Below are 141135 nucleotides of genomic sequence, written 5' to 3' on the forward strand. Positions count from 1 at the left end.
TGGAGAATGGGAGTAGGGAGTAGGGGGAAGGGGGAAGTATGGAGTAGGGAAGGGGGGAAGTATGCTGGGGCTCAGCACAAGGAGGGAGTGGATAAATGTGAGGGAATTACAGAGGGAGAATTGACAGGCCTTGATGACAGATTTGACAGAGGAAGTGAAGGAGAGCGAAGAGTCAGGGCAACTTTGAAGTTTCCAGATTGGGGATTAGACGTTTGCTGATGCCTTTGATAAAGACAAAAGATGTGTTGATGTTGAATATTTGAGTGTGAGGGGCTTGTGAGATGTTCCCAGAGGATATGTTGAGGAGGTAGCCTGTACTGGACATCTGGAGCTCCAGAGAGAGGGCTGGCCCACAGGGGGCACTCGGGAGTTGGGGTGTTGGGGGAGCGCTCCATGCTCCGTGGGGGTGGGGTGGATAATGAGGGGAAGCAGGGTCCGGTCCTCCAGTGAGGAGGCAAAAATAGGAAGAATCAGTGAGGGAGACAAAGGAGCAGCCGTCTGGAAGGGGCGAGTGAAACAGCCGCCTGGGAGGGGCCGGGGAGGACAACGAGAAGAAGACGCCTTCTTTGGCAGTGAGGAGGTAGCTGGAGCCTGCGGTCCTCGCGAGGCGGTGGGCGCGGAGCGGAGGCCGGATCCCAGAGGCTGCATCCTCCCGTCGCTTTTGGCAGCCACCCGCCTCCCAGGAACATCCTGCTTCCCACCAGCTCCCCAACAAGCAAAAAAATGATGTCTGCTGGCCGGCTGCGGGGCAGTGGGCCAGGGCGTGTGAACGCGGTGCAAGCTGGTCAGCACCCTGGAGAGCGGCCGGGGGCGGGGCCTGCGGTGGGGCGGGGCTTCGCCGTAATCTCACGGGGCCTTTGATTCCTGCACTGGCTGGTTTTGCAGGCCGGTTCGAGGTGGAGGAGTGAAGAGCAGGCCTGGACAGTCTCAGGCCTTCTCTCTTTTCGGCACCTGCCCCCTCCCGACACTGCCTTGCAGGAACCCTACCCCAGCATTTGGGGCTGTTAACTCCCTTGGCGCCATCAATTCAGTCTCTTTAGGGGAGGGAAGGGGAGAGGGCACTATGTACCAGGAACTTTACGGACATTACCCAAACCTCACAACTCTTTGAGTTCGGAGTTTGTCACCCATCTTTCAGATGAGAACACTAAATTGAAGTTCAGAGAGGTGAAATAACTTGCCCAGAGCACATGGCAGAGCTGGGATTTGAACTTATACCTGCCTGGCTCTAAGTCCTGGAGTGCGCATAGTCCTGGATCTTGCACCTCATTCCTACAGACTCCTTACTTCCGGGGCAACTGTAGAGGCTGGTGTGGCAGTGGGGTGGGCAGGAGGCCCTACCTCCCCGCCTGACTTGCTTGAGCATAATCCTGGGAGATTTTTGAAGATGAGACCTCTACCATCATTTCCAGAGCAGGAGAGGAGAAAGAAGGCTGAGAGGCAAGTAAGGCCTCAATGCACCTGCTCCCCTCCACACCCAGGAGGCACCCTCCTTTGAATCCTCTGACTCAGCTTCTGACCGCCAGGCTCCTCAGGGCATGAAAGGGAGCTGTGAAAGGCCAAAACTGGACGTGGTCCAGGGCCTTGGCTTTCTGAGCCCGTAGAATGCCTTCCTAGCTAGCAGGCATGGAGGGGCAAGGTCCTAGGCATGGGCCAGGTTGAGGAAACAGTTTGCTCAGAGCTTTCAGAGATCTAAAATTCCACCTTCTGAGGCCACAGTGGGAAGCAAAGCCTCCCTCACATTTTCTTTCCTAACGCTTCCTAAGTCACAGACAACTGCTTTCTGTAGCCCTCGGCCTGGGCAGGCCTCCTGCACAAGCTCGGTCATTCCTGTCCACCCCCATCCCTGGACGCACCCACACCCCTCAGCAGGGTCAGGTTTCCACTCAGCCTCGTGGGCTTTTCTGCCTGGAGCTCGGTGTGTGCGGCAGGGGTTACTCCCCGTCACAGCTCAGAGAGCTGGGGTTACTGGTGAGGGTTATGTGTAGCTCCTCTATCCTGGAATACACCCCCTTTTCCTGGGGCCCCCTCTTTGCCTTAAGAAACCCAGCTGATATCCTCTCTTCTGGAAATGCTTGCCAACCACTGGGCTCCCTCTGGGCACCACAGACCCTGTGCTCCCCTCTGTCACACAGCAAGTACCCCCTTCCCCTTGCCTGGGTGCTGTTCCCAGGCAAGGCACCGTTGAGTCATATCTGATGAAGTTGGCCAGTGGTAGGTGTTCCTGAATGAATGATTGAATGAATGAGGAAGTTAGTGGTGGAACCAGGACTTGAACCCCCATCTCCTGCCTCCAGGTGTGGAGCTTTCTCTCCTCTGTCCAACAGGAGCTTTGCTGAGGCAGTTCCCTACCTGTCCCATTGCCTAAAATGCCCCTATTCCATTAGGTTAACGCTTCCTCCTCAGGAGTCAGGAGTCTGTCTGCCCTCAGGGACATGGCAGAGGTGAAGCGGGCCCTCCCCTATGCCTATAGTCTGTGGACAGTGAAGCCATGTGGGGCATGCTGTGGCCTGGGTGCCACAACTCCTAGTAGAATTCCATGCTCATGCATCAGCTCCCACAGTGTCCGAGCTAAATAGAGCCCCCAAGAGGTGGACTCTGTGATGAGGCTTTGAGTCCAAAGACCATCAGCAAAAGCCCCCTGAGCCTCCTGTGTACCCAGCTCCATGCTGAGGATGCACCCTAGGACATGATACAATCCCAGCAAGGGAAGCCAGAGAATCCAGTTCTGCCAGGAAGCCCTGTGGCCCTTCCATACTTGAGGAGGGCATGGGGGTGTCGCCTTGCCCTGAGGGTCTGGGTTCTGTCTACCTGCCCCTCATACCTAGATCCCATCCTAGCTCACAAGCATTGAAAATGCCTCAAAATCCCTTATCCTCACATTTCTCTCTCTGGGATCCTCCATCAGCTTTCCCTCTCTCTCTCTCTCTCTCTCTCTCTCTCTCTCTCTCTCTCTCTCTCTCTCCATTTCCATGTCTTTTTCCCCCCCGTCTTTGTTCCTCTGTGTGTGTGTTTTCCCTATAACTCTGATCTTTTGTATTTCCAACTTGATCTCTATGGGGCTTTGATCCCTCGCTCCTCTCCTTCATGTGTTTCTCTACCCCTTCCTGTCTCTGTTTCTCTCAGTCTCTCCCTCTGTGTGTGAGTCTTTCTTTTCCTCTCTCCCAGCCGGAGCCTCCATCTACCCCTCCCTCCCTCTCTCCCTCTGTCTGGGCCTCTCTGTTCCTCCTCCCTCCTCCCTCCCCTTTCTGCATTACCAGACCTGCTCCAACCTCCTCCCAGAGTAAGCCTAGCGGCAGAGGCAGTGGCAGCCAGAGAAGCAGGAGCAGCCAGGGCAGCAGGGCTGGATTGGGGTGTTGAGTCCCGGCTGAGCCGGGGACAGGCCGCTGCTCTCGGTCCCCGTGCCTGCTGGGCCAGGCGCCCTGCCTGGAACCCCAGGCAGGGTGGACAGGGCGAGGTGCCACTTTAGTCTGGCTGGGGAGGCAGATGATGAGGAGCGATGGGGCAGGCATGCGGCCACTCCATCCTCTGCAGGAGCCAGCAGTACCCGGCAGCGCGACCGGCTGAGCCGTGAGTACTGTCGAGGGGCTGGGGTCCGGGTGAGTGGCTGCAGGAGGAGCCACGGACAGGGTCCTGGGAGTCCCTCCAGGGGGCTGGGGTTGGCGTAGAGCTGAGCCACGTGGTTGGATCGATCCTGCTCCAGGGCACCCTGTTGCTGGACTATAGCATAGAGGGGGGTCTCTGTGCAGGGCGGGGTTGCCTGACATCAACCTAGGGCGTGTTGGGGCTGGGGTCCCATAGAAGGGGATGGTGGCTACGGGAGGGCTTGATAATGAATGTGAACCATCCCTTCAGGGGCTGGGGGTGGGGGAGGTGTGTGTGTGTGTGTGTGTGTGTGTGTGTGTGTGTGTGTGTGTGTGTGTGTGTTTCCAAGGAGCCCTGGAGTCTGATAGACTTAATTCAGGACTCTGGAGAGGGATGATGTCCCAGACCAGGGCGTGTGTGTGTGTGTGTGTGTGTGTGTGTGTGTGTGTGTGTGTAGAGAGAGAGAGAACATGAATTATGAATGAGTGGCCCTGGAGCAGGAGAGGGTCTGGGGCAACTGCTCTCCATGGAATGAGGATTGGGATTCAGAGCTGGCAATTTAGGCAACTTTGTCCCCGAAGCCCCTGTCCCAGAGAGAGTCATGGGGCTGGCTGGGATGTGGCTCCTGTGCACCAGCCTCGTGAGCACCCACATGCAGCGAGATGCACGTGCAGGTGAGTGGAGGGGGCTTCTGTGGAGATGCCCTTCCACCATCTGAGGGCTGCCGAGGTAGCAGGCAAGTGACATGTGTCTCCAAGTCAGTGGCGGTGCAGGTCTATGCCAGGCTATGTGTGTGTGTGTGCGTGTGTGCGTGTGTGCATACATGTGGCGGGTACAAGGGACATGTGGGGTGTAGAGGAGCATGTAGAGTTCTGGGGTCCTTGGTGGTTGGATGTGCAGCAGCCTGTCAGGGTGTGTGAGCATCCCGGTGTGACTCTCAGAGTTTTTGTGAGAGTATGTGTGCAGGGGTGTGTGTGTGTATGCATGTGTGTGTGTTTGAATTTGTATATTGGCATGCATGTTAATGTGTGCTGTGTCTGCAAAATAGAGTGACTCAATATTGAGCATGTTGTCTGATTCCATGTGTATTCATGTTGGTGTGTGTTTGTTAGTGTGTGAATATTAATACTACCGTGTGTGTGTGTGTGTGTGTGTGTGTATACGTGGGTGTCTGTATTAGCATGTGTTCCAGTGTGGGTGTGTGATCATGGTGCTAGTGTGCATGAGTGTGTATGTTGGTGCTTGTGTGGCTGGTGTGTGTGTGTGTGTCTATATGTTCACCTGAGTGTGTGTGAGTGGCTCTTTCCTTCCCCTGGTGGTTGAGGACACAGCTGGGACACTGGCCCACCGAGGCCGGGTGGGGGTGGATGAATGTGTGACCACCTCCATGAGCTCAGGACAATTCATTCTACACCGTGTGGGGAGATCCAGAAAAGAAATAGGCAATAATGGCTCTGCTCTCTGGGGCCTCCTAAGCTTCCTAACATAAAATAGCTTGAAAATAATTAAGCAGTAAAGACCAAGATCAAGGTAAGAGGTGGGGGTGGGGCGTGGCCACAGAATGAGCAAAGGCCCTGGGCTGGGATGGGGTGTGTGCCTGGAGCAATGAGGACGCTGGAGGGGTAGGCAGGAACCGCATCGTGTGGGGCTTTGAACTCCAGGCTTCTTGGGCTTTATCCTGAGGGCCCTGGGGAGTCCAGAAGGGTTTTGTGCAACAGAGGGACATGATCAGATTTGGGATTTAGAAAGCTGCCTCAATGGCACTGTCAAGGTTAAACTGGAAGGGAAGGGTGGGAGCCAGGAGGCCAGTGTGGAGGCTAAACCAGTGTGGGTATCAGTGAGGTCTGGGGCCACGTGGGCCAAGGGGCAGATGAGACCAGGGCTTTCTGAAGGGAGAGGTTGGAGGGCTTGGGAAAGAGGATGGGGAAGGGGAGCATGGGAGTGGCTCAGGCTTGGGCCAGGGTTGGGGGGGGTGCAGTGGCGTGACCTCAGAGGGTCCAGATGTGGGGAAGGAAAAGCTCTTGGAAGGCTCAGACATGGAAGGTAGTGAAGGGACCCTGGTAGAGTTTCTAGCCAGGGTGCAGAGGGTCTGAGACTGTGGAGCCATCTCTTCCCAGACAGGGAAACCAAAGCTGTGGCATTGTCGCTCTCCTCCAACTGCGAGGCTCGTGCTGAGTCTCAGTCCTCTTCCCTTCGGGCCTGCACAGGCCCTCTTGGTTGCCTGAGCTGGATGGCTCCATGAGGGTTAACTGCCTTTATGCTCCTGCACCCCCCAGCTCCCCCTGCCCACCAAACAGCTCCTGGCTCTGTTCCTGCTTCCCACTCCAGCCTCTTGTCCCTGGGGATTACTGATGGCTTGGCTGGGATCTGGCCAAATGGGGGAGGCAGAACTCCCAGCAATACCTCCCTTCGGTCTTAATGGACTGGGGGTCTCACCCTCAGCTACGCTGCTGTCACGTCCAGCCTGCACTCCTCAGGCTTCTGCTGCTTCGGCCTCTCCAATCTACCCACTCAGTGTGCTTCCATTCCTGCATCTGATCATTCATTCGTTGATTCCTTTACTCAACAGAGATCCCCCAATGCCTGTTTGGTGCCCGCTGGCTTGGCCTCTGAAGACACAGAGAGGACCCTGACTCAGACCCTGCTCTCAGGGAGTGCCCAGTCTGATGAGGAAGGCAGCAGTGGCAACGCAGTGGAGAGTGCTGGGCAGAGAGAAGCTGTGGGAGTGGGGGCCTGCACCAAGCCAGGGCTGCCCAAGAAGAGACATTTGAGCTGGATCTTGAGGGATGGATAAGAATTGCCCAGGCAGGGAAGGGCAGAGGAAAAAGCCTGTAAAAGTGGGTAGATGTGAGAAAGCACAGTGTGTTTGAGGGGCAAAGAGAGTTTGGGTTGGCAGGAGTGAGAAGGGAGTTGAGAAGAGGAAGAGAGGCAGAAGGGGCCAGATTCTGTAGGGTCTCAGGTGCAAGGCTAAGGGGCTTGGATTTTCCTCATAAAATTAGGGAGCTAGGGAAAGGCTTCTGCATAGGAAACCTCCCCTAGGAAGCCCTCCTTGGTTCCCCATTCCCTCTGATCCCATCACCCACCCTGAAGTCTTTCTCCCTGATGGTACAGGGTCAGGAATGCAGCCCCGATTCAGCCTTCCCCTGTGATGTCCCCTGTGTGTGAGCTCCTTACCCAGCCAGCCAAGGAGTTCCTCAAAGGCAGGAGCCACCTCCTTGTGCTTCCCCACCCCACTCACAGCACAGGGCTGGGCACCAAGGCTCAGTCAGTGCAGCCTCCAAGGCGGAGAGGACATGAAGAGTGTCTGGGCCACCTTCTAGCAGTTACTTCACTCCTCTCTACAGCTTGGCCGCAGATCTATCCAGCCCTGCTTACATACTCCCAGGGCAAGCATGCTCATCCCTTCCCTCTTGGGCAGCCCTTCCCTTGTAGGCCCAGCTACTCCAGGCTGCCTGGCCTTGTGTCATTTCTCCATCCTGGGTCACTGTCCTTCTTCCCAAGCAGGGCCAGGCTGGGGCATAGTGGTTCAGTAGTGCTATGAGAGATCAGTGGCCTTTATTCCAACTACAGATGGTAAAACAGATTGAGCAGTCCCTGCGCCCTCTCCAAAAATAAAGATAAAGAAGCAGGCGTGGCCAGCGTAGGGAATGGGGATAGACAATGAGGAGGACGTCGTACCGGCACAGAGGGCCTATGGAATCTCCTGGCTTCACAAGAGCGGGATGTGGGCATGAGGGGAAGTTTCCCAGGACAGGAGGGGGAGTTGGAGGCAGAGACACTATTAGCCCCACCCCTCCTGCAGGTGAGTGATGTCATCCAGGGAGAGGGGGACTGGAGGGGCTCAGATAGACAGGGGAGGGGCCTCAGGATTCCTTCCTTCCTTCTTTCAGCAGCCATTCAATGGATTGCTGCCCTACCAAACGTGGCAGCTCTTCAGGGAGAGGGACAGAGCCAGTGACCGCTTGGAGGGAAGCCTGTGGTCTTTCCTACCTCTGCCAGTGTCAGACAAAGGAATTTAGGAGGAGGGGCCTTGGGGCTGGCCTTAAAAGGAAGAGTCACTTCTCCCGGCAGAACTGAGAGACAGCTCCAGGAAGAGGGAATGCCACATAAAAAGGCCTTGAGGTGAGCACAAACATGGTTTTATTTATGTGAGGACTGTTAAGAGTTCAAAGTGGCCTAAGTGTGAAGTTCAAGGGTGGGGGAAGGACTGGGCAGAGCTGGAGTAGGAGAGGAGTGAAGGCATTGAGGTTAGAGCAGAGTAAGCGCTTTCTGCCATCAAGGTGTCCCCCAACAGCTTTGACATGTAGGCCTGGTGCAGATTCTTGGGCCTGCTGAGGGTCTCCTCATTGTTTGAGAATGGGGTGTTCAGTGAACAAACAGAGACTCTGGAAATGAGGGAGAGGCAGGGGCTGAAGAAAGTGGGCCCCTTCCAGAAAGTGGCATGCAAATGAATGCAAAGTAATATGCAAATAAACCAGCTTGGGCTTGGCAGCTTTGGCTGGGAGGAGGAAACGTCACCCCCTTCGATGCTGGCCTCCCACCCGCTCTGCCCCAGCCCCCAGGACAGCCGGAGCAGCCTTGTCTGCTGCTTTGAGCACCTCAGTTTGTCAGAGCCACAAGATTGTGGCCTCCAGGACAGGGGCTACAGGCACCCTGAGCAACCCCATCCTCTCGGGAAGTAGATGTATTTAGTAACAGATATTTTCAACACATTTATCTCCCACTGTTCAGCTGCCCATTCCCTGGGAGAGGCCAGGTCCCCAGGGATGTGACCCACTTCTTTTAAGTCCCTGAAGTCACCCTTCTCACTGCCTTCCCTGAAAAACAGGAGGCAACTGGGGCTTGGTGCAGCAGAAAGGATTTAAATCAGACAACTGGGAGGACTTCCCCACAGTGTAGTTGCTGAGCTATGAGAACCCTGTGTCTTCTGGGCTCTCACTCTTGAGATGGCTACCCTGGGTTCAGAGGAAGCTTTGAAAATAGAATAGAGAAGGTAGCAGACAGACATAGGTTCCAGTTTCAGCAACTTTACTCTGTATGGTCCTGGTCAACTTAATTAACTTCTCTGAGTCCCATGTGGATAATGGAGTGGGAATAATAATACTTTCCTGGCAGGATAACTGAAGGATCTGGAAGTGGAGCGCTTAGCGCCAGGCATGCAGCAGGTGCTCATAGAGATTCGCTGCTGCCATTATGAACCACCCACACTCACCTACCCTTTTAGAAAGATTCAGTGGGGGGCTGGAGGGGGAGAGACCAGAGCTAGTGAGCCCAGAAGCTGTCATCCCGTGGGAGAGACAAAGAGGTCTGAAATGGAGCAGTGGTGGTGGGAATGGTGAGAAGTGTGGGTGTTCCGTGGGAGGGGCCGAGGGGCCTCAGAGACATGTGACCACCTCCCTGGGCTGCCCTGTCTGGTCTGAGACTAATCCCCAGGGAAAACAGTGGAGGAAAGGGCCTGATGAGGGCTTAGGTCTGTGGCCGCGCCCATGGCAGTCTATGAGTCATTCTGGGAGTTGTAGTTTCCAGTGAATTTGCAGTGAGTACATTTTGTACTGCCACCTTGGATCCAAATCCACACCCTGCTGCTGAGGATGGTGGGGCAGGCCCTGGTGAATGTTGGAATATTCGAGGCCCAAAGGTGAAGCAGCCTCCACCCCTTCCCTCGGGGATCGCTTAGCCTGATGTGTGTTGGCGGGTGCAGGGATAAAAGGATTAAGCCATAATGACTCTTCACACGTTCACACAGAAGTTTACAGCTTCCAGAGTACTGTTTTCACATCTATGATCTCATTTAATCCTCACCACAAACCCCAGAGACTGCTGTCTTCTGGATGAAGAGACAGGATCTGAGAGGGGAAAATAACTTGCCCAGAGGTATCCAGCTAATACCGAGAGAACAGGTCTGTCTGCCCCCCAAAGCTCCTGCCCTTTCCATGGATTATTGTCCCAGATGGCAAAGGCCAGGCCTCGAAGGACAGGCAAGATATGGAAAATTAGACATCTCAGCAAAGGAGCAGCTGAGCAAAGACCTGGCTCAAGAGTAAGAAGCAAGGGCTGGGCTCCTTGGGATATGAGGCTAAGAGATGGACTGGCCAGCCCCAGAGACCTAACTCCAGGCTTTGTTTGGACTTCTTGCTGTGGCCCACTAGGACTTACCCAAGGATTCTGAGCAGAGGCAGGACCTGATTAGAGCTGAGCTTTGGGAGAATTGAGCTTACAGTCCTGGACTGATTGGACTGGAGCAGGGATACCCAAGAGAGCCTGAGACTTCTGAACTCCATTCTTGGTGCTCCCAGAATTTTGCTCCTCTTCTTCCGGCACACTTCTCAACTTCTCCTTCTTCCTCTCCCCCTTCCTCTTCTTCCTCTCCCTTCTACCTATTCTCCTCCACCACAGCCTGAGGAGTGATGACCATGTATCATAGAGCTGTGCTGTAATGCCACATATCTCCAGCAGGGGTGCTGTCACACACAGTCCATTCTAGCCTTCTTTATGTTTGAAAAGGCTGGAAAAGGAGCAGAGATGAAGGGTGGGGAGAGGGCAATCCATTGTTCTCCACTTCCATCGTGCTGGGCATGAGAGGGCCCTGCTGAAATGGCATAGGGAGGAAGTAGGCTGGAGAGACTGGACCCCACACGGCAGGGACAGACACGCTGGAGGGGTTGAACCTGGAAACAAGAAACTTTTCCTCACCGTTCTGGGGCAGGCTTAGATTTGGAAATGGATTTAGACTGACATTGCAGTTGGTGTCTGGATTTCTATTGGATGATGATTTCCTTGATACTTAGATGGGGGCGAGATTGGTTGGTTTCTTTGTGTTTCTGTGTGTGTGTGTGTGAATGTGAACTTCCAGTTGTACATGTGTGTGTATGGGTCTAAGAGGGTGAGAGTGTGTGGATCAGTGTTTGTATAAAAGTGTGGACATATTCATATGTGTGAACATGTGAGTGTCCATTTTTATGCCCGAGTTATTGGTAGATGGTGGCTTGTTTGTATGTGTGCCTGTGTGTAGAGTGTTATGTACATTGTTCTGGTAACGCTGTGTAGATGTATATGTCTGTGTATGTGGGTGAACATGTCCGAGTGGGAGAGCACAGATGAGTGGATGTGTGTGAAGGTACCTGCTCTGCCTGACAGCAAGGCCATGCCCAAGGTATAGCTACTCAACACTTTCTCTCCTGGATAACACCTGCCTAAAGGGAGAGACAAGATGTGCGTGGACTTAGGCTGAAGGGGCTGTCATGTGCGGGGCTGGGCTTCCGCCCGGGGACTCTGGCCCGCTTCTAGTCAGTGAGGGCCCTGGAAGGAACAGATTGTCTCTGTGTCCAGGCTCAGGTGGGGCCAGCCAGGATCCTGGGCCATCAGACTGAGATGCTGGACATGGCTAAGAGGTGTCTAGCTTCCATTCTTCCTGGGAACTCTTAATGGCTGCACCTGTTCCCCACTAGAGAGTTTCAGGGACTCTCAGTCCAGTCTTCTCGTTATATAGATGCAAATATTGAAGTCCCAGAGTGGGGTTAGTGATTAGCACAAGGTTGCACAGCAGGATCCAGGGAGGGATGGCAGGGCTTGGAACAGAGAGAGGGGGTATGTCTGGCCTGGAAGGCCTCCCTCCCTCCAGCCTCTGGAGCAGGCAGGGAGCTCAGAGTAGAGGTTCAAGTCTGTGCCATGAGGTCACCTCCTGTACCTGGGCATTACGACTCCTCCCAGGCCTCAGACGCCACCTTTGAAGTTTCTACCAGAGCCTCTGCTTGCTGTGAGACTCCTCCAAGGAATCTGTGAAGTCTGCCATTCTATGGAACATGGAGACTCGATGCAGAAGAGTCCAGCAGTGGGGTGGAACCAGGGAGGGGCCTCCTCTAGAAGCCTCAATGTCCTTATCTTTGTATCAGATGTCTTCGTAGGTTTCTGTTGTTCTAACATTCAAGGCTTTCCCTAAAATCTCTTCTTGGTCTCCTAGTACTGAGATTTTGCTGGGATCTGGGGGAGTCCTGGAGGCCCAGATTGGCTCAGTGTGAGGGGGCCAGGGTAGGCCCATAGGGAAGGGGCTGCCCTGGGAAAGAAGGATGAGCTTCCTGTCCATGGGGTAGGGAGGTGAGAGCAGGGGCTGGGCAGCCTGGTTAGGGACGTGGGAGATGAGACTCCTGCCCTAGCAGGGAAGTTGGTGGCAAACTCTCAGAAGTTTGTTCATCTGTAGCTGCCATGGAGGGACCAGAGGACATGCCTCTGCCCATTCTGTAAGAGGAGGTTTGAGCCCCAGAGTGCTCCCCCTGGCGGCCTGGGCAGTGGGAAGGTGTGAGGTTAGACCATCCAGCTGGAAGCAGGGAGATCCCCCTCCTAGGGGGAACTGGAGAAAAATTTGTCTTCCTGGAGATTTGGGATTGGAGGCAGGGGGCTGGATGTGAGGACATTCTGGTGGAGGTAGGAGTGGGATGCGTAGGACTGGCCAACTCTGCAGTGGTTTTGCTGGTTCAGCACTGGCAAGGGAGCAGACAGACAGACACACACACAGCTTCCTTTGTACTGAGTCGTTGGGGGTCTAGGGTGGGAGGCCCCTGGCTGGGGGCTCAGACATTGGCTCTGGGTGGAGCAGGGATGGAGGCTTCCTGGTGCTGGGGGCTGGGCGGGAATTAGGGTAGCAGAGGAGAGGAGCAGGCAGCCCAGTATTGCATCCTTCCAAAACCAGAGAATTCTAAGTTATCTTTTCTTTTTTTATAAATTTATTTGTTTATTTATTTTTGGCTGCATTGGGTTTTTTTTGCGGTGTGCGGGCTTCTCATTGCGGTGGCTTCTCTTGCTGCAGAGCACGGGCTCTAGGTGCGTGGGCTTCAGTAGTTGTAGCACGTGAGCTCAGTAGTTGTGGCACATGGGCTTAGTTGCTCCGCGGCAAGTGGGATCTTCTCTTACCAGGGCTTGAACCTGTGTCCCCTGCATTGGCAGGCTGATTCTTAACCGCTGTGCCACCAGGGAAGTCCCCAAGTTATCTTAAAACTTCAAGTGGAGTGGGGTTTAGGGGCTAGATGGAGAGAACAGTGTTTACAGAGTGCCCTTTATGCAGTTGTCCCTCGGTATCTGGGTCCCTCTGTGGACACCAAGCTCTGAGAATGCAAAAGTCCCTTATTTAAAATGGCATAGTATTTGCATATAACCTCCATGTACTTTAAATCATCTCTAGATTACTTATAATAACTAATACAATGTAAATGATCTGTAAGTAGTTGTAAATACAATGTAAATGGAAAATTCAAGTTTTGCTTTGTGGACCTTTCTGGAACTTTTTTTTTTTCTCAAATATTTCTGATCCATGGTTGGTTGAATCCATGGACGCAGATTGGAGGGCCAACTGTATGTTCAAATCACCTCCTTCAGTCACCTCAACTAGCCTTCAAGGAGCTAGCCCTATTTTGTAGAGGGGAAACAGATGACACTCAGATGGTTTAAATGAAGGCAGTTTGATGCAGCAACAATTACAGAGGAGGGGTAGGATTAAGGGAACCAACAGGGCATGTGGAGGCACTCAGGACTAGCATCTGAGATGCCCGAGGAGCAAGGAGAGTGCTCTAGATGCAAGCCGGGTCCCGGATGGGAGCTGCCCTACAGAGCCTGTCAAAGGAGGTGGGGTGGGAGAGGGTGTAAATACCCTGAGCCCTCTCACTTCTCTCTCTGCTTGCCTGCCCTCACTGGCAGAACTGGATTGGAGGCTAGAGGGCAAGGGAGCTTGATGAAGCAGCGTTAGAAGTCATCCTCTGGGGCACAGAGAATGGCAGAAAAGGGTGGAGATTTGGAGGGACAAATGGATGATGGGAAACTGAAGCCCAGAGAGGGTGCCGACTTGCCCAAGGTCACACAGCCAGTAGGTCTCAGAGCTGGAGCCAGAAGTCAAGCCCTGCCTCTGAATACCCACTTTATCATGTCCAGTGAGGCCTGGTGGGTGTACCCAGTCGTCTGCTGTTGGGTTGGAACTACTTCCTGCCATGACTGCCCGGCACCCTGTCGGGGCCACACTGGGGCTGCTGCAGAATGTCACTCAGGCCATGGTCAACTTCGGGTTTAGGAAGCTCCAAGTGAAGGGTGAGTTAGAGGGGGCAGTGGGGAGGCTGGTGTGGAGACCCAAGTGAGAGGCAAGAAGGCTGCCATCAGGGGTGGCAGAGGACATGTGAGTTGCATCGACAGGTCAGGGGAGGAGTGACAGCGCCCACCCCCCAGCTCACCTGCTTCAGCTATGGCCCTAGTTCCCCAGTGTCTGCCCACCTATGCAGGGATGTGTGACAACTCTAGATCCCCCTCCAGGGGCATTCCTCCCTGCCTCATCCTCCCTGGGGCTTCCACACTCCAGAGCACCCATCCATGGCACCCATAAGCCACCCCCTCAGACCGTGGCCCCCAAGAGCAAAGCTGTGTCACTGCTGCCTCATCTCTTAATAACACTTATGACCTGTCTACTGCCAAGTCTATTTGAAGTCCTCCCTTTTGAGACCTTCATGCTGGAGTTTGATCTCAGTCCTTTTTGCTGTTCAGAGCTTGGGCCTCGGGCCTCCCTGGGGGATGAGTAAGGGAAGTGGCCCCTCCTGGTGCTGGGGCAGTTAGGGGCCTTGGCCAGCCAGCTCATCCCAGTGCCCAGTGGGGACCCACTTTCAGCCTCTGCTGGACCTCAGGCTGCTGACTCATTATCAGTGGTAATTAGTATCTCCAGTGCAACTTTCCACCCCACTAAGTGCTTGACATTCGTTAGGTGCTATTGTGAACGGCTGCATGCCGGCTTTAGCACCCCTGGCCCAGGCTTCTTCTCAGGGACCAAGTGCCCTGGCCACAAAAACACAGCTCCAGGCATGGGAGAAACAAACCCAAACAAAGAGAAAAACAGACACAGAAGCCAACATAAAAGAAGCAGACCACAGCCCACAGACATGGAGAGTCCCACAACACAAATATCAATACACACTGAGAAACAGACACAGGATGAGTCTAAAGATCGACCTAGACACAGAAGAAACAGAATGAGCCCCAGTACCCTTGTGTATAACCCAGGCATACAGACCGCAGACATGCAACACAGATGCGGATTCAGCACATGCATGGTGCACAACCACAGAAACACTCGTGCTCATCATAAACACAGAATACCCATCAGGTAGCCATATCGAGCTACCTTGGATTCCCCACCTCTTACCTCTGGACTGTTGCATATGCTGTTCCTTTGGCCTGGAACACCCTTCCTCAACATCCCCTCCCTTTATTGGCTAACTCCTGTCATTCAACAGGTCTTGGTGGTCCTTCCATACTCCCCAACCTCAGAGCTCTCCTGTGCCACATAGCATCACTGCTATGTTTTGCAACCAGTCTTTACAAGTTTGGGGATGAAGGCTTTTGACCTGTGCCCCGTGAGATGGTGACTGAGTTCTGAGTGGGCGATTAGGACCGAGAAACTAGGCAGAGACAAACTTTGGGGGGAGTGAGTCAGGAATAGCAGTGAGGAGCCCTGGCTACTCAGGGCCTGAGCAGGCATTTAACTCACTGGCTGGCACAGCTGGATGCCCTCTGCCTCATTTTTTTCAGACTCTGTCTGATTTCTTTTGCATTTCTTCCAGGCTTGTTACCTGACCCAGTTCCCTCCTTCCCGAAGGTGGCTCTGCCTCTTGCCACCTCTCCGAACTCACACACGTTCACTTGCCATCCTTGCTTGGGTGTGCTCCCCTCTACTTCTAAGCCTAGTGAAAACCTCATTATTGGAGGCCTGGGGTCAGAGGCACGACTTCCGTGCATGGCTTCCTAACCCATGCCACTTAGCGTGGGAAAGGGAGGTGGTAGAGGAGAGTGATTATGAGCCCAAGCCTTCGGGACTGCCTCCTGGTTCAGCTCTCAGCTCCTCCACTTCTCAGCAGCAGGACCTGTGCTTAGTTCTACCACCTTTGTCTCCTCGTCTGTAAAAGGGGGATGATAATGGAGCCCACCTCATTAGGGCTGCTGCGAGGATTAACCGAGACAAAGCTTGTGATGCGCATGGTGCACGGTTCAGCTCCCTCCTGGGCCGCGTGAGAGCAGGAGGAGAGCTAATGAGATCAAGTCAAGTGCACCCAGGAGGTGCCTGTGGAGTCCTTGCTAATTGGAACTGAATGAAACCAACATCTACAGTGTGAGCACCTACTATGCGCCCTCTGTAGCTGGTTCTCTGCACCTCCCTGCCTCAGTTTCTGCATGGCTGCCAATTTTGCACAGCTGTTATGCGATGGGGATCCAGAAGGTGGGGGTGTGACTGCTTTTTAAAATTTTTTTTACATTTATTTTATTGAGGTATAATTTGCATACAAGAAAATCACCAATTTAAAGTATATGATTCAATGAGTTTGGGTAAATCTCTACAGTCATATAACCACCACTTCAATCAAGGAAATCATATTTTTATCATCCCCTGAGACTTCCCTTGTGCCCTTTGCAGTCATTCCCCATTGGAGGTGACTCCTTCTAGGGCTGTGAGAGGTGCTGGGGTTTCCTTGAGCTGACAACCTGGGCACAGAGAGGGGACTGTCTCTGTATGCTGGGAGACACCAAGGAACGGCTTGCCCTTTCTGAGCCTTGGTTCCCGTGGACTGGTAGAGGCCAAGGGGCAAGAGGCCAGGGAAAGGAAGGGATGCTCAGGCCATAGTATCCTGAGGGTAGGCTCTGGGTCTGAGGGCTGGGTCAGCTGGGAGTGGTGGCCTCAGAAATCTACAGAGTGGGTGACAGAGATTAGGGAGTTGGTGTTCCCCAAAACCTGCCCCTGCATGGATCAGGTGTGCCCTGGGGCCCAGGTGGAAATGGCCATATATTGGTCCAGACTGGAGCAGGGGCTTGTCCAACATGATTCCACTTGTGTCCTTATCTCCACCAGGGGCCATAAACTCCCCTGGGGACTAGCAATTCCCCTAAAAGAAGGGGAGCTCTTTTGTTCCCCAGTCCTAGACCCAAATATTAAAGCAATTATGTAACTAGCAATAAATTACTTAAAGTAATGACTCACTCAGCTTAATTAGAGCACGAGAGGGAGGGATTAAAGTATTTTTAGAGCACGCACCTCACTCCCTCCTGTGGAGGGAGACTTCTGTGCAAGGTAGGGGTGGAGAAAGGGCTGGGAGCTCATGGAAGGACCCCAGGTGTCTGCAAGGGGATGAAAGCTGGTCCTCTGCCCTGCTGAGGTCCCAACAAAGAGAGGGCAAGTCAGAGCTGCAGCAGGAGGGATTCAGGTAAGACTCAAGGAACACTTTCCAGTGGTGCTGATTGGAAAACTGGGACAGGTAAACTAGATTATGAACTCTTTGTGGGCAGGGACTATGTCTGTGACCCCCTCTCCACCTAGGAACAGAATAAGAATGAGATTTGGGGTCAGTCAAGCCTCAGTTTGAATCCCACCTTTACTGGATACTAGCTGTGTGGCCTTGGGCAGTTCCTTTATCACCCTAAGCTTCCATTTCCTTCACTGTAAAATGGGCATAATAATATCCACCTTTGTATATATTGTAAGGATCGAATGGGTTAATGTGACGTGTAAAGCAAACCACAGTACTGACTTTACAGAACCAAAATCTCCAGAAGGGCAGGAATTAGGTCTGTTTTGTTTACTATTGTATCCCAAGCTCCATTCACAGGGCCACGCATAGTAGGTGTTCAATAAATGCTTGTTGAGTGAATGCATGTTAGGTTCATTTCCATTCTCCAGCTCCATATGGGTTCCTTGTTTCAAGGTTTTGTGAATAAAGGAACTAGGTGAGAGGAGGGCAGGGGTATCTCACAGGTGGCATCTGGCCTTTCTCTCCCAGGCTGAGAGGAACAGGTGACTTCCAACAGAAAGAACCGGACTTCCAGGGAAAGGCCTGGGAGGGTTCAGGACCATGGACAGCCCCAGCCTCTGTCTTCCGGTTGCCAGGAGAGTTGCTGGGATGAAAGGGTCTACCGTGTGTGCCCTACACAACCCTGACTGGGAGGAGGAGCCAGCAGTCCAGTCTGACTGGGGAGACCAGAACCTTCGCTCACCATCACTGGGAGTTCAGAGGAGGGGGTATGAGTGCTGTGTGGGGCATCCTGAAAGGCTTCCCAGAGGAGGGGATGGAACTGGCTGGAAGGATTTAGGCAGAGAGAACATCCAGGCATCTGCAAAATGCAGTAATAATTCCGACCCTGAAGGTTTTCTGGGAGGATTAAATGAGTTACTTCTTAGGAATGCCTGCTTGGAGAGGGCGCAACATATGGGTTTACTTCCTTCCACCCCGGTGACATGAGGAGGGATGTTCCCCTGCTCTACTGAGGGCAGCAGGGCCTGGACACTGCTCACAAGCCCTGGGGTGGGGACTTCCTATTCCAGCCTTCACTGACCCCCACCTCTGAGGCTGGACTGAGATGGACAAACAGTAGGTGCACAGGACAGACTGGGGAAAGGTCTGGGCTCCTCCTTCCTACCAGGGCATTGGGAGGCTGAGGGAAGGACACAGCTGGATTGGGCCATTAAAGTTTAATCCCTGACCCTCCCCAAGGCCCACAGCCCCAAGGCTCCTGCCCCAAGTGGCCGCTCTGATCAGTTCTGACCAGCTCTCCTCACACCTCACTGGCTTCCCAGGGCCTGGGTGATGAATTACTGATGACAGCATCGCAGCATCACTATGACGACCAGGCATGTTCTTAGCCTCCGGTCAGAATGCAGCGGCAGAGGCCAGAGACCTCTTTGACTCTGGGCCTTTGTACTGGTGTGTGACAGGGGCCAAAGGGGAGTGGGAGATGGGGCAGGACCAGGCATGGGGGCTCCATCTGGAGTGGACTAGAGTTCATTCAGATTGTCAGATCCAAGGGGACCTTGAGGACAGTTGTATCTCTCTGTCCCTCCTTTCTTATCTCTTTCTTTTCATTCCTCCCTCTCTTCCTCCTTCCTTCCTTCCATGTCCCTAGCCCCTTCCCTGTTGGAGGCCCTGAGCTGCCCACCACCTTCACGCCCTGGGAATGAGGCCCAGCCTGACCCTCACCCTTGGGAGCTCAGAGTGAAATGGGGACATAGACATTTCCTGGTCTAGGCTCCAGAGAAGGTGTGTCAGCCACTGGTGGCTCTGTTGGGGGGGTCTGGCTTAGCTCTGCCAGTGGCTGTGTAAAAGGCTTTGCCGAGGGGGTGATACTTCTTCTAGACCTATTGAGCGAGGAGGGGATTTTCCACTGGAGAGACAGAGGTCCAGGGAATTCCCTGGCTGTCCAGTCTTTAGGGCGCAGTGTTTTTACTGCCGGGACCTGGGTTCAGTCCCTGGTCGGGGAACTAAGATTCTGCAAGCCAAAAAAAAAAGAGAGACAGACAGACAGACAGAAGTCTGGAGGTGAACTGGTGAACCACAAGGCATGAGTCCAGAGGTGAAACCTAAAGAGGGACGAGAGATTGATAAATGTCCAGGACAGCCTAAGTGTGGGGTCTGCAGTGGGGAGCACAGGAGGAGTGGAGCCTGGGGAAGGACTGGGAAGGAGTGGACACAGTGAGGAGTTTGCAGTTTGTCCCACAGGGTAAGAGGACCCCCTGAAGAATTTTATTGTTGTTGCTTGTTTAATTTTAGGGATGGGAAAACTGAGGCTCAGAGAGGGAAAGTGACTTGATTAAGCTCGATGAGGTCCTTTGAGACAGACTGAGACTATGGGCTCTGCCAGGGTCCAGCTAGACCCCAGCTAGGACCTCTTGCCCCAGACTTGCTGGCCAGAATTTTTCCAGGTAACCGCTACCTCCAGTGGGTGGGGAGGGCCCATGGGTGACTTTACCCTCAGTTTTAATGAAATTTGCATAGGCAAGGGCTGTGCTTATGGCCCTTCCTGCCTTGGAAGGATTGGGTGTGGGTGGGAAGTTAGTCGGGGAGGGCATCCAGGGAAGGACCTGGGGAAGTCAGGGGCTTGGCTAAGGTCAGCAAGAGATTAGGGTCAGAAATTGAATCAAACTTGGGTCTTTGGGCTGCCAGCCCCGACACAGTGCCACATCCCCTTACTCCACACCCTCAGGGATCCTTGACTGAACTGGGCACTGGTCCAAGAGGTAAGGGCATCTCTGAGCTCCTCACATTCTCCCCAGGGCTCTCCCCGGCCCTCGCGTCTGATATTGGGCCTGCTGAGGCTGGAACTTATCTGGGCAGAGAGAGACATTTGGCCCCATTGTTCTGATGAAGAAATTGAGGTCCCAAGATAATCACTCAGTAACGGGTCAGCTGGGCCCGGCTGCCTGGCCCTTGGCTCGTCTACACGTCCCCTACCTGAAGCTGTCCCTTGCTTCTCTCCGTCCCGCTGTGCAGCATTGCTGGGCCTGCCAGCTTTGATGGATGGCCCCGTGGCTCAGTCTCCCTCCCATTCCTTTCCGGATGCTGGGCCGTTAGCCTCCTAATCACCAGTCCTACCTGGTGGCCGCCAAGCCATCCATCTCTCCTACACAGCCTCTCCCAGCACAGGTGGGTTTTTTGGGGTGCAGCAGTTCTCCCTTCTCTGTGACTGAGCTGAAAGTGTGGCTGCGGACCCTACTCTAGGGGAGTCAAGGGTTAGGGAGCAGTTTACGCCCCCTTGCTAGAGTGCCAGAAATCCCCCCTGGACCTTCCAAGGGAACTTACACATGCATACATGTGTATGCATGCGCATACACGCTCACAGTAACAGTATTGAAAGCTTTCATGTATCAAAAACTACTGTATGCGAAGCATTGTGGCAGAGCTCTGCATGTATAATCTGAGTACTATTGGTAACCCCACTGTACAGATAAGGAAACTGAGGCTCAGAGAGGTTAAGTAACTTGCACAGGGTCACATATCCAGAAGATGGAGGAACTGGGATTTGAACCCAGGTCGCATGGCTCACTTTTGCATTTGCAACTCCTCTCTTCTACTGACTTAGCACATGCACACCCCAGCCTCCATGTTGGCCCCTACCTGGGCCAGGTTCCTGAGGAATAGGGAGAGTGCTGGGCTGAGGAAGGGATGAGGGGAGTCACTGCTTATTGTCCAAAGGCGGCCCCCAGACTCTCACCCTGACAGTGACACTGATCAGCCTGGGAGGCTGCATGGAGGAGGCAGCCTCCAGGCAGTAGGAAGAGGTTGAGAGGCAGTCGATCGATCGTCCCTGCAGCGCTGCCTTCCAGGAACTTAGGCCCAGGGGAGTGTGGCACCGTGGGTCAATCATCCGGGCTGTGGCCCAGATTCAGCGTGCGGGGTGTGTGTATGTGGAGTGAGGCTGGTGTGGGTCCCCTGCCCGCCCCTCCCCCTGCTTTCCCTTTCCCCTCCCTCTCACCTTCAGCCTGCTGACCCTACACCTTCCCCTTGCTCTCCCCACTGCCCCCCACCGTGGGCCCTGCAGCTGAGAATGAAACTACCAGTTCCCAGACACCTGTGTGTACCTATTGCTGTGGGGTTACCCTGCCCCAGAGGCTGATCCTGGGGTGGGTGCTGTGAGGTCGGGGGAGGGCAGGCAGGGAGGCCAGGGGTCAGGAGCTGCAGGAGGTGGAGGCGAGCCTTCAGAGACCTCAAGGGACAATTTAATGAGATAATGAATGTAGAGTGCTTCTTATCACCAGGGCATGCAGTAGGCGCTTAGTCTTTGCTGGTTCCTCCCTCAGGAGTCTGGAGAGAGTGAGGCTGATGGGGGCAGATGGGGCGCCTCTGAGGGCACACGAGCTCCCAGAGTAGCTGCCAGGTGCCACTGACAGTGTTAACAATCACAGGAAAAATTAGCTCTGAGGGAGAGAGAGATTAGTACCTGACAGGTGACAGAGTCTAGCCGAGCACTATCATCTTTCTGACATGGGGAGGGGGACAGCTGGTGCTGGGAGGAGTGGTGGCCAGAGCAGGGCTTGGGACCCTCCCCACATTCCTACTGGGAAGTACCCCTGAACAGGCCTAGATAGCGCCCCCTTCCTGGAGCAGCTGCTTCCACCCTGGCAGAGGGGCTTCCGCCAGGCCCTCCAACTTTCACTGACCCCGGGAGACCTGGGTTCAAGTCTTGGTTCAGGCACCTGCTGGCTGGTAGTGGTTAGGGCAGTCGCTTTCCTGTCTTCTCATTTGTAACAGGTTACAGTGAGGATTAAATGACATGTTCCCTGTCCAGTTGCAGCCATTTCCCTGCCCCCAAGGCGTCATGCCCTTCTGAGTTCCCCAGAGCCTGTCTTCCCTAGTTGCAGCCCTGAGAGGGAGAGCTGTGAGCCATCTCTCCACTGGATGCTGTCCGCTCCATCCTTGGGTCCCCACTGCCCTGACACAGGGCCTGTTGTTGAGGAAGAAGGAAGTAAAGGGGGTTCCATATTAGGCTCTGTCGTCTTCTCAGTCACTCTGGTAGGGGGGCGAGTGTGCCTGTCTGTACTGATGGTGCCTCCACAGGTAACGAAGGCCTAGTCTGACTCGGATGGGGGTGGAGAGTGCGCTCTGGACTGGGATTCCCAAGGCCTGACTTTCTGCTGTTCCAGATACTGCCTCACTGTACGAGCTTGCACAAGACCTGTCCCTGGGGAGCAAGAGACACATGGAACCTTTCTGACCAGCCTCTTTTCTGAGCGTCTGTTCCTAGATGATTCTGTGTTCTGGGGGAGAGGCAGTGTGGTGGGCTGGTGGCACAAGGCTGGTGACGCCCATGCCGCAGATGGGCAGACCCAGGAGGAGGGGCTCAGGACTGGGGCCAGCCCAGGGCTCTGTGCTCTCGGTGCCCTTGTCCTCATACTGCCCCTGCCGCTGCCTGCTCTGCCTTCCAGTCCACGTTGTGTTACCCCTCCTGCCCCTCCATTTCTGGTCCTCTCTTACTTTGTTATCTGTCTCTATTGCCTCCTGCCTCAGGCTTATCTCCTCCTGTCACACGTCCATCCATCTCTGTCATTCCCCTGCGGCTTCCTCCCTCTCCCTCCCCAGGAGTTGGGCTTGTCTGAGAGTCAGTCCCTCTCTGCCGCTTGTCTGTCTCAGTGGTCTCTGAGCCTCAGCTCTTGTCTTCTTCCACCTTCCTGAATCTCCCTCTCTCTGATGGTGTCTCTGCCTTTCACTGTCTCTGAACCCCCTTAGTCTATCTCTGTAAGTCTCTCTCTGCCCTTATCTCTGGGTCTCTGTCTCTCAGAACCTGCCTGGTCCTGCCCCCTCTGCCTCCCTTCCTCCCCTTGCCAGCCCAGCCAGGGCAGTGGGTCCAGCCTTCCATCCAGGAGAGCGGAGTGGTCCACCCTCCCTCTCTCTTGCTGGCAGCCTCCGAAGTCCCTGACAATTGCCCTCTGCCCTGCACCACGCGGGGCCTCGTTGCTAGGCCTTGGGCTGGCAGCACCTGGCTTCCATAGCGACGGGTGCCTAGAAACAAAAGTCTCCCGGTCCCACACGGAGTCTTTGCGGATTGAGCTCCTTTTGATCAATCAGGACAGGAAACGTGGCCCACTCTGGGCTGCCTCCAGCTTGGAAAGGCGTGAAGAGGAGACCACGGTCTCTGCCTTCTGGAGCTTGGGGGGCTGCTGGGGTGGGAGGAGCTGCTCCAGTGTGGCCCTGAAGCCAAAGAGGGAGCCCCCTCCCACCGGGCTCTTCTCAGGAGTTGGCCTGCTACTGGGAGGCGTGGGTTTGCAAGGGACCGGGTTTGGATCGCTGTTCTACTGTTTCTAGCTGTGAGACTTTAGACAAATGACGTCATGTCCCGGGACCTCAGTTTTATGAACTGTAAAGTTGGGCTAATAATATCATGAGAATTAAATAAGAGAATCACCCGGGTGGCCCTGGCACTCAGTAGGTAGTCCCTGACGGCATTGCCCTCCCTGCCCGTTTAAAGTTGTCTAAGATTTAATTAGCAGAGAGGAGAGCAATGGAACCCTAGGCCTGGACAGTAGTATGAGCAAAAGGTGGAGGGTGGAAGGCAAGTGCAGGGCTCACAGGGACCCTCACCTCACCGGGTATTCACAGAGACGCAGCCCACACACCATCAGGCTCTGAGGGCTGTGGAAACCCTGGAGCTAGAGTCCTGGAGTCCCGGCACTACAGGCAGTTAGAATAATAAAATGTTAGAATCTTGGGCTCCTCCATTCTCAGGACTCCAGGCTCTTGCATTCATAGAATGTACAAAGCACAGACTCTTCTAATAATGGGATTTATAATAGAGGCTCTGATTTTCTTAGATCACAAAGCTCTGGGAGTTCTTGGAACCTGGAAGCCACAGACTGGGGCTCCCTCTATGACAGTGTCTGAGCTGGCAGGGAGTTTTCAGAGCATGGAGCCTCGGGTCCCTGTTGCTTAGAATTTCTTGTGCCTTGGCATTCCTCATGGGCTCAGCTCTGAGCCCATGTGTGTGTGTGCATGCATGTGTGCATGTGCGCACGCATGGGGGACTGGGGTCAGTGACCAACTGCAGCCCGAGGCACCTCTGGAGCAGGGCCAGCCTGGGAATAGCTGGTGAAGGAAAGCTGGGCAGCTTGTGGGCTGCAGCTGTCCAGGCAGGGCTGGGTGGGATTCTGGCAGCCACCGTTGGCTGAGGACCTAATCGCCTTCATCCACCCACCCTGCCCAACAGGGCTCAGGAGGAGGCATCTCCATGGGACACTTGAGGGCTGGGGTTAGAGCAGTCCTGCAAGGTCCTGCGGACTGGAGGGCAAGAGGGCCCGGTGAGGGGAGGAGATGGGGTGTGGGGGGGCTTGAGGGATGAGAGAAAGAGTGCGCTCAGTGAGGGGATGGAGCTCAGTGGCGCCTGCTGAAGAGTTTCTCAGCGCTGCACTCTGCACTGCCCCAGACTGCTGGGGATAGCGGTTGGTGTTGCGGAAGCCTGAGCACCTTGAATCTACTTGCCTGCAGAAGCCTGGGGCGGGCTGAGAGCCAAGAGCTCCTTCTCCCACCTCTGCCCAAAGCTGGGAAGGCTGGTGGAGCTGTTGGGAAAGCTGGGATCTGCTGCTCCTTTTGCTCAACTTCCTTCCCATTCCCCATGGGAATCATGGCTCGGGATGATCAGGATTTGACAGGACGGTGCTGTGGGAGGAGTTGGCACCAGGCAGAGCCAGCTCCCACGGGAGGGGGTTGGCTGCAAAGAAAGTGAGCTCCCTGTCCCTGGGAGTGTGCAAGCAGAGGCTGGATTGCCAGTCAGGGTGACTTCAGCAAGGGGCTCAGATGGGGGAAGGTGGTCAGGAGGCCTCTTCTCTGGGAAAAGTGGGCTTTGTGTGATTGGCCAAGGTGGCCGCCCCTTCTCGACATCCCTGTGTCTCGTTTAGGGGGTCACCATCTGCCCCCCCGTCCCCCACTCCTGCTGTGTGTGCCTGGCCCCATGCTGGATATGCTGCATACGGACACATGGAGCTGAATCAGACCCAGTCTCTTTTGGGTCTGATGGGGGAGGCACCTAGGGAAACAAATACAGTTGGGCAGGTCCTCCATAAGGAGGCAGATCGGGTTGGAAGGAGGGTTCTACCACCGATTCCTATAGTCCACAGATGTCTTCTGGAGCAATTCCTCTGGGTCAAGCCTTGTTCTAGGTGCTGGGGCCACAGCAATGAGCAAAACGGGAAAAGAGTCCAGTCCCCTGGAGCTGACAGCATAGTGGGGAGGTCGAGTGCCTGGTAAAAGTACAGAAGTGCTGCTGGAGGATTGGTGAGCAGTGAGGGGTGTGGCCAGAAGGCAGAGTGTGGGGCCTGAAAGGATGGTTTGGAGGCGGGGTTAAGGACCAAGAAGGCCAGGACTGGAGCTCCAACTTTATCCTGCGGGCAGTGGGGACCCTTGTGGGTATGGGTGAGGCAGAGTCAGACTTGAGTGAAGAAAAGATTACTCCATCAGGTATGGGCATCGGGGAGAAGGAGACACAGTGGTCCCTGAAGGAGGTACTAGGGCAGGTGCGCCCACCAGTGTTCTATGTGCAGGAGCTCTGTGAGCAGGCATATAGAGATGTGAGTCTGTGTGTAGGAGTATGTGTGTGTGTGTAGGAGTGATGGGAGTGTGTGTGTGTATCTACGGAAAGACAGTGAGTGTCTGGATGATTGTGTGTGGCCTGCAGCAGCCTTGTGTGACAGAAGGCTCTTGGGGTTTGCAGAGGATAAGGAGCAGATGCCAAGGTGTGCCAAGGCCTGAGTCCCCTGGACCTCAGCCCCGATGTGAGCTGGCAGGTCCTGGACTAGTCCTGGACTAGAATCCTCCGGGCTGCCTTCCCCAGCTAGGGTCGTGCAGCTGGCCATCTGCTGCAGACAAGATAAATGTGTATGCAAATAACATGGAAGTGGAAGAGACCTGTGGTTGCCCCACCCCTCTCCCCCATCCCTTGAGCCTGAGCTCACTCAGCCTGTGCTCTTTCCTGGTTACAGCTGCTTGGGGGGCTCTGGGAGCAGGCCCTGCCCACTCAGAGCCCAAATCCACATTGTCCCCAACACCTGCCTGCGGCCAGATCCTTTCTCTGTAAGGGCCACTGCCACATCTGGAGCCAATGCCAGCGGACACACAGAGCTGACTGGGGCTAGTGGCCGTTAGCAGCACCTCTGTTAGTTGTGAATTTGAGTACATGGAGACTCACACATCCGCATCTATGTGCCATACTTGGACTCTTGTGCACACACACAATTGTATACACATACTTACATGTGTGCATACGCACTCACACCTGGGCACACATACTGTCTGCACACACACACACACGCACATTCCTGTAGATACGCACACATCTGTGTACACACGCACAAGCTCAGCCGTACAATGAAAGCATCACACATCCTTACAAAGATACAAACTTACAAAAGTGTACTCCGCCTTCACCCACATCATGCTCACAGACCTGCATGCGGGACCTTACACACATGCACACACCAGAGCTAACTAACGGTGCCTCACAACTGTGCCCTCTCCGGGGCTGTGTCCACTGCGGATGGGCTCTAGCTGGACACAGAACCCTCAGAGATGTCAGCTTCCTCCTGGGCCCTTCTTGGACTGTCCCCGGGCAGGGCCCCTCGGATGGTGGAACCCTCTTTTAGTCCATGGGCTCCACCTCAAGTCATGGAGAGACTGAGCCACACACGCTGCCTCCTGAGGAGCCCCCACGTCGGGACCTGGCCCTCGCTCACAGTCCTTGGGCCTGGCATGCCCGGGTGCCTGCCCCAGAGAGCTGCCTTCTGCCCCGCTAGGCCTACCTGGATCCTGCCTTCCTCCACCCAAGCCGCTTGAGTTCTCAAAGAGAACCAGGCCAACCTTCACAGGGCCAGAGCCTTGCATGGGGCCACCCAGCATGTCAGGGCAGGGCTCAGGTTAGAACCTGGGCTTCTGGGAGTCTGACCATGGCCAGCAGCAAGAGGATAGATGCGTGTCAGGCATGCAGACAGGCTCCTGGAAGCAGGACACATGGTCATGGAGGATGGGAGCAGATTTGGGGTCTTTGGAGGGCCTGCTGGTGTCACACTCTTATATGGAGAGATGACGAGCGTGAAAGTCTGCTCACCAGTCCCGGGTGAGGAATTGCTTTGTAAGCGCAGTGGTCCAGAGAGGGGTCATTGTTAGGAACGAGGAAGGGCTGGTTCTTGGACAGGGCCTGAGGTTGAATGGCCCAGTAGCCAGGTTGACAGGCTGTCAGCTGAGTCACCTTTTCCTAAAATACCGAGTCTGAGGTAGCTGGGCCACTGGACAGCTTAATGTGACCTGTAAGGTGGGGAGATGAAAAGAGGCGGCTGTGGAGCTGAGCCAGGTACCCCTGAAGCTGGGCTTCCTCATGGCAAAGGCAGGCCGAGGGTTCAGGGGCTGGGAGTGTAGGACCCTGAGTGCATTCTTGGGGACAAAAGGAGAGGTGGGAAAATTAGTTTTTCTCACATGCCTTTCCTCAAGAGGCAGAGAATGAATATAAAGCACAGATTGGAGCCAGATGGCCTGGGTTTGAATTTTGGCTCTACTACTTATTAGTTGTGTGACTGTGGGCAAGTTACTTAGTCTCTCTGTGCCTCAGTTTTCCTTATCTGTAAAATGTGGCTAATAATGGGTCCAACCTTATAGTGTTGTTGAGAAGATGAACTGTGAGTCACAGAGTAAGTGCTCAGCAAATGTTAAAGCCCAAGAGATGCTGGCCGTGCCAGGCCAGGGTTGGCCCTTGACTGTGAGGTCTGAGATGGCCTCTCCTGAAGAACAAACGCCTCTGGCGAGTGGCTGTAACAGATGCCTCCTGGATGCCTTTGTCCCACCCGCATATCCGGAGCCCAAGACTGAGCTGATGACAGATGCTCAGGATTTACCAAGAGATTTGTGCACTGGCCTCAGACTTATAATAGCCCTTACATTGGTCACTCCCTTTACAGAGCAAGAAACTGAGGCCAAAAAAAGAGAAGGGAGGCCTTTTTCTGGGCCAGAACCTTTACATATCTTAGCCCATGTAATGTTTTCTACAGTGTTAGTAAGTAGGACAAATTGCCCCCAATTTGAAGATGCAGTAAAATAAGATGCAGTGAAATTGCCCCCAGACATGACGCTTAGGAAAGGTGCAAGAAGGGGGACCCAGAGGGCTGAGGTAGCATCCAGGGAAGGCCTCCTGGAGGAGGTGGGCCTCCGACTGGCCCCTGAAAGGTAAGCAGGCTGATAGGATCTGGAGGACATTAGGGTTGGGGTGGCTGGGTAAAAGCCTGAAGGTGAGAATGAGTCAGTCACGCATCTGAGTAGAGCGGGAAGTATAAATTTAAGGAACGGTGGCAAGAGGGTCAAAGCTGAAAAAACAAGCTGGGGCTAAGTCATAGAGGGTCTGCCGTGTCAGGCTGAGGGTTGGGACTTTATTGTGCTGATGGTAGGGAGTCACTAAAGGTGTGTGAGCAGGGGAAGAGGCATTGTTCAGAGTTGGCCCTCAGAAAGAGAGGTGGGAGAAGTCTTGGCATGGAGGGCTTCCCCCTGAGCTGTGACACAGCTAGGGCTCTGCCCAGCCTGTGTGCCAGGTGCCTGGACTGTGTCCAGGACTGGGCTCAATGACTCAACCTTGAGGAGATCACTCCCCAGGGAGAAAGGGCCCAGATGAATCAGCCCAGTGAGGTGGGGAGCTGGGAAGCTGGAGGGTCACTGAGTCACCCTCCAACAGGGGTGGCGGGTGAGGGTTAAGGGGAGAATTGCAGAGAGAGGGGACCGCAGTACATGGGAAGGATTCAGGTCAGACCACAGCGAGGGCTGTCAGGGGACTCTGGCTACCTTCGCACCATTGTGGGGTTGACTCTCCTGGCAGTCTTGTGAAAGAGATGGCAAGACGAAAGCCCAGAAACCAACTGGGGAGGGGATCTGACCAAGGTCATAAAGTAAGTAGCTAGCCGGCAATGGCCAGGAGACACCCAAGAGCACCCTCCAGTCCAGACACGTCCCACCGCCCCAGCCGACCTCATGCCAAGCGGAGGCTAGGAACCGGTTGGGTCCAGGCAGGGAGCTGGCCCAGGTGACCCCTTTCCCCTCCGACACCCGCCCCTCCCGCGCAGATGGCAAATCGGGCCGGGCTGAGCTGCCGCGCTGGGACAGCAGGGGGCGCAGGAGCGTCACGGCTGCAGCGGGCGCCTGAGCACAGAGGCCGCTCTGCGGTGAATTGCGCTTCGGCTCGCAAGTCCCACCGCGGAACTGTGGACTGTGTGGCCCTGGGGCCTGCACCCTCTCTGGCTTGCGGGGACCCCAACGCAGACCTGCCTGCCCAGTGCTGGGGGCCCAGTGCCCCTACCCACAACTTGGGAATGGTGCGCCTGTGTGTGCGCTCGCGTGTCAGTGCGCACGTGTCTCCCTCCCAGATTTGCTACTGCTTCCAGGGCCTGTCAGACTCGGAGCGACCTCTGAAATTTCCCCCGATTTCCTCCCTTTTTCCTGGGAGAAGAGCAAGCCCAGGGCTTCTTGTTCGTGCCAGCGGTCCCTTCCCCTCTATCTCCCCCTCTGGACCGCCCCCCCCGCCCCCTCACTGCGCTGGTCTCTGCCGTGGGACTGTAGCCTGGCTCCAGGACTTTATTAAGTAAGTGGTGGGGGGAGAGGATGTGATCAGGAGAGAGGCTCAGAGAGGCGACCCCTGAGAGGTAGTGAAAGGAGTAGCGAAGGGGCAAGAGAAGGGAGCGAAGGCTGAGAGCAGGCTATCAGGCGGGGGATCCTAATAGCGCACAAGCTGGAAGAATCTTGAGAGCAGAGAGATAAGGGAAGTGAGAGCTGGTGGGGGGCTCTGGTGGGGGTGGGAAGATTGGACGAGCTAAGAGGTGCTGTCCGCGGTTGCGGAAGGTGGGCGGGGCCGGGGCGGTCGGGGGGCGGGAAGTGGGCGGTTCGGGGCGGGGCCAGGGCGGACACTCGCGCGGATCAGGCGAAGCCGTCGCGGACGCCCTGGCCAAGCGCAGCGGCCAGGCCGGCGGGCGGGCGGGCGGCTGCGAGCATGGTCCTGGTGCTGCACCACATCCTCATCGCTGTTGTCCAATTCCTCAGGCGGGGCCAGCAGGTCTTCCTCAAGCCGGACGAGCCGCCGCCGCCGCAGCCATGCGCCGACAGCCTGCAGGTAGGGCCCCCCGCCCCTCCCGGCTCTGGGCACGAGGGGAACGGGGTGTTGGGTGAGCGCCAGGCCGGGTTCTCCGCGGAGCGTGCTATCGCCGGTCCCATGGTCTACCCCGTCCCTGAACCCTTCTAGGGTGGGGACCCCAGGGTGGGGACCCCTCCCCAGCTGAAAATCCCACTTCTGTGCTGGGACTGCAGCCCGTACCCTAGAGACATTGAGTCCTTAGCTCACAGTTCAAAGCCTCACGCCAGACTCTGAACCCTTTTCAGATCTGGGACTCCACCCCCAAGCACTGAACTCCCAATCCACAATGGGACCCCTGTTCACACCCAAGAGTTCTGTTTGAGCCTGGAACCCCCTGCCTCCCAGATTAGTGGAGGACCCCTGCCCATAGCCCTGGACCCCCAATATATTTATCAGACTCCAGGCCCACCCAGAACACCTGAACCCCCGACTCTCAACCAGGACCCCCCCTTAGAGCTGGGGCCCCTCATCTCAAGCCCCTGAACCCCGACTCCACAGACTCATCTATGCCCTCACCCAGATTCCCACTCAAACACCTGGACTTCAGTCCTCACACCAGACCCCACCCAGGGTCCAAATGCCTCTTTCCATTACAGTTTGTCTCTCCTTCTCTGCAGGATCCCCCTCCCACCCTCTTCCTGCTTTCCCTCCTCCCTCCTGTATAGAAGATCCTAGCCTTTTCCTGCTTGTCTCACCCTCTCCTCTTGTCTCTCTCTGGGTATGGTGGCCCCCGTTTCTCCTCTGAGTCTTTCTGGGCATCTTCTCCCTCTGCCCCTCTATTTCTTTCTTGTTTGGTCTCTTTTGCCTACGTGCCCCCCTCTCTCAGTCTGCCCATCACTCCCCCAGTTTCTCTAGGTTTCTGTTTTTGTTCTAGGGCTTTTCCCTGTGGTCATTCTTCCCCTTATATCAACCTCTACTTTGGGGTGGTGAGGGGACAGGCTCAGAATGCCCCGCCGGTGTCCCCAGGACCTCTTCCCCCTCCCCTATTGTCAGGCATGGCATGGTGTGGGTGCTGGTGGAAGGGGCTAAACATGGAGCAAGCAGCCCTTGGGCGGTACCGAGGGATTTAAGGTGGGTGGGGATTGTGCAGTGGGGCACTGGGGTTCATAACTTATAAACCCCCTCATCCCTGCTGAACTGGACTTGGGAAGCCGGGGGCTTGGGATGAGGGAGGGGAGGAATAGCCTGCAACCTGGTGTCAGTCACCTGTGGTGGGAGGTGTCCAGGGCTGGGTGAGTCTGGGTGGTATGTGTTTGAGTAGGAAGAGCTGGGTTGTGTGTGTTGGGTGTGCCTTGTGTGTGATCATGTGTGTTGTGTCATGTAGTATTGTGTGTGTCATCAGCGGTGGGATTATTGGGGGGGTCTGTGGGAGCTTATGCTGAGTGTGAGGACCGTGAGTGTAATGGCGTTGCATGGCGTGTGCAGCTAGGGAGGCCGAGTTGTGAGTGTGGAGTGGTAGGTGTATGTATGACTGTTGTGTGTGTGGGGAACTTATGTGTACATGACTGTGTGTCATCGTGGGGTGGAGTAGTTGTAGGGGCAGCTTACATGGGGGATTGTGTGTGTATTTGTGTGTGTTATGGACTGTTGTGTGTAACCAGGAAGAGCCGCTGGAGGGGTCTGATGAAAGGTTTCATTGGATGTCTTGGTAGAGGGGAGTGGGGGTGGGAGAGCTGTGTCTGAGTGGGTTTGCAGCCTAGGTGACTGGCTTCGAGTCACCGAGTTACATCCTGGAGTTGCTCGGGAAATATATAGGGACCTGTGTGTTGGTGTTTAAGTGTCATGTGTCTGTGTGATGACTGTTTGTACAGCTCTGGGTAGGAAAGTGTGCAGCAGCCAGGGTCCAGGGGGCCAAGGCAAGGACTTGTTGACTCTGTGTGTGTGTGTGTGTGTGTGTGTGTGTGTGTGTGCACGCGCATGCCCAAGTACATGTGGGGAGGAGGCAGTGTGCAGGCAGGACTGTCTGTGCTAAGGAGCTGTGTGTGCCCGCAAACATTTGACATTTTGGTGTGACATTAGGTGTGCACATTATCTATGCAGGGTGTGTCTCTATGTCTAGGTGATGTGTGTGTATTGAATTTAATTGGAACTGTGTGTCTGTGCTTGGAGAGGTGAGTGTCGGGTGTGTGAGGTGCGCGTGGGAGGTTGAGTGTGAGTGTGGCTTGAAGTGTGGGTGTGTGAGCTGGATGGCTTTTCGGTGTGACACGTGGATTATGTGATCTTCTCTCCCTGTGAGCTGTTTACATGTGAAGGGTATCTAGTTAGCTAGGGTATGTGTGGGGAGAGGGGGGGCTGGAGGGCTGTGGAAGGTGTTGCAGGGGGTGAGGGATTGGGTGTATAAGGTGTGTGGGGTGAGGAATGAGGTATGTGATGTTCGGGTGTGCAGAATACAGCAGGTGTCCCATAAATGTTTGTGGAGTGATGTGTGTGTGCAGGGAAGGCTTGGCTGCCATCCTGTTCTCGCTTCCCTCCCAGTTAGGTCCCCTGAGATGCCCAAGCCAGGCTGCCTCTACCCTTTGCCCTTCATCCTCCTCGCTTTCACCAAGGCCTTTGTCTTGGGTTTCCGGCTGAACAGGCGCTGGACAGGCGGGCGGCGGGCGATGTGGAGGTCCTGGAGCCTTTGTTCTTTTCCTCTTAGCCTGTCTCATGTTTTGGGCCGGGATTGGAAGGGGCGGGGAGAGGATGCACGTGTCTCGGGCTCACTGTGTTTACTACCACCTCATGGTTCTCCGCAGAGGGTGGGGGTCCAGGCGCAGGCACTGAGGCCTGGGTGGTATCCCCGGTGGCGCCTCCTCGGCGCAGTAGCAGCTGGGGCTGGGCTGGGAGTTAGGCAAGTTTGCCAACCATGATGTCTTAGTCCCAAGTGTGGCCCACTGCCCTTCCTTCTCATGTCATCTCCGGGGTGCTGAGAAGCCAAGTGCCCCCTTCTGCATGCTGCCCAGTTCTCTTCCCTTCTCTGTGTGGCGCCCAGAGAGGGTCACTGGGCTGGGAGGCAACCCGGAAGAGCTCAATCTATCTCCACTTGTGTTGACCCCATATCTGATGGGGGGATAGTTGCTTTCCTCACAGAGACCTTTTTCTGAAAAACGAAGCCAGATCGTTTTTGGGGACCCTCTAGTCTGATGGACCCAGTAGGAGGATCCAGGTCATACCCTCCAGAGAAAGCTATGGGGAGACCTTAGTGGACAGTCTGCCAACAAGGACTTGAGAGCACGAAAGGCCAGGACTCCTTGTGGTTGGAAGGCACAGAGACCATCAGAGTCAGTCAGGGGAAGGGGCTCGGGGCCAATGCCTCAGCACCACATTCCAGAAGGTTCTCTGAAGTGAGTGGGCTTGAGCTGAGCCTTGAAGGGGGTGTTGGATGGGCAGAGAAATGTGGCCTGAGGCTGAGGAAAATTCTAGCCCAACTGGAAGAAGGGATCTTGAAGGCTGTTGATCATTCCCAAGCAATACTGTCTGGTTTTGGATGGCCATCCCTGGGCCTCCTACCTTCTCAAGCTTTCATGTCACCTTTTCCCATCCTGTTGTCTTTGGGCAGAATCATCATTGTCATCATCTTCGTCATCACCGTTTAGGCAGCTCTTTCCAAATTCCAAGCTCCTTTCACAAATGTCTCCTTTAACAGGAGCTCATTCTGTTGTCTGAAAGCATTTATTGAGCACCTGCTATGCACCAGGCAGGCACAGTGTTAAGTGCTGCAGTCATAGCAGTGACTAAATAGGCCTCATGGGACTCCCATTTTCTGTGTCTAAGAAACCCCATCTTCATGGCCCAGCCACACTGTCAGCCCCTCAGGCCTTGGGCAGACGGCCCTCCCTTCTGTTTCCCGCAGCCTGACATGCACATGATATGCTCCAGGCATGCATCCCATGGTGTTGGGGTCTGGCTCCTGCCAGAATTCGAGCTCTTGAGAGGCTGGGCTGGGTCTGCCCATCCCATGTGTCCTGAGCTAGGTTCAACATAGATGCTTATATTGATCATCAGAGGTCTCTAACCCCCTGTAGGGGTGGCAGCCCCGCTGCCATCTAGGGAAACTGAGGCCCAGAGCAGGGAGATCTTTAGGGAGCCTCCTCTTAAGACCCTCCTTTGACCAGTGTTACCAGAGACCAAGAGTGGCCAGGTGACTTGTCCAGGTTTCACAGCAAGGTGGCAGGGCTGGTCCTAAAATACAGCTCTCCTGGCTGCCAGGCTGGGCTCCGGCCCCAGCACCATGCTGCTCCCTGGCTAGCCTCCGTGCTGCCTGTGGAGGGTAAATGATTATTAATGACCCCTCTGGCAAGGAGACAGGAAATGTTTCCCAACCACAGCTGGGAACCTGCTCCCTGCCAGCCCCAGCCACCCATACCCACCCTGGCCATGGTGTCAGCACTGATGTTAGCTCCATGCTGCCTTGGCCTTCTTTCTTTCCTCTTGCCCATCCGAATCCCACCTCCCTTCCCTTTAAGGTGTAAAGGACAAGAAGGAACAGAGCTTTCTCTTTCACATCTCTGTCTCCAACCTGCTTCATCTCCACCTTCTCCCCTGCCCCAAACCAGCCAGAAGTAGCCCCTCCTCCAGCAAGTCTTCCCCAAATGCACCACCAGCCCCTCCAGTGGCCCTGTCCTTGGCTCTGGTCACTGAATCTCCCTCATTTCAGACTCTGGTCCCACTCTGATGGTTTGCCCTGATGGCCCTAAGGCTGGCTGGGGACTTCCTGTGGCCTGTCCTCAACTTCTGTGTTAGGACTGACATGTGGAGGATCATCCCAAATGCTTCCTCCAGGAAGTCCCCAGCCCAGCCCGGGGACTCTCACTTCCTCTGAGCACCCCAGCACTCCCTGTCCGTGCCACACACTGTGTGCTGCCAGGCCTTAATAGGTGGACAGTTAGTGAGCACCTACTCTGTGCCCGGCAGAGAGGGTAGGTAGAGAGAGCATGGTGGGGGCCTTAAATTTCGGCCACACATTGTGCCAAGTCTGAGCAACAAGGCGTCTGCCTCTTGGCAGGTAGACAGATCCAGGTACCAGGGCCAAGGGTGGACAGGTGATAGGGTGGCGGAGGGGCACAGACAAAGATTGATGCTGGTAGATTGTGTGGGGGGAAGGCAGCAATGGGGAGAAACTTGGGGGCCATGGTGGGACAGAGCTAGGGGCCCCGAATTCAGCCCAGAGTGGGAGGGAGGGCAAGTTGGGAAGCTTCCAGGAGGAAACATTTAAAGTGAGAGCTGAGGAATGAGCCAGGAGAAGATTCTGGACAGAGAGAAGGAGAGAATGGCGAATGTGAAGGCTTGCTGGTGACAGACAGAAGGAGGGAAGCATTCCATGGAGCTGGATGCTGGACAGCCAGGGTGGCTGAGTGATGGGATTGGTGTGTGTGTGTGTGTAGCATAGGAGATGAAGCTAGTGAGGCTGGAAGGGGCCAAATTGTGCAGGACTTTTATGCCATGTCAAGGAATTTGGACTTTCTTCGGAGGGAACTGCGCACTAGGGGAAGAGATGAAAGCAGTTCAGGGACTGTTCAGACCTGCGTGTTATGAAGCAGCTCCCTGGGCCATGGGGTGGGGAGCACATAGAAGGAGTGAGGCAGGAGTCTGAGGCAGTGTGGTTCCGACATGGGATGACGAGACTGAATAGGGAAAAGCCAGATTTGGAGGGGAGGGGACAGAGGGGGCAGAGGTAGAGGAGGGAGCCCGTCAGCTGTAGAGGTGAAGGGAGAGAAAGCGCCACCCTGGGGTATGGGTGGCCACATGAGGGAAGACACGGTTTGAGGTCACATGCCTGGGCCTGAGTCAGGCCCCTCTAAGGAGCAGAAGGTCTCAGAATGGCGTCCCAGGTCAGGAGCTTTGAAGCTAAACGGAAACCAGGGGACCTGGATCCCACTGGGGGCTGCTGCGTCCTTGTCTGTAGCGTGGGGACACGGGATCTGCCCTGGGCAAAGAGCACTCAGAATTCAAAAATTAAAACAATCTGTAAAATATAATACTTAATAAAATTCAAATTCAAAAATGTGTGAGTACATTCCAAAACGAGTTAAAATGTAAATTTATGAAAACGCTAAACATACATCTGTGATGGTTTAATATCAACGGTAAGCCTTCACTGCTTCCCTCCTCTTTGATTCCAGCTTCCTTGAAGCTGCTGCCTCTGGTGTGGCTGGACCCCCAGGGGGTCCAGGACGTTCTGGTCTCTTGTTCAGGGCACCTCCTCTGGGGAGCCTGCTCTCTGGCTGGTAGCATCAGGGGGCAGGCATTTTGCTTTTCCTGTCCTCCACCCTGAGGGACTTGACCCCTCGAACTTCACCCATCTATTGTTGCCTTTATTTGAGGGGCCTGAGTACAGACCCAGGGAGGGGGAAAGGTGAGGGAGTTGCAGGAACCAAGGGTAAGAGGGGTGGAGAGATGCAGGGCCCAGTGGGGGTGGGGTCGGGAGGGAGGAGAAATGAGCAAAGCTAAAAGAGCAGCATCGCCCCAACTTGAATATCTGTATTTCCGAAAGTAAGAGTGGCGCCATTTCCGCAAGACTGGGTTACTGAGGTCCCATCTTGCAATCTCGGAGCCGGGCATTGCTTGGCTCCTACTGTCCAGTGACCTTGCATAAGGCCACTTTCTGGGCTGCATTTTCTCACCTGTAAAAGGAGGAAGTTGGGGTGGATGAGCTCTCTGGAGAATCTGGCATTGTCCGTTTGTGGGGTTCCAGCCTTCCATGACCCTCAGCTCCTGGCCAGGGCTGTGTGGATGCGTGGTTGTGTGATTCCGACATTCTGTGACTTTAAGATGCTGAGACTCCAGGAGCCGATGAAGCAGACGTTCTGTGATTCCAGGATTCTAGGATTTGATGATTTGATGATTCAATGATTCTAAATGGGGTTTCTGGGAAGAGCTGCAACCACCTGCCTTGTTAATGTCGATGTTCAGTTATTAAAAACATAGCGAGAAGCAATGGAGACAGCTTGGGGTGGCGGGGTGGCCCCCACCCCCAGGGAGGAAGGGGAGGAGGGGCTGGGTTGGTGTCAGTGGGGAAGGAGACCATCTCAGCCTGGGTTGCACGGATAGTTTCTCCTGCCGCAGCAGAACTGGTGTGCGTGCGTGTGCAAGAACCACCACTCCCTAAGCTTTCAGGGTAAGGGGTCATTTCCTTCATCCCTCTGCCTCCAGTCTTCAGTCATTTCAGACTACGGCAGAGAGAGGAGTACCCTTTCCTTCCAGCCCCTAAAGCCTCTGGGAGGAATGTCCACAGTGGAGGAAGGAGAGGCCTGCTTACCCCCACCCTCTCCTTCCCTGGCAGCCTCGGCCTGAGGGGGAAAACAGGACATGAACACTTCCTGGACACAGACACGGGACTGCACGAAGCCCTGCCTGTGAGGGCCCAAGTACAAAGGGCCTCCGCCTAGGGCAGAGGCCAGGCAGCCAGAGGGGCAGTGCGGACATCGGCTAGGGACCCATTGGCACCCTTTGAGCTCAGGCCAAGGAGGGAGGACCCTGCTTGTGCCCTGGGGGTGGCTGTGAGAAGTGCTTACGGAAGGGAGGTCCCAGGCCAGGGTGCCTGGAGGGCTGATGACCGATGGGGGCTCCCTCGTAGCACAGGCCTCCCGCCCAGCACAAGGCCAGCTCCTTTGTCCAGCGGCTTGCTGCCTCTTGGACTGTGCACAGTCTCAGCACCCACATCAAAGGTGGGGAAAGAACCTCCAGGCAGGAGAGAAGGATCTCGGCCCTCTAGAGAGCCCACCCTGGCTGGGGCCCTCAGAACCCAGTACTGCTGCACAAGACCCAGCTTGCTGGGTTCACAGATCAAGTGATGGAGGCTGGGAGTTGGCCCCGATCCCACAACACAGGAGGGCCTAAAACACGGCTTCCTGATTCCCAGCCCTGGGAGCTCCACTTTGCCTGCAGCTCCCCGCTTTCCCCTGGAACACCTGGAGAGCTGGAGTGGAGGCAGGACTCAGGTCAGGGGGGCAGAGCATTTGTCTGTTACCCACCATCTTTCTCCTCCCACAGGCCAGGAGGCAGGTGGGGTGGTGACAACTGCTCCCTGTCATGCGCAAGGCTGCATTGTCTACCACGTCCTGTCCTGGCCCTGAGGACAGGGTCCCCAGCAGGGAACCCCTCCCCAGCTCCCTGACCCACGATGGGCCTCCTTGGGGTTCTCCTCTCTTGTCTCCTGCCATCCCACCCCTCGCTGTCGTCTCTGCTTCCTTTTGAGCTCTCTCCCCATCTCTGTAAGGTTCCATCTCTGGCTGTCTTTGTGTGTCAGTCTCTCCAAAAGATTGTTAGACTTGTGAGGGCTCTAGGAGGTCATCAAGTCCATTCCTTTTATTCTTCAGATGAGAACAGTAGCTCAGAGAGGGGAAGGTCCTGTCCAAAGTTGCACAGTAGGCTGTGGCAGAGCCTGGGTCACGGAAGCACCCTGTCTTGGCATCAGGCATCTAGGGTTTGAGGACTGACTGTGTCATGACCAACATGACAGGCTTCTCTCCTCAGCCCTGAGCTGTTCTCCCTTCTTTTCTTTGTCCTCTGATCTGCTGCCTGGCTGACCCCTACCTCAGGCAGACCCTGCCCTTGGGACATAGACCAGAGCTGGGGACTCCATGACTGGGATGCACACCCATGCACGCATGGACACAAAGACACTTGCAACTACATACAGGTCCCAGGTACAAACCTATACCACGTAGTTGGGAGGCTGTCCTGGAACCTAGTGTTCTCTTCCTGTGAGGTACCACACACCTCCTCCAGGAAGCCCCCCAGGACCTCTCTGCAGAGTCTTCATCCCACCAGCCCCTTTGTGACAACTGAGTCCTATTGAGCCTAGGTTCCTCCTCTGTGACCCCAAGGGCATGGCTGAGTCTCTCTCTGGTCCTGGAGCCCCTCCTTCAGTGTTCCCTCCTTCTGTCTCAGGAGGGGCTTAGCTTCCTGTGGCTGGGTGGGGAGAGTCCTGAGGTCCCCAGAGGACAGTGGGACAATGGGGAGGCGGTGACAGATGAGACATTGCGTCTTTCCCAAAGTAGGCTCCACCCTACCCTGACCTCCTGGCTGGTGTCTGGGACACAGTCCTGGCCTGTGGACCTCTTAGGACTAGGGTCCTGGTCTGACACGCCGCCCCCTGCCCTTTCAGTGCAGAGGTCAGAGCATCAGAGCCCCTGACCTCCAGCAGCAGCTCTCTAATTGGAAGCTGTGGAGGCCAGGTCCCCATGGTACCAGCAGCATATTAACAGAGTGGTGGAGATTCCTGGGACCTCTGGGAGGGGTGAGCTGCTCTGAGTATGGGGCAGGCAGGAGGGTGGTAAACGCTGAGGCTGGGACAGGATTATGGAGGCGCTGTGAATGCCTAGCCAAGACCCCACTCATCCTGTCCACCTTCCCTGTTCTTGAAGTGGGTGATGGGGACCCAGAGGGCGTGGGGCAGGAGCCTCTTCAGGGAGTGGTGGAGAGCCTGGGGGGCAGTGAGGATCAAGTGAAACTAGCACTGCTTCTTCTCAAGGGGCAGGGGAAGGGGCTGTCCTGGGGCAATTTGGTGTGGTGGGTGGACCATTGGAGGCCAGGGTTAAGTAAAGAAGGCTTAGGCTTTCAGACAAAAGGGATGGACCCTGAGGTCAGGCACTTATCTTGGTCCCCGTCATTTCCTCTGCCGGACATGGCTGGGTTAGCGGGGTCATCGCACAGAGGGAAGGAACTGGGCGAGCCAATGCACACGAGGCCCTGCAGTAGATGCAGGCGCATGCGCGACCTTGCCATGCCCTGGGCTGCAGACAGTCCCCCATCAAGGCCCAGCCATGGAGCCACAGTCGCCCTGGGAGATGGTCCCGTGTAGACCATCGTCCCCCATCCCCCCCAGACCCATGCATCCTGGGCGACACTCGGGCCCAGCTGAAGGCACTGCTGAGTAGGGAGACGCCCACAGGACACAGGGACACGTGGGACAACCAGACACCTTGCTACAAGCATCCACACGCTAGGTGCAGCTACTATGGTGCAGCTCCTGTCACCCCTATGGTCACCACTAAGGAAAACTGTAGATTCCAGCAGTCACGGGCAGGTGTCCAGAGCCTGAGTGAGAAGACAGGGGCACCAGGCAGGGAACCCAGAACCTCCCCAGCTCGCTGAGCGCCTGAGGCTATTTCCTAGCAGGGATGGGTGTCTCATCCCCCCTCCCCCTCCCCCTCCCCACCACAGGCTTCTGAAGCTGCCAAATCAAATCAGCCCCCGCGCCCGCACCAGGCTGGCATAGCGGCCAGCAGCTGACGGGAATGAAGCCAGGCTCAGAATATCCCGCCGCCTGTGCCTGTCTGATGCCTGGGTATGCTTGTGGATGGGGGTGGGGAGGGACAGCCGGCCCCTGGGCAGTGCCTCCCAGAGCGGCTGGGGTTCCGGATGCCACCCAGGCGGTGGGCTCCTGAGAATGAGGAGCTCCTGAGGCAGTGGCTTCTGTGTGTACCAGCCCTTGAGAAGCCATGGAGTAGTGCTTATAGCATGCAGGTTGGGTGTCCGATTGGAGCCCAGACTGGGCTGAGGACTCCCACGTGTGGTCCCATTCACTTAGGATTCACAGCAACCCAGCTGGGAGCCCAGCCCAGTGACTGTGTGAGCTGGGCACTACAAATCCCATTTTGTAGATGGGAAGCTGACGCTTAGAGAGGGGAAGTGAAGGGAGAGAAGCAGAAGTGGAGGGGACCACAGAAGGAGTAAAAATGCGGTTTTCCACTCCTGAGGAGCCCCAGGCTTAAGGAAAGAGTTTAGCTCTGTTCTCAGAGTTGAGGGACTGAGAATACACCAGAGCCAGAGGCCATGGGAAGCAGGGCGCCATCAGGCAAGGCTCCCTGGAGGAGGCCACCTGTGGGAGACAGGAGACCCCAGGTCTGCTAGGGGCTGGGGGAGGGGCAGCCTGGGGAGAAGGGGAGAAGGCCTGGCAGGCCTCAGCCCCTGGCCTTCTTGTCTCTGCAGCCAGCCGGGACCTCCTTGCACAGGAGCCAGTGCCCCCAGGGAGTAGAGACGGCACACTGCAGGTGAGAGCTCAGCGGAGGGAGGAGTGGGTGGGCTTGGGGGGGTGGGGGGCGCAAGCTGGGGGTCAGTCTGAGCATTGCCCCCACCCCTGGGAGGACTGGGAGGCTGGAGCCGAATCCCAGCCCCACCCCCTCCAGCCTAGGGTCACCCCACACCAAGACCACCTCTCCCACCCTAGAGTTCTCTCCCCCTGAGGATTCGTCCTCCTCCCAAGTCACCTGGGTGTCATGACACCTCCCTTGTCCTCCCCACCCTCACCCAACAATTCCCTCTTGATTCTCTGCCCTAAGTATTTCCTGAACTCCTCTCCTGCTCTCCCTCTGCCTGCCCCAGTCCGGGACTGGTCATCTTTCCCCTGAACAGTCACTGGCTGTCTGCTTTCAGTTGCCCCCATTCTCCATGTGGCTGCCAGAAGGATCTTTCTAACACACAAACCTGAACTCGTCACTTTCGGCTTAAAAATTTTCCATGCTCCCCCTCCCCCTGCTCCCTCTGCAACCCAGGCAGGTTGCAGTCCCCCCTTCATCCGCTCCTGCCTCCCTAGACCCGCTCCTGCTGGCCTCTTCCCCCCTCAGCTTCCCAAATCCTTCTGGGCTCAGCTCTAGCCTCCCCTCCTCCAGGAAGCCCTCCCTGCCTCTCATGCTCCCTCCTCTGAGCTCTCCTGCCCTGGCCACCAGCCGCTGGGGCATTCTGCTGTCTGTGCCTTTAGCACCCTGTTTTCTCCATTATGTGACTCTGTGTGTCTTTCCCTCTGAACTGTGAGCATCTTGAGCCCTGCCTGGGATGTGCCTTTTTCATTCCTGGGTCTCCCACCGCCCTCCAAAGGGTACCTGGTGAGGGCTCAGCGAGTGCCTTTCCTTTGAGATGAGGGGTGCCATCCCAGCCCCTGACCATGCCTTTGGGGGGCCTCATAGGAATCGTTAGTGTCCGTGGGGCCTTGAGCAGCAGAAATGGGGTGGGCCGGGGGTGGTGAAGGTTGGCACAGAGGAGGGGTGTGTATGAAATCGGACCAAACAGCAAACCTCAGATGAGCCTCCTTTGTGCCCAGGGCCTGGCTGGGAGGAAGGGGAGGCTGTTGCCATATCAGCCCCTCCTCTGGGCCAGGAGCTTTAGACACACTTCCCTGTTTAATCCCCACAACCTCCCTGGGAGGCAGGGGCTGTTATTCGTCTACTTTGGGGAAGCTGAAGCCCAGGGGGTCACACAGTGAGTGAATCGGAGGCAGAGCTGAGAGTGGAGCTGTGTCTCGTGCCCAACCCTTGCTCTCTCCCTGCCCTCGGGTGAGATGGCAAAAGACGCTCACACAGGGCCTGGTGCCTAGTGGGGTCAGCGTGGGCTCACTGCTGGGACACGGAGCCCAGCCCTGAGAGTGCGCCTGCAGCTGGGCGCTGGGGAAGGGGGAGGGAGGAGGGGAACAGGAAAGTCATTATTAATTTATTTATGGTTACGGCATTCCCCATGGGGTGGGGGCTCCCCCCAGAGCTGGGACAGATGGTATTCCTGGGAGCCAGCAGTGTCTCAGCAGCTGCTGCCACCCGCTAGGAAAGACTGGATTTGTCATCCTCCCAGGAAGTGGAGAGGGGAGAGAGCTTTGGAGAAGCTGAGACCATCCTGGGCAATGGGAGCTGGGTCCCACGGGAAGGAGTAAGGCCCAGGCTTCTTGTTTATGCCTCTGTTCATAGCTTCCTTTCCCTAGACCCTTGGCCATGCTCCCTGCAAATTCAAGTTCTGCCCTTCCTTTCTCCCCCTCCCCGTGAGGCATCCCCAGATCATCCCCATTTGCTCCCTCTGCCTTTCCTTGGCCTGGGTCCTGCTGCCCCCTCTCTCATACTGAGGATCTTGGGCTTTGAGCCCCTCAGTTCTTAGCTCCATCCTGCCCCCCAGCCCCACACCCACCACAAAGATGGCAGGTGTCTTCCTGGCCTCTGGACGGAGCCTGCTTTGTTTCTGGGTTTACTTAGCACCCTTTTCCAAGTACCCAGGCCCACACTCAGCCCTGCTGGGGAGAGACAGGTTGATGCAACATAGAAAGGATAGGACTGGAGAGAATAGGGACCCTAGGGTGTTGCTCAAACTATTGGGACCACTGGAGGGAAAGAGGGAAGAGGGATGGGAGACTGATGAAGAGCCCTCCTGAGGGAGCAGAACCTGGGGAGATGACGGCCTCATCCAGTGGACAGACCATGGGGTCAGATGGGCATGAGTTCAAGTCCCAGCTTCACCACTTCCTAGGTGTGTGACCTTGGGCCAGTCCCTTAACCAACCTGAGCATCAGTTTCCTCACCTGTCAAAGGGGGATAAGAAGCTTCATCATTATTGGACATAATCACTATTATTGGGCAGAGCTGCTTGGAGAAGTTACAAAGACAGTATGTGTGAGGTGCCTGCCTCAGGCCTGGCCCACAGAAGGTCCTTGGAGAGAGTTGGTACCCTCCCTGCTTCCCTCAAGGGTGAGATCCTTGGGGCCAGGTCTAGACAGCTGTGCTCTGTGAGACAGGGTGCACTGCAGGGCTGGGCTGGTGTTCATGGAGGTTCTGTGGGTACAGCACGTTCTCCTGGCACTGGCAGCACGACAGCCACGAGAGCAGGCCTGCCAGGACCCATTCCCACCTAGCGGGCGTCTGTTCAGCACACCGGCTTGGGATGGCCCCCTGGCCCCTGTGCCAGCTGGCCGGCTTGGGAGAGGGGCTCTTCAGGCACAGTCTGCAATCCTCCTTCAGCGCCAGGGCCATTGCTCTCTCTGGATGTCAGGGCTGAGGCAGTTCAAGTAGTAAGCTGAGCACTCTGGGTCCATGCCCTCTCTGTGCTGGCTCTCAGAGCCTAGATGGGGGCTTGGGAGCCCCAGCTGGGGCAGGGGCTGGGGAAGAGGCAGACATGGACAAGGTTACAGGTATCCACGCTAAGCACCCTAATGCTCTGCCTGGAGTTGACTCCTCTATTCCTGCCCATGGGATAAGGAAAGACCACACCCTTGTCATGGCCTTGCCAGCCGTGCCTGCTGGACCTCCTCATGTCCATGCCTTGTCCCCCAGACATGGCAGTGCTCACTTCCAGGACACCCACTCTTCCTGACCTCCCTGACTTTGTTCGCACTGACCCCTCTCTCTGGAATGCCTTTCCCTTTTTTCTCCACCTACTCCCTTTTCAAGCCTCAGATTAGATGCCACCTCCTCTGTGAAGTCCTCTCAGATTGCATCCTCCACCCAGCTCAAGTCAGCCTCTCCTTTATCCTGGGCACTCACAACGCCAAGCTTCCCTGAGCTTACAGTGGGATAACTTGTTACCCCATGTGGTTATATATCCTTTCCCACGTAGTTGTAATGGCTATACATCCTTTCCCACATAGTTATAAACACCTGGCAGGTAGGAACCAAGGCTGAGTCCCCTTTTTCTCTCCTGGGTCCATGTGGTCTTTAGTAGATGCTCCATAAATGCTTCCTGATGGAATGAGAATGGCTGTGGGCGGGGGGGTGGGGTGGGGTGGGGTGCGGTTGGAGTAGTTCTAAGAAGGGGGCAGTTGCTGTATTGGGTGCAGTCTTGGAGACTTCCTGGAGGAGGCAGCCTTTGAACTTTGAAGGATGGGGAGGGTCAAGGTCCCTGATGAGACCAGAGATCAGCTGGATAGTCAGAGCCATGTGGTCGACTTCTGAGAGGACCTCCTGAGGGCAACAAGGACCAACAAAGGACTGGGACCAAGAACACAGAGGAGCCTGGAACAAGGACTCAGGGCGTGCTGCAGGAGACTGGCTCCATGCTGAGAACCCAGCTCCAAACACCTCTTTGCCCCTGGGTCCTGGTCTGAGGAACCCTTGGTCTCAGAGTCTGGAGTGAGGCTGAGGCCAGCAATGGTGAATAAGTGGGCCCCCGTGGTGGGACAGCCATAGGCAGGGGCAGGAGCCCAGCTGGTCCTGTCTGGTAGGATTGCTATGGGGGTTGGGAAAGGCTTTGTAGGTGAGAGGAGCAGCTTGTGCAAGGGTTTGTGGGAAGGGTGCCCCCAGGTCTCCACAGGAGAAGGCTGACATGTGAGTGGAGCCCTGGTTACTATGCAGGGAGCATTGGGGCGAGGCTGGAAGGGCTGCTGCAGGCAGCACTTTCCAGGCTCATATTTAAAATTCTTAAACGAATGCTCCTAACTGGCAGATGTGCCAGCCTCCTTCTGGATTCCGCACATCAGGAGCAAGTGGCCTCCATGATGCCCCACAGCCCCGAGGGAGCTGCTGACAACAAGTTGGCCATAGCATCTGGCATCCCTGGGGGCCCGAGGCCCTGCCATCTGTCTGGGCCCACCTGTCGGGCTGCACAGGCCCAGGGTGTGCAGGAACTTGGGCCAGGGAGGCGGTCTCAGCTGCCACCACAGCCTGTTTCTCTGTCTGTCTGTCCATCCATCTGTCCACACCCCTGACTGACCAAGGACAAGGCAGAGATGGGCAGATGCAGGTCCTGCCATTAGAGAAGCCTAGTCTGAAAGGGGAGGCATCAAGAACCAGGGATTTTCACCCAGAGAAGATGCAGCTGAAGCTGGGCCAGGCTTGTGGGCAGGCCAAGGCCCAGGGAGGTCCCCTTGAGGGCCTGCAGTGGAGGCTCAGAGAGAGGTGGGGACTGACTCAGAGTCACACAGCAGGTCTGGGGCAAGGCCGGGCCAGGTGCTGTGGGCCCCAGGGCTGGACGAGGTTCCTCTGGCTGGCCCCTCCCCTCCCCCCACTCTGCCTGGCCCTTGGCTGTAAACACAGAGAGAACAAGTTCCGTTTCCCGGGAAATATTTATCTTCGGCCGTGTGGGGAGCGTGCGCTGGCCTCTGCCTGTCCTTCCTGCAGGCTGGCCTGGGGCAGGAGGTGAGGGGGCTTGGCGGCCTTGAGGGGCAATCTGGGGGGCTCGAAGGCAGGGCCAGGAAGGGCATGCCCTGAGGCTCCGACCTGGAGCTGGAGTCTGAATGCTGGTGTGAGAGAGGAGGGAGCAGATGGGAGAGAAACTGGCAGCCTAACCTCACGCCCTCTCACATTCCTATCTTCATCCCTGCCAACCTGTCTCCTCCGGTTCCTGCCTCCAACCCTTGGCTCCTGTCTGCTGCCCCCACCTTGGGATGCCTTTTCTTCCACTTCCTTGTCTGTCCCAGCTCCCAGCTGGCTTCCTCTGGGAAGCCTTCCCTAACTCCCTAACCCCCTAACCCTGTGTCCTCCCCCTTTCACGCCCAGTCCCTCTCCTCTGGCTCCCAGTAGCTTCAGTCTGAGCCCCGCAGACCAGCTAAGGTCTTGTCCCAAGCCACTCAGACAATGCAGACAGCTGCGTCCAGGCTGCCCAAGAGTTCCCCGTCTGGGAAGCACAGGCCTGGGCACTCTGGGAGTGGGGCAGGGCCCAGAGGTCAGCTCCTTTCAGTGACACAGCACAAGCCCAGGTACGCGGGGGATCCAGGTTGATTGAACAGGGGAAAATCCCACGGGCCCAGCGAGGATAGGGGCAGGTAGAGGGGCCCAGGGCTCCTGCCAGCCAGCTGGCTCTGGGGCTTTAGACTGTGTATCCCAGGCTGGGCCAGGCCTGATTGGGGCCCTGACAACAGGAAATCCTTGAAGGAGCAGGCAGTGGCTGAGCACAACAACAGGAAGCAGCCTTGACATGGGGCAGCAGCTCTGGCGACTGGACCCAGCGGGGGTGGGGGGAGCTTGTGGGACCCAGGGTGATGCTGAGGGTGTCACTGAGACACTGATTGTGGGGCAGCGGGTATTCTGCGGTGTGATACTGAGCTTGTGAAATCATGGGATACTGTGTGAAGAGTGAGTGAGTCACTGCGTGTGACACTGACTGTGTGACACTGAGTGATAGCGAGTGTCTGACACCACTTGTCCAAGACTGTGTGAGACAGTGGATGTGCCACCAAGTGTGTGACACCGATACTGTGTGATACTGATTTTGTGACGCTGAGTGACCAAGTGTGACACTGAGGGTGTGACACCGTGAGGACGAAATATGTAAACACAGATGAATGACACTGTGCAATAACAGGTGTGGTCCTGAGTTTGGAGCTCAAGTGTCTGACACTGAATGGTCAGTGTGGGCCCCAGGCATATGGTGAGTCTGAGTGTGCGACCAAGGGCGTAACACAGAGTGACATCAAGTGTGTGAAAACCAGGATGTGATACTGTGTGACCCTGACCCTGACATTGAATGTGTGATGCTGTGTGTAATGGTTGTGACCACGTGAACTGTGAACACACAACCCTGTGTGTGATACTGTCATGGGAAGAGCCCGACGGGTTCAGGCAGGGAAATGACATGATCCAGTCTATGATTTTGAAAGAGTCTGTACTCTGGCTACAGAGTGGATGCGGGGGACCAGTTGGAGGGGCCAAGAGGAGACGGGCAGACAGTTGGAGGCTGCTGCAGCCCCCTAGGCAGGAGATGGTGGTGCCTGGGCTAAGGGGTGGGCAGAGTTGGAGAGAAATGGACAAACCTTGGAGATATTCGCAGGTAGAAATGACTGAACTTGCTGATGAATTGGAGGATGAACCAGAAGGAAAAAGGGAGGATGGCTGCCAGGTTTCTGGCTTGAAGAACCAAGGGATGGTTGGTAGAGATGTTACTGGGATGGGTAAAGACTCGGGGAAGGTCAGGGTTCATGGGATGGGGGAGGACAAGGAGGCAGAAACTGACAGACCTGTTTCGGATGTAAGTCAGACATCCAGGTGAAGACATCCAGTGGGCAGCAGAGGCCAGGCTGGGGATATATTTAGGAGTCAGCAGGCAGAGCTGCTTTATTAAACCATGGACCTTGCTGGGATGACCTAGGGAGAGAGCGTAGTGAGAGAAGAGGTGAGGAATGAGGACTGAGCCCTGAGGTGAAGGGGAGCAGCAAAGAGACAGAGGAGGGGCAGCCAGGGAGGTGGAGGAGACCAGACAGATGAAGCCAGAAGTCACGGGAGGGGAGAGGTTCACCAGGGAGGGAGGCTGCCACGCTGTCAGGTAAGGTGGGATCAGGGAGATTGTGCTGGGCTAGGCCACGTGCTTAAATAAGCCTGGCAAGAACCCTGTTGGGGACAGGGTGGGGCCAGAAGCCAGATGGCCTGTGCAGGTGGTAAGTGGAGGTGAAGACAGAGCATAGTCAGCCCTTTGGAGACCTTCCACTGTGAAGGGATGCAGAGGAGAGGCATGGTTGCTGCAAAGAGGTGTGAGGTCAAGGGAGAGTACAATTTTTTTTATTATGGAATATTTTAAACACACAATAGGAGGGAGAAGAATACAATACGCTTGCCATATACCCCTCACCCAAATCTAGCAGTTATTAAGATTTAGACATATTTAGTTCATCTACCCCTCTTTTCTTTTCATTTTCCTTTCTTGAAATACATTATTAAAAATTTTTTTAATTGTGATAAAATGTGCATAATATAAAATTTACCATCTTAACTGTTTTTAAATGTAGGGTTCAGTGGTGTTAAGTACCTTCACATTGATGTGCAGCCATTTTCCAGAACATTTTTCACTTTGCAAAACTGAAACTTACACCCATTAAACAATCTCCCCCTCCCCCCAGCCCCAGGTAACCACTCTTCTACTTTCTGTCTCTATGAATCTGACTATCCTAGGTATATCATATTAAGTGGAATCATACAGTATTTGTCTTTTCATGACTGACATTTCATTCAGCATAATGTCCTCAAGGTTCATCCATGCCATGTTATAACATATGTCAGAATTCCCTTCCTCTTTGAGGCTGAATAATATTCTATTGCATGAATAAACCACATTTTGTTTACCAGTTCATCCACTGATGGGCACTTGGGTTGCTTCCACCTTTTGACTTTTATGAATAGTGCTGCTGTGAACATGGGTGTACAAATAGCTCTTTAAGATCCTGCTTTCAATTCTTTTAGATATATAACCAGAAGTGGAATTGCTGGGTCACATGGTAACTTAATCTTTAATTTTTGAGGAACCACCATACTGTTTTCCACAGCAGCTGTACCATTTTACACTCCCACCAACAGTGTACCAGGTTCCAGTTTCTCCACATCCTCACCAACACTTTTTTTCTTTTTTCTTTAATTAATTAGTTAATTAATTAATTTATGGCTCCATTGGGTCTTCGTTGCAGTGTGCGGGCTTCTCATTGTGGTGGCTTCTTTTTGTTGCGGAGCACAGGCTCTAGGCCTGCGGGCTTCAGTAGTTGTGGCTCGCAGGCTCAGTAGTTGTGGCTCGCGGGCTCTAGAGTGCAGGCTCAGTAGTGGTGGCGCACGGGCTTCGTTGCTCCGCGGCATGTGGGATCTTCCCAGACCAGGGCTCAAACCCGTGTCGCCTGCATTGGCAGGAGGATTCTTAACCACTGTGCCACCAGGGAAGTCCTTTTTTTTTCTTAATAGCAGCCATCCTAATGAGTGTGAAGTGGTATCTCATTGCGGTTCCTTTTTTTTAAAGTACATTTATTTATTTTTTTATTTTTGGCTGCGTTGGGTCTTCGTTGCTGCACATGGGCTTGCTCTAGTTGCAGTGAACCGGGGCTACTCTTCGATGCGGTGCGCGGGCTTCTCATTGCAGTGGCTTCTCTTCTTGTGGAGCACGGGCTCTAGGCACCCCAGCTTCAGTAGTTGTGGTACGCGGGCTTGGTAGTTGTGGCACACGGGCTTACTTGCTCTGTGGCATGTGGGATCTTCCCGAACCAGGGCTCGAACCCATGTCCCCTGCGTTGGCAGGCAGATTCTTAACCACTGCACCACCAGGGAAGCCCCTCACTGTAGTTTTGATTTGCATTCCTTGATTATTAGTGCTGCTGAGCGTCTTTTCATGTGCTTGTTGGCCATTCGTACATCTTTAGAGAAATGTCTATTCAAGGCCTTTGCCCATTTTAAAATCAGGTTGTTTGTTTGCTTTGTGGTTGAGCTGTAGGACTTCTTTATATATTCTGGATACTAACCCCTTATCAGATATATGATTGCAAATATTTTCTCCCATTTTGTAGGTTGCTTTGCTGAAGTATTTTAACACAAATATCAGACATGATGTCATTTCACCAAAGGTGGATATTTTTAAGGTCAGAAGGTCCTGGATGACGCTGAAATGAGACAGTGCAACACAGAGCCAGCTTGGAACTGTATGTGTAAGGCTGTGTGAGGGTGACACTGGGGACCTTGAGACATTGTGTGTGACGCTGAAGGTGGGCCACCCTGATTGAGGGCAAAAGTGATAGTTTCACTGTGTGTGGCCCCGTGACAGTGATGTGTGACACTGTGGACACTGTGAAGTGATTGTGTGTCACTGAGTATGTGGGACATGCCATATGAAGGTGACAGTGATCGTGTCCCTGTGTGTTGCCCTGAGGTGGTGAGTATGACACAGAGTGGATGCCGTATGGGAATGAGAGGGATTGCGGTGTGTTGTGGTTGACGGGGGTGTGTGCGATCATGTCGGATCAGCGCCAGCCTCAGCTGCTGACCGTCAGACAGAGGACAGACATCACAGAGTGGACAAGGAGAAACGCTCGATGGGGACAGAAATGGTGTCTGGGCCCAAGTATGAGCTGGCGTGAGGCCTGTTCCTTTCTCTGAACTCTCCAGGAAGGCTTCCTGGAGGCAGGGCGGGAGCTCGGTAGTGGGACGCTGCAGGTACCTGTTAAGCTATGGTGTCAGACAACCCTGTCTGGCTGTGATATTTAGCAAGTTATTTTATCTCTTGAGCCTCAATTCCCTCAAGTATAAAATAGGGTGGTTGGGAGGATTACGTGAAATGGTGCTTTTAAATGAACACAGTGCCTGGCACTGAGCAAATGCTCAGTGGTCTCTTGGGGAGACCACCCCTCAAATCCGTGTGCCCAGACACCTGGTGTGATGGGAGTGCCAGTGGGTGCACAGAGAGGGTGCACAGAATGAATGATGTGTTCTATGCTCTCAGCCCTCCCTCTTCCGCCCCTTCTGTCCCCTGCTCGGCATTGTCAGGGCCTCCCCACCCCAGCTTGCTCCCCCCCACTCCTCTCCCTGGCTCCTGCCGTCCTCACCCGCTCTCAGCCTCCAGCCCAGGCTCCTGCAGCCTCATTCAATTAGGCCGATGCAATTTGCTCAAGAAAAAAATGCCATAATTTGGTTAATCACACCAGTAGGGGATCTGGCCCTGGTGGGGTGGGTGGGGATGGGTAGGAGATCCACCCCAGTAGCTGAGAGCACAGGTCTGGAAGTGCCTGTCTCTTGGGAGGGACCCACCCCACCCACTCCCTTGGGTTCCATTCTGGAGCCAGAAGAGTCCAGAGCTTGGGTCTTCCCAACTCCAGCCACAGAGATCTTGAGACAAAGGCTTGGAATGACCGGGTTCACTTGTGACCCTGGAGGGTCCCTGGCCCTTTTCCATGCCTCAGTCTCCCTGTCTGACAATGAGAGTGGGGTGGGGGGTAGTCTCTGAGCCTCTGGCCAGCATAGCTGGTCTCTGCATCCCAGATCTGGTCAGTCCCCCCTTATGGCTTCCGTAGGGCCTTCTCTTGGGCTTTGGAGAGGGTGGGGTAGAGGGTGGGTGAAGGGGACAGAACCCTAGGGGGAGTTAGGAGGGGGCGGGTATGCTCAGAGCCTCATCTCTGTCCAGAGTCAGAGACCCTCTAGTCCCAGGCAGCATACCTGGAGCAAGGGCAGGAAGAAAGGGAGCTGGTATTTCTTGGTCACCTGCAGGGCCACAGCTTCTAACCTCGCAGGTTGTACCTTGCTTGCACAGGGCTCCAACAGAGGCAGGGTGGCACTAAAACCCAGCTCATTCTCCCCCACCAATCCTTGCCCCTCAGGCTGCATTTGCCCAGAGGGTTGGGGTCACCTCTTTGTAACTTGCACAGAGGTGGCCTAGCCCCTAGCTGGGAACAGCTTAGGCAGGACCTCATGGTTCCACTTGAGTCTTCCCAGTGGCTCTGGGAGAAGGCACCATTTTATAGATGAGGAAACTGAGCCCAGGGAGGTGAAAAGCTTGTCCAGTGCCACACAGGTGGTGTGTGGCAGGGTAGGGATGTGAGCCCAGGTCTGGCAGAGGTGATGGAGGAGGTGGTGGGGTCCACGGGGCAGGAGAATCAAACCCCCCACAGGCACAGATGCCAACACTCAACCATGAACTCATTCACTTGCTCGGAGACAAAACCAGCCACTGGAGCACTCACAGTTCCACAGACAGCTACACACTTGCTGCACACACCCAGGCTCACACAGACACTGACAACCCACATCACACATGCACGGGCAGCCGTACGTGCAGATGGCTTGTGCACAGATGGTGCCTCAGGGGTGCTCACACATTTACACTTTCACACACATTCTCCCAGAGTCCCAGAGCCACATGCTTTCACACAGATATCCTTCTAATAACCCAAGGGACATATTCTGCTGTGGTTACATGATGGCCTGTAGGGACATGCATCGTGGACAACTAATGGGCAGGCCACACATGTGCTTAGGTCACTAGCAAAGCAGGAGCGGCCTACAAAGTGGGAAAAAAAGTCAGTTGTGATGAGTGTATTCAGAATTTTGCAATCAGAAAAGTCACACAAATGTGATTTTAATGTTCATTTCCAAGACAAAATTTATATAAGGCCTGGTGAGACTGGGGTACATCCTCATCTTTTTAGGGTTTGGGGGCCTCTAAAGGGCCTGCACAGATTCACAGGCACAACAGTCACGTGAGATCTCCTGGGCTCACATGTTTACCCGGCCCTGGGCTGTGTGTGTGTGTGTACACGCACTCGGTTGCTCCCGGATCCTTGAGATATGAGGATATGAGGAAGGAGAGTAGGAGAAGTTCCAGAGACTCCGGATGTTTGTTCTGTGGCTTCCTGGGCCCTCCAAAGGCAAATGATTTTGGATGCCAGCCTGTCTGCCCGGGCGGGGTGGTGGGCTGGTGGGTTGTGTGAGGAGCCCTGCCTCTGGAGCCCAAGCGAGGGGACCCTGCGTAATGATGCGGTGTGACCGAGGCCCACGGCCAGCCTCCTGTGGACTTGTGGACCCGTCAACACCCCTCTCTGGGGCTCGGTTCCCCCACCTGAAAAATGGAGGCAGAGAGGAGGTGAGACTAGATGGGCTTTCACCCGGAGACTGAAATGGAGAGACATTCCAGGCCCGGGGTGCAGAAGAGAAAACCAAAGCTGGGGTGGGGAGATGGAGGGGCCAGTAAGGTCCAGGGTTCAGGGCAGGGCGTGGGGCCCCAGAGCCTGCAGTGTCTCCCCAGTGTCCCCTTCCCTGGAGAAGGGCCGCACCTCAGAGCTTTGCTCGGGGCAGCGGTGGCACGGAGAGGCTCAGCCCTTGTTGATCTGCCAAGGGGAACAGTGGAGGGGAGGTGGGGATGAGAACAGGACCAGGGAGCAGGATAGCACAGCGGGGGTGGGGCACTGGGGCAGACCTGGGCTGAGCCTGGAAGCAGCAGTCCCCAACCTTTTTGGCACCAGGGACCGGTTTCGGTTTCGTGGGAGACAATTCTTCCACGGATGAGGGCGGGGGGAGGATGGTTCAGGCGGTAGTGCGAGTGATGGGGTGCATCACGGCAGTTGAAGCTTTGCTCACTCGCCCACTACTCACCTCCTGCTGTGTGGCCGGGTTCCTAACAGGCTGCAGCCCAGTACCAGGTCTGCGGCCCCAGGGTTAGGAACCCCTGCCTGGAAGGACAGGAGGGGAGAAGAGAGGACATCTGGTGCAGGAAATGGAAAAGGAGGAGCCAAGGCCTGGAGGTGGGGGGATGAAGGGGTTGGGGGCTTAAGGCTGGAGAGTTGGGAATAGTCTAGAGCGTGGAGCCTGGACCAGGGTGTCAGCAGGAACAGCAGTGGCCTCGTCTGAGGTGCTTCACCAACAACTCCAGCAGGTCCAGGAGCTCAGAGCCTATCCCAGGGCCCTGGGAGCCATGGCAGGCTTCTGCAAGGGAGGAATACAGCACTGCAGCTACGGGTTGGGGGAGGCTCAGAAAGGCCCCCCGCTCTGGGGAACAGAGTGGTTGGGAGCTCAGAGGCAGGGACATGCCTGAGATGAACCCTGCCCAGAAGATTTCTCATTCCAGCCCCCAATACAGTGGGACTATTTTTAGGAACAATTAAAGTGCTCACACATTCCTGCAGGGGCAGGGAGAAGGAAGGGGGGCCAGGAGCCAGTGCAGAGGGAAAGGGTGGACCCCGCTCCTCCCTCCAATTCTGGCTTTGTCCTCGGGACTGGGGAGGCTTGAAGACCCTGGCCAGCCCGGCCTCCCCAGCCCTGTCCCCAGGGTCCCCTCCTGGCTCTTGTGTCTGTCCCTCTGCCTCTGAATCGGTCCTCATCTCTGTCCCAGTCTCTTTCTCAGACTCACCCTCCCTCCCAACCCCCGCCCCCCATGCCTGGATTTGGGGAACAGCTGGGATGGGCCAGGCCCTGAAGACAGAGCCAAGTACAGTCATGGGACCCACAGTGAGGCTGTGGGAGAGACACATACCAGAGAAGAACAGACTGAGAGAAAGAGAGACAGATATGGAGAACCCAGGAAGGCTGGGAGGGAAACAGAGAGCTCAGGTCAGAGCCAGGAGAGCCCCATGGCAGTGGCAGCCGCTCTGTCTCCTGCTGTCGGTCTTGTGCTGGAGGAGATGCTCTGCCAGACCTGCCCGCCCTTCACTCCCAGCAGCCCCTCCCCAGGTTAGCACTTCCTCCCTGCCCTCTGCAGGCCCACACTGACCCTGGGCCAGGCCAGTGCCATCCAGCATTTACCTCCCACTGTGGGTACCGTGTCTGGCACAGAGGGAGAGACACGAGGCCCTGTCCCTGGCCTGGAGGAGGGCACCCAGCTCCACCCGGCACCTGAGAGGGGCTCAGCCCATCCGCTGGCCAAGGCAAGGAACTGGAGGGGCCGCTAAGACAAACAGTGCATAGCAGGGAGGGAGCCTAGTGTGTCCCGGAGGCCTCTGGACTGGGGCAAAGGCCTCCTGACTCCACGTGAGACCCTGGGCAAGTCCTTTCCTGCCTCTCCTGGTCTTAGTCTACCCTCATCAAGCTGGGGATTTGGCTCCATAGGCCTGGGGCCCTGTAGACTCTGATCCTGTGGGAATTCTCCGGAGGCCTGGGAAGAGGACAAGTGACCCACCCAGGAAGGCTGCCTGGAGGAGCCTTCATGAAAGAAGGTGATAAAGATAGTGCTCCTCTGAGGGAAGAGCCCCTCCTTCCTGACATGCTGTCCCCTACCCAGCCTGCACTGGGAGGTGATCCTGAGGCAGAAAGGCCTCCTGGCCTGCAGAGATGCCTTGGAAAGGTTGCCAAAAGTTCTCAGCACAAGGCACCCTCCTACCTTAGGCTCCTCTAAGACAGTCACTGTGCCAGACTTGGGAGACTTTGAGAGGGTGGAGTCATGGGGTCCATCCCTCTGCTTAGTAATGGCATATACCCTTCACAGCCCAACAGCCCTGGGCACTCGGAGTCCAGCTATCATTTTATAGCTCAGCAAACACCTCCTGACACCTGTGACAGGCTGCATGATACCGGGGTCCCCAGGAGGAATAGGGCGCAACCTCTGCCCTCTAAGAACCCCCAATCTGATCGGGGAGCCAGATGGACAGTAGTGGCAACTCTGCATGCCATGCCATCATGGGGAGCACAGGGCTGTACGAGCCCCTGGGTGGGAGGCTCATTTATTCATTCATTCATGTACCCAGTTGTTCCTTCAGCCATCATTTCCGGAGAGACAGTAACTCTTTTCTGACACTCGTCCACTGGGTCGCTCAGCTCCATCCTCCTCTCCAGCTTGGGCCACTGTGCTCGCCTCTCAGAGGCTCCTGGACTTGCCTTGTCCAGCTCCCAGCCCACGCTGAAGGCCACGGAGCGGGTGAGGCTGAGGAGGGTTTGAAGACATTAAGAGTCATGGAACCCAGAGCTGGAGGCCAGCCAGGCTCATCAAGTCCTTTCTCATGGCACAGACTCCGTAGCAGGGCCCCTGTCCTTGTTTGCACACCACTGGGGTCGGGGAGCCCACCTCCTTCCTGCCCAGGCTTCTCTTTTGTGGTATGACTGACTCACAGCCAGCTTACACCTGCCAGCCCGCTGTGCCGAACTCTGCCCACACGGGCCCTTGGCCCAGGAATCAAGGACAGGAGAGGCATCAGGTATTTGGGACAGCAGTGATGAGGGGATGCTACTGATGTGCTGGGGAGGAAGACTGTGGCATCGAGAAGAATGTGGGCGATGGGAGTGGAGGCAGCTATTGGCTCTGCCCTGTGGATGAGGCAGCGGGACGTGGGGAGCTAGGGGAGAAGCCCTGAGCCTGTCCTGGACTCCCCCTGAGACCATCTTCCCCCTGCACACTGGGCTCTGCCCTTCCTCCCTCTTCCCACTCTGCTGTTTCCTCACCCCAGACCCTGTGCTAGGGACTGAGGGGGCCCAGCGAGTCAGGTCCTCGGAGAGCTGACTGTTCATACAATTCCTGCCTTCCCTCCCCAATTCCTTCCCCTTCTCCTTCATCCAACCCCAAACCTAGCCCTTGAGGAATCCAGGGGGGCCTGGGACAATTGGGAGGGCATTTTGGAGGAGGCAGGAGCTAGAGTAAAAGCTGAGACTGGCTTAGAAATGGTGAGGGTCCCGGGAGGAGCTGTGTGTAAATGTTGGAGGGAAGGAGCCCCCAGGATGGGGCCGAGCTCATCGGGAGGTCGGGGGACGGGGTGGGGGAGCGCCAGGACCGGGCTCAGGTGTATTCTACAGTGCACGTGTCTCCAGTGTGGCTCGGAGGCTGGGGACGCGGCCCTGTTGGAGTAACAACTGAAGCCAGAGTCTGCGAGGGGTGGGGGAGGGGAAAGGGGGGACCCAGAGGAGGGAGGAGAGGAAGAGAAGGAGAGGTAGGAGGAAGGGGGAAGGGCAGGTCCTTCCTTGAGGGCTGGGCCCCTGAGCTCCAAGAAGCCCCTTCCACACACCCCGGCCCCATGTCACCCCACTGTGCCCCCTCGCTCCTTCCAGGACGCCTGCCTCTGCCTTCTCTGGGGACCTGCTCTGAGGAGCCCCCTCGTGCGAGGGAAGTGGCACAGACCTGCTGCCAGAAGCTGGGTCGTTCTCACCTGAGCAAGGCCCCGCCCCTTTGATCCTTAGTCTCCTTAGCTCTAAAACGGTGTGGTCAGCACAGGTGCCTCCCAGGGTTGGTAGGAGGATGAGAGAGAGCGTGTGTCGCTGGGTCTCAAAGTGTGGTCCCTGGGGCAGCAGCAGCAGCAGCAGCATCTATGGATGTGTTGGAAATGCAAATTCTTGGCCTCATCCAAGACCTACTGTATCAGAAACTCTGGGGGTAGGGCCAGCAAGCTGGATATTAACAAGCCCTCCAGGGGATTCTGGTGCACAGTCAAGTTTGAGAACCACTGATGGACGCCTCTAGCACACAGTAGGTGCTTGAGAAAGGTGCCTTTTCTCCCCCAAAGCCTGATACCCCACTCAAGCAGGGCCCTGACATGTGAGCTTGTCCAACTGTGGCCTGGGTCTCTCTCCTGTCGCTTCCTCAGATCAGGTCTCCCAAGGGTCACCAAGCCTCTTTCCTCTATTTTCCTGCCCCTGGTCCAGCTCAGCCTTTTTGAGGGGAGGTCTGGGGCCGCAAGATCTTAGCACTCCTGGGCGGCTCTTGGCGTATTTAAGGCACCAGTGTCTGTTAGAGGCAGCTCCTGGGCGGGTGGCAGGTCTGGGCCGGCAGGAGGGGAGGGAGGAGATGGGGCTGCCCCTCCTGCTTCCTGGCTGTCTCCTGATTCTATAGGGCCAGACACGCTGTGAGGACGGTGAGAGTCACAGAGTAAGCTTGGGGTGCTCGGGCTCGGCTGGGGTCTGACGCCCAGCCCACAGGGGCTTCTCTGGCCTGAGCCTCCAGGAGGCCTCCTTTGGGGGAGCTCTGCCAGTCACCCCGGTGGAGCAGATGGGCTTACAAGTGCCAGGCACATGCTGGGCTCAGAGACAAATGTGCGCCTTTGCCCTTGAAGGCCCTGTTCTCTGGGAAGAGAAGAGACTGTGTATAATGCCCACCAGAATGGGAGGCAGGAAGCAGAAGAATAGATGGCATCTGCCCTGGCACCCCTGGTTTCTCTCATCATGGCCACTTTCCTGGGTTCCCTTGTCCTGTGGGTGCCTATCTTGGGTCAGGGGCTTTCTCCCCAAGTTTTCAAGGTAACCATTTAGAGGTTTGGGGGAGGAGTGGGCAGGAGAGCCAGGAGTTGGGGGGAGGGGCAGAACCATACAGGAGAGAGAGGGCAGAAGCCATCTGAGAGGAGAGAGGATTTGGAGGTGGGAAAAGGCGTTGAGATTCTTGGAGACGAGACAGGAGAGCAGCCTGTGACAGAGATGGGCGTCAACTGAGGGAAGCATGGAGAAAAGGAGAGAGACGACACACTCGGAGAGATCAGGGAGACAGAGCCTGAGAGAGAGACAGCCCCAGGGGGAAGGAAGGAGGAATAGAGAGGGAGAGGGACTCCAAAGTCCTGGGGGATCTTGAAGGTCCCTCCTTTAGAGAAAAGGACACCAAAGCCCAGAGAGGGAGGGCGCCCACAACCCCAGGCCACACAGGACCTAGCACAGGCAGAGCTGGGTAAGTCAGTATGTATGGCCAGTCCCGGTAACACAGCTTGTCTTAGGAGGCCCCTGAGTGTTGGGTTTGATGTTACTACCTTCTTCTAGGCCTCCGTGGGGGCACTAGGAGGCTTCCCTCCAGAGAGCGAGGGGTGGGCTCTAGGTTCCAGGCAGCAGGAAGAGCAATAGAAGGGTCAGTGGAGGTGGGGAAAGACATAGAGACTCATGGAGACAAGGCAGGAAACTAGCTTGTGACAGTGACACTGACCTTCAAGAAGGCCATCCGTGCCTGTGCTAGTGGCTGCAGAAGGGATAAGGCCAAGGTCTCTGGCTTCATATAATCCATTAAGGAGTTAGAAGTAATTTTGTCCAGACCCTCTCCCCTGTCCAAATGAGTGCAGAAAGGTTGATCCAGCCCCAACACTGGCTCCAGAGGAGCCCTCACTCAGAACAGGCTCCCCTTTCTTGGTATCTGAGGTGAAAGATTAGTGTGTGGGAGTGGCACTGTCTGTAGTGCTGAGTGGACCTACCTCCAACAATACAGCTGCAGGTAGGGAGCTGGGGAAAGTAGAAAGGCTCCATCCACCCATCCATCCATCCACCCATCCATCCATCCATCCATCCATCCATCCATCCATCCATTCACATATCCATCCACCCATCCTCACTGAATTAAAACACAAAATCATAGAACTATATGTTGCAAGCTGGAAGGACCCATTTTTAATAATGAGGAAACTGAGGCTCAGAAGAGGAAAGGGCCTACCAAGGCCACACAGAGCTTCCATAGTCAGTCCGGGACAGGACTGGAAATCGCTGCACTTTTCTACACACCACAGATTCTCCTCTGGAGTCTGGGATTGCTGGTTGTTTTGCTGATATTTATACTGATGGCTGTTCAGGAAAGCTGCAAAAGCAGGAAACGTGACCTCTTTCGCCTCACCCTGAGCCTGGCTGTGTGTGTGTGAGTGTGTTTGCATGTGCGTGTGTGTACACGCCTAAGTGCATATTTATGTGTGCATTGTATATAGGGTTGCGTTTTTATCCATGTGTGTGTGCGTGTTTGTGTGAGGGTGTGTGCATGGCAGTATGTATATGTATGACATGTGTAGACGTTCGTGAGAACAGGTATGGCTCTGTTTGTACTTTTCCTTTCCTCATCTTTTTAAGATTTCTGGGGTTTTAACCTCTGACTTGAGCCTTGTTAGTCCCCACCTGGGCCTCCAAACTGGGAATTTCCCTACTTCCCATTCTCAGCTGCTCCCCATTGATTCTCCTTTCACTGGGGCAGCCACTCTGTCCTCTGAGCCCCCGCTTGGACTTTGGAATTTGAGCTATTTCCTCCCTGAGTTGATGCAGGAGGTGAAGTTGCTTTGAGATCAGAGAAGGTTCGAGGAGAAGTTGGCATGTGAGCGAGTCTTAAAGGCCAGGTATGAAGTGGCCTTTCCCAGCTGTGGTTCCTGCACTCAACACCCCCCATCCTGGGGCAGGCAGGGCAGGGCCAGGAGGTGGGTGGACAGAAGGATGCCAGGCAGAGAGCTCCGGGCTTCATGGGCCATGTCTGCATCCAGCCCACTCAGGACCCCTCCCCGCTGCTGCCCCAACTCTCCCAAAGTTTCCTTTCCCATTCCCCCCGTCACTGCCATAATCCTGCCCTCTGCCTGAGGAGTCACAGAAAACTGACCAATCCAAGCAAAGGCCAGACAGGCACCCACCAATTCCAGTAAAGGACAATTCAGGGCGTTCCCCAATCCAAGTAAAGGGCAGGTCGAGGAGCCACCAATCAGAACAAAGGACAAACTATTCTCTCTAAGCCCCCTGAGGAGGGAGCTGGGGGTCGGTGCAGAGCAGAAGCAAGAGAGAGGCTGGAGATCCAGAGTCGTGGGTTCTGGACCTGGCTCTGCCCTGACTGGCTGGCTGACCACAGATGGGGCATTGCTTCTTTTTGAGCCTCAGTTTCTTCATCTGTCAAGTGGGGACACTTAGCTGTCCCAAGTCTATGGCTTTGAGAAATGTCTCTCCCTACATGAGAGCTTACTCCATCACCTTGGCCCCTGTTCTCCAACTTCCACACTATACACATAAACTCCACTGGAGGGCAGGGCCCCTCAGGGCTTAGCTTGTCCATCCCCACTGTCTCCAGGCAGGAACAGACCTAAACCAGCACCACCTCTGGAGCCAAGCCCTGGGAACCCCAGTCTGAGGAACCTGGGTTGACAGATTTTAGTTGGGGATTATTTGGGGCATCAGCTCTTCCTCCCTGCCTTAGTCTGCAGAATTGACCTCGAAAGGCCACAATAGCCCATGTGTATACTGTGCGTGCAGGTGTTGCTGAGTCCTGGCCTTGTGACTCCATAAGGAAGTAGCTGCACCTGTGTGTACCTGGAGGGTGTCTGAAGGCAGGCTGGGGTATTTCTGAGAGGACGTGAAGGTTTGTGGCTGTGTGGCTGGGTATGTGTGGTGCTGAGGGTGTGTGAACTGTGATGAGGAGCGCCTAAGGGTCAAAGGAGAATTGATCCAATTTGGGGATTGTATTGTTTGGAATGCGCAACTTCTGATGTCCTAGGATGGAGACACATCTTCATGACCAAAATGTATCTTCACTTGAGCAGTGAGGGGGATAAAAGAGGAGTTGGGGGTTCGAGAAAGCAATTGAGCTTCGAGAAAGCAATTGAGCCAAGTGAGCATTTGGGGGAGACAGCCCATTACTGCCCCCCATCCTGCAACACAGGACTGGGTGGGAGTGGGAGGTGGGGTAGGGGAGGAAATTGAAGCCAAGAAGATGCAAGGTGAAATCTGGAGCTGAAGCTTGGACCCTAGGCTTCATCTGGACCCCAGTGCAGGACTCCCCTCTGTAGCTACTCTGAAAAATGGGCATCTAGCCATTTTTGCATACCCCCAGGTATGGGGAGCTCACTTCCTCTCTCCTGGTGGCCTGTGCCTGTGCAGCGTGGCTCTGCCTAGAAGAAGTTCTTTCATCCCACTGGGCCAAGGCCAGCCTCCTGTGAAATCCTATGGGTCTCCAGGCTGTCTCCAGGACCACAGAGTCCAGTCCCCCTGCCCAGGAAAGCCTGAGATATTGGAGTCAAATACTGAGACCCCTGGGTTCTGCTCTGCTGCAGGCTAGGCACCCCTAGACTCTCCAAGCTTAGTGACATGCAGGACTTGATTTCCAGTTCCCTCCTTACATGGGTCATCTCCTCTGAATGAGTCTCATCTTGTCCTTACCTGGGACACAATGCACTGGGGATGATTGAATCAGTGGAGGAACTCTCATCTTCTCTATTTAGGTTAATGGATCTTTATTAATACGGCCGGCAGTTTCAGCATTTTAATGTATTACCAGCCACATTTACACTACGGGCTCATGCTGAGCCTGTGGTCCACTAAGACCCTCAATCTCATATCACTTTCACAAGAATGGGGCCACGCCATGTGTCCTGCATCCTACAGTTAATCGCTTTGCTTTATGAACTCAGCCATCCACAAGGAAGCCATCAGAAAGAACTTCCAGGGGCTAGTGGGGAAGGCACAGCTGAGTGGATGGTATGAGTCACAATTCTGCCTTGGCCCTGGATCCTCTGTTCCATTACCTTTCTCTTTGATCCCCATGGTTCTGGCCAAGTTAATAGAGCGAGAAGCAGGGACCTTTCTTGTCTCTGTTCCGGCTCTCCAAGGACGGGGACTGTTCCTGGGACGGGAAGGCTGTGAGGCAGTCAAGGCTGATCTCTCCTTCTCCTCCTATCTTGCCAGGGGCTGGCCCATGTTTCTCGCATCTTGTGGGCTCATGCACCCCTTGGATTCTTGCTACTCCCAGCCCCTCACTAGGCTGACAAACGAGACTGTGTGAACCACCTCCCTCCTCAGGAAACTGAGTGGGACTCAGATTCAGCAAATGTTTAGCTGAGCACCTATGTGTGTGGGCACCCTGTGAGGCACTTCTAGGACTCAGTTTCATTTTATCTTCACATTAGCCTGTAGGGGGAGATAGCCTCAGTTGCCCCCAATTTACAGATAGAAGACTGAGGCTCAGTGACTTGACCAAGATGCCCACTGCTAATAAATAGTGGAGCTAGGATTCAAATGTGGGGTTTTTTGTTTGCTCGTTTTGCTTTGTATTAATGTGGAAGCTTGTACTTTCCCTGCTTTCCTGAGTTGTCCTTGTCTGAAGGACAAGAGACCTGGGGTCTAGTCTAGACTTGACCTCTTGACCCACTGTGAGTTCTTTGCTAAGTCCCTGGCCCTTCTCTGAGCCCCGGTCTCCCCATCTGTAAGATGAGGGGACTTGGACATTCTAGGGCCTTAAGACTGGTTGGATTCTGAGATCCTAAGATCCTGGGATTCAAGTGTCTGCGAGCCTTGGGCGCTGGTTTAAGCTGGGAATTTGTGTTCCCAGCCACCTGGGTAGGGGGGTTGCCCTGGCCTGCCTGGAAAAGGCCCTCACTGCCCTTTCCTCTCTTTCAGGATGCTTTGCTGAGCCTGGGCTCCGTCATCGACATTGCAGGCTTGCAATGGGCTGTCAAAGAGGCCCTGTCAGCTGTGCTGCCCAGAGTGGTAGGTACCTGTCCCACGCTTCCCCTGCCCCCCTAAACCTTTGTCCAGCTCCTTGCTGTACCTACAGGGTTGAGAAGGAAAGAAGAAGCAGGGCCCCCCTCCCCCCGTGAAGGGTTTGGGTGAGTGTTCTGAGAGGGCTTCCTGGAGGAGGAGGACTGACGCTAAGCCCTCAAAATGAACTTATATAGGAATCCTGGAATGTCTGGGACAAAAAGAGCTTTAGAGCTTAATTGGAAAGATCATGTCTCAGATAATGGAATGGATTCACCTAGGATAATAGCTAGGACATAGTGGAGTCAGGTGGGCTTTGGAATATGTACAGCAGGAAGGATTGAAAGTAGACATGCAGAACTTCCTTGATGCCGGGTCTGGGAGGTGCTGAAATGGGGCTCAGCCTAGATGAATGGATCTGTGCCAAGTTAAAGTGTCCTGTCTGGAGTCAGGAGGCTGGACAAGGTGTCTTCTAGAAACCTTTAAGCTTCTCTCTGACCCATCCCAACACCACAGATGAGGTTGCAGACTGGGGGAGACTGTGACCGTCTTCACCTGCCCCAGGCCACCCCCCAACCTGGCTCCAGTGGCCACTGTCCATCCCTTAGGCAGTAGCATGGATAAACTGGCCCTCAAGACCCAAAGCAGAAGTGTCTCAGCTGTGCCAGATAGAGGGAAGCAGGGACTGTCAGTCCAGGGAGGGAGGCTCTGACTTACCCTAAGGCACATGGAAGACTTCATAGAGGAGGAGATGCCTAAACTGGGTCCTCATAGCCTAGAATGTCCCCTCCCCTACTCTAGACATCAGCCACCAGCAGAGCCCATTGTGTCTGAATCTGCTGGATGGATGAACCACCCGAGGCCCAGAGAGGGAGGGCACTTCCCCCAAGGTCACACAGCATGACAGGAACAAATGGGGCTTGGCACCTAAGCACCCCCATTCCCTTTCCTCAGCTCTGCCTTTTCAAAACCTCCTGGAAGTTCAGAGCCCAGGAGGAGGGCTAATGAGTGAGCTTTATTGATTGTGGAATTGGTAGGAAGTGGGTGGTATGTTGGCTCCCAAAATAAATCCTCCCAGAGATGGGACTGAGGCAACATCTGGCCTGGGGTGGAGAAACATCTGGAAAAGAGGAGGTGGGGAGGATGGCAGGTCAGCGTCCGCGAGGCTGCGCTGGGAGTGGGGAGGAGGATGTGACTGGCCTAGTCTTCACAGGCAGGATGCCTGGTGGTTGTGCCAGCACAGACGCCCTGTACTGGATTAATCGTATCCCCAAAGCTGGGGGTTGGGAAGACAGCTGTGGTCCAGGTGACTAGGTTCCTGGGGCAGTGGGAAATGTCTGCCTCGGTGCTCCCCGGAGACCTGTACGAGCTGGGGAAGCCCTGACTTTGCAGAGCCCTGCTGCCGTGATTGCATGGAGGGGCTCAGCCCTCCAAAAAGGGGTGGGGAGATGGGAGGTCTGCTCTACCCCTAGGGAGGGGTGAGGAGATGGGGGAGGGGTCTCCCTACCCCCCCCAACCCCCAGGGAGGGGAGTTGCTGGCACTTGGCTCCCTCATCAGCACCCATTGTGGCAGGCAGCCGCAAATGCAGATGGTGCTGATGTGTCTGAAATGGTTCCCTCCTTCTCTGCAACAAACTCAGCTAATTTTAACCTAGAGGGCTGTGAGGGAGGGAGTGGGAGGCTCCTTCCTGCCTCCCCACCCTCAGGTTGCCCACCGCTCTCTCTGCCAGGGCAGGACTCTCTGTGTGACCCTGGGTGCTGGGTAGTGTCTTAACCTCTTTGGGAGGCCAAATCCTTCAGGCCCCTCCCAGGCTGCTTAAAGAAGAAGGACGCTGGAGACAGATGAGGCTTGGGTGGCTTCCTTCCCACTGATTTCTTCATCCCTGAGCTCCTCAGCTAGACCCTCACCCAGGAGGACAGAGGGGCTCCAGGTCTTCCTGTGTCTGCCCTTCTCACTCTCCTCAGGCCCTATCATTTCTGGCCCACGCCACCACTAAGCTTGGCTCAGATTCTCTTGAAGTGAGACTGGGATATCTCCTGGGGGTTGGGAGAGGGTCAGGGGCTGGCTGGGGACAGCCACAGGCAACAAGAGTGTCTGACCGGATTGTGGACTGTCACAGTGGTGAAAGGCAACTGCTTCTGCTGAGAAGGATTCCACACTTACTGAGGGTGGGCCTTTAACATTTAGCTGCAATGTCACCTCCTCCAGAAGCCCTCCCTGATACAGTTAGCAGAGAGGAGAGCTCTCCATTCTCCCCCTGAGAAAACAACACCTCTCAGCATACTTAGCTGGGCACAGGGGTGCCCCCTCGATGGGGTGTAGGCTCTGTTGAGCCTCTGGGTCTCCCTTATCACCTGCAATGCGGGCAGTGGAGACACTCTGCAGGTTGTGTTGGTTGTGGGTACCTAAGTGTAGCCAGTCCTGCTTGGAGGGAATGTGGCTTTTCTCCTGTGGGTCAGTGAGGGCAAGTGCTTCTGCCAGGACATGGTCTGGAACTGAAGGCAGGACTGCTCTGGGCCCTTGGGGAGGGTGGATTGACAAGCTGCAGACTTGACATTCTTTGACCAGAGCTTTGATCTCACTCTGGGGAGTGATCATTCCAAAATACAAATCAGCTCCTGTCTCACAGGGCTCACCAGCCCCTCCCTCCCCAGCAGCAGCCCCTCCCCCTAACACCCTCCCCCAGCTCCCTTCCAGCTCAGCACTGGGCTGACCCCAAGCCCACCTCCGGTGCCCCCTGCCCCCACCATCAGGTCTGTCAATGCTTTGGGCCCTTTACACTTACATACCTAATACTCGGCCCAGAAGCCATTCTTCTGTGCCTCACCCACTCCCTGAATGTGTCTAATTCCCACTCCAGTTACAACTTTAAAGTCACTCCCTCCAGGAAGCCCTCCTGGCTTGGGTCATAGTTTGTGATTTCTTGTAGAGTTGTTTGTGTATCTGAAGTAGGAGGGAAGCTTCCAGGGTGTTCCGAGCCTCTCCTGCAGTACGGCCCTGAGTGGACACTCAGTTATTGTTTGCTGAGGCTGGAGACTTGGCAGGGAGACATCTCAGGGCTGTGGGGTTGGGGCGATTTGTCTGTACCTTCAGCCCTTCAGACCCTCCCCAGCACCTTGGATGTGAGGTGATAGGTAAGGAAAGCCGGCAGGGTGATGGGTCACTGCCTGCCCAGAACCCTTCCAAGAGGAGAGAGTGAGGTGCTGAGGTCATAAGGGAGCCTTCCTACCCTGACCGCACTTAGGATCACCTGAGGAGTAAAGACAGACAAACAGATGCCCGTGACCTTGTCATCCAGACCCGTGTCAGGCTGGGACTGGGCAGCTGGGAGGGCTTCTCCTCAGGATCTCATGAGTGCCTTCTGTCCTAGGAGACTGTCTACACCTACCTGCTGGATGGGGAGTCCCGGCTGGTGTGTGAGGAGCCCCCCCATGAGCTGCCCCAGGAGGGGAAAGTACGGTGAGCTGTTCTCCACCCATTGCCCTCTCACACAGTCAAGGGTGACCACAAGGTCTGGTCTGACCCTCCCCATCTGACCTTGACCTCAGCCTCCCTGCCAGGTGGGGTTCCAGTGGCCGGGTCCACTGTCTTCTCTTGTGTTGTGTTGGGGGAGTGGATGGCACAGGGAAAGCACCAAGTGGTAGGCTTTCTCCTGGAGAGCTGTTCTAAATCGCTGTAGCCTCCTCAGAGCAAGTCTCAGAAGATCGGGGCTACAGTTTATCAGTTAGAACCCCAGCAGGCTACGAGAACCGCCTGGCAGATTCTCACAGAATCACAGAATTCGGAATCACAGAATGCTGGCCCCACATGGTGTCAACTCTGAGAATAGGGAGATCAGAAGCAGTGTCCCGCTGTGGGTTCTGGAGCCCAACCGCTTGGGTTCAAATCCCAGCTCCCATTTACTACCTAGGGCAAGGTACTCAGCCTCCCTGTGTCCTGATTTTCTTGCTTGTAAAATGGCAGTAATAATAGTACTTACCTCATAGTACTATTATGGGAGGATTCTTGTGATGATTAAATGAGTTTAACACATGTAATGCACTTAAAACTGTATCCATAATGAATGCTAAATGTCTGTTTTTATTTTCATTATGATAGAACATTGGAATCACAGACTTTAGGAACATGGGCTCAGCACCCTATGGTCCCTTGATACCTCTGAGATCACTGAATTCAGCCTCCCTGTTTTCCAGATGGGCAAACATCGTGAGACGTGTCCAATGCCACATACCTGGTGTGAGGCAGAGCCAGGTCTGGGACACAGTCTCCTGGCTCCTGGCTGTCTAGGGGACAGTGAAGGGAAGTGGAGCTTGTCCGATGAGAAAGTGCTGACGGGCAGGGGTGCTGGTCCAGAGGGGGTCAGGCCATGGAGGACATGGGCACTGCCTTCTAAGTACCGCAGGGCCATTGTGGGCCTAGAGAGCACAGGGTCAGGAGCTGAGGGCTGAGTAGACACTAGCGGGGGTGTTACCAGAAGGCAGCTCTCCACTCCAACAGGCCAAGCAGTCAGGGATGTGGCTTTTTCAGGTAGTAGCTGAGGCTGGCAAGATACTCACCTTTCACAGAGGCCATGGAAAGATTGCCAGAGGTCCTGATGCTGGGGATGCTGGTGGTCCTGAGGCCCCTCCTGGCGCTCGGAACCCTGGATTCCTTGACGCTAATTCTCTCCTCTGGCGCTTCCCCATGGAAGGGGCTGGCTCCCCTCCAACAGCTCTGAGCCTTCCCACCTCCTGTTCTCCCATTCGATTCCCTCATGGGGTGGGTGGTGGGTGACACTGTCCCCTTCAGCATCTCCTGACAACTCCTCCCCTTGAGGACAGTGTGAACCAAGCCAGCCATGCCCCTCTCTGGCCTCTAGGGTCCCATCTATAAGACAGCGGGATAGGGCTGGGAGGTCTTTGGAATCTTAAGGGGAAAAAATGCTAGAATGTTCCTTCTGAGCCTTCCCTAATTAGCCCCTAATCCTCAAGAACTTTGCTTAATGTGAGTTTGCCCGATCCAGGAAGTTTCGTCAAAGCAGCCTGGGAAGGCTCTTGTGGGAGAGGGATGCAGGATCGTGGGCTCAGGAGGCAAGAGGTGAGCATCCTTCAGGGTTTGCTCTGCTCCTGAGCCTGTGATGCTCCCCGTAGGCTTTCTACTGTGAGCTGGGGACAGGATGGAGGTTGGCGGGGGGGGGGGGGGGGGTGCCGCCTGTGGTCCAGGCATCTTTGAGGGGGCTCAGATCCTCTGTGTCAGCAGCCCTTTCAGTATCCCCGCCCCCAGCCACCTCGGATTCAGTAAAGCCTTTGGAAAAGGTACCAAAAAAAAAGCAATTAAAAGTGAATGTTCCAATGCAGTTAGCCCAGCGTTGAGTGGAAATGGGGAGGCCTGCTGGGAGATTGGGCTCAGAAATCCCAGGAGGCCGAGGAGGTGAGGCAGGTGAGGGGGCAGGAGGGGTGAGGCAGTGGGACGTCCCCCCAGCAAGCATTGGGGGTGAAGGTGCAGGCCAGCCTCTCTTCTGAAATCTGTGCTCTGCCCACCCACACACCCACCGTGTGTCGGAGCTGAGCCCACCTCCTCGGCTCCGCTGAGACTGAGGTTTGTGGAAGAGGCAAGAGCACTTGAATGGCAGTCAGACAGGCCTGGATTCTAGCCCGGCCCCATCCCTGCCCCACTGTATCCCCTTCCAAACCTGTTCTCTTATCTATGGAATGGAGCTAACAGTGGGCCATGTCTATTAGCTTAATGAGATCATAGCTGCCCAGGGCTTAGCCCCATGCCAGCACACAGTAGGAGCTTAATGATTGCTGACTGCCCTCCACCCCCAAGTCCCAACACATGTACTCATTGGGTGACCTTGAGAAAATTACTTCCCTACCAGGGTCCTTCCAGAGGTGACCTCTGTGGCTCTGGCCCCATCAGGAGACCAGGCAGCAGCCCCAGGCTGAGGTGGAGCCTGAGCTCTGGCCATGCCCAGTGGAGGGGGCACTCCTCCAGGCAGCCCTGGAGGGCCGGCAGGGCTGGCAAACAGCAGCAGGTGTGAAGTAGAGGTGGATCATAAAGACAGATAAGGGCCCAGGGTGGTGTGGGGAGGCCCCATTAGCTACCCAGCCTCTCCTGCCACTGCCCCGTACCCCTCCGTGGGCTCACGGATGCCGTTTCACCCCCCAGTGTGTTTTAGATTCCCTGCTTAGGCTCGTGCTCTTTCCTCCCCTGCAAAGTCCTTCCCTGTACCTTTTCCATCTCTACCAGCCCATTTCCCTTCTCTGCCACGGCCCAGCCAGAGGGCTGCTAGGAGGCCTGCTCTGTAGATCCCCGGCACTAAGGAGGATCCAGTTTTCAGAAAAGGTGTCTGGGTCTTGGTAGCCTCCCTCAGGGATGGGTCTGTCCACGAGAAGGACCCTGGGCTGGGAGCTGGGACAACATGGCTGCAATCACAATCTCATGCACTCTCTCTGGGCCTCAGTCTACGCTTCTGTGTGGTGATAAGATGGGACAGTGTGATGTCTGAGGGATGGTCCCACTATGAACCCTGAGGGCTGCAAGGGGGCTTCAGGGCTGGAGGGAGAGAATCGTGGAGGGCTGCCTGGGTGAGAGGCTTCCTGGAAGCCTTCGCCTCACTCTTCTTGCTGCCCCAATCTCCCAGCCTATTGCAGTCCCCAGCCCTGCCGCCTTCCTCTTCTCATTGTGTCTCCTGCCATCTTAAAGCCTCTGATTATTTGCTGCTGAGTGCAGTGAAATCTGGGGCCTTTCAGGCTGCAACAGATATACCGCCCACACCGGCCCCAGCTGTTTGTCTCCTTCTGCTACCATTTGGGGGGCCCAGGGCCCAACCTCGAGAAATTTCTTCCTCAGAGCTGACCTGGTCGCCAATCACTGCAGAATCTGTCTGTCCCTCTGATTTGTCTCAAGGGACACAGAGAACAGTCTTTTCCCATCTCTGGAGTCTCACATTCTGGGAGAGGGAGAGGGAGAGAGAGAGGAGGGTCCGGGATCCTGGCCTGAATCATAATTTGTCTCCAAGAGAGATGAAAGGGTGAGAGTGAGGTTGAGGCCCCCGGAGAGGGGGGCGGCTCAGTCAAGGGGAGGGGGCCTCACCTAAGAAGGGGTTCAGAGGAGTGGAAGAGGGCCTGGCAGTCTTTCCAGGCCATTGACTCTACTCTCCACTAAGCAAATAGTTGTTAAAGGGACGGAACTGTCATAAAGTCCACACCCGTTCCTCTCCTCACTTTGTGCCCATCTGTCTTTATCTTCACTGGGGCAGCCACGACCACCCAGGCACCCAGGGCTGAGTCACTAGCCTTCAGTCTGGGGAGCGGGCCCTGGGCTTTGGCTGGGCCGACCCCAGCATCAAGGTTCACCCCCCAACATCAGCCTGGCAGGGGAGGGGGCCTTCAGGAGGGGAGAGGAGGCAGAGCAGGGGCTCTGAGTTGAGGAGAAGTCATAGGGGATGTGAGCAGTAGATGAGGCCCCCAGCCCCAGTTGGGTGGGGGAGACACAGCCTTGGAGTCCCCTCCCCCTTCCGATATCTTTGAAACCTCTAGGGGGACAGCAGTTCTGGGAAGGGTGAGGCAGAGGAAAAGGGCTCATATAGGAGTGGGTTGAGGTGAGCATGGCCTGGTGCCAGGGTGTAGGGACTCCTGAGGATGGAGGATCCTTGGAGGCCCCAGTGCTTGGTGGAAGATCAGACCCAGTCAAGGTTGACCTGCCCCAGCCCAGCCTCTCCTCTGCTGTCCAGGGACCGCTGAGACTACGGGACCCTCACTGAGACCCGGTTTCTGTCTCTCAGATTCTCCCTCTCCAGTGAGAGCTTTACTCAGCAGCCAGCACGATCAGCCTGAAACTGAAACTGACCTTCACCTTTTCCTGCTCAAGTCCCTCTCAGGACTCCCACTGTCCTCGGGATCAAGCCCAGCTCCTCAGGGCCCTGGCTGTCTCCAGCCTTGTTCCCTGTTGTCTGGCCACAGCAGCCTCCTTGCTGTTGGATCATCCAGCAGACACACATTCTTTCTTTCCTCTGAGCCTTTGCCCATGCAGTTCCCTCTGCCTGCACATCCTTTCCTGTCTGCTCTGCTTGTCCTCTAGGACTCAACTCAGGCATCTCCTCCTCCAGGAAGCCTTCCCTGACCCCACTTCTGTCCTGCACCTGGATAGGCTGGGGCCCACTCTTCCTTCCTTTCTCAGAGCCCTTGTCCCTGCACTCAAGTGTGGGTCTGTACATCATTCCCCACACAACACCACTCCTCCTCTTCTTAGTCCTCAGTAAGGAACCTGACCCAGGAGGACTCTGGAATAAATAACCACTCTGTGGAATGACTTTAAGTAGAATGTTCCCATAAGTATTTTAGTTGAGAACACTTGCCCTGGCTCTGGTTGGGGGGAATGGATTTAAGGGACCTGACAGGAGGCAGGAGGCGAGGGGAGAGGCTGCTGCAGGTTCAGGGGAGAGGTATCTCTGTTTGAGCTGGGCAGTGGCTTGGGAATGGAGAGCAGGGGACAGTTATGAGAGATGCATGGGAGGTGACTCATCCATTGGATGGGGGAGGTGAGAAGAGGGAGGCAGCTAGGACAGTTTGTGGACAAGCCGCAGGGGACCCGGTGGATGGTTGTGCTACTTCGGGGGAAGTGGTGGAGACGATAAGTTCCAGTCGGGCCTTGGGGCCTCTGGCAACTTCAGGGACGCCCAGGGCAGGCCTCCAGGAGGCCTTTGGGTATCTGGGGTCTAGAGCTTAAGAGATGGGGGGGCTGGAGAGTCATGAGGCCATGAGCGCAGAGGAGTTCTGTGCAGAAGAGAAGAAAGGCTGAGGGCAATTCCTTCATCAGGGTCCCGGGAGGAGGAGGGGAGAGGCCAAGGCAGCCCACGGTCTGGGGGTGGGAAGAGAGGAGTCAAGGGTTAGTGAGATGGAGCTGCAGCGCTTACTGACCAGCAGCGCAGGGACCAGCGCCACCTTGTGGCTGCCCAGTAACCAGATTGTCCAAGGCCAAGTGACTGGGTGGGGTCCACTAGAAGGGGTTTGGCTGAAGGTCAATAAGGCCAGCCCCCTGCCTCCACGAAGCCCCAGCCTTTATCGACTTAGTCACCAGGAAATGTGGCTGCTGTTGCCTCCTGCCACCCTAGCTCCCTATTCCTTCCTAGGGTGATTGGCACAGTTGGACAGCTCAGAACTGGAGCCCAGCCCTCCAGGAGCCTAAAGGTTTAGGTGTGAGGGCTGGAAGGTGGGAGACACCTCTGGTTATTGTAGATTCTGAACCAAGGAGCCAGGAGTGAACCGGCTGGGTTCAGAATGTTACGTGACCTTGTCTGAGGCATTCAACCTCTTTGGTCCTCGATTTCTCTAGCTGCTGCGACCTCCTGATCTGGTGACTTGCAGGCTGTCCCCTCTCTTTTCCTCACTTGACCTTAGCTGGGCTACCCTGAGTGACCCTACATGCACACACCAGAGTCCTAGGCCCCCAAGCCTCTCTTCTCTCCAGGCCAGGCAGTTCCTACAAACACAATTAAGTGGAGGCAGCATGAGGGATGAAGAACCCAGGACAATTAATCATTAGGGAGTGGCATTTGGTGAAAAATCAGGCGCTTAATTAAGCAGGAAGAGCCAGAGGCGGGGATGGGGTGGGAGTGGGGGTGGGATGTGTGGTGAGACCAGAGAGAAACTCATTCTTCTTCCTACTGCAGCCTCCCCTGTCTCAGTTCCCACCTCCCCCTGCCCCCCCATCACACCTACGCCCCTTGCCTCCTCGACATTCATGCCAGTCCCTGTTGGAGGCTCAACCCCCTCAGGTCTTTAGGAAGACTCAAGTGTACTGTTCAGGAGTATGGGCTCTGGTGCCAAATGCCTGGGTTCAAATCCTGGCTCTACCACTTACTAGCTGTGGGACCTTGGACAGGTTACTTAACCACTCAGCACCCTAGTTTCTCCACCTGAAAAATGGAAATGATGGTAATATTTAATCCACAGGATCACTGCGAATTCTGAGTTCATCTGCGTAAGTTGCTTGGACGTGCATTGCCCAATAAACTCCTGGAGTCCCCTTCCTGTGCTGCCCCCAAAAGTGGCTCCAAAATGCTTTTCTGAGGATGCTGACGCTTAGGATTCTACTCTCTTCACCCTAGTTCTCCCTGGGGGGCTCAGAGAGGTTAGGTCACTTGCCCAAGATCACGTAGTAGCTGTGGCAGGATTTAACCCAGACAGCCTAGCTCTGAGCCTTGGCTTTACTTGCTCTCGGGGATTTGTGAGAGATCCTGAAGGTGCCTTTCCCATATCTACCAGCAGGAGGCACCAGAGGCCAGACTGTAGCCGCCTGCTTCTCTACATGGGGAGGGGAGAGTTAGGGTCCGAGACTTTTATTTTTGCCCTCCTCATATCCACCCTGCATTGGGTCAACTTGTCCAGATCCTCTCAGATGTTCAGGGTTCAGCCCACTGTGTGTCCCCAGGCTGGGGCCTGTTCCTCTTTGATCCAGGGACTGAGAGGTAGAATCATATCCTCTTTTCAGAGAGGCTGTGATCTCCCGGAAGCGGCTGGGCTGCAATGGACTGGGCCCCTCGGACATGCCTGGGAAGCCCTTGGCCAGGCTGGTGGCTCCACTGGCTCCTGACACCCAAGGTAAGGGCTGGGAGCTGGGCAGGGGCAGGGAGGGACTGTGGCCCCTGTCCCTGTCTGCATCTCTCCGTCTCCTGCTTTCTCTTGCTCTGTGTCTCTAGCACACCTGCCATCTAATTCTCTCTCTGTTGTGCTATTAACCTCTCTGAGCCTCAGTTTCCTGATCTGTAAAGTGGGAACAACAGAACCTACCTTGATGGGGTGTTGCTTGTGCTGGTTGTTAGATGGGCTGTAGTTGTCATGCTCTCTCTGTCACTGTCTGTTTTTCTTTCTCTTCCTCTCCATGCCCCCTGTCCGCCATGTCTCTCTGCCTCGTGTCTCAGTCTCTCTAGGTCTCTGTCCTCTGTCTCGATGTGGAAAGTGCACAAGACTGGGAGTCAGGAGACCTGACTTGCTGTGTGATCTTGGGCAAGTCACTTCCCCTTTCTGGACCTCAGTTTCCCAATCTGTAAAATAGGGGTGCTCAGCCTTACCTGCCTCCCTCCATCCCAGGGTTGCTGGGAGGATCACGAGAAAGTTGTCAAGTGAGGGGGTTTCCTTCTATGCAGGGGTCGTTGCTGTGGTCATTGTTTTCACTGCCTCAAGACCCATCTCTCTGTCTCTCCGGGTCTCTGGGTCTCTCTGTGTCTCTGTCCTGGCCTCTGTCTGTCTGTGTCTTTGTCTCCCTCCCTGGGTCCTTGCTCAGTATCTCTGAGCCTCACTGGCCCCGCAGGACCACCTCATTGCCCTCTCCCCCTCAGTGCTGGTCATACCGCTGGTGGACAAGGAGGCCGGGGCTGTGGCAGCAGTCATCTTGGTAAGAGCAGTTGTGGGTAGGATGGGGGAGAGGAGAGCAGGGGAGGGAGCAAGGGAGAGAGCACTGGATGGAGCCCCACTGGGGTGTGTGTGTGTGTGTGTGTGTGTGTGTGTGTGTGTGTGTGTGTTGAGAGTAGCATGCTGGGCTGGAGCTGGGGAAAATGGGGGTCTGGGAGGAGCCCTCTGCCCCACCTTGAATGGGCAGAATGAAGCCGCGGGCCCAGTCAGCAACTTGCGGAAGGATGCCCCATCTGGACTCTTACCACCGCGGAGCCCTTGAAACAGCCCTGACCCTACTTCCTCTTTGGTATCCTCCAGGATGGGTTGGGGGCAGTGTCCCAAGAGGGCACGAATGCAGCGAGGTGGGAAAGGACTGAGGAGGGATGGGCAGGTATGACACCGACAGAGCCAGTGTGGGAAAGTCAGTCAGAGAGTGGGGTCGCTGGAGCTAGGCGGCTTGAGGAGAGAAGGCCCACGGGGCAGGGCTCCTGGGAAGGCACCCAGCCCCAGCCAGACCTATGTCCGAGGCTGGGACAGACGCCAGGCAACGGGGCGGGCTTCCTGGGGTGGGTGACAGAGGGGCAGGGGCCTCAGCTGGAAGGGGGGAACCCTAAGTGGGGGGAGTTGGGCGGGCAATCGGGCCAGGGCGCCCCCCTGCTGCTCCCTCGCGGAGCTCCCCGCTTTGGGCTCCCCCATGGGGTTGGCCGAGCTTTGCGGAGTCCGGGTTCTGAGGTTCTTCCAGTCTCTCCTCCCGTGTGGAAGTGGGCGCTCAAAATCTTTGTCCAGTCCTAAGAACCGAAGGGTTAGCGCCCCCAAATCGCCCTCACTGGGGATCGACTTCCGCGGAGGCGGCCGCCACCCCAAGCAGGGGCGCGGACAGATAAATGAGCCAGTCTCGGTGCGCCCGCGGCGGGGGCGGGGGGGGGGGGGACTCCTCCCAACCTCATTAAAACGGAATTAAAGATTTCCGAGGCGCCTGACCTTTCCCCAGCTGCTGGCGGGGGAGGGCGGTGGGCGTGGGGGGCGGCCGCGGGGAGAGGAGAGGAAGGAAGGGATACTTACTTGGCTTGGTCTCCTCGGCGCCCATCTGCCTGATTGAGGGGGATGCGGCCCCCTTGGTTTCTCCCGAAAGCTCCTCCCCCACCCCCAGCTTCTGTTCCCTGAAGGGAACGGATCTGCTGTTGGCACCACCGCGTTCTCAGCGCAGCTTCGCTCCCTCCTTTGGTCCCAGTCTGTACCAGAGCTGGTGGCTTGGAGGAGGACTGCATTCGTGCCCTCACTGTGCAGAGGTGCGCCGTGGTAGGCAGTGACTTGGTCGCCCACCTCTGTTGACGGAAAGGGGGCTGGGGGTGCCAGGTTCCTAGAAGAACCTCCTGTGCTGGGGCTGCGAGGGCTGGGTCAGTAAGGAAGCAGCCCCTGCAATGGGAAGATGCTTGGAAGGTTGTCTTGTGGGCAGGAGGATGGTCGTTGTGACCATTGTTCACCGTGGCTGAGGTCTGGCCGGGAGTCCAGGCTTCAGCCTTCTCCTGGGGGTAGGAAAGGCGTGTGTGTGTTGGGAAGAGGAAGGGTCAGATCAGTTGAACTTACCCCACCCTAGCAAAACTCTGCTCTGGGCCCTGTCCCAGGACAGGTGCTGGGGCAGAGAGAGGAGTCGGACCCATTTCTGCCTTCTAGAAGCTCAGTCTGGGGGAAGGCAGGGTCACCTTCAGACCACCACTGGCCAAATGAAAGAATGCTGCCAGCAGGAGCTCTAGTGGCAGAGGCTGGAGCAGCAGGAGGTGCCTCACAGCGCAGACAGCATTTGAGTGGGACTCTGGGACACAGGTAGGGGGTGAACAGGCAGAGAAGAAGGAGACGGATATTCTCAGCAGAGGGCCCAGCATGAGCAGAGGCAGGGTGGTGGAGTGCTGGGGGAAGAGTGTGATCCCGGCAAGGCTGAGAAGGGGGGTGCATGCTGGTGAGCAAGATGCTACCTGTGGCTTTGGCTGCCAAGAGAAGCTCCCGATTACTGTCCCCTCACCTTCTCAAATACCCTGGGCAGTGAAGAGCTCTTGAAATGTATTTGGATTGTTTGCCATCTGCCTCTCCTCCAAGCCTGAGCCTTCCTACTCAAGTAGAAATGTTCTTCTGAGGGACACCCCCTCCCCGGTGCACACACATCTGATGGATCCCGTCCTGCTGCTCCACCCCCATGCTCCTGGGGCCACAGGATCTCACATCCTCTGAGAGGCAGCATAGGCAGCCCCAGACCTCCCAGCTGTTGCCAGATCCTGAGGACTGAGGGTCTAGAGGGGGAAAGGGGGTGCCACAGGACAGATCTCTTGGGAGGGCTGACTCACCAGCTCCTTCCTCAACAAGTCCCATTCCCCTCTCTGCTCTTGTATTCATCATCCCTCCATCCATCCACTCACCCAGCCATCAACTGAAAGCATATTTCTTGAGCACCACCAGGCACTGTGCACTGGTGCTTCAAACACAGCAGCAATGACCGAGACAGACCAGACGGGCCCTGCTTTCACAGACCGTACAGTCTGGAGGGGTGGGCATGCTGGACATTAAACAAGTGAACAAAATAAAGAGAGAATTGCAAATGATGGCAAGTGCTAGCAAGGAAACCAGCAGGCCCTGCAAGGACTGTTGGGGCCTGATAGAGATGGGGTCAGCGGAGGGCTCTCTGAGGAATATGCTGTCCTGTGCAGGGCTGCCTGGCTGAGCTCTGGGACTCTGCAGCTCGCAGATCAAGGTGCCTTAATTGCAGATTCTTCGTGTGGAAAGAGTCTTTGGCTCTGTTCTTCAATTATGGGATAATAAGTCCCTCTGAGGAGCAGGCAGCCCTTGGTCTCAGGCATTTGATGTGTGATTTGCGCCCACTCTTCCCCCGAGCTGTGCCTGCACACCAGATCCTTACATGGGGGTGTGGTGTCCATTAGCCACGGTGAACTTGGTGAGGGTGGGGGGTGGGAGCTGTGCTGGGCTTTCAACCTTCTCTGCAGCTCCAGTGCCCACTCTTGAGTGCTCCCACTGGACCCCAGACCCGCCCCCTGGTTAGCAAGAGTAGGTGCAAGAGTATATTCTGTTGGTGAGAAGGGAGCCGTGTGTGTGCTGGTGATTGTGTTTGCATGTCGGTTGGGGGTGCGGGCAGAAGCATGTGCATGGCTCTCGGGTATGTGAACTCAAGTATCCTGTTTACAGGTATGAATGTGCACGTGTGGATGGCAGTCACTGTGGGTGTGGGTGCGTGGATGTCTTCGAGTCTGTGGCTGCACTGTGTGTGTGTCTATGTGTGTGCAGGTGCGCACATGCCTGAGTATCTCTATGGGACAGTGAATGTATGAGTGTGTGTGTGTGTGTGTGTGTGAGTGTGTGTGTGTGTGTGTGTGTGTGTGTGTGTGTTGGGGGGCGCTAAAGGTCTCCATGAAGTGTGTAGTGTGTTTGTGCACATGCTGGGTAGGGATGGGCTGAGGCAGCCCAGGAATGTGTGCACAGAGGGGTACGTCCAGTGGGTGGAGGAGGACTCCATGATTCCTTCCTTCCCTCCAACCCTCTGAGGCTCTCATTCAGTCTCCCAGCTCTGTACTGGGACCAGGCTATTTTGCCAGCCCAGGAAGTCCACAGCCCTAGAGAGGTCCCAACTTTCCCTTTTCCTGAGAGATGAGTCCAGGTGGAAAGAACAAGAAGGATGTCCTCCCCCGTCTACTAACAGTAAAATGCCCACATGTTTCTGTAAACCATATGCAAATGAACCATGCTCCCAGCGCCTTTCAACAACCTGTCTTATAGGAGTCATAGATGGAGCTTCATCCAGAGCTTAACCTTCAAACCACCCTTGGCGGCCCAGCCCTCTTCCAGGTCTTCCTGCCTCCAGTCTTGCTCCCCGCAACTCCCCCTACCTTGTAGACCATGGTCCGCAGACGCTAAAGCCTGCTGTGGATCCCCAGTATGATCAAGCTGAAGTCCAATTCCTTAGACTTGCACCCGCCCTGTGGTACCATGGACCGCACCACTGCCCGGGTCCTCAGCTCCCCATACCACCTACTACCCAGCACTGCCAGGACAGCCTCCCGCCTGCAATGTCGCCTCCGGGCTCTGCTTGTCTTCCCAGTTCTGGAAGGCCCCCAGGTGCCCTCCCCCTCTGAGCTCGCACAGCCTATAAGTTCCCACCCACTCAATCTGCCCTCTCCTTCTTCCTCAGGTATGAAGTTCTGCACCCCCTTCATCACATCCACCACTCCATCCCACCCCAGCCAGACTGTGAGCTTCCTGAGCACCTGCTGGTCTCCTCCTCTCCATCTGCTCCTGGCAGGGGACTTAGAGCAGAGGCGGGCAGGGGCTGCTGAGTGGGGAGGGAGGATGAAGGAGGGGACCCCAGTGCAAGCACTGTGGTGAGCCCTGCAGGTGGTGAGCAGCTCTGAGTAGGTGCCCAGGAAGCTGGTGACGCGGGTGGGGAGGCTTGCTGGCAGGGCCTGCAGTGCTCCCCCCTTCATTTCCCTCACCAAGCACCCAAGCAGGGCTGGGAGAAGGGACTTCACAGAGCATGAAAGATGGGCTGAGGGGATTCCAGGTGACTGACACGGGGAAGTTGGAGAGGGACAGGATGATGGGTGTGATGATGAGAAGGGATCTGGAGAAGGGAAGGTGTGGGCAGAGAAGGGGAGGGAGTGGGTGGTGCTGTCCCAACTCTGCCACTTTCTGCTCTGTGACCTTGGGCAAGTCACTCAAACTTTCTGGGCCTTGGTTCATCTGCAAGGTGGAAGCTTGCGTTACTTGTTGGTGAGAATCACATGCAAGGCAAAGCACCTTATCACTGCATTCATTCATTCCCTCATTCATCCTCCCAAGTGCTTTAGGCACAGCAGATGCATCATAAACGGTGGACCTCTTCCCCTACCCCAGACTTAGGGGCAGCTCAAATCCCAACTCAGAAAGGATGGAGCTGGGAGGCTGAGGCTAATACCACTGATTCCATAATCACGGCCTGAAGGGCTCCATAGACTGAGAGATGGAGAGGAGTCCAGGGTCACCCCGTTTCCCTCACTATACACCTGGATTGTGCTGTAGATGGAACAGTAGTTGAAAAGGCAGAGATCAGAAAAGTTCCACTTCTTTGGATTAGCCCTCGAAGGCTTCCTGGAAGAGGGGATTTTCCTGAAGCCATCTGCTTGGTCAGAGGATGGGCTTATTGAGGCCCACAGACTGGAGTGTGTATGTGTTGGTGGGGACAGGTGTGTGCCGGGCATGGGGAGGGCACTCTGGTAGAGACAAGAGGCTAGGGGAGGTAGGTCACAGCTGGTCCCCTTGTCACTCCCCTCCAGGTGCACTGTGGTCATCTGAGTGACAGTGAGGAGTGGAGCCTGCAAGCCGTGGAGAAGCATGTGAGTGGGGATAGGGCCGGGGTAGGATGAGGGCTGCTGAAGACCCTCATCACAACTGATGGGAAGATGATCTGGCCCGGGAGATGGACAGACCTGGGTTCCAGTCCACTACCTCTGGGCTGTGTGACCTGGAGCAAGTCACCTAACCTCTCTGAGCCTCAGTTTCACATCTGAGAATGAGGATAAGGATAGCACCGATCTACTGAGGGTACTGGTGAAATAAGGGGAGTCAAATATTTTGTTAATACTTAGGAAGGACTATCTACATAATGATATTGAGGCTCTTCCTGGAGATTTTATGATTTTGTGACTTTAACAAGAACTTACGACTCCCCGTGGGTGCTAGAGACGGAGAAATCTGACCCTGTTCTGCCTTGTAAGAGTCTGGGGGCTAGGCGTGGAGACAAACCCTGTACTTACCTGATCATGGACCGAGGGGCGCTCTGGGGGCAGTGGGAGTCCACAGGAGGGTGGAGCGCTGAGGGATGAGTTGTTTGGGACGCGGGTTGGGGGTGGGGGCGATGGGCACCGCAGGCAGAGGGAAGGGCTCGAGCAAAGGGCGATAAAGGTGGGGCGTGTGGCTTGCTGACCGCTCCGCCCGTTCCAGACCCTGGTGGCCCTGAAGAGGGTCCAGGTCCTGCAGCAGCGCGGGCCCAGCGCGGCCCCGGAAGCGGTCCAGAATACTCCAGAGGGGGCGGCGGGAGACCAGAAGGGTGGGGTTCCGTACACAGACCAAGACCGAAAGATCCTGCAGCTTTGCGGTGAGGACCCGGCTGGGGCAGGTCCTTGGGGGCGGGGAGGGGCGGGGTCGAACCTGGAAGGGAGGGGCCCATGGTGGGCGGGGCCTGAGGGTGGCGCGCACCCTTGGGGGATTCTGTGGGCCCTCTCTCTCTGACCCGCGCCCCGCCATTGCAGGGGAACTCTACGACCTGGATGCCTCTTCCTTGCAGCTCAAAGTCCTCCAATACGTGAGTCCCTGTGCCCCTCCTGGGACCAAGGTCCCTGTGAGCCGTCCATCTCAGTTCAGAGTCCCGTGTCCTGCCCCTCTTCTCTTCCCCACCTACCCGAGGAACCTCAAAAAGGCCAGAGGGTGGGGAGTGGGTTTGCTCCCAGATCCACGGTCAGCCTCTCGCTGTGTCCCTCCCTCTCAGCTGCAGCAGGAGACCCAGGCGTCCCGCTGCTGCCTCCTGCTGGTATCTGAGGACAGTCTCCAGCTTTCCTGTAAGGTGAGGGCCCAGGTCCACTGTGGAGCAGGGCGAGGGACCGGGGTCTCTGAGAGGAAAAACCCTGCCCATCCTTAACCAGTCCACCTCGCTCTGCCCATCAGGTGATTGGAGATAAAGTGCTGGAGGAAGAAATCAGCTTTCCGGTGAGTCCCGCACCCCCTGTGTGGGAGTCTGCAGAAGCAGTTAAAGTCGTCTAGGCTCTCCTGGGATCTGCCCAGAGAGATTGGGATCTGCTAGAATCTCTTGGAATGTGATGGAATTATCTGGATCTTGAGGTCTACTTAGAAATGTTGTGAGAGATCACAACCTCTCATGATCAGGAGCCATTAGGAGAAATCTCTCACAGTCTACAGAAAGACTCACCTGTGACCATGTCACTTCTGTTGGAGTATTTCTGGATTTGGCTCTCTTAGAATCTGTTAAGATCAGTGAGAATCCTTGGATTCTGCTTTCCTTTCTCCTAGTTAGGGAAGACCCTCAAGTCCTCCATAGGAGATTCTGGTCAAGAGCCTACTCCCCCACCCTCACTCCTCAGTGTTGAATCCATCCACAGTTTGGACTGACTGAAGAGATAGTTGAAACTTCCAGACTTGGGGGGGAAGAGGTCTGACATCGCCTGATCTTGGGAAGAGCTGGGCCCTGACTGGCTCTCCTCACTCCCCCAGTTGACGATGGGACGACTGGGCCAGGTGGTGGAAGACAAGAAGTCTATCCAGCTGAAAGATCTCACCTCTGTAAGCCATGGCCTGGCTGGACTGGCGGGGAGCCAAGGGGAGAGCCCACTGCCCAGTCCCCAGGGCCAGAGTCTCTGGGCCAGGGCAGCCTAGGAATGGGGGGAGACAAGACCCCACCCCATGTCATAGCATTTCCCACCCTGCATGAGCCCTTCAGCCCCTCCTGTTGCAGAGTGTGGTGGAGGGCGGGGGAAGGAAGCATATTTCCTCCTTCCCTGCCCTGACTTGCCTCCCCCTTGCCTCCCCTTTGCAGGAGGATGTGCAACAGCTGCAAAGCATGTTGGGCTTCGAGGTGCAGGCCATGCTCTGTATCCCTGTCATCAGCCGGGCCACTGACCAGGTGGTGGCCTTGGCCTGCACCTTCAACAAGCTCGGAGGAGACTTGTGAGTCTGGGTGGAGTGATGTGGATCAGGAGACGGAGCCGAGAGGCCGGGCGGGGCTCGACTAGGGTAACAGCGCGGGAAGGGTACTGGGCAGGGAGTACTTACTATTCCAGCAGCGGTAGGTTGAATGGTTTGTGCAAGAGACTGTGAGATTATGGGAGCGATAGACCCTTGCCGCTGCTCCATTTTGACTTTGTAAAATCATGTTGCGGTCCAGGCGAGTTCCCCTTCTCTTTGCCCATTTCTTGCAGTTTGGATTATCCACTTTTTGCTACTGGCCTTTCCCCCACTTGCCATCCTTTGTTTTGGCATTTCTGCTGGGAACTGCCTGATGGAGGAGCGATGAGCTCTAGGGTGGGTGAACTCTCTGGGACCCGCAGAGCATCACCGACCCAGTGGACAGTGACTCAGGGAATAGGCATGGGGGCTGGGCTAAGCTGAGGGTCCTTAGAGGCATTGACAGGGCAGCTGTAGGAATCGTGTGAAACAGAGGGGTAAGCAGGACACACGGTCAGATAAACAAGCTTAGTCCATATCTCAAGAACTGAGGTCAGATTTGAGGCCTAGAAGTCGTATCATAGATTTCCTGTCCCACACCAACTCATTAATGGGTAGCAGCTGCCTGAAGCATTGTATTAGTTTAGTGAGAAACAGTGCTGGGATTGATCAGCCGTGCCTGTCCTGGGTGCAGCTTTAGGATGTGAATGCTGCCACACTTGGTCCAGCAGGCCTAGCAGTAGGGTGTAGTAGGCAGGTGAGGGGTTGCATTCTGATTCCAGGATGCAGAGAGATGCTGTCAAGATGCTTGGCCCCTGGGGCCCAAGCAAGCAGGCTGGGTTTGAGGGCTCGGACCTCCTGCAGGAAGTGGAGACTGGAGATGTTGGGACTAGAGAGTGTCAGAAGCCCAGGGATGGGGCCTGCAGGGGTGGGGCAGAGATCTGGGTGTCAGAGATCTGAGTAGCAGGACCTGCCAGCATGGAGCTCTATTGGCAGTTGGATGGGCCTGGGAAAATAAAGACAGGGACAAGGCAGAACCTGCTGAGGCAGCGGGGATGTAGGATCTGTGTCATTTGTCCCATCCTAGTGGTGGGAGCATTTGTGCCATTCAATAAACACACATTGAGTGCCTACTGTGTCTGGCCCTCTGCTCCCAGAGGGGAGGGTCCAGCAGGGTTTGTGACCTCCGGCTGCTGGCTGTAGCCTTGGGTTCTGAGGTGGCCCTGGACCTGGAGGAGAGGTGGTATCAGAAGGGAAACGAGATGGGGACTTGGTGACAGCCCTGAGGCCCAGGGCAGGGGCAAGATCATCTCTGGGTTCCACATATTTCAGGGACTGAGTGCTGAACAACTACATGAGCCAAGGTGGCGCTCAGCTCAGAGCAGACACTGCAGAGAAGCTGCCTGGAGCCCAGAGAGAAGGGACTCCAGAATCCCTTTAGCTGGGAGTGCGATAGGGCGGGTGGCAGGGGCAGAGGTACAGTTACGACATTGAGCAAACACTTTCCAAATATCTCCCCTGTACCAGGCTCTGTATTAGGGGATAATACAGTCATGGTCCCTGGCTTCAAGACTTGATGTTTATTTTTAGGGCGTAGAGGGAGGAGGGTGGGAAAGGTATTCTAGGCAGAGCGACAGTGTGGGAAAAAGCATGAAGGTGTGAAAGAGCCTGAGGTTTTCTCAGAACGATGAGGATCTTACTGTGGCTGAAGCTGAGAGACGCCCATAGAAGAGGGGAGAGAGGTGGGTGGGACTGGATGGAGAGGGCTCAAATGCCACGAGAAGGAAGGTGGGCAGACAGACACAGGGTGGTGGGGCCTGGGGTCTGGATCCTAATCGCTGGACGGCGAGCACGCGTGGAGGATACCCCGGCAGAGAGGAGCACTGAAGGCAGCCCCCAAATGGGGAAGGGACTAGGCAGGGAAATCTGGGGGCTGAGAAATGGTCAGAATCTCTGAGGAATGCTGCATCTCTCCATGATCCCCATCCGGAGAGGCTTACCCACGTCCCCAGCCCAGGTCCTGCCTCCAGCTTGGTCCATCCAGTCCCACCAAGCTCCCTGGTGACAAATCATCTGGTGACCCCACTGAATGACCTCCTCAGGATTTGGGGCTGATCTTGTCCGTTGTGAGCCAGCTCCATGAATCTGATGGGCACTGCCCTGCCCACAGCACCATAGGACTTGTGGAGGCACCAAATCGGGACCTGCAAAGTGCAGGGAGGAGGGTAGGACAGTGACAGGAGCTGGAAAAGACAGGGCAGTGCCACCGCCCCTCCCTGAGGCTGGAGGGGCCCCTGGAGAAGAGCAGAACACCCAGCCCCAGTCTGAGGGAGGAGACTCAACCTCAGTCTGGGTAAGTCTAAAGTCAGAGGAGGGAGACATGGCTCTGGCTTCGAGAAGCAATAGTCTGAGGAAGAAAACACATTTTGGTCAGAGGAGGATTAGAACTCCCCCACCCCGCTCAGGAGCCCCCAGTCAGGGGGAAGCTGGCCCAAGCCACCTGTGCGGTAAGCAGCCCCAGCAGAGGAGAGTGAGTTTGCTGGTGGATTTCCAAGTGGGCTTCCTGGAGGAACGGAAGTAAGGCAGAATGGGGTAAGCAGTCTGTGGTCTGTCCCTCTCCGGTGACCCCCGCCACCCCACCCTGCCAGATTCACAGACCAGGATGAGCGTGTGATCCAGCACTGCTTTCACTACACCAGCACGGTCCTCACCAGCACGCTGGCCTTCCAGAAGGAGCAGAAGCTCAAGTGTGAGTGCCAGGTGAGTGGCGCCTCTCTCGGAGACCACATCGCCCAGCTCTCAGCTCCAGAGAGTCAGCCACAAGGGAAAAGCCCATGTCTTTGGGGGCTGGTGGCAGGGAGACTACCTAGGCTCTGGCGGCCTCTTAAAGAGGGAGGACAGGGCTCCCCTGGTGGCGCAGTGGTTGAGAGCCCGCCTGCCGATGCAGGGCACACGGGTTCGTGCCCTGGTCCGGGAGGATCCCACATGCCGCGGAGCGGCTGGGCCCGTGAGCCATGGCCGCTGAGCCTGCGCGTCCGGAGCCTGTGCTCCGCAACGGGAGAGGCCACAACAGTGAGAGGCCCGCGTACCGCCAAAAAAAAAAAAAAAAAAGAGAGGGAGGACAGTAGCTCTTCAAGACGGCACCTCTGGCTGCAGGCACTGTATGCGATCGCCCTCTAGTGTTCAGATTGGACATCACCGCAACAGCTGGGGGGCTAGAGCTGGAGGTGCATGCGTACCTCAGACTCAGGATGTCTGTGCACCCTCACTGGGGCTATTCCTCCCACTCCTTCACTTAGTAGCCAAATGATATAATTAGACTCTGCCAGTCTCCAGTCTGTCCAGAGAGCCCTAGGGGAGGAATGAGAAGACCCTGGAGCTGATGGAGGCAGGGGGCTGGAGAGGGTGACCCCCTGCAACCTGATTCCCTGTGATTTCCATTTTCTCCATTCCAGGCTCTTCTCCAAGTGGCAAAGAACCTCTTCACTCACCTGGGTGAGTGCACTGCCCTCCTTCATACCTGGCTGTGGGGTGGGAGTTGGGGGGTGGCAATTTGAGGAGGGGAGGTGGGAGGGCTTGGCCTCTCAGCACTCCGGCCTGGTCTCACCACTGTTCCCCATGCTTCTTGCTCCCACAGATGACGTCTCTGTGCTGCTCCAGGAGATCATCACAGAGGCCAGAAACCTCAGCAATGCTGAGATGTGAGTGAATCCACCCCGGGGTGGGGCGAGAGAGGCCTTGGGCCTCAGTAACGACCTCTTCTTTCCTCCGCTCTTTTTTTCCCCTCCATTGTCTTCTTGTGGGACCCCTTCACGTTTTCTGTGATTCTTTATTTCATGCCTGTGACTCTCACTAGACTGTGACAGCAAGTGACAGCAGGGGTGGGGCTTACTTTGCTGGCCATGGGTCCTCAGCTCCTAACACAGTGCCTGGTACAGAGTAGGTGCCACAAAAAAAAAAAAAAAAAAAAAAAATCATCGATCTGGACTGATGTCTGGAGTCAGCCAGCTCTGAGGAGAGTCTCTCCCTCCAGGCCTCAAAATCCAGGCTTTGCCTCTAGTCGTGAGATTTGAGGGGTGGCAGGAGAGGGGTGGCGGGAGAGGAGTGTCAGGGCTCTGTGGACCAAAGCCATCTCTCCACAGATGCTCTGTGTTCCTGCTGGATCAGAACGAGCTGGTGGCCAAGGTGTTCGATGGGGGCGTGGTGGATGATGAGGTGAGGCAGGGCCTTGAGGAGGGAGGGTGTGGCCGTGGTCCTGGGGGCCGGGAGTACGCAGTGGGCGCTGTGGAGCAGGCCCGATGGTTGATGGTCCGCTCTGTGACCGGCCACCAACTTCCTCTCTACGCCATCCCTGGCCCGGCAGAGCTATGAGATCCGCATCCCGGCCGACCAGGGCATCGCGGGCCACGTGGCGACCACGGGCCAGATTCTGAACATCCCGGACGCGTACGCACACCCACTTTTCTACCGCGGTGTGGACGACAGCACCGGCTTCCGGACGCGCAACATTCTCTGCTTTCCCATCAAGAACGAGAACAAGGGTGCGTGGTCCTGGCGGCTCCGGGAGGAGGGGCGGGGCGGGGCCTGAGCAGGATGGGGCGGAGCCGAGCGGACGTTCCACAAGCCTTCTCCACCACCCTAGTGTCCCTAAGCCGAAGGGATGGGTTTTCCCAAATACGTGATGTCCCTTGAGGACACCCTGGGAGGGCAGATCTCCGTCGGACACATCCACTGGTTCATCCTAGCCCTTCTTTGGTCCCCAGAGGTCATCGGTGTGGCCGAGCTGGTAAATAAGATCAATGGACCATGGTTCAGCAAGTTTGACGAGGATCTGGCGACAGCCTTCTCCATCTACTGTGGCATCAGCATCGCACATGTGAGGAGGACAGGGGCGTGCAGGACCCTCTGTTCTCTCCACATTGGCTCTCCTTGCTCTGTCCAGACGGGTCCGTGCCCTGCCCTGGGGCTCAGAGCCCTGCTGCTGGGTTGCTCTGCAATCTTCAGTACCTACTGGTCACCTCTGGCTTCAGTTTCCCATCAGAAAATCAGAGATACTACTTCCTGTCCTGTACAGTTAGCCTCCCAGGACTATGGGAGGTCTGTTTTATTTCCCTCCGTTCTCTGGAAGCAACCTCAACCCAAGCTCCTGGTTATTCTTTTTGGGATATGTTGGGTCTCATTGTCCAGAGCTGGCAGCTCTGGCCCAGGAATCCAACCCCTAGGCCCCCAACGCTGTCCCCCTTCCTTGCTTCTGTCTCTCTGTTGTGGGCCTCAGGTTCCGTCACTGAAGCCTGGGGCAAGCTCAGGAGAGTGTGCCAAGTGCCAGCTCAAGTGCTAAGAGGCACTGGGAAGGAGGGGCAAGGGGAGGTCTGGATGAAAGTTGGAGGGGCCCCCTGCTCTGGGCTGGAGCTTGAAGGCTCAGACTGGGCCCAGCATGGGACAGGAAGGGGGCAGGGGTTCTATCTGATCCCTTTGTCCCAGTCCTGGACATTCTGAGATTTCACAGCCACCTTGCCTGAGCCCCATCTTTCCCTCTCTCCCCCCAGTCCCTCCTATACAAGAAAGTGAATGAGGCCCAGTATCGCAGCCACCTGGCCAACGAGATGATGATGTACCACATGAAGGTGAGCCCTGCATGGAGCTTCTGCCCTCCTTGTCAGGGCCCCAGGGTCCCCTGTAGCCCACGTTTTCCTCCCCTGCCTCCCCAAATCCTCAGGCGCCCAAGACAGGCTGGGCTTTCTTATCATCCTCTCTTGAATATAAGAAGATAGACCCAGGACTCCCCTGGTGGCGCAGTGGTTGAGAGTCCGCCTGCCGATGCAGGGGACACGGGTTCGTGCCCCAGTCCGGGAAGATCCCACATGCCGTGGAGCGGCTGGGCCCGTGAGCCATAGCCGCTGAGCCTGCGCGTCCGGAGCCTGTGCTCCGCAACGGGAGAGGCTGCAACAGTGAGAGGCCCGTATACCGCAAGAAAAAAAAAAAAAAAAGGAAGATAGACGCAGAGCAATGCCTCGCCTTTTGCTCTGCTGCTCTCCTTCGGGGCAGCTGGCCTTCAAAGCAGTTTCTGGTTCAGCCCCAAGGCTGGCAGCACTACTTAGCCCAGGGAAGAATTGGTTCAGCCAGGTGTTCCCAATGTCCAGGGATAATTCCCATCCTGGGAATTACTGAAGGCTGGGAAGCCCACCCAGGGCCCTTCTGACAGATCCCTTAAATACAGTGGCCCTGCAGTCCTGGGCAGTCCCATTCCCAGACCTTGTGTTAGAAAAGCTGTCCCAGGCTTTACTTCAGAGTATGTGGTGGTCATTGTTCATTTGAACATTCCTCTCATCTGTGTCTAATCCAAAGTGTCACAGACTTTGTGGCTACGGTCAAAGCTGTAGCAGGAAGGATTGAGGTTAGACTCTGGGATGGTCCTCCCAAAAGAAGGAATCTTTCATTTATTGTCCATGAAAGGCTACCTATGCTGCCATGAAGAGGTGTTCTCTGTCTTTGACAAGGACAGGCTGTTACAGATGAGGGTGGTCACTGGAAAGGAGGCATAGTAGGTGGGCTGAAGGATGGTGAGGGGACGGTGGTGTTCTCCTGCCCAGTGATAACCCATGGAGTGGATGGCCCGACTGGTGTGCATTCTGAGTGGGAGGTCCCCGCCACTGTGGGAAGTTGAGGTTGAAGACATTGGATTGGGTGGAGGCCATCTTCTAATACCCCGGCTGGTTCCCTCTAGGTCTCTGATGATGAATACACCAAACTTCTCCATGATGGGATCCAGCCTGTGGCTGCCATTGACTCCAATTTTGCCTGTTTCACCTACACTCCTCGCTCTCTGCCCGAGGATGACACCTCCATGGTGAGCTGGCCTGTCCCACTGGAATGTGGAGGTGGAGAGTGTACAGCCGGAGATTGAAGTTAGATGTGCATAGGAACTTCCTGGCAAGACAGAGTCATCAAAGAAGGCTATAGAGTCTCCTCAGAGATGGAGGGGGCATGCGGGCTGCCGGCACGGGCCCCAGGGCCTTCCCGGGGCCAGGGGCTGGACTGGAACCAACGATGGCCTCAGGATTGGCACCTCCCTTCCTGTTTTTCTAAGATTTTGTGTGAACTTGGTTCCAAGAGTTCTTAGATGTCATATTTCTAAGTTCATGGCTCCGAGAGTGCTTGGCTCTACCGTTTTATAGTTCTCTAGTTTAGATCTAAAGTTCCAAGACTCCGAAATGTTGGAGGCTCCAAGAAGGGCCAAGGCTGGGGGTGGGGTGGCCCATCTTGAAACTGACGATCCTCTGATCCCGCCTTTCCACTCTCTCCAGGCCATCCTCAGCATGCTGCAGGACATGAATTTCATCAATAACTACAAAATTGACTGCCCGACGCTGGCCCGGTGTGTGTCCCCAGCCCTCCCCTCCGTGCAGGCAGCCCCATCTCTGCCTCCCTCCTAACTCTACTCTCACATCCATTGCCCCCTGCGCTCTGGGAAGGACTGTCTGAGGATGCCTAGGGGAGGCCCACTCTTGTGAGGGTGGGGGGGATCTGTGAGTGAGAAGCAGTTCACAGACACTGGGACCACAGGATAGGAAAGGAATGGGGCAGGGCAGAGCCTGGAGGGTTTCCTGGAGGAGGAGAGCCTGAGGCCCCTGTGCTGCCCTCTCCCCTCCCCCAGGTTCTGTTTGATGGTGAAGAAGGGCTACCGGGATCCACCCTACCACAACTGGATGCACGCCTTTTCTGTCTCCCACTTCTGCTACCTGCTCTACAAGAACCTGGAGCTCGCCAACTACCTCGAGTGAGTGACTGCACTTCCCCCCATCTGGTAGCTGGTGGGGTCCCCTTCCCTGGGACAGGGTGGCACCTCCTGTGTGGCAGGCTTTACACACACTGCCTCACGGGACCCTCTTAACAGCCCAGTTAGAAAGGTACGAGGCCCCTTTCCAAGAAGGGGACCCAGGTGTCCTGAGCTCCTGTCCAGGCGGTTCCTGGACATCTGCAGTCAAATACTCAACCACTGAGCTATTCCCCTTATCCTGGACGTCTCATCCAGCTGGCCCTCCTTTGAAAGTGTGGGGAGGCAGCAGTGGCTGACCTTTTCCTGTGTCTCCTCCCAACCAGGGACATGGAGATCTTTGCCTTGTTTATTTCCTGCATGTGTCACGACCTGGACCACAGAGGCACGAACAACTCCTTCCAGGTGGCCTCGGTGAGACCCTGCCCTCGTCACAGTGGGCACCCTCCCCGAGGTGTCTGGGAGTCTCCCCACTCCAGCCTGGGGAGAGGCGGGAGTTGGTGAGACCAGGAGCCAGTTTAGAGATGGGAGGAGGCTCTCCCAGGCTTTGGGAGATGGCGGGAGGCGCAGGGCAGTTCTGAACCCAATATGGCAGCACTTGCCTCTGGATGTGAGGAGTGATGGACTTTTCTCGGGCTTTTCCAGAAATCTGTGCTGGCCGCGCTCTACAGCTCAGAAGGTTCTGTCATGGAGGTACCACCATTCTGCCCAATATCCCCGTTTCCACTGTCCCCTTAAAGCCAGTGACTTACTAAGTTAGACTGTGGCCCAGCTCGTCCCCCTCCCAAGCCCTGCTCCTCAGATAGGCTATGAGAGCTGCAGCCACCCCCAGGGCACGCCTGGCTCTTGTTCCCCGATGGGCTTGGAGGCGTGCAGGTGCGGCTGGGGGTACGAATCAGGCAGCAGGGTCCGCCTGAGCCCAGGTTTGCCGAGGGAGGACTTGCATTTAGCATGTTTCTCTCTGCATGTCTGGGGACACCCTATGAAACCCCCTCCCCGCCCAGCCGGGCACGGGCTTCACTGCCATCATACTCAGCTTTGCCTTAGACTGATGTGGGTGGGTCTGCACGCCCGCGATGGGAGCTCCTGGGGGCAGGGACAGAATCGGGGACATCTCTGAGTTCCCTGCACCTGGCAGAGGGCTTGGCACAGAGTGAGAGTCAGACTTCCAAGCTCGCCTTGCCTCACGCGGACCCCGCAGGCCCCCTCCAGAGCTGCTCCCGCTTGCACACCCCCAGAGACGAGGGGCTCGCTTCCTCCTGGGAGGCATGGTGGCAGCCCTGCTTCTGCCCTCCATGCCCTGGGCTTACGTGCCCCTCCCCTGAGTGATAGCCCTTCAGCATCAGGAGACAGGGTCCTTGCCCTCGCCTTGTCACCGCCCTTCCTTGTCAGCACACAAATGCTGGCTGCATGAATTAGTGTCCAGGACTCCGAGGGATCATTTCGGAATCGTTCCAGCTTGAGAGGCCCTCAGAGCTTACCTTGTTGTGTCCCTCCATGTGACAGCTGAGGAATCCAAGGCTCAGAGGTGGCCAGGGACTTGCCCAGGGTCACAGAGAGGGTTGAAACAGAGTCCAGAAAGGGAACGGGCCCCGCACCCCCGACTCCCCAGTTCTGCCTGCTCAGCTCACCTTGGGGGCCGGGGCTGGGCCGGGCCTGCTCCCACTCTTGGGGTCAGTGAGGAGGGAAGCCCCCCACCCCAGCTGGACCCCCATCACTCCTCTTCCCCCAGAGGCACCACTTCGCTCAGGCCATCGCTATCCTCAACACCCACGGTTGCAACATCTTTGACCACTTCTCCCGGAAGGTGATGAGGCCGGGGGTGGGGCTGGGGGTGAGGAAGTGGGAGCTGGGAGCTGGCCTGAGACGGGAGAAGGAGTGAAGCCGAGGGGTGGAGGTTCCTGAGGTCTGGGGGCGAGGGTGGGGTGTCTGGCCAGAGGCCTTGACACCCTCCCGCACCCCTGGCCCTGGCCCAGGACTATCAGCGCATGCTGGACCTGATGCGGGACATCATCTTGGCCACAGACCTGGCCCACCACCTCCGCATCTTCAAGGATCTCCAAAAGATGGCCGAAGGTGCCTGCCTTTAGCCCAGGCCTCAGGGATGGGGAGGGACCACCAAGAGGGGGATTCGCCTGGAGAGCATCCCCAGGGGTTTAGATCCACCCCTTCTGGCATCAACCCAGCAGGCAGACCCAGCCCTACATCCCTGGCTCCCATCCAGGGTGCTGAATTCCCTGGACCACTTTGGGGTGGGCCCTGGGGCCTTGCCCTCCGAGAGAGGGTACCAGGATGCTGGGGCCCTCTCCTTGACCCCGTTCTCTCCCCAACAGTGGGCTATGACCGAACCAACAAGCAGCATCACAGCCTCCTTCTCTGCCTCCTTATGACCTCCTGTGACCTCTCGGACCAGACCAAGGGCTGGAAGACAACGAGGAAGATTGCAGTAAGTGCTGCCCCAGCCTGGGAAGGCGCAGGCTGTACTCCCTGCCTGGCTCTGTGTGGCTCCCGCAGCCTGAACACCCTCCCTGTGCTGAGCTCAGCCTGTGGGGGAGACAGGAACCTGGACCCCCTCAGGACGACAGGTGGGGAGATGCAGGGAGGGACATGGACTCACTGGGGGGGTCACTCATAGCAAATCAGTGGCTGGTGGAAGGTGGGCCAGAACCCAGCCACTCCTTCCCATCTGGGGCCCATCCCCCTGCCAGGCCGGACATGGTGAGGGCAGGTCCTGAGGTCACAGTGCCTCAGTTTGCCCCCTTGGGAATGGGCTGTGGAGGAGCGTGGGTGGATGGACCCCACTCACAGGAGGTAATGAGAGTGTTGACCTTTCAGGAGCTGATCTACAAAGAGTTCTTTTCCCAAGGAGACTTGGTATGTGGGGAGTGACAGCAGGGTATCCAGGTTGGGGGAGGGTTCCTAGCCTGGGCCCCGGGAGGGCTGGGTTAGCCTGATCCGGGTGCTTATGGAGGAAGGAGAGGGCCAGGCCTGACGACTTGATGCCTGTAGGAGAAGGCCATGGGCAACAGGCCGATGGAGATGATGGACCGTGAGAAGGCCTACATCCCCGAGCTGCAGATCAGCTTCATGGAGCACATCGCAATGCCCATCTACAAGTGAGCGATCTCGTGGGGCCTGCTAGGGACCCCAGCCAGGGACAGCAGGGTGGGTGGGATGGGGCTGGCTGTGGCTGTCACAGCAGACACACGTGGTGGGCTGGCCTGGCTCTGCTCCAGCTCATCCACTCCCTGCCTCTGGGCACAACCTCTCCTGCTTTGCCCCTAAATGGGCCATTCACTTCATCCTTGGTCCCTTATGGAAAGAGACCGCCATGTTCTCCTTGTGCTTCCCGTCCTATGCCTCATACTCTTGTGGAAGTTTTACCTGTGGTCCAGCCTAATCTTTCTTGCTGCTCACAGTCTGACCTCTTACCCTGCGCCTTCACATCCCCAGGCTGCTGCAGGACCTGTTCCCCAAAGCAGCAGAGCTGTATGAACGTGTGGCCTCTAATCGCGAGCACTGGACCAAAGTGTCGCACAAGTTCACCATCCGCGGCCTCCCAAGCAACAACTCGCTGGACTTCCTGGACGAGGAGTACGAGGTGCCTGACCTGGATGGTGCTGGGGCCCCCATCAATGGCTGTTGCAGCCTCGATGCTGAGTGAGTCCCTCCTGGGACTCCTCTTCACCCAGGCCTCCTCCCACAACTCTCCACTGGCCTGGCCACATGCCCTGGGACCAGAGCCACGGGTCCTGGATTCTAGACCAGGACTTCCCATGTGACCCCGGGCAAGGCCGACCTTCCACGGCCTCAGCTTTCTCGTCTGTATAATGGAAGACTTCCAGCCTCACCAGGACTTTATTTGTCCTCTGAGAGCACAGGGATGACAATGAACAGTGCGCCCTGCTCTGCATCTCTGACCACACCTTGGCAAGTGCCCCCCCTCAGGCCACTCTTCTGAGGCAGCCTGGATGGTTTCTCCTGGGCCCCATTTCTGCCCCACCAGATCTGTGCCCTTTTCCTCTGAGGACACCCCCTGCCCCCCAGGATCCTCACGCAAGAAGGTGAGACATCTGAGTGGGCAGAGTGTGGGTCTTAGAGACAGTCATCAGCTTGGCTGGAGGACTAGAAATAGCGATGGGGCCACAGGTGGCCCTGAGGACTGCCACTGTACTTATAGCGGAGACTGGGACCTGGGGAGATGAAGGGGTCCCATAAGGAAGCTGCCAGGGGGGCAGCTCAGTGCTCTGGGAGAGGGGGCTCAGGAAGAAAGCAGGATAAGAACAGTGGGCAGGAAGGATCCCTGGGCTGGGAGGCAGGCCCATCATGGGTCAGCAGTGCTTCATCCTGGCTGTCCCTGGGCAAGTCCCTTCCCCTATCTGGATGAAACAGGAGGGTGAGACAATCCATTCTCTAAGACCCCTTTTAGATCAAAGTCCCCATAGCTCTGTGGAGTCCCAGGAGAGGCCATGGAGTGTCCCTGGACCCCTGGGGCAGAGAGCCGACACTGAGTCCCTCAGTGGCCTCCTGAGTGCACCCCCTTAGCCCGAGCCCCTCCTGCATTCCTGCAGCCAGAGGGGAACCTGGCCTCAGCCCTGGTAGGGCTTGTCTCCTCTTCAAGGCCATATCCACCTGTGCCCCGGGGCTAGGGAGACCCAATAGGGCTGGGCCTCTGGGGTCATCCCGGCTGCAGGTTCCTCCTTTCTCTGTTTTGTTCAGTACAGTGTTGTGGGCTGGGGGGAGGGGGCCACCTGCCTTACCTATTCTGAGCTGCCTTTAGAGAGATGCGTTTTTCTAGGACTCTGTGCAACTGTTGTATATGGTCCTGTGGGCTGACGGCTTTGTACATGAGAATAAATCTATTTCTTTCTACCAACCCTCCCCCACAGGGCTGTTTGCAGACTTTGTATGTGGGGTTGGAGGCGGGGGCGGGGAAACAGCCCTGGGGGAGGCAAATGCCTTTTAGAACTCTCAGGCTACTGGAGGTCCCACCCCTGCTGCCTAGCCCCTCTTCTGGGGGAGTCCTAGACCTGCTGGGGTATCCCCGGACCAGTCCTGTGACAGATAGTAGGGACTTAGGTGTGGATGGCAGATACAGAGGCCTGAGCATGGGGCAGCGATTGTGGACTGGAAAGCGAGAATTGAGGGGCTGAAGCAATCAAGGAGGCTGCCTAGAGGAGGTGACCTGGTGCTTCTCCTAGACCCTCTGTCTGCTGGCCTTCCTTAGTCATGAGTGCCCATACAGCCGAGGCCTGGGCCTCTGAACCCCCTCCGAGCCCCGGGGATGCCTGTCTGTGTCCCTGTAAATCCAGCCAGAGGGGTAACCTTGAGTCTGACTCTACCTCAGATACAGCGCTGGGTTGTGTCTGCGGGGTGGGTTCCCTGCTCTCCTGGCTGTGAGAGTGTTTGCTTCTGCACAGACAGAGAGGGGCAGGTCCCAGATTGGGGACCATGAGGAGGCTCTGACTGGCACAGTCTCCATACCCCACTCCCCACTTGCCTATACCCCTCCCATCTTCTATCCCTGTTCATCTCTCCCAGATCAGTAAAGGTTGGCATGTTAAGGGACTGAGCACTGGGCTCTCCTTTCCTAGGAGAGGGAGGGCTGGGAGGAGAGAGACAGGATCATCTTGAGACCACCCACAATGGCCCCAGGGTGCCAGCCGTGCCTTTGGGACCACAGAGCCTGTCTGCTTCTTCTGCCCCACAGTCTGTCATGCTTTGGAATCTGCTCCTCTGGGCTGAATGGTCCCAGGGCTCTAGCCTCCCCTTGGGGCCATGGGGTCCAGGCCCCTCCCCTGCCCAGCCCCTGTTTTGGGCTCCCCCAGTCTGTCTGCCCTCTCACAGCACAGGACCCAGGCTGACCAGTGGGCCCCCAGGTGGGGATGAATCAGTTCCTGGCCCAAAGCTGACACGGGAGGACTATTCTAATGGTGCCCAGCTGAAGCCAGCGTCGGTGCGGGCTGACATAGGTGCTCCTCTACCTGTGACCCCCAACCCCGAATGTGTGTGTGTGTGTGTGTGTGTGTGTGTGTGTGTGCCCTCTTCCACAAGCCTTTGGACAAAGTGGAAGCACATCCTGGGTACCCACCCCTGGGCCTTACTTCCCCTCCCTTGCATCTGCTGTCTCCAGCCCAGCAGTCCCTTGAGGACATTTAATCCCATTCGAGGCCCTCCCTCCTTGCCACCAAATTGAACAACTCACAACTATTTCCTCATGCACTCGGGACCCTACGCTGAGGCCCAGAGCTAAATTCATCCTTGTCCCTGGTCTGGAGGGTCTAACAGCCCGGTGGGGGAGACACAGGCCATGATACCTATGGTCCCAGCCAGGGACCTGAGAAGAACAGCAAGGTTTGGAAGATGAGCAGGCATTTTCCTGCGGGCAAAGGGGGTTGGGCACCCCTGGGAGAAGGACCTGCTCCTACAAATGCACGGAGAAGGGGAGTGGAGTGGCTGGCACACAGGGAATGGAGACTTGGAGGGGGAGCCAAGGCCAGATCAGGGAGGGCCATGAATGCCAGGCTGTGGAGTTCGGCTTGATTTTGTAGGCAGCGGGGAGCCAGGGAAAGGTTTTCAGTGGGGAGTGGCTCAGACAAGCATTTTAGAAGCTCCAGCAGGAGGACAGAGCAAGGACTGGGCGGGAGAGGTTGGGCAGGGATCATTCTAGGCCGATGCTCCGTGTCCTGGGCGAGGCGAGGGAGGAGGCATTCAAGACACATTCGACCAATTGGATGGGGGTGAGGGCAGAGGGCGGACTGGCAAGTGCCCTGGAGAATGAGCTGGGAAACGAACCGGCTCGTGAGCAGCCCTGGGCAGCTTTTCAGCACCACCTTCACCGGCAACTGGGTGTTGGGTGGAGCCTCTAGCAGGAGGTGAGCTCCCTGGGAAGATGGGCGGGGCAGCTGTTTGGGGCTGCCAGGGGAGGGGGCGGGAGGAGGGGGTGGGAGGACAGATGGGAGGAGGGCCATGCATCTGCAGAGCCACGGGCAGCCCTCACCAGGTTAGAGAACCCAAGGCTTAGCCCCAGGACTTCTAGTGGCTGCCCTGCCCTCCCAACTTAATGGTTTCATTTTACATGAAACCTCACGATTCTTTTATTTTTTTTAATTTAATTAATTTTTTTATACAGCAGGTTCTTATTAGTCATCCTTTTTATACATATTAGTGTATACATGTCAATCCCAATCTCCCAATTCATCCCACCCCCACCCCCACCCCCGCCACATTCCCCCCCTTGGTGTCCATACGTTTGTTCTTTACATCTGTGTCTCTATTTCTGCCCTGCAAACCGGTACAGATGAACTGGTTTGCAGGGCAGAAACCTCACGATTCTGTGGCGTAGATACTATTAGTCTCATTCTGTAGCCAAGAAGCTTGAGGTTCAGGAGGTTAAGTAATCGGCCAAGGTTTGGTGTGAGCCTGACTCGTCTCCAAGGGCTCTTTCTCCGAGATGGAGGAAGGAGATTCAGGAGGCAGGGTCACCACCTGCCTCCGCAGGACTGTGGTGGGTAGGGGTGGTGAGCAAGTTGGTTGGGGCCCCAGAGAAGGGTCTGGGATCAGCCTGAGTTGTCAGAGAGGGTGGGGCACGAGAAAAGGGGTGAAGAGGATAGTGGCCTGTAGTGCAGCTCGTGGCCAGCAGGTGGCGCCCAACCCTTGCTGTCCTGACCTCTCTGGAGGTCTGAGAAGGGCATGTGAAGGGGAGGGGTGTGATGGGGGCTAACCTCACTCCTGTCCACTCTCTCACTGGGGTGATGAGTTCTCTGGAAGACGAGGCCTTCAGGGTACAGGAGGGTGTGCTGGGAGGCCACCATGTTCCAGGGAGTTTGTGTGAGTGAAATCTGCTTAGAGACGGCACAGCCACATTGTTCTCTGAGGGCAGAATAGGATGGGTCCGCACAGGACGTGAAGTACACCAAGTCTGAAGATTGGCAGGGTAGATGTGAGAACGGAGGTGTTGCAACTTCCTGACAAGATGGCTGCCACTCTCCATTCCTAAATCATCCCTGGAGAAACCATAGGACTGAGCGGGAAGCAGGAAGCATGGAATAGTCTGGGGTGCAATGGGGTGGGGGGAGTTGGGGAGAGATATAAGCGAGATGCTGGGTCAGCAGAAAGCACTTGCCTCACCCCTGTTGCCTTGGACAGTCAATCATTGCCTGTCCCCTCACTTCTGCACAAACTCCTGGGGCTTCTTCATCTCCTCTTGGCAGTAGCTGGAGGAAAAGAACAATCCCTTGACTGGGAGGCTCTCCCAAGGATGGACAGGGATTATTGTCCCCTTTGTGGTCAAGAGAAACTGAGGCCCAGAAGCTCAGCTGGTGGGAACCTCCTTCAGAGTAAAAGGAGCTTAGCCTCCCCAGAGTCAGATGAGGAAACTGAGACCCGGAAAGTCTGCACAAAGATCTAGAGGCAGAGCAAGGAGGGGCACCAGCTCCCACTTCCTGGCCCAAGGTTCTCCCCCTTTCCCAGGGATGGCAGTCTTTGCTTCCTCAGGTCCCACCTAGAACTCACACTGCAGGCTAGACCTGGGGAGCTGGTCTATGTCTCCCACATCACTATGTCCCCATATCCATCCAGTGCTGGGATCAGGGTCAGGGAGGGGATGGTGTGGGTTAGAACAGTGGACCCTCTTTTCTCTTCACATCTGCCCTGAACCATTCCTCTGGCTCTCAGCTTAGACTCCTCGGGTGGTGTGTGCCTGCTGGGTGCATGTGGTTTCTCTCCTCAGTTAGACTGGGAGCCTGATAAGGGCGGGAACAGGTCTGCCTCAGCTCTGGTTTCCCACATCCCTCCTCAGTGTTTGGCACATAGTAGGTGCTCAAAACAGGCGTGTTGATTGACAGAAAGTGGCAGAGTCAGGACTCCAATGCATGCATTGATCAAAACTCAGCTGAACAATGAGGGAGACCCTGTGAAAATCTCCAGAATTCTCTCTCTGCAGCTCTTTCATCTCTGGCACTCTGCCCTGTAAACTCTAGCCAACTAGCCTCTTCAGACTCACAGCTCCATCTCCTCAACACAGGGGGCCTTCCAGGCTTCATCTGGTTCATCCTGCCTGCATGGTGGCCTGGAAACTCTCTCCAGGCAGCGTGGGCAATGGTAGGGTTTACATGTGTTCTCTGCCTCTTAAGATCCCAAACATTGCCTGATAACCAATGCCTCGAAAACCTTTATTTCCTACATTTTGTCATTTTGTTGTTGTTATTTCAGGTAGGAGGGTAAATTTGGTCTTTATTACTCCATCTTTGATGGGAGTGTAAGTCTATTTGTAACTTTCACTGCAGTATAGTACACCATGTAGGAATGTTGACAGACATTTGGATATTAATGTTTTAGCTACTAGAAACAATGACCATATGACTATTCTTGTATATGTATATATTTTGTGTATTTCATTGTATGAATATCTTTACTTCTATTGTTGATGCATATCTTCTAGCTTCCATCTAGGACCATTCCTTTTTATCTATGAACACTTTTTCAGTATTCCTTTTATAGCAGGTCTGCTGATGATGAATTACCCTGGTTTTTGTTAGTTTGAAAATGTCTTTGTTTTTCCTTTATTCTTGAAGGATGTTTTTGCAGCTATTGAATTCTAGGTTAGGGAAGTATTTTCTTGTAGCACTTTGTTAAGATAACATTCTATTCTCTTTTTGACTTTCATTGTTTCTGATGAGGAGTCAGCTATCAGTCTTATTACTGTGACTTCAAAAGTAATGCATCTCTTTCTCTGGCTGCTTTTAAGATATTATCTTTGTGGTTTTCAGCAGTTTTATTGCTATATGCTTAGGTATGGTTTTCTTTGTATTTAGCCTGCTTTAGAATCATAAGGTGTCTTGAATCTGTGATGATTTTCCCTCTTCTCAATTCCCTCTACTCATCAAGTGTAGATAAGTCATTTCTCATAATTCAATGCATGCTAAGAATATCCTACAAAATTTTACTGAAATCCTGGGATAACAAGAAAGAAATAATGATGCAGAGGTGGGGAAAATATTTGTAATCAACCACTAGGTTCTCATCCTTGGGGTTCAAATTCACACCTCTCCTTAGGAGAGAAGGGTCACCAGTGGTGGTCTCTCTCTTTAGCTCCTGATCTATAACTGAGGATCTGTCCCTGACCAGACATCCCTACCTGGAATCAAGACTTTCCACTTTGTTGGGTGGCTGATAAGAAGGAAAAAGTACTTTCTCTGTCTCTCTAAATTTTACCTCTTAGTCAACACATTTTAATGCAGAACAGTTCAGTATTTAATTGTTTAGAACTTCTATATGTCAGAATAGAAGTCTGGATTTATCATCAAAGGGAATTCCCTTCATGATAGTAAGTAGATCCCTGAGTGCTGAGTTCTAGCCCAACGGAATAAAGAAGGGCCAACGGGCAGACAGGGTTCCCCTGCCCTGGCAGGTTTCTTACTCTTTCCTTTGACCATTAGGCTTAAAGTGCACCTGTATGTGGAGGTAGGAAGGCATCAGGGAGCAACCGTCACACTTCTAGCTCTATCACTGTCAGCTCATTTGCTGTTTCAGTGGTGAACCAAAGTGGAAGCACCCTTGTACCTGGTCTGAGTCACCATTCTCACCAATCTTTGCACCTGGGGGAACCCTCTGTGATCTGTCCCAGCTCACTGGTCTGTATATCTTTTCTGAATTTCAGATACAAACATCCAGTTGCCCAGTCCCTTCTGGATTGCTTTCCTGTGTTATAGAAGCTGGAAAACGAAAGTAACATTTCCCACATTCCACGTGGGTTTCACGTGTAACCTGGGTTCCACGTAGAAGGTGTTCCTTTCTCTCTTTTTTTTGGCCACTCTGTGTGGCTTGTGGGATCTTAGTTCCCTGAGCATGGATTGAACCTGGGCCCTCGGCAGTGAAAGCACAGGGTCCTAACCACTGGACCACCAGGTAATTCACAAGGTGTTCCTGATAAGACATGGAAGTGGAAGGAAATGATGGGCACTGATGTCTGCATGCAGATAGATAAGATCACCTGGAAAGCATCTGTGATGGGGGTGTCTGGGTGTTCTAGGGGCATCCGTGGAGGAGTTTTTAACAGCCATCACCTCACATAGGTGCCAAGCAACAGGTGGCAGGGTGGTGATATTTCCACTAGAAAATTCCCCTGGTGTGGATGGGTGTTTTGGCTGACTGCTTTGGCCCTGACCTTTAACTGTGTAGCACTGAGCCTGATTCTCTTCTCCTTCTGCTTAAACCTGTATGGATTATGGTGTAGACAGCCAAGAACCTCAACTGACAGTTCTCTTGAAGCACTGATCTCATTAGTTGTGATTGTCCATCTTCCCCAATAAAATGTGAGCTCCCTGGGCTTCCCTGGTGGCGCAGTGGTTGAGAGTCCGCCTGCCGATGCAGGGGACATGGGTTTCTGCCCCGGTCCGGGAAGATCCCACATGCCGCAGAGCGGCTGGGCCCGTGAGCCATGGCCGCTGAGCCTGCGCGTCCAGAGCCTGTGCTCCGCAACGGGAGAGGCCACAACAGTGAGAGGCCCGCGTACCGCAAAAACAAACAAACAAACAAAAACAACAAACTGGCTTCCAGAACACCGGCAGGCTTCAGGATATGAAAGGATATTCACCAGGAGTAGGCCTATAAAAGTAGGACAGAGAAAAATAACTGAATTTATATTATATCAATCACCAAATGAATTTAAAACTATCACCAATGGAAAATTCCTCCCTAAAGAAATGTCACCCCAAACTACATCTTGTTTTCATCTCTTCATGTGACCTGTGACTCCTTATCCCTAGGTCCTCTTAACAACCAAACCCAGGCCCCCAATTCTGTGTTCTTTCTTATCTCTTAGCAGTTTTCTCATGACACTCTTCTAAGTTGCTGGATGGGTTTACCTGGATCCTCTTGGCGGCTGGCAGATGTACCACCAAGGGAAGAAGCTAGGCGGTAGAGTGCGGTGGTGAAGGATGTGGTGTCTGCCATCAGGCAGACCTGGATCAAGTCTCTGCTCTGCCAGTTCCCTGCTGTGAGACTGTGTGTGAGGCGCTTACCTTCCCTGAGTCTCAATTTCCTCGTCTATAAAATGGGAAGAATGGTAAATCTTCTTGAGGCTGTTGTGAGGATTAAATGAGAAAAGGCAGGAGAGCCTTTGGCCACTGTCAAAGCTGCCAGCTGTGGAATTGCAGGGCTCTATCAGGGTGCATTTCTGGGAATGAGGAGCATTGCTTCATTTTTGGCAAAAGCTGAGGGGTCAGGGGAGTGGACCCAGGAAGAAAGCTTCAGTCTCAGATACAGAAAGGGCAGGTTCAAGAGTTTGAAAGAGGTAACTGTGGCATTCTGGGTTAGTGTATTGATTGTGTCCCCCAAAAGATATATTAAAGGCCCTGGACTTCCCTGGTGGTCCAGTGGTAAAGAATCTGCCTTCCAATGCAGGGGACACAGGTTCAATCCCTGATCGGGGAACTAAGATCCCACATGCCGCAGAGCAACTAAGCCTGCGTGCTGCAAACTACAGAGACCATGCACTCCGGAGCCTGTGTGCCACACCTAGAGAGAAGCCCGGCTGCCACAAAGAAAGATCCCACGTGCCTCAACAGAGATCCCGCGTGCCGCAGCTAAGACCCAATGCAGCCAAAGAAAGAAAGAAAGAAAAATAAATAAATATTTGTAAAAAAGATATATTCAAGTCCCATCCCATCCCTCGGTACCTGTGAATATGACCTTATTTGGAGATAGGGTCTTTGCAGATGTCGTTAAGTTGAGGTCCTTATGAGAAGAAGGAAATCTGGACATAGAGACACACAGGAAAATGGCCGCATGAAAACAGAGGCAGAGATTGGAGTGATGCGGCCATAGCCAAGCAGCGCCAAGGATTGCCAGCAACCACAGAAGCTAGGAGAGGGTCAAGGAAGATCCTCCCCTAGAGCCTTCGGAGAGAGCACGGTCCTGCCAACCCTGTGATTTCAGACTTCTATCCTCCAGAGCCCCGAGAGAATACATTTCTTTTGTTCGAAGCCTCCCAGTTTGCGGTATTTTGTTACAGCAGCCCAAGGAAACAACACAGTGGGTGAGGCAGGGGGCAGGGTACTTCAGCTCACAGGGCACAGATGGATTGGAGGGAGGAGGGGACATAACTGATCATCATTTTCAAGCTTTGGTGTCTTGGGGCCAGCTGGCAGGACACCTAATCACTGAAGACCATCTGGGACATACACACAAAAGCCTAGCCGTCTTGCCTCAAAATGGGACAGCTCTGCAATACAATCCACGATTTATGCTCCAGAACCTCCTTCCCCACCGGGCTGAGGCTAGGGTCCCCTTAGACCACATCTGTCCTCAGTTCTTTCCCCTTTCCTGTCCTGCTTGCCTCACTCCCTTCCAGGTTGTTTCTGACAGACACTCCCATCCCCATCAACCATGTGGCCACCATCACTCAGAGTGGTCAGTACACACCTCCCCAGGCCCAGTCATGTGCTGCCTGCTGGGGGGTGGTGTTGGTGCAGAAAATTTAAGGCAGGTCCCTGCCCCGAGGGAGCTCACAGTAACCTGGGTGAAACATTAATTTATTGATTAATCAACTAGTTAATTAATTAAACACACATTTGTTGAAAACATACTATGTGCCGTCCCTGGCTGGGCATTGGAAAGGCTGCAGAGAGATCAACGAAACAGGCCAACAAGCTTGTAGAGGGATAGACAATCAAACTGGGATAGGCTGGGGCCTGAGACCCTTTACTGAAGTGCTTGCACCTGGATAAACGTCTCTTCAAGCAACAGAATACAAAGAAAACATAAAGACTAAAAGTAACTACACGCATGCGCAGTTGAGGCAATTAGAACCAACAGACTACAAAAAGGCCACAAACCAACTGCCGGTTGGGAGGCGCCAGGAGCAAAGGCTCGGGACTGCGCGTGGTCCCTGCACACAGCACACCAAGGGGGTGGGCAGACCACCTAAGCCACCCCTCTGGCCTGACCCACTCATCCGCCGCTACCCTCACCCATGTAAGGGACCAGCCCTCCCTCCTCGGGAGCGAGCAAGGGCACCTGTTACTTATTTTCATTCCCTTGTGCCTCAGCACGAGTCCCAGTAAAGCCTTGCTTGCATTCCTCATCTGGCTTCTTATCAATTTCTATTGATTAAAGAGTCCAAGGGCCCGAGGAGGTAACATAACAAACTCACAAGCAAATGTAGAACAGTAACAATGCCAGCTGGGCCATTAGGGAAAAGTAGATGTTGCTACAAGAGCCTTTGACAAGGGGATTTGACCTGGTCATGGTGGTCAGCGGAGTCTTAACAAAAGGAAGGGAGGCCGGGCTAAGACATCAGGTGGTAAGAGTTAACTAGGCAAAGAGGGGAGGGAACAGCTTGTGTGGAGAGGCCCGGTGGCTGGAGGAAGCACAACAAGAAGAAGAGACTTCAGCAAGGTCAGTGGAGGGTATGGCTGGGAGAGTATGAGAGGCGGAGGGGATCGTGTGTAAGAAGAGGCGCAGGAGGCAGGCAGAGGCCAGGCTGTGTTAGAGAGTTTGGGCTTTATCCCCAAAGGAATTAACATTAAGGGTTTTCAGTAGGCACGCTACCTGGTCAGAAATGGAGACACCCACTCTGGCTGCAGCACAGGTAAGAGCCCTTAGGATGGCTTCAGTGCTGTGGACAGAACAGTGAGGGAGCTCTTGCAGTGGTTCAGGTGAGAATGTGATAGTAACACGGGTCACGGTCACGGAAGATGGAAAGAAATGCACAGATTTGAGAGACAGCCTTGGCGATGGGTTGGATATGATGTGTGGGAGGGAGAGAGATGGGTTGATGGTTACCCTACTTTCTGGCTGTGCAAACAGATATATGGTGGTGCCATTTGCTGGGAGAAGGATCCCTGAAAGAGGATCAGATTTGAAGGAGAAAATCCTAAATTCAGGCAAAAGTCCTGTGTTAAACCCGATGGTTGAGGGATGTCAGCTGTTACCATCTACTCATTCAAAAGTTATTTAATGAGCAATTGCTGGGCTTCCCTGGTGGCGCAGTGGTTCAGAATCCGCCTGCCAATGCAGGAGACATGGGTTTGAGCCCTGGTCCGGGAAGATCTCACATGCTGGAGCAAAAAAGCCCATGTGCCACAACTACTGAGCCTGCGCTCTAGAGCCCATGAGCCACAGCTACTGAAGCCTGCGTGCTACAACTACTGAAGCCCACGCGCCTAGAGCCTGTGCTCTGCATCAAGAGAAGCCACCGCAATGAGAAGCCTGTGCACCGCAACGTAGAGTAGCCCCTGCTCGCTGCAACTAGAGAAAGCCTGCACACAGCAACAAAGACCCAACTCAGCCAAAAATCAATCAATCAATCAAAAAAAAATGTGCTTGCTATATGCTGGGCCCTGTGCCAGGTGCTGGAGATTAAAGGGAAGGGAATTAACATTTGGTGCACAATTCTGCGAGGAGGTGGGGTAGAGAGATTAAGATGGTCATTATGGTATTAGACAGACTTGGCTTTGAGGCCTGGCTCTACAGCTTTCTAGTTGTATGACCTTAGGCAAGTCACTTAAACTCTTTGTGTCTCAGGAACCTCTGTAAAATGGGATTTATCAATACATCCGTATCTCCTAGAATGTTGTGTGGGTATGGTGACAACACATGTAATGCCTTTAGCACAGTGCTTGGCACACAGTAAGTGCTTAATAAAAAGATGCTATTATTGGTTCTCTATGTAAGGCACTGTCATGTGTCATTCTGTTCAATATCTAATCCTTACCACAGCATCATGAGGAGAGAATTATTGCTGTATCTCATTTCAGAGAAAAGGCAGCCCTGCTGATTGTCTCCCCAACAGCCTTTCCCCTCTTCCTCACTGTAAGGAAGTAGGTTTTATTTGAGTGCTCATCATTCTACATTCAGGAAAGCTGGCTCCCTCTCTTGTCTCAGGGTGTAAATCCTGATTAGTCTAAACCAATCATAGTAAGTCCACTCCCCTATCCAATGACTGATTTAGGCAGTCATAGGGTCCATTCCTACCCAGTTATGAACTCATTCACGTTGCCCAGGAATGTCCTGGTTTCAGCACTAGTAGTGCTGATTCCCAGGAAACACGTCAGTCTTGGGCAGACTGGGTTGGTTGGTCACCCTGCTTAGCCACTGAGACCTGAGCAGGAGACTTCTACAGGTGTCTCTGTGTGTGTGTGTGTGTGTGTGTGTGTGTGAGAGAGAGAGAGAGAGAGAGAGAGAGGGAGGGAGGGAGAGAGAGATGGGGCATCTGGAAAACTTTCTCTTTGCTAAGAATAAATGGTAAAGGCATATGTGGGAGGACACGCCCTCTTTGCTGGATGTCTTTGTTTCTATATGCTATGCTTGGAGTTGCTGTAGCCATCCCGTGACCACAAGAAGAAATAAACGACATGCTGAAGATGGCAGGGAGAAGAAATAGAAAACACCTGGGACCTTGAGGAGATGGCTGGGCTGGAAGTGCTTAGCTCAGGAGTTGTTGCTATGAGAGTGATAAACTACAATATCTACTGATATCTGTCACTTGCAACCAAAAGCATCCTGGTGCAAAATGGCACCCAGCTGGGTATAAGCCTGTCTCCATCCTGATGTTCATATCTTTTTTTTTTTTTTTTTTTTGTGGTACGCGGGCCTCTCACTGTTGTGGCCTCTCCCGTTGCGGAGCACAGGCTCCGGACGCGCAGGCTCAGCGGCCATGGCTCACGGGCCCAGCCCCTCCGCCGCATGTGGGATCTTTCCGGACCGGGGCACGAACCTGTGTCCCCTGCATCGGCAGGCGGACTCTCAACCACTGCGCCACCAGGGAAGCCCTGATGTTCATATCTTAATACTAAACACTAGGACAGAGATAAGACAAACTCTGGGAACAATTCCATTTGCCTAGGACAGTATTTCTCAAAATATGTTTCTTCCATGAGATGCTCTTTGCAGAAGGATTCCATGGTCAAGTGGGCTTGGGAGACATGACACGCAATATTCTTACCAATACATATTAATCTTGGGTTAACTCAAGAGTTTCTCAAAATCATTTCAGTGTGGAATTTTTAGTTTCTTTTTGTTTTTGTGAAGCCCTATTGATATCTCCCAGGTATTCCACAGAACACAGTTTGGGAAATGGTGAGGTAACAGATGAAGAGGCTGTCTGGAGCATCAGGCCTTAGTGTTGGGCTCTGGATAGGAGACCACACAGGCCTTGGTTTGCCTGTTGTCTGTTGTGATTATCAATGGTGCCCCGTTTCCCTCTTCACTGGGGCCCAGTTTGGGATGATCAACGGTGTGATCACTCAGCTCTGGATGAGGAGGAGGGCTTCCCAGGGAGAAGAGGAAGTGAGGGGCCCCTTAGGATGAGAGATCGCTGCTTTCCCCCGTGGAGCAGGATGGTGTGGCCAGAGTGTGTTGGCTGGGGCGATGGCACAGCCCGTCAGGAAGAACGAGGGAGTATGAAGTTGAGCTTCTGCACACGCTGTACATGTGATGCAGAAAGGGAGGTGGGGCGGTGGTGCAGGGTGATTAGCCTGGCTGGGCGGAAAGGAATGGCACTTTTACGTATAGTACTGTACATTCTGACATGTACCATTCCAGGCTTCAGTATACAGTCAGGTCTGTTCTTCACAGTGTATCTTTATAATAAATAAGATAGTTCTGGCAAAAAAAAAAGAAAAGAAAAGAAAGAAAGAAAAGAAAGGGATGGCAGTGGCTTGCAGCCTGCAGCAACACGGGGTTGGCCTGGGCACCGAGGCTGAGCACAGCACCCTTGGCGGGTGTCCTCCCAGGACCGTACTTCCTCCAGAAAGCAGGGTTGGCTAATGAGTCCCTTGGGCCGCAAGAACCCAGACGTGTAACCAATCTGGGAAGGCAGAGGCCTAAAGGGAGATGCCCAGGGCTGTTTGTTAATCCCGCCCCCTCCAGCCCTGAGCTTTCCTTTCATTTGTTACCTCCCTTATTGGAATAGAAGCTCTCCAAGGTCAGGTACTGTGTGTGTGCTGCTCACAGTTGTATCCGTAACGTAGCACCTGAGGCTGTTCCTCATCCATAGTAAAGGCTCAAAAATTATGTGTTGAATAAATGAATCTGAGAGGGAGAAAAATATCTTCCTAAACCACCTGGTATGGAGAATCAGAAGGGCATCAAGGCTTAATGAGTCTCTACTGCGCCCGGGGGGGGCCTGTCAGCAGGTTACCTACTACAGCATCCTCCGGCCCCATGGCAGAGGTCATGGATGGGCTAATGATATGCCACCAAATCCCATTCATCTTCTGAGGCTCAAGCCCCTCAGCCTCCAGGAAACCTTCCCCTTCTGAGCCACTTCCCTTCGCTGAGCCTCTTCTCCTCCAAGCTTTATAAAAATCCAGCTCTCGACTGCATGCTGTTCACTGTGGTATTTCATCAGACTGCCTCCCACTTGACTATAAACACTTTAAGAACAGAGGCTACATCTCTCGTTTCCAAGTCTCCCCCACAGAACCAGGAGCTGAATTGAAGAACAGCAACCCTCTGTATTCCTTAATTGATAGGTTTATCTTTAACACTGGTCCCAGCACGACCTTGACTCAGAGCCCTCTTCTGACAGTTAGTTCCTGCTGCTCTGTGTATATTCTCTCTGTTAGGACTGCTTTCTGCTCTGCCAGAGAACCCCTGACAAGCAGGGTCTTAAACAATCAGATCACTTAATTATCTCACACGAGGAGAGGTCTGGAGGCGGGCAGCCCAAGGCTGGGGCAGTGCTTCTAAGATGCCATCAGAGGCTCAGACTCGTGGAGGCTTTTCGCTCTGCCCCCCTTAGTGTAGTGGCCGGTTGCCTCATGGCAAGGTGGCTGACGAAGTTTCAGGCATCACATCTATATTCCCGGCAGGAAGATGGGAGATAGGGGTGAGGCCAGCTAACGTGTCCTTTTGATCAGAAAATCAGAAGCTTTCCCAGAAGCCTCTAGCAGACCTCTGCTTCACCATACTGGCTACACTAAATATAAAGGAGCCTGAGAAAACAATTTAGGTTTTCCCACCTCTGTAGTTAAGGGGGCAAAGGAAAAGTGGTTTGAGGATGAGTGTTACATTAGCCATCAACAGTGATTGCTACACAGTCTATAGAAAGAAGAGAGAAAAAATAATCAGACTGGTCATTCCCTCAGACTGGCCATTCTGAAATCTCCTCACGCCAAGCAGGACCCTGCTTAGATTTATTTGTTTCCAGAGAGACACTCTAAGTTCTTGATTATAAATAAACGTAAAGGCACAGTCCACGCCTTCAGGGTCACAGAGGCAGGTGGGGAGGATGTGAAGGGCTGGCGGAGATAAAGCAATCATCTCCATGTGTGCTCCATGATATGGGATGAGGAGGATCTAACATCTCGTCGGGGATGATTAGGGAAGGCTGCCCAGAAGTAGTGACATATGAGGTTGAAATGGCAGGTAAATATATGAGGAAGGGGCTGGAGAGGATATTCTTGATAGAAGAAAGTGCATAGGCAAAGGCATGGTGTTGGAAAGAGAGCATAGCACATGTGAGGAGCATCAGAACGTCTGTTTTGCTGGAGTATAAGGCGCCTGAAGGAGAGAGATGAGGTTGGTGAGGTCAGGTCATGAAAGGCATGATGTACCCAGTTTGGGTGCCTGGGTAGCTGGTGGTGCCATTTTCTGAGATAGGAATTACTGAACTTAGTTTGGCAATGTTGACTTTGGGGGTCTCACGCTGTTCTTACTCTACAGGATTTCTCAGTATAGTCTCACCTACTGCCTTGGCTTCAGTTACCATCTTCTGACTCCTAAATCTCTACGCGCTGTTCAGATCTCTCTTCTATATTCCCAGCCTGCATATCCAATGCGGCTTTCGCTACATGACAACCGTGTCCCAAATTTAGTAGCTTAAAACTAGAACCGCTTATTTAGTTCCTGAATCTGTAGGTTGGCAATTTATTTGGTCTCAGAAGTTAATGTCTCCCTTAAAGACTTAAAGGATACAGGGGTGGTGGCTCCAATTATATCCCCCATTTAGTCGACCTGTATTAGTATCTGCAAAAACCATTTGGATCATGCTAGATCATGTTGGATCTGTCAGTGTGTTCTTTTCAATCCCCATTAGTAAGGGAACCAAGAGCATTTCAGGTGTATATGGGAAGAGCAGTCATTCATTCATGGTCATGCCCCAAGACTATGATAACTCTTCTGCTCTCGGTCACAGTGTAGTCTGCAAAGACCTCGGTCATCTTGACTTAACTTCAGAGCATCACTCTTGTCTACTATATTGAGGATATCATGCTAATTGGACCTCGTAAGCAGAAATATGGGGTTACTCTGAATGTCTTCATAAGACACGTATGTGCCAGAGGATGAGGAGATAAAGTCCACAAAGATTCAGGAGCCTACTACATAGGTGAAGGTTTTAGGGGGTCTAGGTCTTGAGCATGCTGGGACATCCCTTCTGAGGTAAAGAACAAGTTATCACACCTTATACTCCTCATTGATAAGCAAGATACGCATGTTTTATGGGTCCTTTGGATTTTGGAGGCAGTGTATGCCGCACTGAGAATACTACACCAATCCATTGATCAGGTAGTTAGAAGTCTAGCAATTTCAAGTGAGGCCCAGTGGAAAAGAGGCCCCTGCATTAGGACCAGGCTGCAGGACAAGTTGCTCTGCCACTTGGCTATAGGGTTAGAGACATCTCATGAGCTAGGGATGCTGGGCGGAGTGTCTGGCAAGCCCCAGTGGGAGATGCATGGCACAGTCCTCTACCTAGGCCATGCCTTCTGCATCAAGGAACTATTCATTCAAAAAGCAACTAATGATGGATCAGTGGGCCCCATTAGATGCTGACCAGGGGACAGACACCAAGTGATTATGAGACAGGAGCTGCCTATCATGAGTTGGGTATTGTTAGGTCCATCAAGTCATAATAAGGTCAGGCAGGCATAGTAGTAACCCATCGTATGATGGAAATGGTACATTCAGGCCTGAGGAAGTCCAACAGGCACAAATGAGTTACACAAGCAGGTGGCTCAGAGGTGGCCCATGTCATGTAATCTGTTGCACTGATGCCTCTCCTGCAGCTCACACTTAAGGCCTCATGGGGGCTTCCCTATGACCAGATGATAGGGAAAGAAAACATCTCGGCCTGCTTCATGTATGGGTAGGCTGATGTGAGCCGAAAGTGGACTGTTGCCACTCTAAAGCCCTAGGCAGTGGTGGCCCTAAAAGGCAGTAGAGAAGGAAAATCCTCCTAGTGGGCAGAGCTCTGGGCAGAGATTTTGGTTGTGAGCATTTGATGGAGTGAGAAGTGGTCAAAGGTAGAGGTAGACGCTTCTTTTCTGAGTAGCAGTGAATCACTGGCTGGCTGGTCAGGGGCCTGAAAGAAGAACCATGGGAAGATGAAGGAAGAGGCATGCAGATGGGCCTCCCGGGGTGGGCACCAATGTGAAGACGTTTATGTCTCACATCAGTGTTCACTAGGAAGCATTGACCTCAGAGGAAGTACTCAACAGCCTCGTGGATGGGATGACTTCTCAGGCGGATGTCAACCGACCTCTGTCTTTAGCCACCCCGGTGCTGGAGCAATGGACTCATGAATGGAGTAGTCATAGCGTCAGGGATGGAGGCTCTGCACTGGCCCAACGGCATGGGCTGCCGCTCACCAAGGCTGTTCTAGCTGCTGCCTCTGCTGATTCTCTAACTTGTCACCAACAGAGTCCCCAGTGCCGCTCCATCCCTCAAGAAGATCAAGCAAGTTGATTGCATCAGATCCCTTCTAAACTGGAGGGGGAGTGATTCTTCCTCATAGGAACTTAAACTAGCTGTGGGTATGGGTTTGCCTTCCCAGCTTACAGGGCCTCTGCCAGGACTAGCACAGAGCTGACGGTGTGCCTGATTTCCTGACAATCTAATGGGCTAATGGGCTAATGCCTCACCCTAACAGCCCCATATCACGATGGAGAAGGTGTGTCAATGGGCACATTCCCATGAGATGCACTGGGCCTCCTATAGAATGTGTCACCTGAAAGCACCTGGCCTGAAAGTCTTAGTGAGGGTGGTAGCCGGGGGATGACTCCTTGTGGGGTTGAGTGTGGCCCCGGAGGTTGTGTATTCCTGTACTGTGCTGTCCTGTACAATGTATATTGAACGAATGGCTGTGATGTGGTGCTCTGTCTCCACCAGTTGGAATACAGGGGTCCAGGAACACAAGTGTAGAAGGAGAAGTGGCCCCTCTTACCATCATTTCCAGTGCCTCACTTGCAAAAGTTTTGCTTTGTGTTCCTATAACTTTAGGCTCTGTTGGAAAGAAGCCGTAGTTCCCAGGGAGGGGTAAGCTCTTCATCAAAGGACACAGGAGGGTTCCATGTAGCCTGAAGCTATAACTGTCACCTGATCACTTTTGGATCTCTATACCAGTGGTGCAGAAGGCAAAAATGGGCTTGTGATGGTGGCAGGATGTTATCAACCCTGACTGCCACAAGGAGGCAGGGCTGCTGACGCTTAGTGGGGCAGAAAGGAGAGTGTCTGGAGCTCAGATTCCCTAGGACACATCTTGGTGCTTCTGCGCTCAGTAATAACGCTGCCTAGGCAACTGAGGCATCCGTGATCTGAGAAAGACAAGGCCACCAAGGGCTCAGATCCCTCATGGACAAAGGTCTGGGTCATCCCCTTGGCAAGCAGCCTGAGAGTGAGGGAAATTCAGAATGGGCTGTGGCAGGGAGAAACGGTAAGTATCAGTTAGAAATGCAAATTCACACTACACTGAGAGACCATTTCTCACCCATCAGATGAGTATAAACCCCACAGTTGGACAATTTCTCTTGATGAGGCTGTGAGGAAAAGGCACACTCACACATTACTCAGAGGGGGGGTCTCAAAATAGTACAGCCCCTCTGGAGGGAACATGGCAACACCCAGCAAAATGACATGTGCGTTTACCCATTTCTAGGAATCTATCCCAAATACACACTGGCAAAAACCTGAATTGACAATGGCACAAGACTACTCATTGCCATACTATTTTTGTTAGCAAAAGACCCAGACAAACATCATCAAGAGAGCTGCACTTCTTTTTTGTGGCAGCTGTTGGGAAGGGTTGGAATCTGGACAAAATGCTGTGATTTATTTGTTTCTAACGAATGTGTACTGAGGGCCTGCTATGTGCTTGGTAGCTTACATATGTCACTCCATTTAAACTCAACAATCTTTCATACTTCCTGGAAACAGATTTATATCTGCAATCTCTAACACAGAAATTCTAAGAATACATCATGAAAAAAATGGCAACCATTTTTTATGCACAAAGTTGTCTACTGCAGTATTATTTTTCAGAATTACTTTTTACATTTTATCAAAGTTATGTAGGTACATGGTTTTAAAAAAAAAAAAAGCCAAGCAGTACAAAAGAGCTTATAATGGCATCAGCAATCCCCAGCTCTTCATCTTCCTGTCACAGCCTGGTCTCCGGAGGTAGCCCCTTTGAACCATTTATGGTTTTATATCTTTAAGAGGTTCCTTCTATATCTTTAAATAAAATGTTTGCTTGTGTGACTCTGCTTTTAGCAAGTTTAGATATTACGTATTGGCTTTCTGCTATAGATTACATTAGGGCTTGTTCAAGAGCAAACACTACTTTTTATTCTCTTTAGAGCCCCAGGACCTGGCCTTGGGCCTGGCAGGGAGTGAGTATTAAATAAATATTTGTTAAATAAAGGAATAACCGGGGTAGTTGGAGTGGGGGGCATTGGAAGCAGAGAGAAAAACATGGGCAAAAGAACAGAGGCCCCTTCTTCCTGACTAACAGGATCCGGTTCTAGTTCCGGGTGGCTATGTTCCACCTAAAATTGCTCACCTCCCATACTCCCTTGCAGCAAGTAGAGACCATGCTGAGTACAGCTTCTGGGAAAGGTTTCCAAAGGAAATCTGAGGTAGTTGGTGTATCTTAGGCTCCTTTTTGCTCTTCCTCATTCTTTCTTCCTGGAACAAGGATGTGATTTCCAGAGGCTAGGTAGCCATCTTGCAATCACATTCTAAAGATGGAGGACCAAAACGGGAAGGAGCTGAATTTTCGAGGACATCATGCAGTTCGACACCAGCCTGGACTACCTACCTCTAGACTTTGTTATCTGAGACAAATAGTGTTTTTATTTGTTTAAGATCATGTGGTTGGTTTTTCTGTTGCTTGCTGCTTCATGCATTCTTAAGGGAGGGAGATGGAAAAAGAATGCCCAAAAGTTGGTGGTTATTGTTGGTACCAAAGGGATGCTGAAAATTTTATTCCATTGTACATAAGCACCACAACTTCTTTATCCATTTTTCTCTTTCCTGGGATATTTAAGGTGTACCAAAGTCGAGGTTCTTGTAAACGGAGCAGCCCTAAACTTTGGGGTGCCTGTGTCTTGTTGATTTTTAGTCTTCCCAAGATATACGCCCATGAGTGGAAGTGCCCTATGCTCTGTTGCTCTGTTTTTCAGATGTTTTAGGAAACACCATACACTTCTCCAGAGTGGCTGTCGGCAATTTACATCCCGCCCATCAGTGTAACAAGGCTCCCTGTTCTCCATGGTCTGTCAGGCCTCTCTTGTTTTTACACTTTCTTCAGATGGCCCTTTTGACCGGTGGGAAGTGAGACTTCATTGTAGTGCGGATTTGCTTTGCCCGCTTGCTTGGTTGGCCAAAAAGGGCTTATGCGTTTTTTCCTGAATATATTCAGGAAAAAACGCATAAGCCCTTTTTGGCCATCTGCATCAGTGTGAAAGTTCTGCCGCTTTTCATATGCTTTAAAGGCAACTCCAATCTACCTGTTGAAATCTGTTTCCTGCAATTCTGCCTTGCTTTCAAGTCCTCTTCGTAGCCTTACCTCAATATATTTTTGTACGATAATTGTCCTTTATAACTCTGCAGGTTTGTGAATTGCAGTGTCCCTGAGCTCCATTTTTCAACTTGCTTTTTTGTGAGCTGGCCGCAAAACCACAGGATTGCTTCAGGCCCTATTCTGGTTCCGGGCGGCAGGCTGAGCTTTTGGTTATTCTTCTTCCTGATGGGAAATTAGAGTGACATGTGTGCCCGTCCAAATACCTACAGCTAGTCTCTCATTGGTTCTCCCTCTTCCCGTTCATCCTCCGGACAAATTGCAAACTGTGTGAAACAAGAGGTTAAAGTGCTGATTCTCCAAGTGGAGAGATTGTTAGTAAAGCGGCTGGAATGGCGAACCCGAGCACCAGGAGATGAAAAATGAGGTGCGTTTTAGAAACCTTTCCTGATCACACGGTGTACGATCCTCTGGGTTTCCCATGCATGTTTTAGCTGTAGGAAGATTCCCTTGAACCTGCAGATTTGGGACCCATGGAATGGGTCCCAGGCAGTATTACTTTAAAGGGTCTGCATTTCCTCACCCAACCTCACTAATTCTCTTAGCGCGAACAATTTCCAGCCTTATATCTCATCCTGCTGTGGGTCTAGATGTGTTCAATCCATGTTGCATCACAGCCCCTGAGCAAAAGTTGTAAGAATTTTTCTCTGTCTTACTCTTTTATTTTTTGAAAATTTATTATTATATTGGTTACAGCTGATTTTCAAAGCTCTGTTTCTTGCTGCTGTACATCCACTTGATTCACGTACAGAGAGACATCAATAAATTCTTTTTCAGATTCTTACCAGTCGTATATATTCTTTTCCGGTGACTTGAGTGTGCTGAGTGCAGTTCTTTGAGGTACCATGTAGGCCTTGTTGATTATCAATTTGGTATTTGGAATGGTATCTTTGCTAATTTCAACCTCCTGGATAATGCCTCACCCCTCCCCACCTTTCCCCTTTAGCAGCCTTATGTGTGTTTTCTACATATTTGATTACGTTTCTGTTTTGTAATTTATTTCAGGTGTAGCCATTTTTGATTCCACTTTTAAGTGATATCTTATGATATGTGTCTTTTTCTTTCTGACTTATGTCACTTAGATTGATTGTATGTAACTCCTCCGGTGTTGTTGCAACTGGCCTTATTTCATTGATGTCCGGGCTGAGCAATATTCCACTCTACATGAGTACCACATCTCTTTTATCCATTTTTTCCTTCCAGGGACATTTAGGTTATATCCAAGTCGAGGCAGTAAACGTTGGGGTGCCTGTGTCCTGTCGATTTTTGTTTTTCCCAAGGTATACACCCATGAGTGCCAGTGCCTTATGCTCTGTAGCTCATTTTTTAGATGTTTTAATAAACACAATACACTTCTCCAGAGTGGCCATTGGCAATTTACATTTCCACTATCAGCCTCACAGGGCTCCCTTTTCTCCTCGCCCTGTTTACACTTTATGAGGATGGCTCTTCTGACTGATGCGAAGTGATACCTTTTGTAGTATTGATTTCCAGTGCCCACCTGTTTTGTTGGCTAAAAAGGGTGTATGCCCTTTTCTTGAATATATTCAGAAAAAACGCATACGCCCTTTATGGCCAACTGCATCGTAGGCGATGTTCAGCCTCTTTTCTTGTGCTTTAATGGAGAGTCCTTTCTACCTCTTCAAATCCGTTTCCTGCCATTCTCCCTTGCTTACAAGTCCTTTTCGGTGACTTACCTCAAGACATTTTTCGACGGTAGATATTTTCAACTCTGCAGTTTCGTGAATTTTAGTGCCCCTGAGTTCCATTTTTCAACTTGTGTTTTTGGGAACTGGCCACAAAACAGCGGGATTTCCTCAAGCCCTATTCTGTTTCCGTGGGCAATCCTAGCCTTTGGTCAATTCGTCTTCCTTATTGGAAATTAGAGTGACATGTGCCTGTCCGAACACCTAGGACTTGTCTCTCATTGTTTCTTCTCCTTACGCTTCATCCTCTGGACAAATTCCAAACTGTGCGCAACAGGATGTTGACAGTGCTGACATCCCCAAGTGGGGAGATTGTTAGGAAAGACGGTGGAGGGGTGAACCCGAGCACCAGGAGATGAGGAGATGAGACGCCTTTTCCAAACTCTTCCCGATCAAACGGTGTACCATCTTCTGGGTGTCACAGGCATGTTTTAGCTGTAGGAAGGGTCCCGTGCATGTAAGGAGAACACCAGGGATTTTTCCAAATCAGTGTCTCCCCGAACCCCAAACTGGGGAAGTTTTAACCTATGGCCACACATATGTTCATTAAGGGCCTTGGGCAGTAGGCAGAGTCCGAACTTTAGATGATTGAAGTCTTCAGGGTCAGAAGCGCTCACAATCGGCCTCCCTTAGGTTACATTTTATCTGTCGTTGATAGATGATGTCGATAAAAATATCTATTCTGTTTCAGATTCTTTCCCCTTATAGGTTATTGCAAAATATTGAGTGTAGTTCCCTGTGCTATACAGTAGTTCCTTGTTGATGATCTATTTTATACATAGCAGTGTGTATGTGTTAATCCCAAACTGTTAATTTATCCTTCCTCCCACCTTTCCCCTTTGGTAATAATAAATTATAAGATTTTATACTTCTCAGAAAGGGGGGAGCTGAAAGAGAGGTATCATTTTCAATGGAAAAGCATTCAAAACAAGATTGAAGCTTCAGCCAAGATTATTAGATGTACATCCTTGGAAAGAAATCACTTCATTTCTCTAATGTTGACCTGACAAATAAGACAAACCTCTTGAACTTGCTTATAATAAAGTGATGGAAATAGCCAATGGAAGTGTTACAAACATCTTATTTTACCCGAGCCTTATACACTGCTCTATGTTAATTACAGTTTGGCTCACACATCTGTTCATTGAAGTTACAATATTCTCTATTTCTGTTACTGATCCTCCAGAGTGGGCCCCAACAAGGGTCCCCCTGCCCAGTGTCATTGGAGCCAACAGATCGAGACTGAGTTTGGTTCAGAAGCAAAGGAAACTTTATATTTTGATCAGAGAATGGAGAGGTGAGAGCGTGCGCTCCCCTGCGGGCTGTGGGCGGGGCTGTTGTGTAGGGATCCCGGCAGCGTCTGCGGGAGGGAAGGGGCGGAGCTCTCGAGGGCCGGGTTGGCTGCAGCTCAGGCTCTATGTGGCGGAGTCTGCACGGGGCCCCAGGAGCTGAGGTGTTGACCCAGCCATTCTGCACTAGGAAATCGGGTCTGAAGTGCCGGGTGTGGGACCTCTGCATGCGGAACCCTAGGAGCACGTGAAATTAGACAAAGCACAAAGGAAAAAAAGGTTAGACTTTATTTTATTGCCCAGATTCCATTTTTATCTCCCAGGAATTTTTCATGGGCTTTGCCGGTGACAAACCCCTTCTCTGCCTTTTGTCCCGTTCCTCATTCTTGGGGTGCTGAGGGTGCAGACCCCTCTTCTGTAACTGCTTCGTGCTGAGTTGGGAGTCCTCATACCCGGGGGGGGAGGGGCAGAACTTCTCCCCAGCAGCCTCCAGGTGAGGTTGATTGTCCCCAGGCCTCCTGCCTCACTGCTTGTCCGCCTGCGCACCAGCATTGGAAGTGCTATAGGTTCTAATGACCTTTAAGGGTCCAGGAAAGAGATGCACAGAGACGCTGGGGGGGCCGGTTTTACCCCGCCCCACATTTGTTTGGCCACCTTAGGCTGACGGTTTCTGCCAGCCTAGATGCTCTGACCTGTAGTCTGCGCTTTCTTCAATTAGGCCCCTGAATTAACGTACAAACAGCACCAGGTGTCAGAGCCCTGCCCGCTCAACTCCCAGACAGTCCAGGGTGGGTGTTGATCCAGGACCATGACGGCCACTGAGTCAACGTCCTTTTGAAGTAGCCAGGAGTCCAGCCGGTCTTATTGGCTGCCCTCACCGCGGTGTCTGTAGGCTTTTCTATGGTGACAGCGTGATATACGGTTCCCCCGCCAAGCTTATTAGCTCCCCTCTGGGTGCAGTACGTCCTGCAAGCAGTAGTCTGCTCTTTTGGGGCACACTCTTGTTTTCTGAGAGAAACTCCAGGTCAAGTGATGGTCACACGAGTCGTCATGGGGGCCCGTTGCCCCCGGTTGTCTCTGGAGGTTGGAGTTGGAGGGCCTCCTCACTCGAGGTCAGTGTGCCCACGGAGCGACCCCTGCAACTTCAGGACATGGTTGTTGGTTAGGATCACCACGTGGGGTCCTTTTCCCTTAGGAGGGAGCTGGCCTTGCGGGCTGCTGATTTCCAGGTTTTTAGATACCCCCAGTATCCTGGCCGGATGGGGCAGTGGGCCAAGCCCTTGGTGACCGTAACTTCTCCTACCTGGAGGGCATTCTTGCGTTGTTCCATTTCAAGTGGTCCCAGTTTTCGCACTAATAATCCAAGGGCGATTCACCTTCTATGGAGATGTAAAGGTCAAAGGGTTTAGCTAAAATAGGGAGGTCCAGGGCAAGTGTCTGAATTGAATGCTCTTTCCATTCTTGAAAGGCCGCTTCTGGATTCTATTCAAAAGAATCATCATCTTTTCCTTTCAGTGTTTCATATAGAGGCCCAGCTATTAGACTGTAGTTAGGGATCCAGATGCAGCAAACCCTGGCCTCCCCAGAAACCCCTAAGCTGTCTTCTAGTTTTAGAAGGGGTAAGGCTGCAAATGGCTTCTTCCCTTTCCTGGGATGGGCTTCTCTGACCTTCTCTGAGAATGAAGCCCAGGCAGGTCACCTTAGTCTGTGATATTTGAGCCTTTTTCTTCGACACCTTCTATCCTTTATTGGCTACGTAGTTCAGAGACCTCCTTAGTAGGGCTGGAGATCAGAATGTCATCTGCATATTGAAGGAGGGTTCCCTTTTCCAGAGGTAGAACTTTTAGGTCTTTAGCTAACGTTTCCCCAAAGATGGTGTGGGAATTTTTGAACCCTTGGGGCAGGACAGCCTAACAGTATTGTTTTTATTTTATGTTGAGTCCTGCCACTCACAAGCCAAAATTTCTTGTGACTCTGGGACTAATGGGATACAGAAGAAGGCATCATTGAAGTCTAATACAGAATACCATGTACTGGTGGATGGTAGAATGACCAGCAGGGTGTGGGAATTAGGAACTACTGGATGTATGTCCTCGGTGGCTTCACTGACTGTCCTGACATCTATTACCAGGTCTCCAGCAGCCCACGGGACTCTCGTGGTCATGCCCCTCCCAGGATATGGAGCTCACCTGGGCAGGTCCCCAGCAGCCCACGGGGCTCTCGTGGTCAGGCCCCTCCCAGGATACGGAACTTCCCTGGGCAGGTACCCCAGCAGGGCTGGGCACACAGGAACCGTGCACATAGCCCTCATTGCAGAGCAACCCCAGCTCACCTGTTGCTCAGAGCTGACACAGAGCACTTCAGAGCAGGACTTGAACTAACAAACCGCAGCTCTGACAGGTCTGTGACACTGGGCATCACTCTGTGCAGCCCCACTCTGCCTGGTCTTCCAGAGACTTCCACTGCAGCCGGGGCACCAGGCCTCTGTCTCCACCCATCAGCCCTCCTCTCCCTGACTCCTGGGTTCCTCTCATTAGGAGAGGGTCTTCTTGAAATTGTCTCCCACTCATGGGCCAGATAAAATGATTAGAAAACAAGCCGGAGCTGCAGCCCCTTGTCTATCCTGACTCTCAGGAGCCCACACCTGTTCCTTGGACCTGGCCTGTTCAGCAAGGTCCATTTTCTGCAACTGTGAGCCCCTGAGGCGTGAGGATTGGCTGACCTGGGCAGCCTGACCCTGCCGGCCAGCCCTCCCCAGGTGTGCCTTGGTTGAGGTCAATATAAACACTGCTCCAGGCAGCAAGAGCCCCTGCAGCTGTGCCTGACGCCATATTCTCTGCCCTGTCAGCAGTGTCGGGGCTGGGCTGGGGGGAGGGAGTGAGGGGCCACGGCTTTGTGGGTGGCCCGGTGTGAGTGGGACTCTGCTGGACTTTCTGCAGGAGTTGCCAAGCTGCCACCTGCTAAAGAAGAGGATGTGTCACCCATACCTGCCACTGGAATTTTTCCCCAGGCAGAGGTGAGGAAGGAAAAAAGCAGTGGGGGCCGGGACAGGAGGGGTATCTCAGGCAGGGAAATGGAAAGCTTCCAGAAGAGCGCCCGGGGCCAGGACCATCCTGGCTGGCCTGCAGGCACCAAGTCGGCCTGTGTGTTGTCGCTGGTGTGGCTGCATGGCCCTTCCTATAGGCTTTCAAGTCCTTGTACCTATTCAGGTGTTTTACCTGGGAAGGGTGGGAACCGTTCAGCAGCAGCTGGCCTGGGGCTCAGCTCACGTTTACTCACAGACGCCTCGGCACAGTCCCCCAGCTTTGCAATGAGGACGCTCCTTGCGGGGGGGCTGCTGGCTTCATGGGAGACGATTCCCCACCTCTGACCAACTTCAGAATTGTTTACCACTGGAGCAAGTGCCCTGATAGGGTTTTCCTTTGTTTAACTGGTGGTTTCTGGGTTGTTTTTCTTTTTTGGTTCAAGGTAGGTTTTATTCCTCTTCTTTGTATTTATAGATATAAGCATGGAAATAATTCATTCATATAAATACATCTATGGGAATGGAAGAACTTTTTTTCTGTTTAATTATTTTTTTATTTTATTTAATTTTTAAATTTTATTTTTTTATACAGCAGGTTCTTATTGGTTATATATTTTATACATATAAATGTATACATGTCAATCCCAATCTCCCAACTCATCCCACCACCACCCCGCCATGGCTTTCCCCCTTGGTGTCCATACGTTTGTTCTCTACATCTGTGTCTCTATTTCTGCCCTGCAAACCGGTTCATCTGTACCATTTTTCTAGGTTCCACATATATGCATTAATATACAATATTTGTTTTTCTCTTTCTGACTTACTTCACTCTGTATGACAGTCTCTAGGTCCATCAACGTCTCTACAAATGACCCAATTTCATTCCTTTTTATGGCTGAGTAATATTCCATTTTATATATGTACCACATCTTTATCCATTCGTCTGTCTGTGGGCATTTAGGTTGCTTCCATTACCTGGCTATTGTAAATAGTGCTGCAATGAACATTGTGGTGAATGTGTCTTTTTGATTTATGGTTTTCTCTGGATATATGCCCAGTAGTGGGATTGCTGGATCATATAGTAATTCTATTTTTAGGTTTTTAAGGAACCTCCATACTGTTCTCCATAGTGACTGTATCAATTTATATTCCCACCAATAGTGGAAGAGGGTTCCTTTTCTCCACACCCTCTCCAGCATTTGTTGTTTGTAGATTTTCTTATGATGCCCATTCTAACAGGTGTGAGGTGATACCTCATTGTAGTTTTGATTTGCATTTCTCTAATAATTAGTGATGTTGAGCAGCTTTTCATGTGCGTCTTGGCCATCTCTATGTCTTCTTAGAAGAAATGTCTATTTAGATCTTCTGCCCGTTTTTGTATTGGGTTGTTTGGTTTTTAATATTGAGCTGCATGAGCTGTTTATATATATTGGAGATTAAACCTTTGTCCATCGATTCATTTGCAAATATTTTCGCCTATTCTGAGGGTTGTCTGTTCGTCTTGTCTGTAGTTTCCTTGGCTTTGCAAAAGCTTTTATGTTTCATTAGGTCCCATTTGTTTAGTTTTTTATTGCATTACTCTAGGAGGTGGATCAAAACAGATGTTGCTGTGATTTATGTCAGAGTATTCTTCCTGTTTTCCTCTAAGAATTTTATACTGTCCGGGTCTTATATTAAGGTCTGTAATCCATTTTGAATTTATTTTTGTGTATGGTGTTAGGGAGTGTTCTACTTTCATTTTTTTACATGTAGCTGTCCATTTCTCCCAGCACCACTGATTGAAGAGACTGTCTTTACTCCATTGTATAGTCTTGTCTCCTTTGTCACAGATTAGTTGACCATAGGTGTGTAGGTTTATTTCTGGGCTTTTTTCCTTTTACACCTTTATTGGAGTATAATTGCTTTACAATGGAGTGTTAGTCTCTGCTGTATAACAAAGTGAATCAGCTATACATATACATATATCACCATATCCCCTCCCTCTTGCTCCCTCCCACCCTCTGTATCCCACCCCTTTAGGTGGTCACAAAGCACCGAGCTGATCTCCCTGTGCTATGTGGCTGCTTCGCAGTAGCTATTGATGTTACATTTGGTAATGTATATATGTCCGTGCCACTCTCTCACTTTGTCCCAGCTTACACTTCCCCCTCCCCATGTCCTCAAGTCCTTTATCTATGTCTGTGTCCTTAATCCTGTCCTGCCCCTAGGTTTTTCATAAACATTTTTTTCCTTTAGATTCCATATATCTCTGTTAGCATACGGTATTTGTTTTTCTCTTTCTGACTTACTTCACTGTGTAGGACTGACTCTAAGTCCATCCACTTCACTACAAATATCTCAGTTTTGTTTGTTTCTTTTTATGGCTGAGTAATATTCCATTTTGTATATGGGCCAGATCTTCTTTATCCATTCATCTGTCGATGGACACTTAGGTTTCTTCCATGTCCTGGCTATTGTAAATAGAGCTGCAATGAACATTGTTGTACATAACTCTTTTTGAATTATGGTTTTCTCAGGGTAAATGCCCAGTACTTGGATTGATGGGTCATATGGTAGTTCTATTTTTAGTTATTTAAGGAACTGTTCTCCCTACTGTTCTCCCTAGTGGCTGTATCAATTTACATTCTCACCAACAGTGCAAGAGTGTTCCCTTTTCTCCAATAAATGCCTCTCCAGCATTTATTGTTTGTAGATTTTTCGATGATTGCCATTCTGACTGCTGTGAGGTGATATCTCACTGTAGTTTTGATTTGCATTTCTCTAATGATTAATGATGTTCAGCATCCTTTCATGTGTTTGTTGGCAATCTGTATATCTTCTTTGGAGAAATGTCTATTTAGGTCTTCTGCCCATTTTTGGATTGTGTTGTGTTTTTAATATTGAGCTGCATGAGCTGCTTATAAGTTTGGGAGATTAATCCTTTATCATTTGCTTCATTTGAAAATATTTTCTCCCATTCTGAGGGTTGCCTTTTCCTCTTGTTTATGTTTTCCTTTGCTGTGAAAAAGCTTTTAAGTTTCATTCGGTCCCATTTGTTTATTTTTGTTTTTATTTCCATTTCTCTAGGAGGTGGGTCAAAAAGGATCTTGCTGTGATTTATGTCATAGAATGATCTGCCTATGTTTTCCTCTAAGAGTTTTATAGTGTCTGATCTTACATTTAGATCTCTAATCCATTTTGAGTTTATTTTTGTGTATGGTGTTATGGAGTGTTCTAATTTCATTCTTTTACATGTAGTTGTCCAGTTTTCCCAGCACCACTTACTGAAGAGGCTGTCTTTTCTCCATTGTATATCCTTGCCTCCTTTGTCATAGATGAGTTAGCCATAGGTACGTAGGTTTATCTCTGGGCTTTCTTTCCTGTTCCATTGATCTATATTTCTGTTTTTGTGCCAGTACCATATAGTCTTGATTACTGTAGCTTTGTAGTATAGTCTGAAGTCAGGAAGTCTGATTCCTCCAGCTCTTTTAATTTCCCTCAAGACTGCTTTGGCTATTCGGGGTCTTTTGTGTTTCCATACAAATTTTAAGATTTTTTTGCTCCAGTTCTGTACAAAATGCCACTGGTAATTTGATAGGGACTGCATTGAATCTGTAGATTGCTTTGGGTAGTATAGTCATTTTCACAATATTCATCCTTCTCATCCAAGAACATGGTTTATACCTCCATCTGTTTATATCATCTTTGATTTCTTTCAGCAGTGTCTTATAGTTTTCTGAGTTCAGGTCTTTTACCTCCTTAGGTAGGTTCATTCCTATGTATTTTATTCTTTTTGTTGCAATGGTGAATGGGATTGTTTCCTTAATTTCTCTTTCTGACCTTTCATTGTTAGTGTATAGGAATGCAAGAGATTTCTGTGCATTAATTTTGTATCCTGCAACTTTACCAAATTCATTGATTAGCTCAAGTAGTTTTCTGGTGGCACCTTTAGGATTCACTATGTGTAGTATCGTGTCATTTGCAAACAGTGACAATTTTACTTCTTCTTTTCCAATTTGTATTCCTTTTATTTCTTTTTCTTCTCTGATTGCTGTGTCTAGGACTTCCAAAACTATGTTGAATAATAGTGGTGAGAGTGGATATCCTTGTCTCGTTCCTGATCTTAGAGGAAATGCTTTTAGTTTTTCACCATTGAGAATGATGTTTGCTGTTGGTTTGTCATATACGGCCTATATTATGTTGAGGTAGATTCCCTCTATGCCCACTTTTTGGCGACTTTTTATCATAAATGGTGTTGAATTTTGTCAAAAGCTTTTCCTGCATCTTTTGGGATGCTCATATTTTTATTCTACAATTTGTTAATATGGTGTATCAGATTGATTGATTTGTGTATATTGAAGAATCCTTGTATCCCTGGGATAAACCCCACCTGATCATGGTGTATGATCCTTTTAATGTGTTGTTCATTTCTGTTTCCTAGTATTTTGTTGAGGATTTTTACATCTATATTCATCAGTGATATTGTTCTCTAATTTTCTTTTTCTGCAGTATCTTTGTCTGGTTTTGGTATCAGGGTGATGGTGGCCTCATAGAATTGGTTTGGGGGTGTTCCTTTCCCTGAAAATTTCTGAAGAGTTTGAGAAGGTTGGGTGTTGGCTCTTGTCTAAGTGTTTGATAGAATTCACCTCTGATGCCATCTGGTTCTGGACTTTTGCTTGTTGGAAGATTTTTAATCACAGTTTCAATTTCATTACTTCTGATTGGTCTGTACATATTTTCTGTTTCTTCCTGGTTCAGTCTTGGAAGGTTATACCTTTCTAAGAATTTGTCCATTTCTTCCAGGTTGTCCATTTTATTGGCATAGAGTTGCTTGTAGTAGTCTCTTAGGATGCTTTGTATTTCTGTTGTGTCTGTTACAACTTCTCCTTTTTCATTTCTAATTTTATTGATTTGAGTCCTCTCCCTCTTTGTCTTGAGTGTGGCTAAAGGTTTTTCATTTTTGTTTATCTTCTCAAAGAACCAGCTTTTAGTTTTATTGACCTTTGCTATTGCTTTTATTTCATTTATTTCTGCTCTGATCTTTATGATTTCTTTCCTTCTACTAACTTTGGGTTTTGTTCTTCTTTCTCTAGTTCCTTTAGGTGTGAGGTTACATTGTTTATTTGAGATTTTTCTTGTTTCTTGAGGTAGGCTTGTATTGCTATAAACTTCCCTCTTAGAACAGCTTTTGCTGCATCCCATAGGTTTTGGATCATCATGTTTTTGTTGTCATTTGTCTCTAGGTAGTTTTTGATTTACTCTTTTATTTCTTCAGTGATCTCTTGGTTATTTAGTAACGTATTGTTTAGCCTCCATGTGTTTGTGTTTTTTATGTTTTTTTCCTTGTAATTGATTTCTAATCTCATAGCATTTTGGTCGGAACAGCTGCTTGATATGATTTAAGTTTTCTTAAACTTACTGAGGCTTTATTTGTGACACAAGATGTGATCTATCCCAGAGAATGTTCCATGTGCCATTGAGAAGAAACGTGTAATCTGCTGTTTTTGGATGGAATGTCCTATAAATATCCATTAAATCTATCTGGTCTCTTGTGTCATTTAAAGCTTGTGTTTCCTTATTAATTTTCTGTCTGGATGATCTCCATTGGTGTAAGTGTGGTGTTTAAGTGTCCCGCTATTACTGTGTTACTGTTGATTTCCTCTTTTATAGCTGTTAGCAGTTGCCTTATATATTGAGGTGTTCCTATGTTGGGTATATATATATACTTATAATTGTTATATCTTCTTGGATTGATCCCTTGATCACTATGTAGTGTCCTTCCTTGTCTCTTGTAACATTCTTTATTTTAAAATCTATTTTATCTGATATGAGTATTGCTACTCCAGCTTTCTTTTGATTTTCATTTGCATGGAATATATTTTTCCATCCCCTCACTTTCAGTCTGTGTGTGTCCCTAGGTCTGAAATGGGTCTCTCGTAGACAGCATATATACGGGTCTTGTTTTTGTATCCATTCAGCGAGCCTGTGTCTTGTGGTTGGAGCATTTGATCCATTCACGTTTAAGGTAATTATCGATATGTATGTTCCTATTACTATTTTCTTAATTGTTATGGGTTTGTCTTGGTGGGTCCTTTTCTTCTCTTGTGTTTCCCACTTAGAGAAGTTCCTTTAGCATTTGTTGTAGAGCTGGTTTGGTGGTGCTGAATTCTGTTAGCTTTTGCTTCTCTGTAAAGCTTTTGATTTCTCCACCAAATGTGAATGAGATCTTTGCTGGGTGGAGTACTCTTGGTGGTAGGTTCTTCCCTTTCATCACTTTAAATTTATCATGCCACTCCCTTCTGGCTTGTAGATTTTCTGCTGAGAAATCAGCTGTTAACCTTATGTGAGTTCCGTTGTATGTTATTTGTCATTTTTCCCTTGTTGCTTTCAATAATTTTTCTTTGTCTTTAATTTTTGTCAATTTGATTACTGTGTGTCTCGGCATTTTTCTCCTTTGGTTTATCCTGCCTGGGACTCTCTGCACTTCGTGGACTTCAGTGGCTATTTCTTTTCCCATGCTAGGGAAGTTTTTGACTATAATCTCTTCAAATATTTTCTTGGGTCCTTTCTCTCTCTTTTCTCCATCTGGGACCCCTATAATGTGAATATTGTTGTGTTTAATGTTGTCCCAGAGGTCTCTTTGGGTGTCTTCATTTATTTTCATTCTTTTTCTTTATTCTGTTCCATGGCAGTGATTTCCACCTTTCTGTCTTCCAAGTCACTTATCCATTCTTCTGCCACAGTTATTCTGCTACTGATTCCTTTTAGTGTATTTTTCATTTCAGTTATTGTATTGTTCATCTCTGTTTGTTTGTTCTTTAATTCTTCTAGGTATTTGTTCCTTAATTCTTCTAGGTCTTTGTTAAGCATTTCTTGCATCTTCTCGATCTTTGTCTCCATTCTTTTTCCAAGGTCTTGGATCATCTTCCCTATCATTATTCTGAATTCTTTTACTGGAAGGTTGCATATCCCCACCTCATTTCGTTGTTTTTCTGGGGATTTATCTTGTTCCTTGATCTGGTATAAAGTCCTCTGCCTTTTCATTTTCTCTATCTTTCTGTGAATGTGTTTTTCCTTCCACAGGCTGCAGAATTGTAGTTCTTCTTGCTTCTGCTGTCTGCTCTCCGGTGATTGAGTCTATCTTAGAGGCTTGTGTGAGCTTCCTTATGGGAGGGACTGGTGGTGGGTAGAGCTGGGTGTTGCGCTGGTGGGCAGAGCTTTAATCTGCTTGTCTGTGGATTAAATAAAAGTTTAATAAAAAGCTTAATCCGCTTCTCTGCTGATGCATGAGGCTTGGTTCCCTCCCTGTTGGTTGTTTGGCCTGAGGCGACCCAGCACTGGAGCCTACCTTGCTCTTGGTGGAGCTAATGGCGTACTCTGGGAGGGCTCACGCCAAGGGGTATTTCCCAGAACTTCTGCTGTCAGTGTCGTTGTCCCCATGGTGATCCACAGACACTCCCCTTCTCTGCAGGAGACCCTCTAACACTATCAGTTAGGTATGGTCATTCGCCTATGGGGTGACTGCTCCTTCCCCTGTGTCCTGATGTGCCCACTACTTTGTGTGTGCCCTCCAAGAGTGGAGTCTCTGTTGAGACTCTGAGTCTCTGAGTGCAGCTGAGACTCTTGAGACTCGTAGTGGAGTCGCACAGACTCTGGGTCCTGTGAAGCTTCGATGTTTTGTGGTTCTAGAAATCCTATAGGAGACGGTCCACAGCAGGTGAAGCTAATGCTGTCAGTAGAGGTGGTGAAGCCAAAGATCTTCAGTTCCGATGAGAGGTGCCGATGTACATACAGGACAAAATCATCTCGTGTGAATGTAGTTAAGGCACGTTTAAGATGAATGCAGTCATGTTAATGCCTAACATCTTCTATTTTGTGCCTCTCCTCAGGGACCCCCTCCTCAGTTCCTGATGCTCCTATAAGTCATGTGCAGGGGAATGGAGAGTGCGCTCTGTCCAATCTGAGCCCTGAGTTACCCTGTGTGTATCTTAGGATACTTTGTATTTCTGTCGTGGCTGTTGTAATATCATCTCTTTCATTTCTGATTTATTTGGGCCCTCTCTTTTTAACAAAACTTACTACCGTTGTCTTTTATTCTTTACAGAAGTTTAATAAGTGTTTGATCTACTATCCTTACTCTATGTATACTTTTTGCAGTGAGATTTTTACTTTTGTTTGTTTTATTGTTACTATCAATAATTAGTGAGACTTCTTTTAAGCTACCTTCAACATTGCTTATAAAGCTGCTTTATTAGTGATGACAGAGCTTTAATGGAAGTCATGTTCTGGTGGTAAATTAGAATGCAATGTGCCAGCAAAAAGCCCCTGAAGTTTATGTTTCATTGCTTCTTCTTTTTTCAATTTAATTTTTATTTTTTATCAGAGTAAATTTGATTAAAATGTTTTGTTTGTTCTAGGTGTGCAAGATGTGGTTGTTTTACACATATACATGTATCTATATTTCTTCAGATCGTTTGCTCATGTAGCTTATGACACAATGTTGAGTAGTCTTCTCTTGGTATTCCATAGGTCTCTGGTGATTATATATTTCACATGTGTTTCTATATCTATGTTGACACCCATATCCTAATGTATCCAATCCTCACACCTTTTATTTGGTGAACCATAACTTTGTTTAATGAATCTGTGATTGCCTTTCTCTGTGGAAATATCTTCATTGGTATCAATTTTTAGCTAACACCTATAAGTGATATTATAGGATATGTGTCTTTTGCCATCTGACTTAGTACAATTTGCCCGATTACCTCTAGAATCATCTACGGTGCTGCAAATGTCTTTGTTTTATTTTTTTCCCTAGCTAATATTCCATCTGTACATGTACCAGTACTTCTTTGTTCACTCACCTCTTGATGGACTTTTTGGTTGCCTCCATGTCTTGGCTATTGTAATACTGCTGCAATGCACATTTGCCTGCCTGTGTCTTTCCAGTTCTGTCTTCTTATGTTATAGGCCCAGGAGTGGGCCTCCTGTATCACATCGTATCTCAGGGTTTACCTTTTAAATGCACCACAATTCTCTTCTCATTAGTGGCTCTTTCCAGGTTACATCCCACTTAAAGTTGAGGGTATGCATTTCTCCACAACACCTTCAGCATTTATTGTTTGTAGTTTTCTTGCTGATGGATATTCTGAGTGGTGTGAGCTGATACATCTTTGTGGTTGCATTTGCATGTGACTCATAATCCATTGAAATTGAGCCATAAGGCATGTCCTTTTTATTTTTCAAACTGTGATTACAGCTTAGTTCTTCAAAGTGTTTTCTTAAAGTATGTGTCACATTTTGAAATTTATTGGCCATTACATCCCTCAAGACATTTTGAGGGAAGGTTTCACTTGCAGCCCTGCAGTACTTGTTCACATGAAGTGACCATTAGCACAGGCTTTAAAGCTTCTTTTGCAGGTAACAGACAGAGTGTGGCAGCCTTTCTTCATTCCCCATGCTGGTACTAGGGAAACAGACCTTCTGGCCAGTGGTCTTCCTCGGCTATAAATTAGAGTGGAATGTGCCCGGATAAACCCCGGAAAGCTGATGTCTCCTTAATATTGCTTGTTTTTTAAATTTAATTTATATTTTTATTGGAGTAATATTCCATTGTGTATATGGACCACTTCTTGATGCATTCCTCTGTTGATGGACATTTCCATTGCTTTCAAGTGTTGGCTATATTAAATATTGCTGGAGTGCAAGATTGCCAGCCTGTGACTTTTTGATTCTCATTTTCTCAGGTGCCAGGCCCAGCAGTGGGTGTGACTGATTGACTGGTAGCTCAATGTTTACCTTTTCAAAGCACCTCCATTGTGTTTTCATGAGTGGCTCTTACCATGCCCCCCTTAAAACCAAGGGTATGAACTTCTCCACAATCCCTTCAGCATTTATTGTTTGCAGCATTTTTACTAATGCCCATTCTGACTGCTGTGACCTGATAGGTTTTTGTGATTTGGGTTTGCATGTCTTTAAAAATTCCTAAAATTCATGATTTTGCCATGCCTTTTTTTTTTTCTGTTAAAAAAAAATTGTGAGTACAATATATCTCTTGAAATTTTCTTCTTGGAAGGTTGCCCTCTTTTGAATTTTTGGTCGATATTCGACCCCAGGATCTTTTTGGAGGACAGGTGTCATTACAGAACTGCAAGTTTGGTGAATATTTAGTGACCATTAGCACTGGGTTAAAGCTGCTGTTGTGAGAAATGGCCACAAGGAGGCAGCATTTCTCCATTCCCAAATCTGGGTACTAGGGCAGCAGAGCCTTTCTGGAAGTCGTGTTCCTAGGTTGTAAGTTAGAATGGAAAGTGCCAGGAGAAACGCCCATAACTTTATGTCTCATTACTTCTTGGTTTTTAAAATTTATTTAATCGGGGTAATGATCAGATATTGTTTGTCCAGGTGTGCACAATCTTGTTCATTTGTACTATATATATATAGATATAGATATAGATATATATGTCTATTCATGTTCAGATCCTCTTCCCATGTAAAATATTACAGAGTGTTCCGTAGACCTCCCTTGCTATATGGTCGGTCTTTTTGATATATGTTTATAATATGTATTTGTATACATATGGTAACGCTAATCTTAATTTATCCATTCTGCCCACCTTTCCTTTTAGATAAGCATACTTAATTTCTAAGTCTGTGAGTGTCTTTCTCTTTGGAAATATGTTCATTTGTGTTACTTATTAGATAACGTCTATAAGTGATATCATAGGATACAGATCTTTGCTTTCTGACTTACCTCATGTTCTGTGATTATCTCCAAGCTCATCTGTGGTGCCTCAAATAGCAGTGTTTCATTGTTTTCCATGGCTAATATTCTACTGTGTACATGGACCACTTCTTCTTTATCCATTCATCTGTTGATGGACATTTAGGTTGCTTCACTGTCTTGGCTATTGTGAATAAGGCTGCAGTGCAGCTTTTGCAGCCCGGGTCTTCTCGACTCTGGTCTTCTCAGGTGAGAGGCCCAGTGGTGTGACTGCTGGATTGAATGGTACCTCAATTTTTACTTTTAATCGCAGCTCCTTTCTGTTCTCATTATTGGCTGTTACCACTTTGCATCTCACCAGCAGCTAGAGGGTACACAGTTCTCTATAACCCCTTCAGAATTTATTGTTTGTAGACTTTTTGCTGATGGTCAGTCGATTGGTGTGAGTTGAAACCATTTTGTAGATTAAATTTGCATGAGTCTAATCATTCCTGAGGTTGAGCTTTTACACATTTTCCTTTTTTTTAAAAAAGAGTGAGTCAAACTTACCTCTTCATACTATCTTCTTGAAAAATTTGCCAGTTTTGAATTTTATTGGCCATTCCCTACCTCTGCACAATTGTTTAGGGCAGGTGTCCTTTACAGGCCTGAGTCCTTGTGAATGTTAAGAGACCATTAGCTGTGGGCTTAAAGCCGCTCTTGCGGGAAATGGCCACAAGGTGGCAGAATTTCTACATTTCTAACTGGGATTTTGGGCAGCAGAGCCTTCCTGGAAATCGTGTTAGTAGGCTTCAAATTAGAGTGGAATGTACCAGGGCACATCCCAGAAGATTATATCTCCTTACTTCTTGTTTGTTTTTTAAATTTCATTTTTATTAATTATCAGAGAAAATTTGATAAAAATGTAGATTCTCCTAGGTGTACAGAATCTGGTTCATCATATCAGTGTATCTGTCTATTCCTCTTTGGATCCTTTCCCGTGTATGTTATTATAGAGTGTTGAGTAGACCTCTCTTGGTATTCCATAGGTATTTTGTGATTATATGTTTCATATGTATTGGTACATGTGTGTTAACCCCCATATCATAATTCATACATTCCTTACACTTTTCCATTTGGTTAAACATTTTTTTTCTTAATCCATGCTTTTCCTTCTCTTGGAAATAAGTTCATGAGTATCAATTTTTAGGTAACACCTATAAGTGATGTCATAGGATATCTGTCTTTCACTTTCTTTCTTACTCCAATTTGGGTGATTATCTCTAGGTCCTTATATGGTGGTGCAAACTGCACTGTTTCATTGTTTTCCATAGCTAATATTCAATTGTTTACATGGACCACTTCCTCTTTGTGCGTTTTTCTGTTCATGGACATTTTGGTTTATTCCAAGTCTTGGCTATGTTAAATGTTCCTGCAGTGCAGGATTGCCAGCCTGTGTCTTTTCCATTCTGCTCTGCTCAGGTGATAGGCGCATCAAAGCACCTACCAGATCACATGGTAGCTCAATTTTTACCCTTAATCGCACCTCCATTATGTTCTCACTACTTTCTGTTACCAGTTTATATCCCCCCAGCAGCTAGAGGGTACACAGTTCTCTGAAACCCCATTCACCATTTATTCTTTGTAGACTTTTTCTGAAGAACATTCTGACGGCTGTGAGGTGAATATTTCTGTAATTGGATTTGCATGGCTTTATTAATTGCTGATGTTGCACATTTTTGAATTCCCTTTTATTTTAAAGAAAAAAAAAAGAAAAGACAAAATGTCCGTATATGCCTCTTGAAATTGTCTTCTTGGAATGTTGACATCTTTTGAATTTTCCGGTCGATTTATGACCCCAGGATTTTTTTTGATGGCAGGTGTCATTTACAGGCCTGCAATTATTTTGAATATTAAGTGACCATTACTGCTGTTGTGTGAAATGACCAGAAGGTGGCAGCACTTCTCCTTACCAAATCTGCTTAATAGGGCAACAGAGCCATAATGGAAGTTGTGGTGTAGGTTGTAAATTAGAATGGAATGTGCCAGGAAAAGCCCCTTAAGATTATGTCTCATTACTTTTTGTTCGTTATTTTAATTTAATTTTTATTCTTTATCACAGCAAATTAGATTACAATGTTTTGTTTGTTCTAGGTGTGCAAGATGTGGTTCTTTTACACATACACATATATCTATTCTTCTTCAGATCCTTTTCTCATGTAGGTTATGACACAATGTTGAGTAGTCTTCTCTTGGTATGCCATAGGTTTTTGGTGATTATATATTTCACATGTGTTTGTATATCTCTGTTAACCCCAATATCTTAATGTATCCAATCCTCACACCTTTCCATTTGGTGAACCATAAGTTTGTTTAATGAATCTGTGGTTGCCTTTCTCTCTGGAAATATCTTCATAGGTATCAATTTTTAGGTAACACCCATAAGTGATATGATAGGATAGGTGTCTTTCGCCTTCTCACTTACTACCAGTTGCATGATTACCTCTAGACTCCTCTATGGTCCTGCAAATGGCATTGTTTCATTTTTTTCCTTGGCTAATATTCCATCTGTACATGTACCAGTTCTTTGTCCACTCATCACTTGATGGACGTTTTGGTTGCTTCCATGTCTTGGCTATTGTAATATTTCTACAGTGCAGATTTGCCTACCTGTGTCTTTCCATTTCTGTCTTCTTAAGATATAGCCCGAGAAGTGGGCCTCCTGGAACACATAGTAGCTCAAGGTTTACCTTTTAAAGGCACCTCCATTCTATTCCCATTAGTGGCTCTTAGCAGGTTACGTCCCACTTCAAATTGAGGGTATGCATTTCTCCAAAACCTCTTCAGCATCGATCGTTTGTAGTTTTTTTTTTTTTTTTTTTTGCTGATGGTTATTCTGAGTGGTGTGATCTGATACCTCTTTGTGGTTGGATTTGCATGTTTCTCATACTCCCTTGAAATTGAGCTTTCAGGCATGTCCTTTTATTTTTCAAACGATTATTACAGCTGACTTCTTCAAATTGTTTTCTTGAAGTATGTACCACACTTTGAAATTTTTTGGCCTTTACCTGCATCAAGACATTTTAAGGGCAGGTTTCATTTGCAGCCCTGCAGTACTTGTGCATATGAAGTGCCCATTAGCACAGATTTCAAAGCTGCTGTTGCAGGTTTCGGCCAGAGGATGGCAGCATTTCTACGTTCCCCACTCTGGTACCTAGAGAAACAGACTTTCCTGCCAGTGGTGTTCCTCAGTTATAAATTAGAGTGCAATGTGCCTTGATATACCCCCAAAAGCTTACGTATCCTTACTTATGTTTGTTTTTAAAATTTAATTTATATTTTTTAGTGGAGTAATATTCCATTCTGTACATGGACCACTTCTTTGTGCATTCCTCTGTTGATGGACATTTTTGTTGCTTCCTGGTGTTGCCTATGGTAAATATTGCTGGAGTGCAGTATTGCAAGCCTGTGACTTTTGATTCTCATTTTCTCAGGTGATGGGCCCAACAGTGGGTATGATTCATTGACTGGTAGCTCAATGTTTACCTTTTCAAGGAACCTGCATTGTGTTTTCATTAGTGGCTCTTACCACGTCCCAATTAACACCGAGGGTACGCATTTTTCCACAACCCCTTCAGCATTTATTGTTTGCAGAATGTTTGCTCATGGCCATTCTGACTGGTGTGAGCTGATAGGTTTTTGTAATTTGGATTTGCATGTCTTTAATAATTCCTAATATTCAGAAAATTTCCACATCTTTCTCTTTTATTTAGAAAAAATAGTGTGAGTACAATATACCTCCTGAAATTGCCTTCTTGGAAGGTTGCCATATTTTGAATTTTGTGGTCGATTTTTGACCACAGGATTTTTTTTGAGAGCAGGTGTCATTTACATGCCTGCAATGATTGTGAATATTTAGTGACCATTAGCACTGGGTTTAAAGCTGGTGTTGTGGGAAATGGCCACAAGGCGGCAGCATTTCTCCATTCGCAAATCTGGTTACTAGGGCAGCAGAGCCTTTCTGGAAGTCCTCTTACTAGGTTGTAAATTAGAATTGAATGTGCCAGGAAAAAGCCCCTGAAGTTTATGTCTCATTACTACTTGTTCGTTGTTTTAATTGTTTTAACCGGGGTAATGATTAGAATACAGTTTGTCCTAGGTGTACACAATCTGGTTCATTTGTACATCATATATATCTATTCATGTACAGATCCTTTTCCCATGTAAAGGATTACAGAGTGTTCTGTAGACCTCCCTTGCTATATGGTTGGGCTTTTTGATATATGTACTTAATCTGTATTTGTATAGGTATGGTAAACCTAATCTTAATTTATCCATTGCCACCACCTTTCCTTTTAGATATGCATAGTTTGTTTTTTAAGTCTGTGTGTGTCTTTCTCTGTGGAAGTGTGTCCATTTTTGTCAGTTGTTAGGTAACACCTATAAGAGATATCATAGGATATATGTCTTTTGCTTTTCAACTTACCTCATGTTCTGTGTTTAACTCTAGGCTCATCTATGGTACCTCAAAGAGCAGTGTTTCATTGTTTTCCATGGCTAATATTCCATTGTGTACATGGACCGCTTCTTTATCCTTTCATCTGTCGATGGACATTTAGGTTGCTTCCATGTCTTGGCTATTGTGAATAAGGCTGCAGTGCAGCTTTTGCAGCCTCTGTCTTCTGGATGCTGGTCTTCTCAGGTGAGAGGCACAGCGGTGTGCCTGCTGCATCGAATGGTAGCTCAATTTTTACTTTTAAACGCAGCTCCTTTCTGTTCTCATTATTGGCTGTTACCACTTTACATCTCACCAGCAGCTAGAGGGTACACAGTTCTCTAAAACCCCTTCAGAATTTATTATTTGTAGACTTTTTGTTGATGGTCAGTCGACCTGTGTGAGTTGAAACCTTTTTGTAGATTAGACTTGCATGAGTGTAATAATTCCTGAGGTTGAGCTTTTATCCATTTTCCTTTTTTTAAAAAGACAGTGAGTAAAACTTACGTCTTCATATTATCTTCTTGAAAAATGTGCCTGTTTTGAATTTTGTTGACCATTGCCTACCTCAGCACAACTTTTTAGGGCAGGTGTCCTTTACAGACCTGAGTCTTTGTGAATGTTAAGTGACCCTTAGCTGTGGGTTTAAGGCCGCTCTTGCGGGAAAGGGCCACAAGGCGGCAGCATTTCTACATTTCCAACTCTGGGCTTTTGGGCAAGAGAGCATTCCTGGAAATCGTGTTAGTAGGCTTCAAATTAGAGTGGAATGTGCCAGCGCAAACAACCAAGAGCTTATATCTCCTTACTTGTTGTTTGTTTTTTAAAGTTAATTTTTATTAGGTATCAGAGCAAATTTGATTAAAATGTTGTTTCTCCTAGGTGTACAGAATCTGGTTCATTATATCAATGTATCTGTCTATTCATCTTTGGATCCTTTCCCATGTAGGTTATTACAGAGTGTTGAGTAGACATCTCTTGGTATTCCATACGTATTTTGTGATTATATATTTCATATGTGTTAGTACATGTCTGTTAACCCCCATATCGTAATTCATTTATTCCTTATACCTTTCCATTTGGTTAAACATAATTTTATTTTCTTAGTCCATGCTTTTCCTTCTCTTGGAAATAATTTCATGGGTATCAATTTTTAGGTAACACCTAGAAGTGATGTCATAGGACATCTGTCTTGCAGTTTCTTTCTTACCTCACGTCGGGTGATTATCTCTAGGACTTTATAAAGTGGAGCAAACGGCACTGTTTCATTGTTTTCTGTGGCTAATATTCCATTGTGTACATGGACCACTTCCTCTTTGTGCATATTTCTGTTCATGGACATTTTGGTTTATTCCAAATCTTGGCTATGTTAAATGTTCCTGCACTGCAGGATTGCCTGCCTGTGTTTTTTTCATTCTTGTCTTCTCAGGTGATAGGCGCATCAAAGGACCTACCAGATCACATGGTAGCTCAATTTTTACCATTAAACGCACCTTCATTATGTTCTCACTACTAACAGTTACCAGTTTACATCCCCCCAGCAGCTAGAGGGTACAAAGTTCTCTCAAACCACTTCAGCATTTATTCTTTGTAGACTTTTTGCTGATGGTCAGTCGACTGGTGTGAGTTGAAACCTTTTTGTAGATGAGATTTGCATGAGTCTAATAATTCCTGAGGTTGGGCTTCTATCCATTTTCCTTTTTTTAACAAGAGAGTAAGTCAAACTTACCGCTTCGTACTACCTTCTTGAAAATTTTGCCTTTTTTGAATTTTTTTGGCCATTCCTCACCTCAGGACATTTTTTGAGGGCAGGTGTCCTTTACAGCCCTGAGTTCTTGTGAATGTTAAGTGGCCATTAGTTGTTGGTTTAAAGCCGCTCTTGTGGGAAACCGCCACAAGGCGGCAGCATTTCCACATTTCCAACTCTGGGTTTTTGGGCAACAGAGCCTTCCTGGAAATCGTGTTAGTAGGCTGCAAATTAGAGTGGAATGTGCCAGGGCACACCCCCAAGATCTTATATCTCCTTACCTCTTGTTTGTTTTTTAAATTTAATTTTTATTTATTATCTGAGCAAATTTGATAAAAAATGTGTTTGTTCTAGGTGTACAGAATCTGGTTCATTATATATATGTATCTATCTGTTCATCTTTGGTTCCTTTCCCGTGTAGGTTATTACAGAGTGATGAGCTCCATTTTTAACTTTAAACGCACCGCCATTCGCATCTCACTACTGGCTGTTACCAGTTATCGTCCCAGCAGCAGCTTGAGGGTACACAGTTCTCTAAAACCCTTTCAGCATTCATGTTTTGCAGACTATTTTGCTGACGATCACTCTGACGGTGGTAAGGTGAAAGTTTTTGTAGATTGGATTTGCATGGGTTTATTAGTTCCTGATATTCATCATTATTCCATGCATTTTTTTAAACAAAAAGAAAAAAAAGACAAAATGTGCGCAAAATATGCCTCTTGACATTGTCTTTTTGAAATGTTGACGTCTTTTGAATTTTCTGGTCGATTTACGACCCCAGGAATTTTTTGAGGCCCGGTGTCCTTTACAGTCCTGCACATATTTTGAATATTATGTGATCATTAGTGCTTGGTTTAAAGCTGCTGTTATGTGAAATAGCCACAAGGCGGCAGCATTTCTCCTTTACCAAATCTGGTTACCAGGGCAACGGAGCCTTAATGGAAGTCCTGTTCTAGGTTGAAAATTAGAATGGAATGTGCCAGGAAAAGCCCCTTAAGATTATGTCTCATTACTTCTTGTTCGTTATTTTAATTTAATTTTTATTTTTTATCACAGCAAATTTGATTACTATGTTTTGTTTGTTCTAGGTGTGCAAGATGTGGTTCTATCTGTTCTTTTTCGGATCCTTTTCCCATGTAGGTTATGACACAATGTTGAGTAGTCTTCTCTTGGTATTCCATAGGTCTTTGGTGATTATATATTTCACATGTGTTTGTATATCTCTGTTAACGCCAATATCATAATGTATCCAATCCTCATACCTTTCCATTTGGGGAACCATAAGTTTGTTTAATGAATCTGTGATTGCCTTTCTCTGGGGAAAATCTTCATTGTTATCAATTTTTAGGTAACACCTATAAGTGATATCATATGTTAGGTGTCTTTCACTTTCTCACTTACTACAAGTTGCATGATTACCTCTAGACTCATATACGGGGCTGCAAATGGCATTGTTCCATTTTTTCCCGAGCTAATATTCCATCTCTACATGTAGCAGTTCTTCTTTATCCACCCATCTGTTGATGGACTTTTGGTTGCTTCCATGTCTTGGCTATTGTAATACTGCTGCAGTGCAGATTTGCCTGCCTGTGTCTTTCCAATTCTGTCTTCTTAGGTTATAGGCCCAGGAGTGGGCCTCCTGGATCATATAGTAGCTCAATGTTTACCTTTTAAAGGCACATCCATTCTGTTTCCATTAGTGGCTCTTACCAGTTTACGTCCCACTTCAAATTAAGGGTATGCATTTCTCCACAACCTCTTCAGCATTGATCATTTGTAATTTCTTTCCTGATGGTTATTCTGAATGGTGTGATCTGATACCTCTATGTGGTTGGATTTGCATGTGTCTCATACTCCCTTGAAATTGAGCTTTCAGGCATGTCCTTTTATTTTTCAAACTGTTATTACAGCTTACATCTTCAAATGGTTTTCTTGAAATATGTGCCACATTTTGAAATATTTTGGCCTTTACCTCCATCAAGACATGATGAGGGCAGGTTTCCTTTACAGCCCTGCAGTACTTGTTCATATGAAGTGGCCATTAGCATAGGGTTTAAAGCTGCGTTTTCAGGTAATGGCCAGAGCGTGGCAGCATTTCATAATTCTATGAAATGTAATTGAACACAAAATATATATATTTTTTCTTTTAAATTTCCATTGTTACTTTTTAAAAGTACAATTATAATTCAGGTTCTTAGTAACAAGTGAAATTTAAAAGACTAAAGGAAAAGATAATATTTTACCACTTGCCATCCTTTCCCATTTACTGAAACGACCAGCATAGTGTGTAGATTTCTCATTTTATCCAGGTGTTCTATACATCTGGAACATCATGTTTCTCACTGTAGAAAAACAGATTTAGCTCTCACACTTTTTATAGGCTACATAACAGTCCATAGAACACAAGTAGCAAGTATTTCAGACTTAGCTTTTTGAGGGACACTCAGGATACTTTCTCTTTTATTTTGTTGTTCTGCTAATTTTTTTTAGCCACAGAAAAATATTTTTTTAAAATACAAAAAAAGAAAACTAAGTTAGGGGTAAGGATTAGGGTTTAGGATACGGGTTAGGTTATGGGTTAGGGTACGGGTTAGGGTAAGGCTTAAGGTAAGAGTTAGGGTTGTGGTTAGGGAACGGGTACAGTTTAGAGTACAGGTTAGGGTACGGCAATGGGTTAGAGTTTGGGTACATGTTAGGGTCCGGATCAGTGTTAGTGTATGGGTTAGGTTTAGAGTACGGGTTAGGGTAAGTGTTAGGGTTAGGGTTACGCTTGGGGAATGGGTATGGTTAAGGTTACAGGCTAGGGTACGAAAACGGGACAGGGTTAGGGTAGGTGTTAGGGTACGGGTTAGTGTTAGTGTACGGGTTAGTATTAGGGTATGGATTAGGTTAAGGGTTAGGGTTAGGGTTAGTGAACGGGTACAGTTTAGGGTAAAGCTTAGGGTACAAAAACGCCTTAGGATTAGGGTACGTGTTATGGTACTGGTTACTGTTAGTGTATGGGTTATGATTAGCATATGGTTTAGGGTAAGGGTTAGGGTTAGGAAACGGGTATGGTTTAGGGTACAGGTTAGGGTATGTCAATGGGTTAGGGTTAGGGTATATGTTAGTGTACGAGTTAGGATTAGGGTACGGGTTAGGGTAAGGTTTAGGGTTATAGTTAGGGTTAGGTTTAGGATTAGAGAAAGTGTACGGTTTAGGGTAAAGGTTAGGGTATGACAACGGGTAAGGTTTAGGGTAGGTGTTAGGGTACAGGTTAGGGTTAGTGTACGGGTGAGGGTTAGAGTTAGGGTTAGGGTACAGGTTAGGATATGGCTATGGGTTAGGGTTAGAGTATGTGTTGAGGTATGGGTTAGGGTTAGGGTATGGGTTAAACTTAGGGTACAGTTGAGGGAATAGCTATGGTTTACAGTTAGGGTATGGGTGAGGTTATGGGTTACTGTTAGGGTACGAGTTAGGATTAGCGTACGGGTTTATGTTCCATTTGGGGCTAGTGTTAGGCATAGGGTCAGGGTATGTGTT

General features: G+C 52.1%; 1 protein-coding gene across 2 annotated transcripts; it reads left to right on the top strand.

Annotated features, from left to right (window-relative positions):
* Positions 1–3285: 3285 nt before the first annotated feature.
* On the top strand, positions 3286–94231 carry PDE2A (phosphodiesterase 2A). 2 transcript variants are annotated; one of them, XM_060018326.1, is made up of 31 exons: positions 3286–3570; positions 29922–29991; positions 62925–63014; positions 66380–66465; positions 73483–73592; positions 74330–74385; positions 79697–79756; positions 80364–80517; positions 80672–80724; positions 80908–80982; positions 81084–81125; positions 81648–81716; positions 81970–82100; positions 84746–84857; positions 85553–85592; positions 85735–85798; positions 86240–86312; positions 86461–86638; positions 86861–86973; positions 87644–87721; positions 88822–88944; positions 89402–89472; positions 89752–89874; positions 90198–90285; positions 90517–90564; positions 91604–91678; positions 91848–91947; positions 92205–92317; positions 92707–92745; positions 92881–92987; positions 93325–94231. In XM_060018326.1, the coding sequence occupies exons 1-31, from the start codon at positions 3500–3502 to the stop codon at positions 93533–93535; spliced, it is 2823 nt and encodes a 940-aa protein (XP_059874309.1). In that variant the 5' UTR covers positions 3286–3499; the 3' UTR covers positions 93536–94231. The 2 variants fall into 2 exon arrangements, with proteins under 2 accessions (XP_059874309.1, XP_059874308.1); XM_060018325.1 differs by having other exon boundaries at positions 3287–3570; positions 66377–66465.
* The last annotated feature ends 46904 nt before the right edge of the window (positions 94232–141135 follow it).

Source organism: Delphinus delphis, chromosome 8 (assembly GCF_949987515.2).
Source record: "Delphinus delphis chromosome 8, mDelDel1.2, whole genome shotgun sequence".
NCBI lineage: Eukaryota > Metazoa > Chordata > Mammalia > Artiodactyla > Delphinidae > Delphinus > Delphinus delphis.

Excerpts from the sequence above, each read along its gene's own strand:
- PDE2A (XM_060018325.1), top strand. The coding sequence starts at position 3,500 with ATGGGGCAGGCATGCGGCCACTCCATCCTCTGCAGGAGCCAGCAGTAC. Across the intron at positions 63,015-66,376 it reads CAGCTGTGCTGCCCAGAGTG|GAGACTGTCTACACCTACCT; the intron begins GTAGGTACCTGT and ends CTTCTGTCCTAG. Across the intron at positions 91,679-91,847 it reads TTGACCACTTCTCCCGGAAG|GACTATCAGCGCATGCTGGA; the intron begins GTGATGAGGCCG and ends GCCCTGGCCCAG.